The sequence below is a fragment of the Neofelis nebulosa genome, chromosome 5 (assembly GCF_028018385.1).
Source record: "Neofelis nebulosa isolate mNeoNeb1 chromosome 5, mNeoNeb1.pri, whole genome shotgun sequence".
NCBI classification, from domain to species: Eukaryota; Metazoa; Chordata; class Mammalia; order Carnivora; family Felidae; genus Neofelis; species Neofelis nebulosa.
In genome coordinates, this window is record NC_080786.1 from 105400133 (window position 1) to 105544311 (window position 144179).

Genomic DNA, 144179 nt, shown 5'->3' on the forward strand with positions numbered 1-144179 from the left:
TCTCAAGTACTTCATACATTATCCAGAATCGCTGTTCAAGGCTGATATTATAAACTACGCTATACCTTCCTTTTTTGATCTATCAAAATAAGCTAAGACTCTACTGTCCAAAAATCTGTGTATATGTCATAGTAAAAGAATGTCTATTGAGTCTTTAAAAGAAACTAAACTTTTATGTGAGACTGCCTTCAATGGGGACCCATGCTGTTAATTTATTTTATTATTGTTGGCATTAACCAGCACAGTTGTGTTCTTTCAGGGTTCCCCCCCGCCCCCCCGCCCCGCCGCCACCCCAAGCCCGGGGCCTAAGCTCATCTGTAAAATGTAAGTTGTCTCAGGACAGGAGCTACATCTTTTGAAGCTGTTGTTTGAGTTTATAGTATTTAATATCCATGGATACAAAGTACTAAGTGATGTAATGAAGATGACTCTAGGTTTTAATTCTAATTTACTGTGGGAATCATAACAATTCCAGTGCTTTTAATCTCAAAGATCTCACTGCCTTGTAGATAATTTCATAGACCATCTCCGAATTTCTCCCTTTGCCCTAGATTAGTTCCTGCTTATGTATCCAGTGGGCCATGAGGCTCAGTTTCTTTAGACAGGATTGAGTGCCACAGAGACTTATTTAGAAAAGAATTTTGCAAAGTGTTGAATTACCTCCAGCCCCCGACAAGAGAGTAGGCCCTTAAGGCTGTATAAGTGAGTGGGCCTGTGGAGTTTTTAGGTTACTATCCACCTTAGTTCTACCTTATTATTGATAGATGATGAAGAGTCCAGCTCCTAGACAAAAACCTGTGGTATGAGTTCTTTTTAGACTTGACCACAGGCAACAAGAAAGACTCAAAGGGAAAGCTGCCCTCTGTATACCAAGCTGGTGCACAGCCAATGCACTGTAGTCTCTGAAGGGAGTGGCAGTCAAGGACTCCAGCTCCTGGCTGGCTGCCATGCTTTTATGCATTTCTGGGTTCCTATCCCAGGTGCCTTTATTCAGAGGCCTCTTTGTTGGGGACTTTGGCAGAACTCTTCTCCCAGTGTCTCTGCTAACACCTCTTTATTCAGCGGAGGGAGGAAAGCCTTGAAGAGCATTTTTCTCCATTCTTACCCAGTACTTGGCACTTTTCCATTTCTAGGCCTTCCCATTCCTCCTCCTTCTGGACCCTAGGTTCTTACAATTTCAAGAGCTTTTTATTTGGGACCCTTGGCACTGAGATGATTCCCCACATCTGGGTTGATCACCTGACTGTGACTCAGTGGTGATCCAGGGGGAAAAAATGGAATTATGAGGCAGGTAGCACTTTCTCCTATTTGACCTCTTGCTTACACTATCACAGTAAATGATTAGAGACTTGACTCTTTCATTTTTGGCTTGTCTTCATAATTGACAGCACCACTTAATCCAGCATCTGGCAGCTCAGCTCAAGTCAACTTAGCTCTTGATAGTTGACATTACTTTTGTATAGAATGAGCTCATCTTACCCAATTTCACATCTGAATTCTGAACATTAGAATTTAAACCAGCAATATGACCATTGGACCATACTTTGGAGTAGTATACAGAGAAGGAGAATTTACTCTTGACTATTACTAGGATAATTGATTTTGTAGTGAATCCAATCCTAATTTTGGGGGTAAGACTCATCCCTGAACTATGTTCCTTCACCTGTCTGCCATGTCCACTTTACCTTTGATATAGATATAAATTTAACCAATAATATCTTTAAGTAATAATGATGTTTATTGAATGAGTGCTTTGTGCCACACACTATTCTGGGAATATAGCAATGAAAAAAAATCTCAAAAGTTCTGTATAAAATATTAGAGAAAATAAGGATGAGTAATGCTTAATTAGGTGAGCACAGTATTATATTTGCAGGGGATCTGCTCTGTAAAATAGCAGGGTGCTGATCAGTGGTTGGTACATATGGAGATGAGTAGGTGGAAGGCTCTGGGTGGCTAACAGAATTTAGGTAGCATCATTATTCTGGCCATGTAGGGTGGAGCCCAGGATATGGTACTAATTTCACCATGTCACTGAAATGTCAGATGAACAACAAATAAGATTAGTCCTATAAATACAAGTAATACAGTGGTTATCAGGGAAGGTTTTTGTGATGTGGAGAACTGTTGGTATATTAATGTATGGGCAGCCAGGCTAATCACATAAACAGACTCTAATCCTAAACCTTTCACCTTCAACCCTGTACATATGGTCAGAGGGTGGTAGGCAAGGCAGTGAGGTTGTTGATCTACTGCCCTGGTGAGGATTGGCTTGTGAATTGGACCAGGAGGATGGCATCAGTCATTCTAGTTGTATAGCTAGTAAATAGGAAAGAAGTTTGAGCAGGTACTGAGAGCTCACTTACGACTGGCTAATCTGTTGAGTGAAAAGGGTATGGATCTTAGTATATTTAAGTATAAAGACTCTGCTTCTTGTTTTGAAGTAGAAAGTTGCAAAAGACCGTTGTTTCCACTATGAGAACAACCTAATAGATTCTAATAGCCAAGAACTAATTAATCAGAAGTGAATTAAATTTTAGGAAGGGATCAATCCTTCCCAGTGGAGAAGGACTCATGACTGCTGTTGTCCCCTGGGGAATGGCAGGGGAATCTTCCAACCACCTTAAACTGGGTAAAATGAAACCAGGTGAACTTTTAATAACCATTTAAGAAAGCATGCTGATTTGGTTTGTTGGTTTAAACTCTAAGAAGCTCTAGTCAGAGAGCAAAACTATACCTGCCTTCAAATTCTGACCCACTGAGCGAACAGATACAGCATGCTGAGGCTTGGGGACATTTTATGGGAGCTAAGAAAATTACCTTGAGGCACACAATGTCTTCCTTGAGCTTTAGGGAAAATTAAATTCATGTTACCTCTAGTGCACTAAAGGCTGGAGGCAGAGTAGGAGAGCCAAGAGAAATCCTCTGGTACACCAGGAATTTACTGATTGCAAGGCATGGCCCACTGAAAGCTAGGGGCAGGACAGTAGGCTTAAGAAAGATCTTCAGAGTTTGGGACAGAGAGCAAAAGGATTCCACAGAGGTCTTAAAAGCTAATGGGTAGATTCTAAAGCATAGAGAGATCTTTGAAGCATTATTGGTGTTCAAATCAAAATTCCTGATCCTGCTATTAAAATATTTGAGGGCATTGGTTACTAGAATTTAAGTAAAGCAGAAACAAATCCAGACTCAGCTCAACTACAGATTAGATTGACTCAACATGGAACTAACACAGCATAACTTCTGTTGCATTCTGTTGGTCAAAGCCAGTTAAAAGGCCAGTGCAGATTCAAAGGTAAGATAAATAATTTCATCTCTTTTTTTTAATGTTTATTTTTGAGAGAGAGAGTGCAAGCTGGGGAGGGGAAGATAGAGAGGAAGAATCAGAATCCAAAGCAGGCTCCAGGCTCTGAGTTGTCAGCACAGAGCCTGATGCGGGGCTCGAAGTCACAAACCTTGAGATCATGATCTAAGCTGAAGTCGAACGCTTAACCAACTGAACCACTCAGGCACTCCAGTAATTTCCGTCTCTTGATGTGAGTAGTATCATGCATGTATAGAGAGGAGAAGAATTGTTGGGTCCATATTTGTAGAGTAATTATTTTAAGCAGTGCATTTATAAATAATCCATGGTTTTAAGAATGAACCATAGTTTTAAGAATAAACCAAAAGAAATTTCTTCTTTCCTTCCTTCCTTCCTTCCTTCCTTCCTTCCTTCCTTCCTTCCTTCCTTCCTTCCTTCCTTCCTTCCTTCCTTCCTTCCTAATATCTATCATCTGTCAGGTTAGAATTATTCCATTTTCTCTAATCATGTCTGTGTTATTTATTGACAAGTCTTAGTAGACTATGGCTTTCTACATTAGTGCTTCCTAAAATGTGTTGATCCTTAATTCTATGGGCTGTTAATAGCTTAAGTGAAACCAAATGGGCTTCTGTACAGCCAGGTTTTGCAGAGCCTTATTGGTTTTGGTATGTGTAATACTAATACAAGTGGACTACTTTGGGGTCTGTTTGTTGGTGTATTCCCCAGACTCACCACTTTGACTTCAGACACCTTAAAGAATAATGTATTATTATTCTTATAATGAATATTATATATTCATAAGTATTCTTGAGATAAACATAGTTTGTATTGTATACTACAAAACAAAACATCCATCATTAAAGCTCGAACAGTATTTCCTTTCTCCTTTTTTCCACTTCTACCATTTGTCTGTCTTTCTCTCTGTCCTTTGGTCTGTCTACCCATTGATTAACCCATTTATTCCATTCTCTTTCCAATAATCCATATTTCTTCATTATATATATTTTGTTTCCTATATGAAAATGTTTTTGTTTTTTGCAGCAGCCTTGGAAGTTCAATATAGTCCTCTGCTGTAATTCTTATTCTGTTCTTTCTCTGTTCCTCTCCTCCATTCCCCCAACTTCTTTCTGTGGGGATAAATGCCCTGGATTCATGATAAGCAAAACTTTCCATCTGGTTACATTTCAGTTCTCTGAGAGGTATGTATTATATAGTGTGTACTGTTTCCTAAACTTATTTAACCACAGAATCTTTTTTCTGAGGGGATGTTTTGTGGAACTAATTTTATATGGAAAAAGATGGGATACTCTGCTCTGGTTTAATAAATGCCATTTTCTTTCTTGCTTTCAAGATATTTTTTTAATAATAAAAGGAAAATAAATGCTTATTGAAATGAAAATTTATAGAAATGTATAAAGAAAAAAGTTAATAATTCTCTATACATTTCAACACAGATGTGCTCCAGGAGGAGATGGGCTGTCTCTGACTCACCATTATATCTTCCATATCTAGCACAATGCTGGATATGAGCAGGCCCTGAAAAAATATGTGCTGTATTTTCTAAACTGATGCAAACATATACGGTGTATTGATTATAAAAGAACTAAAATATATCATAACTTCTGCATTTATATGCCATCTAGTTCCTATTCATGATGGACTCATAGTTAATCTATGTAACATGAAAGTCCCTGTCCAAAAGAACAGATGCGACCAAAAGTTTTAGATAGAATTATTGCAAAACTTTAGGATCTCAGAAGCAGTGGGATACTTGGAATTCCCTCATGCAAGCTTCATCTTGAGACCTGGAATTTTATTTTATGCAACAGTCTCAAGTTGATCTGCCATTTCTCTGCATTATTCATACTACAGGCAGTGGTAGCTGTACAGTCATTCTGGAAAAAAATATTAGAGGCTTTCAAATCACGGATCCAAGTAATTGCCATTCTGTCTATAGGTGGAATCAGTGTTGGCAGCTGTCTTCTAATTTAAAACCACATTACCCTGTGTACAGTTTGTTGCAGATCACAATTTAAATGTATTTGGATAATTAGTTCTTTAAATGTGGAAAAAAATTCATGCAATTATTAAATGTTCAAACAGCACTGAAGAGAATATAATAAAAAATGTGTAGTGACTTCTACCCACCTAACTCACCCTTTCCAGAGACAAATGCTCTGTTTCCTTTGTTTCTTTCCAGAATTTTTTGATCACAAATTTTGGCTTCCAAGTTTTTTGGGATAAAGTTAGAAACATAGAGAAAGCACCTAAGAGGAGACCATTAAAAAAGAAAAGGAAAAGAGTCCTCCTGATTCCATAGATCAAAATGAAAATAGAGATACACACACACATACATACACACACACACACACACACACACACACACCTTTGTATCCCAAGCCTCCTGCTTTTCATAGCTTCCATGGGGTGCTGAGAATCCCAGCCAATCTTTGGTGCATGAGAATTTGTAGAATGGGTGGTTTCTTAGCTGTTACCCTGGTGGTCAGTCATTTGATCAGACCTTCTTCGAAGGAGTCATGTTAAAAAAAATTTCCTACCTTACAGATAGTTATTTTCTTTCATATAATGGATAAAGGATGATAATGGCAGGTAGGGGGATACAGATTTGGAAGTGGACAAGTATGTATGGGCTTTCAGTAAGCCCATGGTTTACAAATAGGAACAATTTTGTCTCCCCAGGGGACATTGACAGTGTGTCTGGACCATTGATTGCCATGATTGGGGATGGGCGAGTACTTCTGCATGTAATGGGTGGAAGCCAAGGATGCTGCTAAACATCCTACAAGGCACAGGACAGCCCCCACAACAAAGAATTATCTGGTCCAAAATGCAATAATGCCAAGCTGAGGAACTCTGCTTTACGTGAACTGTTTTACCATCTGTTCTTTTGGGGACAGTGATTTTCATTCAGAGAAACAACTCAAAATAGGCAACAATGTCCATAGCGATAAAATCCTGTGCATTTTCCACTGTGTTTACAGTTCAGGCTCTTGAACCTCAGAACATAATGGAAGGATGTGGTGTCCTACTAGTTAGTTCAACCAGAAAAATAATCTTCTCATACCATTATCAACCCTTAGGCTTTTCACCTTTTAACCTTTCTGATTATATTGCTTATAGAAAAACTAATATTGGGGTGCCTGGGTGGCTTAGTCATTTGGCGTCCGACTTCGGCCCAGGTCATGATCTCACAGCTCATTGAGTTCGAGCCCTGCGTCGGGGTTTGTGCTGACAGCTTGGAGCCTGGAGCCCATTTTGGATTCTGTCTCCCTCTCTCTCTGACCCTAACGCACTCACATTCTGTCTCTGTCTCTCTCAAAAATAAATAAACATTAAAAAAATTAAAAAAGAGAAAAAACTAATATATAGCAGGCAGATTAAACTTGAGTAACAGGTAATAATAGCAAATTATAGCAAATATCCTATATTTGTGTGAAAAATGCTAAAAAAAATAGTGAGTTATTTGTTGAATTTTATTACCATCTACTTTTTCTCTGGTTCTGACCAGAAACTGCACAGATGCCATCTTTTGGTCAAAAGGTGGTACATAAATCCCTTTTAGGGTGAGACCTGATAACTGTGTTCTGGTGAGCTAATTGTATTTAATCTGCTCATTTCTGAATGTCATCATAGATTAAAGCATGTGAAAAATTAAATAATGTGAGATTGAATTGACTTTGGGTTAGAGAGATTCTTGACCCATAGTAAATCCTGTCTTTGCTTCATTTCAGTGCAGTTTTGTTGGCTTAGAGGAGAATGTGGAATATTGAACATTTAACGTTGTCTTAGTGAAGGGAATCAGATTGCTGGATCTGTAATAAGATGGTTTAGAGGGTGTGCAATATATCCTCTTAAGTTGTTGAGGAAGTGGGGGCTTTAAACAGCTAAGGGGCTGGCCCTAGGTCACAGGTCAGTTGCCATCCTTGGGCTGGAGTCAGTCTCCCTCATCTGAGCCTACTGCTTATTTCTCTGCTGTAGCTCATCATTATTTCCATGTGGCCAGGGCTGTTCAATATAAAATATGCCAAGGTGAGACCATAATATCTTCTATGTATTCATCGCTTTAGACTGTTAAAGCTACTCTCACATGTATTATATCAAAAACAACCTTATTACATAAATGGAACAAGTATTTTGTCTCAAGTGATCACAAGAAATAGAGATATTCATTAACTTATGTGAATTTAAATAACTAATAAGAAATAGAGCCAGGGGTGCCTGGGTGGCTCAGTTGGTTAAGCATCCGACTTTGGCTCACGTCAGGATCTCGCTGCTTGTGGGTTACAGCCCTGTGTCAGGCTGTGTGCTGAGAGCACAGAGTCTGCTTCACATCCCCTGTCCTGCTCTCTCTGCCTCTCCTCTGCTCACACTTTCTCTCTCTCAAAAATAAATAAACATTAAAAAATAAAAAAAGAAATATACCAAGATGTCCCAGTCCAAAACTCTCCTCTCCAGGTCTCTGCAGGTTTATTGTGGAGGTGCACAATTCCAGACTGGTATAAGATAAGCTGCTCTTTACTGGTTGCTTACTGGTGTGTCTGGTACTGTACAGGGTATGCTTTACTCCATTTATTCTCACTGTAGCTTTAAGAGATTGGCATGATTTTTAATCTCATTTGCTTAACAAATGAAGCGAGGTTTAGTGAAGTTCTGTAACCTGCTTAAGTTTACACCACCATTAGATTATTTCATTCCAAAATCCATGTCTTAACAATTATACTCTACTACCAGCATTTTTCAGTATGGTTTTTCTATGGCTTTTTTGGTAACCAGTATGGCTTCCTGATTGGAATAGCCATTGCACATCCAATTTTATGCATTGATGTTTTAAATTTTAAAATCTTTTATACTTTTTCACCCTTATTTATAGCTGATACTGAGAATGGAGGTAACAGGTTAAGATAATTTTCTCTGTCTCCTCCACATTTATCCAGTAGCTCCCATCTGATTTTTTTTCCTTCAGCATACCTGCATTTACACATTCCATCTAACCTACCCAATGCAGAAAGAGCAGACTTTCTAGGAAAGAAATCTGATTCTGTTACTATTTAGAGGCCATTATTGGGTCACCATAACTTAAAACACAAGATATTCTAAAATCTCTTTCCTGCTTTCTTATACAATTTTATCTCCTGCCAGTCTACCACAGACTCTGGTCTAGTCATCCTGAAATGTGATAGTTTCCCAATGACCATGCAGTTTCATGTATGTGCATTTTCATATTCTCAAATTAGATCTCTACACTGCCACCTGCTTTTGTCCCCTGGCCCAACCTGGCCCTTATTCAGTTCTTCTATTCTTTTTTTTTTTTTTAATCAATGTTTATCATTTTCAGAGTATAGGTCTTTCGCCTCCTTGGTTAAATTTATTCCTAGGTATTTTATTCTTTTTGGTGCAGTTGTACATGGGATTGTTTTCTTAACTTCTTTTTCTGCTACTTCATTATTAGTGTATAGAAATACAACATGTTTCTGTAAATTAATTTTGTGTCCTCTGACTTTATTGAATTTATTTATCAGTTATAGTAGTTTTTTGGTGGAGTCTTTAGGATTTTCTATATATGGAAATATAGTATCATGATATCTACAAACGATGAAAGCTGTACTTCCTTCCCAAGTTGGATGCTTTTTATTTCTTTTTCTTATGCTATGGCTAGGACTTCCAATACCAGGTTGAATAAAAGTGCTGAGAATGAAATCCTTGTCTTGTTCTGGATCTTAGAGGTAAATCTCTTAGTCTTTCACCATTGAATATGATAGCTGTGGGTTTTTCATATGTGATCTTTATTATGTTGAGGTATGTTCTCTCTAAATCTATCTTTTTGAGAATTTTGATCATGAATGGATGTTGTACTTTGTCAAATGCTTTTTTACATCTATTGAAATGACTCTGTGGTTTTTGTCCTTTCTCTTGTTAATGTGATGTATCATGTTGGTTGATTTGTGAATATGGAACCACACTTGCATCCCAGGAGTAAATTCTGCTTGATTATGCTGAAAGATTTTTTAAATGTATTGTTTGATTTGGTTTGCTAACATTTTGTTGAGGATTTTTGCAACCATGTTCATCAGAGATATTGGCCTGTAGGTTTCTTTTTTTTCTGTAGTGTCTTTATTTGGGTTTGCTATTAGGATAATGCTAACCTCATAGAATGAATTTGGAAGCTTTCCTTCCTCTTCTATTTTTGGAATAGTTTGAGAAGAATAGGTATTAATTACTCTTTATATGTTTGGTAGAATTCACTTGTGAAGCCATATGGTCCTAGACTTTTGTTTGTTACAAATTTTGTGATTACTAATTCAATTTTATTGCTACAATTTGTTCTGATAAAATTTTTTATTTCTTCCTGATTCAGTTTTGGAAGGTTGTATGTTTCTGGGAATTTATCCATTTCTTCTAGGTTGCATTTTTTTGCATATAATTTTCCATAATATTCTGTTATAATCCTTTGTGTTTCTGTGATATTATTTGCTCTTTCTCCTCTTTCATTTCTGATTTTGAGTCCTGTCTCTCTCCTCCCTCCTTCTGTCTATCTCTCTTTATTATTTTTTTAAAGTTTTATTTATTTTGAGAGAGACAGAGACAATGTGAACAGGGGAGGGGCAGAGAGAGAAAGAGAGAGAGAGAATCCCAAGCAGGCTCTGCACTGCCAGTGCAGAGCTGGGTGCGGGTCTCAAACCCATGAAACCATGAGATGATGACCTGAGCCGATGTCAACAGTTTGAAGGAAGCTCAACAGTCTGAGTCACCCAAGTACCCCATTGTCTCTGTCTTTAAATGAGTCTGGCTAAAGGATTATTAATTTTGGTGATCTTTTCAAAGAACCAGCTCTTGGTTTCATTGATCTGTTCTATTTTTTTTAAGTCTCTTATTTAGTCTCTATTCATTCTAATCTTTATTATTTTCTTCCTTCTACTGACTTTGAGCCTTGTTTGTGTTCTTTTATTCTAGCTCCTTTAGGTGTAAGATTAGGTTGTTTATTTTAATTCTTCTGTTCTTTAAAACTGCCTTCAATAACATTGCTTCTGAGACTCCTCAGACATCTAGAACATAGTTCTATTATGGCCCTATCGTTGTAGTTGATAATTGACTTTCCTTCCCAAGTATGTTATGAGCTGTTTGATAAAATGCAACATTTCATGTTTTTATTTCCCCAATGATTAGCTCAATTCTTGGCATACGACAGCAAGCCAGTGATGTTAAATGAATGTGGTAGTATCACAAGAATTTGAGAATTGAGTAGATATGGAAAGTAAAAGAGCGAGGAGTGAAAGGTGGGTCCAAGATATCTCCTTTGGGTAACTGAGAAGATTATTATACTGCTAACTGAAAGAGGAGATTCAGGAGAATGATATTAATCTGGTGATGACAAGGAGAGCTGGTAAATTTGAGTATGCCCGTGGGACATGTTGAATGTGATAAGATGACCATAGAATAGTAAACTCCAATGTGCTAACTATATTATGTATCTAATATAGTTAGAAATTTATATTTCATGGTCAAAAAAATTTAAGAAGTTTCTGTTATGTTTTGTAATTGTAAAATAAATAGGTCTTAAGTTTCTTAAAATAAAAGTAAAGAGTAAGCTGACTTCCTTGGGTCAGACTCCAGGTTTTTTCTCCATTACCTTTTTGACATTTCTCATGCAGAAGCAGAAATTGACCTTATTTTAAGCTTTATGAGCGGCTGATCTGCATCAAGCAACAAACTTCATGAGTTAAGCTGAAATGGAATGCTTTGTATGAATGGAATATTTGTTTTTGTTGTTCCTTTTGTTTTCAGTTTTGGTTTTGGTTTTGGTAGCCAAGTAGTTTTTAATAACATTGTGTAAATATTAGCAGACTAGGAGTAGTTTGCTTTAAGATGCCTATACCTTTGGCTTCTAGCCCTTATTATTTAAGCAGAAAGTTTGTTTATGCATGTGGACTTTCTTTTCTCAAAGTTTGGCTGTGGGAACCCAGTCTGGACTGGAAACAGTGAGCAGGGAACAGAGTCTTGTGAGGAATAAATTTGCTTTGTGGGAATTATACAGATAGAGTGGAAATGTAGATAGTATATGGCTAACCATTTTGCTCTTTCTGGAATGGACCTATAGGGTTACTTCACTACCATTTATTCTTCTACATGCATGTATATCTTTTGGCAAATATAGTCACAGTGATTTTTAGTTCCACAAGGATTTTGAAAATATAGAATGCCTCTCTAAATCTCTGGCAGAGCCGCTAGTTAGCAGAGCTTAGAAGTCTCCTAACAGAGAACTTACTGCAAATGCAGTTTAAATATAAAAAAAAGTGAGCTTATTGCTGGGAAGTAGGATTCTGTCAGGCAAGTGCTAGAGAGCACAGAATTTTTGCTTTCTCAGGCCTTCCTGTGGCCATCTTAGTGAACAATTCAATATGAGTATTCTGAAATAAGGAACGTGTCCCTTATGGGCTGAATTGTGTCCCTACCAAAATGTAACTGTTGAGGTTCCCCTTTAAAATGTCACCTTATTTGTTTTAAATTTTTTAAAGTTTATTTATTTATTTGGAGGGGCAGGAGGAACAGAGAGAGGGAGAGACAGAATCTCAAGCAGGCTCCACACTGTCAGTGCAGAGCCAGATGCAGGGCTCAGACTCACAAACTGTGAGATCATGACCTGAGCCAAGATCAAGAGTCAGATGCTTAACCCATTGAGCCACCCAGGCTCCCCTAAAATGTCACCCAAATAAGGATATAGTGTCTTTACAGAAGGAATTGGGTTAAGTTTAGGCCATTAGAGTGGGCTCTAAGCTAATAGAAGGGGAAATTTGGATACAGGAACATATAGAGGGAAGGTCACGTGAAGATACAGGGAGAAGCCAAGGAGAGAGGCCTGGAACAGATTCTTCTCTCATGGCCTTCAGAAGGAACCAACCTGAAGACACCAACTAAAAGAAAGTCAGTTTCTGTTGTTTAAACCACCGAGTTTGTGGTACTTCATTGTGACATCCCTGTCAAAATAAGTGTTAACTTTGTATCCTCAGGCCTTAGCATGTGACTTGTGATATAGAATGTTCTTAATGGGTGTTTTTGAACCAAAGATGTAGAAAGGGGTCCCACTGGTCTTTGGAAAAGGGTTACATAAGTTGGAGGAATATGCACAATCCACAATTGCATTCTTAAAAACTCACCAATCAACCAATAGTTACTACAGCTTTAGACTTTAGGTCTTGTAGTGGGTCCTTTAGTTTGGCTATACTAAGAAGAATGGGTATCGGTCCTACCCTCAAAGAGCTCATTGCCTGGATTAGTCCTTTCTGGGAAAGCAAAACCTTAATGAAAGGTTTCATGGTAGCCCTATCTGCATAGATGGTCCTCTCTCTTTATCTCAAGTCTTATCTGTTCCAGTCGTGGCATTTTTTTTTTTTTTGGCAGCAGGGGTGGGGGTTCGTGAATCATTTAAAGAGCTTCCTAAACATTTATGTTTGAATTTTCCTGGTAGTGATGTAGGCTGACATAATCAGGGATTTATCATTAGGGTCTGCTGGGATTTAGGTATCCCTATACATTTGTCATTGTCATTTTAGTCTTCTTTGACTTGCAGTGAAAGAATATTTACCTTGTGGATGAATTTTTTAACTGAGTTTTCTATGGAGTTGAATGAAGCATAAAATATACAAGGTTGTATTTAAGTTAGACCAATAATCTTTTCTAATATTGAGAGCTGGTAAATATTTGTTAGCCATCCAAAGATACTTCAACGTTTCAGTCTTGCCTTCTGGAAATGAGAATCAGTCTTCAGTGAAACATTTTCTATGTAGAACGCAATTTGTTGATCCTTTTAGCTGCTGTTTCATTGAATTCTTAACACAGGCACTGAATATGATCATCGTAGCTATTTTACAGATGAGGGAATTGAGGAGCACAGAGGTTAAGATCATCTGAGTAATCAGTGGTAAAGCCAACATTGAGGGAAAGACACAGCCTGTGTCCCTTTGCTGTGTCATATTGCCTTCCTATTTCTGTCAGTACTCCTCTTTTGAGCCACTGTTGCTTTTTCTTTTCCTGCTAATGTGTTGTATGTAGTGAGTAGAAGTTGGGAGAGCTTGCAACTTTCCAATGGCTTTACAGTTTCCCAATTTCCCTGCTTTCCTTACTCTGTTTTTCTTTGTGACTCTGTGATTCCTCTCTTCTGTGTATTCACTGCGGGATGGTCTCAGCTTCACGCCCTGCTGCTGTGTATCTGGACTCTGCTTCTTCTCCCTACTCCTCCCCTCCAAGCCCTCCATTTGGAAAGTTTGGCCTTGTCTGCTCTCCCATCATCCATTTTCTTTTTTGGTATGTTTTACATTTCCTTTCTTTGTGTTGCCAATACCACACTCCGTTTACATTCCTTGGACTTGACTGCCTTCTAACTCATGATTTAGCTCACCCTAGAGGCCTAAGCATTGGATAATTGATTTCATATATTCTGCTGGTCCCATTTATTTCACTTGTTATATTTATAAGTAAAACAGAAGTTTGTCTTTGGCTTTAGAAACTTTACTCTTGAAATGGGAAAAGATCTACCTTTAATAGCACCTGTCAGGAAAATTATCTTCTTAACACATGAAACAAGCCTTTTATGGTTTTCCCATGTTTCCTCCTTTTCAAGAATTACTATGGTTGATAGATATCAAATCACCTAAGTGTAATCCAACATACTTCTAGACCTGCATTTTCCTGTCTGTGTAGCAAGGAGCATTAGTAGTATCAGTTACCTTAAAAGTTACAACCACAGCAGCATCTCTCTTTTTCCAGTGGCAGATTATTGGAAATGGTGACAGCCAGTCATGGAGCTCTGTGTGCTCCTTGTGGGCTCATCACTGCTCCTTACTCTTGACCACCTTTCCCGTCTCTTTGCTGTAGAGTGCCTGAACAGTGCATTGAAGTGTTCTGCAATTACACCTAATAATCTATGTTTTCCTAAGATGTCGTCAAGCTCTGCATCCTTGTTTTTCTCAGTCACTGCAAGAAGCCTGAGCCTCGCAGCCCATCCTCTGCCCCAAGCACTTAAATAGCTATGCTCATTCTCCACTAAGTCTCTGTCTCCTTTTTGCCTCAGCTCCTCCACTGCACATCATGGGATTCAGGGTATGTGTACAAGTCAGGAGAGGCTACGTTTTACTGTGGTAACAAATCAGCCACACACACACACATGCACACGCACACACACATGCACATGCACACACACACCCTCAAAATACCATCAGCCCTTAAAAAACCAAGGCCCATTTATTATTTACACTTTATGTTCAGTATTGGTTGGCAAGGAGTCTGTTTTACATGATCATCTAGAAAAGAAGCTGACAAAGGCTTTATGGTATTCAATCAGAAATATCTGGAAAAGAAGCCTTGTTGGTAGCCTCAGGAGAGGAAGAGTGAAATGGGAGCATTGCACAGGGGCTTTCCACTGCATCAGCCCAGAAGTAACATATACCATTTCTCACATTTCTCTACCAGAAATTCAGATGTTCCTGCCTAAGGATAATGGATAATGGAAGACCTGCCTTCCATGTGTCTGAAAAAGGAGGGAAATGATACTGGTGATCACCAGTAAAGTCAGTCTCAGTTTGTCATTTAAATAAGTGACCTGTTTTCAATCTCTTCTCATGAATTTCCTTTCCACTTCTTGTTCTAAAAAAATGGCCTTTCCTACAGGCACTGCTTCCCCTGAAGCCTCAAATAGTAGCTTTTTCCCTCCTACCCGCCATGTACTCCTGGACTTGTAGGTAAGATAGTGTAACCTTACACCAGAATATGGTTCTCCCTTGCTTTCCTCACTTTCCTACACAAATGTTCTCAGTTCCTTTAAAGCACGTGCCATCTGACTGGTCCATCTGTTGCTCCTCCTTGTTGCAGCCATCTGTCACCCTTCTGGTCAGTTCCTACGTGCTCTTCTTCCTCTATGTTAATGTAAGATTTTTAGCACTTACTCTACTTTGGTTTACTGTATTTTTCTTCTCTGTGACTTCTGTTATCAATCTTGGTGACTTTGATATCCACAAGGATAAAAATCCCATACCTTGTTTGTGACCTCTTCATCCCTAAATATTTTATCTTTTCCTCACCTCTGACATCTATTCTCTTGATCATACTCTGGACCTTTGCCTCCAAAACCTCAATTTCTAGCATCTCACTTGCTGGCCACTACTTTCTATTTTTCCATTTCAACCCTTTTGTTACGGACTGAATTGTGTTCTCCCCAAATTCTTATGTTGAAGTCGTACTCCTACTCCTTACTACTTCAGAATGTAACTGTATTTGGCGATAGGGTCTTTACAGAGGTGATTGAGTTAAAATAGGTCATTAATCCAAAATGACTGGTGCCCTTATAAGAGGAGGAGATTAGGACACAGACATTCATAGAAGAAAGACCAGCTGAAGACACAGGGAGAAGATGGCTACTTAACAAATCGAGGGGAGAGAAACCAGCCCTATCAGCAGCTTGATCTTGGATTTCCAGCCTCCAGAACTGTGAGAAAATAAATTTCTGTTATTTTAGCCACTCAGTCTGTGGTATTTTGTTTGGCATCCTGAGACAACCAGTGCAGCCCTCTAATATCCTTGTGTTCTCACATCATTCCTCAGGTAGGATTTCATGGCTCAACACGATAATCGTGCCCTTCTATACACCTTTGTTTTTCTGGGCCCTCCTCAGTCTTTTGCATGTTTATATGTCATAAATCCTGCTTGAAAAAACTTCCACTCTGTTTAGATCCAACTCTCTGCTTGGATAAAGCCTGTGACCAAGCAGCTGAGCATGGCTAAAGTAAAACAACACCCATTAGTACACGTGGGAGCATTACACTCTCAGCGTTTCTTTAGTCATTCACTCTCCCCTCTCAGAGAAGACCATTTGACAGCATCTTCTTGGTCCTCAGACTTTCATTCTCAATGATCTGCCTCTTGTTTCAGGGCCCAAATAGAAGCAACCAAAAGGCACTCTCTGCTTTTCCCTTACCAAATCTATCAACTTCCTTGTTTCTATGCCCACATAATCTGCTGTCTTATCTGTGAAAAAGGATGAGTCACCCATATATCTAGCATGGTAACTCTAACGGTGCTCTGGATTGCCTACTCAAAGGAATTGCTTCTGCAGTCGTCCCCTCTCTCTCCTGCAGAAACGTCCTTCCCCACTTTCTACAGGCTCATACATGTCAGGCTCCCATATCTGCTAATGCTTCACTACAGTAGGCTTTACTCTGCTGAGGTTATAAACTTTGAAATCCTAATGCATACAACAATGATTTCTCTCTTGCTTATACAACATCAAATGAGTGCTAGGTGGCTTTTCATGGCAGTTCTCTCCCATGAGACTGACACAGGGATTGTGGTTCCTCTAGTTTATGAGGTCACCATCTCAACATATGGCTCCCACTGTGCCTATGGCCAGGCAAAAAAAGAAGGGAAATGGCATGTACGTAATTGGGAAAAGAAACTTTGGAGAACAACATTTGTTGTTGTTATTATTGTTATTATTATTTTATTCTAGAAAAGGTTGCTTTAGAAATAAAAGTGTTAAAATCCAAGATATTTTAAAAACAACTCTTTACTATCCATTATGTGGGATTTTGCCCACCATTGATAAATAAAATAAGGATGATGATCTCCTTTGCAAGCTGTGGACACATTAATGGAATTTTCTTTTTTCAGTGTGTGTGTGTGTGTGTGTGTTTTCTGTAGAATTTACAACAATACACTTGTTTTGGGAGAGCATGGGTGATTTCATTTAATATGCAATTGGGAGAGAAGGAATGTTCGTTAAGTTTTCTCTTTCTAACTCTATAGAATCTGGAATGAAAATCAGCTGAATTCATATATTAAAGGAAACTATTGGTTGTCCGTTTTGTCAGAGTGAGGACAATGAATTTGTTCATGCTTGTACATACCTGCTTGGGGTTTATATTGGGCATTCATGGTGCTCCAACCTAATCTTTCGTTTTGGTTTTAAAGGTCTAGCTGCATATTTACAAGTATGTCCTTTGAAACTAACAGATATAATAAAGAAGAATATGGTATATAGTTGTTTGTCTTCTGTTAGATTTCTCCAAAATTTGGTGGCTTAAGACAGTGAAGTTTATGCAGTTTATGGTTCTGTGGGTCAGTGGTTCTTCTGATCTCACTGGGCTTAGTCATATGTCCTCAGCTTCTTGTTGGCTAGCCAGTTCTGCTTCTGAGAGTTTGTTGACTACAGGCTGGGTGACAGTGGAGATGACTCAGGCAAGTGTCTCTCATCTTCCTTCAGGGCACTTGGAAGGTGGGCAGGATCCCAAGAAAGAGTGGGAGGGTGTAAGGCGCTGGATCCCAAGGCATGGAACTGATAAGCTCTCACTTCTGCCACATTGTCTTGGCCAGGCAAGGCATAATGTCAGCCCATATTTGAGGAGTAAGGAAGTAGATTCTAACTCTTCATGGTATGAGTTGTAAAGTCAAGTACAAGCAGATATAGAAAAAGGAAGAAAAATGATTTACAGCCACTTAGTAATCTACCACATAGGACAAGCACTTGAGAAGTGCAGCTTGAGGTATTGAAATTGTTTATTCACCCAATAACAAAAGCAGAAGTCAGAAGTATGTCTTTGAAGACAAGCCCTTTCCAAATATTTCTCCTTTGCTTGCCCATATCTGCTATCACTATTAAATACAAAGTTTTAAGAAAATAGTCATTCTTTTAAAACTAAAAGCTTCATTTTTTAAGCTCATTTATTTTCCAGTGGAAATAGTTTTCTGAAAGAGGAAATATGCTGATTGCATTGAGAAGGACCAGCATCTTGTCCCCATGGTAACAGCATCTTGAATTCTCTAAGTGTTCACCACCTGGTGTTTTGAGGCCCAGTAGCCATAAAGTACCATGTTATAATGTGAGAGAAAGAATCCACATGCACCACACATACAAGGACAGTGGCCCCACCAGTGCTACTTGGTATCATATCAGAATAATGGCCTATAAATTACCAAAAAAAAACAAAAAACAAAAAAAACCAAAACAAAACAAAAAAAACACCACTCTTTCTTGTAGGAGATACTTGGATAACTGCTATCTTAGAAAAGTACTCCTAATAGTATAGGAACAGATTATGTTTTAGTGATTTCGGGTATGTGTTAGGCATCAGGTTTACATGCACATGTGCAAATACACAGGAACACACACACATATAATTCTTGAATTCTGACTTTAAACAAAACTCACAGCAACTGTAACAGTCCTGTTATTAGTTACTGGAACATTTGAAATTATTACTCTTGTCCTGACTTACTGTAGTCTTTTAAAGAAGATGTTTAAGAAATACAGTGTATAAGCCATAAGATATTTGTGTGTGTGGATGTCTTTCTATGGAAATTGTTCTCTTTCTCAAGGCCTTGTCCTAGTAGGTATTGCAAGGGCTTTTGAAAATTAGAATTTACAATCAAATCAAGCTATGTCCCCATGCAGTGATTTTGGGTACATAAATGACAGATTTAATATCTGTCTGTATCTGTGACTCCTGTTAAGCTGCATAGGAACCATGAGAGAACAAATTTTTGCTCACTGTGGTAGCTGAGTGGCTGCCATTGCCACTGAAACTGTAAAGCAATTTTCTATCATAAAACCCATGGTAATAGAATTTGAGAAAGATGGATCCCTGGGGGATTGAAGAGAGGATGTGTGGGGATGTTTTTGAATGAGTCACTGGCATTCTTCAGGAGTAGAGGCATTCTTCAGATTAGAAACAGGAAACTAGTAGGTTACTTGGGAAAAATGGACATGAGCTTTGAATTAAGAAAAGACAGTTCTTTCTAGCCCCCCTGGAGAGGGATCTGCCATGAGGTAGAGAAATTCCCAGGATGATGCCATCTACCTGAAGGGGACACAGAATGTAAGGAACCTAAATTCTGGTACTAGCCACAAAGAGTAGGTAAAGACTTGCCCTTCCTTGGCTGGTGTAATGATTAAAGAAGTCAATGTAAGTAACATGCTTTAAAAACTGTAAAGTACAAAGCTCTTTCTTCTTCCCTGGGGACCCACAGGGCAAGGAGTGAGGTAAAAGAGGGTAGGTGCAGCGTTAAGAAAGAAAACACTGTTGGTGTGCACCTCTCTTCCCCAAGCTGCAGAAAAGCTGGCTCCCCTGGGCTTCCAGATCCTGGGTCTGAAGAAAGGAATATTGAGTGGAAGAAAGAAACGGGATCTATACACCTATACAAGTTCTGCCTCTCAGGTCACTTGGCAAGCGGATGTCAGTTATCTGAGGAGAGGGAGTTCATCTCAGCAAAGATTTGTTTTTGCTTCAACTTGAGTGCCTTGGAATTCCTTTGGTTCTCATTTATAATCCATCCTATGTAGTCTTATATGAGTTTCTATACTCCGTATGCCATTTCTTCCTCACCATCACTCTAGGATGAATATATTTATGGATCACCCATCTTGTATCCATAATTCCAAAATCTAGAAAGCTCCAAATTAGAATGTTATTTTTGTTAAAGAATGTTATTTTTGTAATTTTGGTGACAACACCAACTTGAATTGTCATTTGATAAATTTTATTTTTCTCATTAAGTTGATTGCTGGTACATTTGTGTGTGTGTGTGTCAAGGAATATCAATATGTTTGTTTACTGAGTGCTGCCCCAGACATTATAGGTGTTATATGAAATTCAGTATATACACTATCTTACTTTATATAATTAAAATCTAGTCCTAAACATTTCATGTAAGGGACTGTGGATATGTATTATTTCTACATTAAAGGTTGAAACTGAGGCTTAGTGAGGTTAAGTGCCCAACTTCAGGTCACATAACTAGGAGATGGTGAGTTTCAACTCAGGTACATTGGGTTGTGGTGTCTTTTCCTACCAAATCGTAACTAGTTTCAGTGAATTATTTGTTTTGGGGTCACAGAATTCTTTTGATGTACCACTTTTAAAAGAATAATGAAAGATGCTTTTGAGAGCTGTAGCCATAGCAAACATTTGCCATCCATCCATCACTGACTCTGTTAGAAGATGGAGAAACCTTCTATTATTCGTTTAGCTTGCAGCAGCCTGTTCATTCTGTCCACCTTTCTCTTTAGTATTAGTCCCTGGATGAAATACTGTTCCAGTCATCTTAAACTGAGTGTCTTCTTAGTGACACAAATAAAATATGGTGAGAGCAAAGCAAGTTCCAAACACAGTCTCTCGGCCCTCAACATGTGATATCTGAATCTTATAATCACTGTCATTCTGTATAGACTTCATTCTTCATCTCAGTCTGTTTCTGTGTTTGTTTTTCCTTTTGCACACTCTGGGGAAAGAATGTTATTTGATGCGGTCTTCACCTTTTAAGTGCTTTTAAAGGGCTGGTTTTTCCTTTTCTCCCAATCATATGCCTAATCTCAGGGAATTTAGTTCATTTAGTGGTGCATAGTCAGAATTCCATGATTATGGTTATATTTACTTTAGAAATGGAAAGTGTGTACGGCAGAACTGTTCTGTCTTCGTTTAGCCTGCCATAACAAAATGCCATAGACTGGTTAAACAACAGACATTTCTTATAGTTCTCACAGCTGGGAAGTCCCAGATCAAGGTCTTGGCAGATTTGGTTCTTGGTGAGGGTCCTCTTCCTTCTATGGCTGTCTACTTGTGGTGTGCTCATGTGGTGGAGAGGGAGGGAGTGAGAGGGAGGGGAGAGTGGGAAGAGAAGAGAAGAGAAACAGAACGAGAGAACAAGAGCTCTTGTCTCTCTCTTCCTCTTTTTTTTTAAGTTTTTATTTAAATTCCAATTAGGTAACATACAGTGTAATGTTAGTTTCAGATGTAGAATTTAATGATTCATCACTTATATACAATACTCAGTGCTCATCACAAGTGCCCTTCTTAATCTCTCATTTAACCCATCTATCTCCCCTCCAGCAACCCTCAGTTTGTTCTCTACAGTTAAGAGTCTGTTTCTTTTCCTCTTCTTACAAGGACACTGATCCTATCACGGAGGCCCCACTCTCAAGACCTCATCTAAACCTAATTACCTCCAAGGTCCCATCTCCAAATATTATTACATTGGGATTTAGGACTTCAACATAAGAATTTTTGGAGACAGAATTCAATTCAGCCCATAACATAATTATTTCAAAACCACATGCTTATTTAAAAATGCTATGTATAACACTTGATTGGGAAGCAAAAAGTTAGGTACTTTATACTACTTTGGTATTAGGGAAAATGTCTTAATCTTTGGACCTCTGTTTCAGCATACATTAAAAAATGGGATGGAACTAAATGATCCCCTTGTAATACCCCAGTTTAAAATAATTTTGTCATGGGTCCTAACACTATGTTACATGTATCATGGCAACACAGAAGTAATAATATCTCTAAAGCATGCTTCAAAGATGTTTGTAACTTCACTTTTTCTTATCATTAGCGATCTAGCCATCTTTTCTGGGTTGCTACTAGTAAACATTTTCCTTGTTTCACAGATTTTGGAGTAATTTTTTTTCAGTTTTTCCTTAATGGATATTTGTATAATAGATAATAATTACCTTTGTCTCTTTTTTTCTTTAGCTTTTTTTAAATGTTTATGTGTTTCTTGTTTTTTTTGGTGGGGGGTAGCTCAGATTTTGCTCTTTGGAGGGAGAATTGATTGAGATAGCACAGTGGTTGTATGAGGTTACAAAGATGAAAATCCTGGTTTTTAAGAATATAATTTATATAAAGTTTGTAGTTTCAAAATTAAACATTGACATGGTCTCCTTTTAAAACTATGAAAGTTATAGTATATGTGTTCTGAAACATTCTTTCAGAGGGGGTAAAAATCATGCAAGATATTAAAAAAAAATTTTTTTTCTAAAAGACTGTTCTAACATAGCCCTGAATATGTCATTTCAAAATATATAAAGAAATAAAACTGTCACCTATTCCGGTTGGGTGTGACTTTGTCCTTTGTCTTTTCTGTCACACTGGGTTGGAGTCGTTTGCTTAACCTGGCCCACTTTTCAAAGATACGATTGTGTGGGTTTCAGGGGCCTGTCAGCTCTCCTTTCCCCAGCTGCTCTGGGCCTGCTCCAGGCCTCCAGACACCTCTGACCGAGAAAAGTCCCAGAGTCACTAACTCTGAGGAGGCTGCTGATCCCAGGATGGGTGACAAGATGTGCTGAGCCTTTGGGACAGACGTGGCAGGATGTTACTAATAAAAGACAGGCCTGCTGCCGAGGAAGGGAAGGAAGCAGATGTGAGGGCAAGATTCAGTGACAACCTGGGCATTCTAGACACACAGGATGTTGTAGAGGAGGGAGAAGGGTAAGTTGGCATTTGGCAGCATGTGCAGAGGCAAGACCTGTGTGTGGGCGGTGGAAGTTGCGGCTTTCAAAGATTTCTGACCTTCTGCCTGCCAGCTTGGAATTAGATTTCTTGATGGAGCGGGAGGAGGAGGGAAGGGGTGAAAAAGGCAGATGCCAGGAGAGATCATTGACCTGGCAACCAGACAAAAGGATGCTGGGGCTGGCACCTGAGGCAAAGAGGGGCAGCGCAGTGTAGCTCGTAGGTCTAACCCAAAGGGCTGAGCGCCAGAGTTTCAGCTGCCAGAGAATGGCCTAAGATGGCCTCTTCTGTTGACAGGAGAAAGCAGTCTGTGGAGAAATTAAAAAAAAAAAAAGTGAAATTTAATATCTTTGGATAGGTTTTTAGGGTTGGCATTTGGAAGCATATACAGCTGCCTTTCTTCTGTCTGAGAAGCATAACCCCTTGTAGCCATTTGATAATGCTTTTTTTTTTTTTAATCCCAGCAGTATTGCCACATTTCCAAGACTGAGGCGGTGTGATGTGACTACAGGCTCCCCATTCTCCAGCAGTGAATACTAAATGACTTTTCCAAATGTTGACCCAGAACACTATCATTCTCTGGGAGACAAGACTCACTGATTCCATTAGAATACAATTTTGTTGCCACATAAATCAGGAAACTTTAAATGTAGCAGCTTCGTTCCAGGGTTTTGGGCTCCTCTGAGTATTTGTTTTGCTGTCGTATATCACTTTAAACCACTAGATGTCGCTGTTACTCGGTCCTTCGTGTGACAGAAACCAGGAGCAGGGGGGAGAAATCTCCGGACAGAAGAATTCTGTCTTAGGTGGATTTCAGTTTAAGACCTCTTTACCCGGCATTTTCATCCAAAAACAGACACTCCATATGTTGTGTTATTTGGTTACTGTTTCCCCTTTTGTTTTTGAATGGGAGAGACTGAATTAAATGCAATTTCTTCCCATCAAGTGCACCTTCCCCTCTAGCCTTACTAATTATTAATTCTCCCATAAAATGTGGTTTTTGGCTCTATAATGTGAGGACTATTTGTTAGAAAATTTGGAAAATCACCATGCTGTGGGTATTGAGAATCTATGTATGGACTCCAAATGTTGCTCTTCTAATCAATTCAAAATCTTAGAGAATTCAAAATGCAGTTTCTAATTTCTTAGGAAAAAATGATATAACAGTGACCTCAACTAGGAAGAGAATCCTGTGAAGGCACAGTGAGTCAGAGTTAAGAACTTAGTCTTCATGCCTACTCTCAGATATCCTTGAACCCAAGGGACAGAAGTTGCCATGAGTTTCAGGTTGTTTGAGTGGTGGTATTAGACACACAGATCACTTGTTTTCCTGCTAAACTTCCTTTTGTTTTATTAAATTTTAGATACATGTATGTATTTTAATATGTGGTCATTGATTAATATATAGAAGAGCATTATTTCATCATGAAATTAAATAACGTATCTAAACTATAATACATTTATAAAATTCCTTTTTGAAAACAGATGAATGATTATAGCACATTGAATGAAGCTATCTCAGCATAATTTCATTATAGCAAATGGTAAGCAATAATAAGTGATAAGCTAATAACATTAAAAGAAAAAAGAAAAAAGTTACAAAACACATCTTAAAAAACAAAGGCCATTCTTGAGTTGCTGATGCAAAAAGAAATCAAGTTGTTTTTTTTTTTTTAAACTTCATCCCACAGCATTTAATACTGCATCTTTAATGGTTGGCTGTCCCCAACCATTACTGAGCCAGCCAGTCAGCTCTAAACTAGAACTACACCGATCTGCTTTCTCCTTTCTAGTTAGTTGTGATGCCAAAGGATTTATAGATTACTCTGTGTTGTGATTTTATGCCCTAGAGCTAACTCTCCACTGTGGGCCAAGTGCTAACTCACTATGACTCAGGTTGGGATAATAGTGTCTGAGGTGAAGTTGCCTTGGGCAGTTCTGATGGGACTTCAAGAATATGTGAGTTTTATTCTCTCCTCTCCTCTCAGCTTTCCCCATGTCCCTCCCTTCCATTCCCCCTCTCCACTTCCTTCACTTCTCTTTTTTATTTCTTTCTTCCTCTCCTGCCTTCTCTTTGTTCTCCATAAGTGTGATCTTTCAATTTAGTGCTGAATTGTATTAGAGAAGGAATCACGACCACATCTGTATTAGTTTCCTAGGGCTTCCATGACAAATTACCACAGACTTGGTGGCTTAGATATGAATTTATTCCCTTACAGTTCTGTAGATCAGAAATCTGAAACCAGTTTCCTGAGCTGAAATTAAGGGCTGCTAAGAGAATCTATTTCCTTGCCTTTTTCTGGTTTTAGAGCTACATTCTGTGCATTCTTTGGCCTGAGGGTTCTTCCTTCAAAACCAGCAGTAAAGCATCTCAAATCTCTCTGCTGAAGTTATGACATTGTCTTCTCTCTTCTGTATCAAATTTCCCTCTGCCTCTCTCTTGGGACAATTTTGATTTCATTTAGGGCCTGATAACTTAGGTTGATATTCCCATCTGAAGATCCTTATATCTACAAAGTCCCTTTGCCATATAAGGTAACATTATAGTTTTCAGAGATTAGGACCTGGATACCTTTGAGGGCTGTTATTCAGTCAGCCACAGCTTCCTAGTTGTGTTTTTGGTCAATTTACTTAGTCTCTCTAGATCTCAGTGACTTTGTCTAATAGCGTTCCTGGGAGGATTTCTTAAAATGCTTGTAAAGTGCTTAGCACAGTACCTGGCAAAGAGTAAGTCCACTTTAAATTAAAGTAACTTAAACACTAATATATAATGTTCCTACTATTAAGTATAGTATCTTAAAGATAATCTCGTTCTTGATCTGCCATTCACCTTTACGGTACTTCAAGTCTTTTTTTTTTAATGTTTATTTTTGAAAGAGAGAGGTAGATTGCAAGTGGGGGAGGGACAGAGAGAGAGGGAGACACAGAATCTGAAGCAGGCTCCAGGCTCTGAGCTGTCAGCACAGAGCCCGACATGGGGCTCAAACCCACCAACTGCGAGATCATAACCTGAGCCGAAGTCAGATGCTCAACCGACTGAGCCACCCAGGCGCCCCCACCTTTACGGTACTTCAGTCTGGTTTCTATCTTCACTACTCTACTAAAACATTTATTTCAAGGTCACTGGTCTCCTCCAGCTAGTCACATTCAAAGACCACTTCTTGAGCTTCATTTTAGCATCATTTTATACAGTCAAGCACTTAAACAGTCTCCTTACTTGACTTCTGCCATACATTTTCTGGTTTTCTTCCTTCCTCATTGGATGCCTCTCCAGTTTCCTTTGCCATCTTTCCCTTCTATAAACCCACCATAAAATATTGGTGTTCCTCAGAACTCTGTCTTGAGTGTTCTTCATCTGTCTTTATGCCAAGGTGAAGAGCAGCATGGCATGTTTGATGATCATAAGGAAAATAGTGAGGCAGGGATACAGATAGCAAGGAGTGACATGGGATATGGCTGGTGTAGGTGAGAATTTCCAGTGATTGGAAGTCTCTTGTGAAAGGATTTCTGACATTGATCTGAAGTGTGAGGGTACATTGAGAGGCCTTCATGTTGATGTGTTTTGTGGGTATTGGTAGTGGATGCCTGAGTATTTCCCTTTTTATGAGGTCCACAACTGATGATCTCCTTCCTGAATGCTTTTGAACCACTAAGCCAGCATATGGCTCTGGGCTTGGTTAAAAGTGCAGGGAAGAGATAACAGAGTTGTGAGTAGAGTGACAAGCTCAACTCTATTCCCCGTGTTTAGTAGGGATATGTGAGTTTCCGGTGTGTAGGGAAAACATCACTAATCATGGCTGGTGTTGAGATAGGAAGGAATAAACTTAAGCTTCAGCCTGGTCTCCCAGCCGAAGGATTATGCAGGGTGAGACAAAGTACCCTCCTAAGAACCTACAAAGAGCCCACACTTAGATACTTTTTTCAAAGGTGGAGCTGACAAGCAGTCAGTGTTCAACACAGAAATCTCAAAAATTAGAAGAAATAGAATGGAGGATTTTTCACCAGGTATTGTGGTCACTCAGATGACCAGATGTTTCTTCACCTCCTCTCACTGCCACTGAAGTTTAGGTAAAGGGTGCTGTCTCTGGAAACCTCACTCCTTCTTCCCCAGCCCAGATTCTTTCAGTTAGTAGTGTGCCTTGTTTTCGTAGAAGAGGGAGAAATATGAGTAAGATATTACATAATCTTAGCCCAAACTGAAGAAATATTATAAACATGGGCTGAGAGATCTTAAGGAGCTTATAGCCAGGTGGAACAGAGGTTGGAAAAAGGACATTTAATAGGTGTTCCTTGGGAAAATGGTAAAATAATTTCAGATTTATAGTTCAATGAGTTGAAGCTTTTTGTTTTGTTCTGTTTTTAATATATGAAATTTGTCAAATTGGTTTCCATACAACACCCAATGCTCATCCCAAAAGATGCCCTCTTCAATGCCCATCACCTACCTTCCCCTCCCTCCCACCCCCCATCAACTCTCAGTTCTCAATTAGTTGAAGCTTTTTAATCAAACCCAGTAAACACATATTATTTAATTTTATTATTATTTCAATGAACATAACAAAACTTTGAGTTCAGTGTTCCTATCCCCACACTGGAGATGGGTAAGATGAGGTTTATGAGGTCAGGTGAATTACCCAAGGGCACATAGCTAGCAAAATACAAATCAAGGGTTGGAGCCCTCATCTCTTGGACTTTGAAGCCTATACCCTTTCTTTGTTTTTTTTTAATTAATATTTTTTATTTCAATTTCAGTATAGTTAACATACAGTGTTATATTATTTTCAAGTGTGCGGTACAGTGATTCAAGAATTCTATACATTACTTAGCGCTCATCATGATAAGTATACTCTTTAATCTCCATCACCTATTTTACCAATCCACCCCCCACCCTCTTCTGGTAACCATCAGTTTGTTCTTTATAGTTAAGAGTCTGTTTTTTGGTTTGTCTCTCTTTTTTTTTCCTTGCTCATTTTTTAAATTGCTTATATGAGTGAAATCATAGGGTATTTGTCTTATTTCACCTAGCATTATACTCTGTATGTCCATCCATGTTGTTGCAGATGGTGAGATTTCATTCTTTTTTATGGCTGAATAATATTCTGTTGTATAAATATACCACCTCTTTATCCATTCATCCATTGATGGACACTTGGGCTGCTTCCATTATTTGGCTACACATTGGAGGGCATGTATCCCTTTGAATTAATGTTTTTTTTTGTTCTTTGGGTAAATACCCAGTAGTGTGACTATTGGATCATAGGTTAGTTCTACTTTTAATTTTTTGAGAAACCTCCACACTGTTTTCCACAGTGGCTACACTAGTTTATGTTCCCACCAACAGTGCATGAGAGTTCCTATTTCTCCACAGCCTCGCCAATACTTGTTTCTTGTGTTTTTGATTTTAGCCATTCTGACAGGTGTGAGGTTATATCTCATTATACTTTTGATTTGGATTTCCCTGATGTCTAGTGATATTGAGCATCTTTTCATGCGTCTGTTGGCCATCTGTATTTCTTCTTTGTGTAAGTGGCTGTTCATGTCTTTTGCTCATTTTTAATTGGATTATTTGCTTTTTGGGTGTTGAGTAATATAAGTTCTTTATGTATTTTGGATACTAACCCTTTATTGGATATATCATTTGCAAATATCTTATCCCATTTAATAGATTGCTTTTAGTTTTGTTTACTTTGCTGTATAGAAGCTTTAATTTTGATGTAGTCTCAATAGTTTATTTTTACTTTTGTTTTCCTAGCCTTGGGAGACATATCTAGAAAAATGTTGCTATGGCCAATTTAAGACAAATTACTGCCTGCGCAGTCTTTGAGGATTTTTATGGTTTCGGGTCTCCCAGTTAGGCCTTTAATCCACTTTGAGTTCATTTTTATGTGTGGTGAAAGAAAGTGGTCTAGTTTCATTCTTTTGCATGTAGCTGTCCAGTTTCCCAACACCATTTGTTGAAGAGACTATTTCTCATTGCACATTCTTTCCTCCCTTATTGAAGATTAATTGACTGTGTAATAGTGGGTTTGTTTCTGGGTTTTCTGTAGTGTTTCATTGATCCATGTATCGGTTTTTATGCCAGTTCCATACCGTTTTGAAGCTACAGCTTTGGGGGTGCCTGGGTGGTTCAGTTGGTTAAGCATCAGACTCTTGATTTTCAGCTCAGGTTATGATCTTGTGGTTTTGTGGGTTCGAACCCTAGGATTCTCTGTCTCCCTCTCTGTCTGCCCCTCCCCCACTTGCACAGTCTCTGTCTCTCTCAAAATAAATAAACTTAAAAAAACAAGAAACTATAGCTTTGTAATATAACTCGAAGTCTGGAATTGTGGTGCTTCCAGTTTTATTGTTCTTTTTCAAGATTGATTTGGCTTGTTGGGGTCTTTTGTGGTTCTATACAAATTTTAGGATTATTTTTCTAGTTTTGTGAAAAATGCTATTGGTATTTTGATAGGGATTGCACTAAATGTGTACATTGCTTTAAGTAGTATAGACATTTTAACAATATTTGTTCTTCCAACCCATGAGCATGGAATGTCTTTCCATTTCTTTGTGTCATCTTCAGTTTCTTTCATCATTTTTTATAGTGCTCAGAGTATAGGTCTTTCACCTCTTTGGTTGAATTTATTCCTAGATATTTTATTGTTATTGGTGCAATTGTAAATGGAATTATTTTCTTATTTCATTTTGTTCTGCTTCATTATTAGGGTGTAGGAATGCAACAGATTTCTGTATATCGAAGCCTGTCCCCTTTCTAACTGATTGTACTGCTCCATATACCACACTGTTAAATTTGTTTTATGACAGCGGTGAGTTTACATAAAGATACAATTAAAAAACTGTTAATGGTAATATACAGTTAATGATAATATAAATCAAACTACCTACGGTTGCAAAGGGTGGAATGATATAAATAATTATTTGGTGTAAAGGACAATTCTAATTTTGAAGTTAGTTTCTGCTAGGACTACAGAAAGAACTATGGTACTTCCCTATTTGTTCTGTATCAGATAACCTTGGATTATTCCAACCATAGCACATGCTTATTTACTTTTTTATCATCTATTCCACACACCCCTGTCATTGAATGACAGGTCAGTGAACTTATTTGTCTTCCTTGCTGATGTTTTACCAGCAATTTAGAACCGGCTCTTGGCACATAATAGGCTTTCTATAAATATTTTTTTGAATAAATGAACAAATGAGTCACTGATATTTAAGCTACCACTTAAATTCTACCTTAAAGAGTTAGAGGCAAAAAGGAGTAAAAAGGAGGATGTTATGGACTGAATGTCCCATGTGAAGCACCTCAAAGAATCTCCCAGAAGATTGTGAGGGTAACTGAGGAATAAATGCCAACAAGTCATTACTTTTGTAGTCAGTGAAAATTACCAAGTTTACTTAGGTGTTTGAAGAAGTAGAACTGCTTTTCAAAATTTATGAATCCAAGTTTTGCTTAAAGATAAAACACGTAATTGTTTTCAGATAAACTCAATTACCGTTATGCTTTCTATATTGTTTTTGATGTAAGTGAGTTAATTCAGAATTTTCCTCCTCCCACTCTCTTCAGAGTGGCATTGATGAGGTTTTGGGGTGATGGCGGGATGGTCCAGAGCCCATGACCAAGAAAGAATTCTTGAAGACGTCTTTGGTGCAAAGAAAAGTGATTTTATTAAAGTATGGGAACAGGACCGGGAGGGAAAGAGCTGCACTAGGGTTGTGAAAAGTGGCTCCTCATATACTATGAAGTTGGCGAGATAAAGTCAAATCGGAGGCCTCCAGAGGGACTTTGATATGGTAAAGAGGACCCATAAGATACCTAAGGCCTTGCTATTGTCAAGTTAAGGTTGTTTGTCTTTCTAGAAAAACACTAACATTAAGACAGTAGGGAGTTCTTAGAGAATGTTTTACCCTGCTGGCCTCAAGTACTTGTCAATGGGATGCAGGTTATAAGGAAGTTTAATTTTACCTGCCATTTCCTTCTGCCTTTGTTTACCAAATCATTGTGGAGGGTAAGGTGATGTTGGGGCTCCAGGAAACTGAGTCTATAGGTTTCTGGAAATTAGGCTTTTGATAAGATTGACTTCTTGTAATTTACTAAGATATTTGTAAACTGATGGAGACTCAGGTCCTGCACGAATGTGATCTCTATCAGTTAGCTATTTGTTTTTCTCCTTTCCTTTGTTCTTGGGCATCCAGCAGTGCCTGAAGAGTATCACACATATCCCATGTCGGGGTGGGGGTGTTTGCAGCCTGTTGGCTTGCCTTATTCTTCCTCATCAGGCACTACACAATGCTGGGAATTCTAGGACTGATTCCCTCTTTAGAGCTCCTGCCTAGGAAGAGTAGGGTTCCTTTTCTCCCAGATTCCTAAATAAATATTATTGTCTCCCACTTTGGGGCTTATTAAGTTATACTCTGCTTATACACTAAGATGGAGGCTCAAGACCAAGTGTGTATAACACATTCAAAACTGAACTCTTGGGGTGCCTGTCTGGCTCAGTTGGTTGAGTGTCAGACCTCAGCTCAGGTGATTATCTCATGGTTTGGGAGTTCAAGCCCAGCATCAGGCTCACTGTTGTCAGTGTGCAGCCCCCTTCAGATCCTTCTGTCTCTGCCCTTCCCCTGCTTCTTGTACACTCTCTTTCTCAAAAATAAACAAACAAAAACCCCACAACTGAACTCTTGGTTTCAACTTTACCATTTCAGAAAATGACACTATACACCATAGGAGTCATCCTTAAATCCTGAGTTTTGTTCATACCTTGCATTCACAACTATACCACACCTGCATTCACACCTGTAAGTTCAGCTTCTAAGATACACCCTGAATGTGACCATTGTTCATCATCTCCAGCACGACCATGTAACCACCACCACTTCTGGATGGTTCTATCATGACAGGCTTTTTCTTCGTCTTGATAGGGAAAAATCTGTTATAAGATGGCCGACAGGACTGATAGGGGAATTCCTGTCCCTGACTGAAGACTCCCCTTCTGGGTTCTTCTTCCCACCCTGCTTGTCCCACGAGCCAAATTACTACTAATGAGGAATGCAGAAGTAACAGACTACAAATTGTTCCCTCTGCTTATACTCCTGGCTCAGACCTCTGGAGATGATCTCCTCTGAGCCCACCGGTGTAAAATAAACCTCCTGCCTTCCAAGATCTCTGAGTGCTGCTTGGTTTCTTCTGCTGGGTGATCCAGACCTGTTTCCGTAACAGTCTCTCCATATTTACTCTTGTTCCTCCAATCCGTTTTCCACAAAGTAGAGAAGTTTTTTAAAAATATAAATCTGATCATATCACTCTGCAGCTTAAAACCCTATTAATGGCTTTCTGTTTCTCGTTGCACAAAATGAAAACTCCCTACATGGCCTATAATCTCTTGCACATCTGTAAAGTGAAGGTCACAATAGTGCCAACCAACCACATAGGGTGGTTTTGAGTATGACATGTTCTTAAAAATTTTTTTAATTTGTAATTTATTATTATTATTTTTGAGAGAGCCTGAGCACGAGTGGGGGAGGGGCAAAGGGAAAGAAAGAGAATCTTATTTTTATTTTTTTATATTTGAGAGAGAGAGTGCAAGTGAGTGAGGAGCTGAGGGAGAGAGAGAGAGACTCCCGTGAGGTGCAGAAAAGATGGAGAGAGAAAGGGAGAGAGAGTGCGGAGACTGGAGCACGGCTCCAGCCCTGAAAGTGGGGTTGGAACTCACAAACTATGAGATCATGACCTGAGCTGAAATCAAGAGTCAGATGCTTAACCAACCAAGGATGACATGTTTTTAATGCATTAATATATGCAAATATGCCTGGCACACAGCAAACACTATGTGTTAGCTATTAGTAGAGGACAGGAGATGGAGGCAGACTATTGTTGATGTGGACCTAGAGAAGAAGAGTTGGATGGGAAGGGGTCCTGTTTGTGATACTGACAAGCCTGAAGAGGGGACAGGGGACAGTTGCTAAGTCAGAGACAGCCTGGAGAAGGGGTGATCCACATTCTGTCTGAAAGGCAGGCTCCAGGAAGGTTGTTATCAAATGGAGGCACCATCAAAAACAATCATCCTTTGCTTAATTTTGCCTGGAGCGTGCAGGGGGGTTGTTGTCATTGGCAGGGACCAAACTGCTCCTGATTTTGGCAGGGCTTCATGAAACTGATATTTTGGAATTTGTTTCCCTCTATGGAAAAAAAAAACCTTGATTAACAATCATGAGAGAGGAGAAATGTGCATGCTTGCAGACTTGTGGTTTGCAAATTGCTTATAATTCTCATATTACTGTCTGCCACCAAAATACCTCAGCCTGACGAGATCAGAGCTACTGTCATCCTTTTACATTTAATTTTAATTTACACGAAATAATGTTCTTCCTGCTCCATTTCTTCCAATTCTTTTCTTCTCCTCCCCTGTTCATTTTTCCTTATCACTTCAAAGTTCCTCCCTTCAGCAATGTCATCTTCTTTGGCTGTAATGTGCTTCACCTTTGTACGTCTATTATTTTCATTTCAAGTTTATGTCCTCTGTAGTCACACTTCTTAGCTATAAAATTAAACTTAGAAAAAAATAACAAGCTGACTATCTAAAAGAGACTATTTCACTTTTGTTAACAAGCATTTGGGTTGACATTTCCTTATTTTGGAAACTTTTATCTTGAATTTAATTTAAAAATTGAGGGAGCACTGAAGAACTCACAAAAAACTCCTTTTTCCTCCCCCTTTCTGCCTTTCCTTCCCTCTCCTCTCTTCTTTTCCATGCGTTTAAAATCCAGCTATAACATGAACATTTAAAAAAACTGGGGGGGCATGGTTACCGATTTGTATATTTTCTATACCTCAGATGTACTACTAACAGATTTGCAAGCAGTTGTCTTTACATAAATGTTTGCTGTGACATGAGACTGCACTGGGGAGTAATTTTGCCGTAAGATCATTTCCCCTACTTGAGATATACATATAGTGTGCAACCTTTTGGGGGTAGGCGTTTACTTTCTTCTTTCACTCAACAAGTCTGCATTTACTAGGTAACACTTTCAGACACTGAATACTATCCAGGGTGAGTCATAAACTTGCTCTAATTTGGTAATTTTTCATGTTTTTATGTGCTTACACCAGGGCGACATATTTTATCATAATTTATTGCCTTCATAATTGTTCCGCTTTGGAATATGGAAACACTGCGTGCTCTCATTTCTTCTTTCTGGTAAATTCAAGTGATCTTTGCCTCCCATTTCAACTCTAACCTCTTACCAAAGGCCACCACATTCCTAATATCACATGTTGAAACTTCTGAGAGACTTTACTTTTGCTAAGTCATTTTTTTTTCCCCAAAGAGATGATGGCTACTATTCTTTTGAATTATTGCATCCATTATAGAAAAGGAACTAATTATTCTTTATTTAACAAGGAATATCCTGTGACTGATATAGTTAGATTCATGTAAAAATGCATAAGTGGTAGTGAGGAGATCATTTTCTCCAACAAAAAGCAATTTCAAAAGTGATTTAAATGGAGCATAAAGAAGTACTCATGAATATGGTTGCCCTTACAGCTAATGCAGATATCTTACGTCTACCGCTGATATTCCTGAGTGCCTTATACTTAGCAGGTTCTCAGAAAACATTAAAATTTTTTTTTAATGTTTATTTATTTTTGAGAGAGAGAAAGACAGAGCACGAGCAGGGGAAGGGCAGAGAGAGAGGGAGACACAGAATCCAAAGCAGACTCCAGGCTCTGAGCTGACAGCGCAGAGACTGATGTGGGGCTCGAACTCACGAATGGTGAGATCATGACCTCAGCTGAAATCGGGCGCTCAACTGACTGAAACACCCAGGCGCCCCAAACATTTCTTGATATTAACAGTTTTCCAAATCTGACTTTTTGTGTTGGTTCTCGAAACATTTACATCATGTTTAGAAATGTTTGTATATGGATAGATAGATATGGACCTCATATTTTCTAAGGTGATATAACAGCTGGTGACTTGGATAATTGTGTGTTGATGTGGCCCCAAGGACTATAGTGCCATCAACACTCCTCTCTCTACTGTATTAGGATCCATTTATGTGCCCTGGCTTGCAACCCTTCCTTCAATTACAGATAAAGCTCTACTTCTTCCTTTTAAGGCATATGCTTTGTCTCATTATAGGATGTTTTGTGACAATTATAAATTTACTTCTGAATTTTCTGCATTACAGATTCCACTTCAGTGCACTACAATACTGCCTGCAATTAAAAAAATATATATATATATATATAATATATTCTGTGTATGCTACCCATTGCTGCATGAATGCTTGGAGAATATAAATTTTTTCATGTTATTGACTTTGGTGAACCTCATCATCGCTCTGAAAGGAAGTCATAGCAAAGCAAAAATACCCCTGACATTTGAGCCTCAAAGAGAATTCTAGCTAGAAATGTGGCATGGGAGTAGTGACAATCAATGACTCTACTGACTTATTTATTCTTTCATTCAAAACCTTTAAATAAGTGTTTATTAATTGCCTATTTTCAATCAGGGCTTCTCAGGACTTTGTTTTCCTTTCATATATGCTTTCTAAAAAGACATCTTATTTTACAATTTAAGCAGGATTTTTAAAAATTTGGGCCATGTTGGCTTTTTTTAAAGGATTTTTTTAAGTTATTTATGTATTGTGGTGGGGGGGGGGGTGAGGGGCAGAGAGAGAGAGGGAGACAGAGGACCCCAGCAGGCTCTGTGCTGTGTCAGTGCAGAGCCCAGGTGGCACTCAAACTCACAAACTGTAAGATCATGACCTGAGTCAGATGCTTAACCCACTGAGCCACCCAGGTGCCCCTGGGCCATGTTGTTTACATGTTGAACAGTTAAGAATGGGTTTCAGTGATTGCTAAGAAGATGTGTTAATCTGCCAGGTAGTGTATCAGTAGAGGTCTAGTGGTCAGAGCCATGGGGAGTTAACTGCAACACCCTTCCTTTCGGACCTTCCAGTTGGTTGGTGTTCAGCTGAGTATTGAGACAGATTTTATCCCTTCCTAAAGGTGTGCTGTACCTGGACTTGATGCCCCACCTGGTTATTCGCAGATTTCTTGTAATGTGAGATGTCTACTTTACTTCCAGATCCATAATCTTATGATTTTGAGCACAAATCTCCAGAATTACTTTTGAAACCTGATGCAGGCTGCTGACTCACTTGTTTTTCCTTAGGCAAATTGCCATTTCAGAATATTATGCATCATCTAAAAAGTATATAATAGTTAGATATGAAGCATCTTAAAAGTAAGTTCCAGTAACAGAATTATCAGCATATATTAAAACTTCCAGATGACTTATGTAGTGTGTTTTATTGATGCTTACAGATTAGCCCATACTAATTTTCAGGACTATGTAAGGCTGGGAACAACAAGCAGTATTTGGTACTCTTTTGGTAATAAAGGTATTAATTACTAAAAAAAAATAATTGTTTCTGAACAAAGATACATTCTGCCAATTCTCTAATGCTTTCTCCTCAATATTCTTTTGCAGAAAGTGTCAAGTCACCTAGCTTCAGCTCTGCTTGTCTTTTTTTGTTTGTTTGTTTGTTTATTTTGAGAGAGAGAGAGAGAGAGAGAGAGAGCAAGTACATAAGCAGGTGAGGGGCAGAGAGAAGGAGAGACAGAATCCCAAGCAGGCTCCACACCATCAGCGCAGAGCCTGATGGAGGATTTGAACCTATGAGATCATGACCTGAGCTGAGGTCAAGAGTCAGACACCTAACCGACTGAACCACCCAGGTGCCCCTACCTCTGCTTGTCTTTTAATTGCTCTGGCTGACCACTGCATTCTCCTCATTGCTTTGAGATGGAAACATGCTGGCATAGATGTGAGCATAATGTGAGACGCTGAATCTAGAGGTACATCTAATGACAATAGTATTAGGAGATATTTGGCCCATGGTCTCAAACTTTCTTAGTGGCAGGACCCTGCATCTATTAGAATATAAATTCCGGTGAGATTTAGGCCAGAGATATGCTTCTCAAACTTTAATATGCGTGTGGATCATCTGGGGACCTTGTGAAAATTCAGATTCTAATAGGCCTGAGATGGAGCCTAAGATTCTGCATTGCTATAAGTTCAGCATTCAAACCAGGCCTAGAGGAGCAGAACACTTTGGATTTTGAATAGAGACCCTAAGTATTATGGATTCTAGATAACATTTTTATTCTTAGATTTCCATGCAGAGGAATTAAACCCAAAGCAAAGGCTTCACCACTGACGTTCTCAAAATGAATGGTAGACCAAAATGGTTGGTAGACCAACTCAAAGTTTTCAACCCAAAATTCTAAGAGTACTAAACTCTTTGTTCTGAAAGAATACCAAACTTTGACTGGGCCCAAAATTATTTTACCTGAAATTATTTTCTCAAATCTTGTGGAACTGTTAGAGATAGCTCAGATGGATGGGGAAAACAGAGTATCTGGAGTCAGAAGTTCTGAGTTTGAGCCCAGTTTGTCTCTGCTTGGCTCCATAGGCTTGAATAAGTCATAGACCCTCTTTCAATTTCTATTTCCTTCTATAGAAATTGCCAATAGTAAATACAACTTTATAGGTTTGCTTTGATATAAAATCTGAGGATATATATAAAAGTGTTTTGTAAATGTCAAGTGCTATGCAAATATTAGTTGAGAAGCTTGTAATTCAGCAGTGGTGATTTACATTCACATCAGAACGCTTGTGTGGCCTAAGATCCTTTCATTGTTTGTTTATTAGTAGTGAACATTCTGACCAAGAACACAGGTATTTTATTGTTTCCCCTAGGCTTCATTTGTATGCAGTCAATGGTTATAATTCTATAGTAAAAAACCCATTAGTTTTTTTAACCTTAAAACACTGGTATTGTCGTATTGTTGTTACCACTCTGGTTGTATTGGGTAAAGGGAAGTGATGAGTAGCATGTATGAAAGTTGGCATAGGACCCTGCTTGGAAAAACTAATTAGTGTTCTGTATCCTGAATTACACACAACTGATGAGAATTGCTTAATCAACACAGAGGTATGCTTGGTCTGAGGAGAACGTGCCATCTTCATCACCTAGGGAAGAAGTCGGCCTGCAGGCAGCTTGCATTTTAATTGATTTTATGATGAGCATTGACTTTATTAAAATTTAGACAGCCCTATGGCATCTGTCAGTGATAAGTGACAGGAAGACATTAAAAGTTTAGTGAACACTTAGGAATTCTTTATCAGCAGGCATTTGTTGAATGCCCCCTGGATGAGAATAATAATGCTTACATTTATAACTTGCGAGTCATTTCCACAAATTTTATTTACGACACAAAATTTTCATTGAGTCTATTCCCTTTCTGATATAAAAACCAGTTTTTGTGGGGCTTTCATTCATCATTATGTTACAGACTCATCACAATTTACATTTTGGGGAGAGATAATAGATCTTGGAGAGAGGAAGTCAAGAAGGAGGGAGGGAGGGAGAAAGTGAAGAAGGAAGGAAAGAAGGACGGAAGAAGGAAACGAGGAAAGGAAGGAAGGGAGGAAGGAAGGGAGGGAGGGAGGGAGGGAGGAAGGAAGGAAGGAAGGAAGGAAGGAAGGAAGGAAGGAAGGAAGATGCTAAACATACAAGTGTTCTTTTGTTTTTCTGGAAAATTCACTGAGTTAATATTCAAGAAGAGAAGAAATGACTTTGAATAATTAAATATGTAAGATCCTGTTAGACTTTTTGGAATTGATATCTCATCTGATTTGTCAAAACACACATCTTTGCAGGAACCAGAATGCTCAATAGCTGCTTTGGCATGTGTTTAGTTTGATTTAGTACCACTTTCTGCTTTTCTTTCTAGACCCTCTCTGATTTGTTTTCAACCCTAGCCATGTCTTTTCATGCCTGTGACTCTCTTTTATAATTAGAACACTCTGAGGATTTGCATTAAAGTTTAACCTACATTAAGAATCCAAGGGGTCACCTGGGTGGCTCAGTTGGTTGGGCGTCCGACTTGGGCTCAAGTCATGATCTCGCGGTCTGTGAGTTCGAGCCCCGCGTCGGGCTCTGTGCTGACAGCTCAGAGCCTGGAGCCTGCTTCGGATTCTGTCTCCCTCTCTCTCTGCCCCTCCCCGCTCATGCTCTGTCTCTCTGTCTGTCAAAAATAAATAAACATTAAAAAAAAATTAAAAAAAAAGAATCCAAGGTCTTTTTTTTTTTAAACAGTGTTTTGAACAAGTGGATGACACTTTCCATGGATATCTTATTTAGTAGGTCTTCCCACCACTGAGGGGGCCCCCGCATTGTATTATAATCTCATCATCTTTCTGCACAGACTTGTTGGTTGAACAGGCGGCACCTGGGTGAGGCTCCGTTTGCAGCAGACCGCTTCAGCAACACCTGCCCTGCCTCAGACCCCTGTAGTGGCTGAATTCATGGAAGACTAGTTCAGGGTAAGTAGAGAAAGGAAGTAAGAATTTCTTTTATTTTATTTTATTTATTTTTTTTTTTTTTAAATTTTTTTTTTTCAACATTTATTTATTTTTGGGACAGAGAGAGACAGAGCATGAACGGGGGAGGGGCAGAGAGAGAGGGAGACACAGAATTGGAAACAGGCTCCAGGCTCTGAGCCATCAGCCCAGAGCCTGACGCGGGGCTCGAACCCACGGACCGCGAGATCGTGACCTGGCTGAAGTCGGACGCCCAACCGACTGCGCCACCCAGGCGCCCCGGAAGTAAGAATTTCTAAAAGTTCTGAATTCAGGGATGTCTCTAGAAAACTGAACTTTATTTTTCAGAAGTATATGGGACATATTGTATCTGATTTGGCTGGTAAATATCCATCTACACATGAGGAAGTTAGAAAGAAAGAATGAAATGAAACAATCTGGTATTAACTGGTTAATAAAGGAACTTTTTAAATGTTTGATGCTTGTATTCAACGATTTATATATAATATAATTTATGTTTAATCACACACAAGCCTTGCCAAGTAGTAGTCCTGTAGGAATTACTCTAATGAATACATAAGCACCTCTTGTATTGAGCATATTAATTGCTAATATGCAAATGATTTTAAGTTCTTGAACAGCTGACTTAAGAAGGATAAACATTATCTCTGTAATCTTGTATATGATATTCATTTGCTTAGCAAGCCTTTTTTTTTCTGATGGATTACATAAAAGCAAACCTTATAATCAACAGAATATAAATTATCCTTAGTTTGGAAAAACAAATTAATGAGGTTTTATGATCTTAATTTCTAGACTTCTCTGTCATCTAACTCAATATGGGGGCAGTAATATACCATACGTTGGTATAAGTGACTCATACTTGTACATTGACTTTTAGTCCTTATTTTTTTCTGCTACCTTTTAAATGACCTAGGTAATTTTGAAAAATAGGATTTGCATTAGTGTTATGGAATTAGACATGAGGCAACTCAGTTTACCTATACGAATGGGAGCATCTTTATTGTTTTGGCATTTACATGAATGGATCTTCTAGTACCTTTGTTGTCCAAAGACATCTTTGATGATATTTCTCTAGGGTCTCAAGATATCACCCATATTTTTGGGATGTTAATTCTTAAGTATGAAAAAGTAGAATTTATAATATCTCAGAGTTGGCAAGAGCTTTAAGATGAGCTTGTAAAAACCATAAATTATGTACAAATCATAGTTTCCAGAAATCTTCTATTTGTAAGGATTTCCCTAGTACAATGAAAGGGCTCTGTGCAGAGCCAGGCACATGCATCTTAATTCATCATAACCACACACATACACACTCATAGCAGTCAGATGATAAAATAATTTCTTATTAGAGCCAAGTAAACATGTCATAATTAATTTGAACCATACACATATGGGTCACTATACCTAAGGAACAGGATGTTAATTCTGATCACAGGGTCTCCAGTTGGTGAAAGAGAAAGAGGAAAAGAGATCCATCCTTTCAGAATTCACCTGAAAATTTTCAAATATGTCTACAACTCTCCTAATCAGAATTTTGCTATTTGTTTTATATCCACAGATATGTGATCTTCTGGATTTTAGATTTGAGTGAAATTTCCTATGGATTATTTGTCAGTGTATATCTTTATCCCAGAGAAGTTCAGATTATTGGCATGTTTCCTGAAGTGTGTTTTGCATAATAATGGTTAAATAAAATATTTATAAGGAGACCTTGCAATATTTTTTCAAGTAAATTAGAGGAATTCTGGGTATATTTATTGATTCATTAAACAAATGTTTATTAACTACTGTATGGGGAACACAATATAAGATACTGTTCATATAATGGGTAAAATGGACGTGATCATTGCCTCATATTGCTTATGTTCTAGTAAGGAAAACAGACATTAAGTGCCATGGTCTAAATATTTGTGTGGCCTCCCCCCAGTTTATATGTTGAAATCCTGGCGTCAAATGTGATATAGAAGATGGTCCCTTAAGAGATGATTAGGTCGTGAGGGTAGAGCCCTCATGAATGGGATTACTGTTCTTATAAAAGAGGCTTCCACCATGTGAAGACATAGCAAGAAGGCTTTGGCTATAAACTAGGAAGAGGGTCTTTCCCTGACCATGCTGGTGCTTGATCTTGGACTTCCAATCTCCACAACTGTGAGAAATAAATTTCTGTTGTTTATAAGCCAACCAGTCTATTTTATTATAGCAGCCCAAATGGACTAAGACCTTCATCAACTAATTACAGAAATATTCAATATGTAACTGAGATAATTGCAATGAATACGAAGTATAGGACATATATAGTAGACTGTTCTAGGAGGTCTTGTATAGTTTTGGAGTATTTGGGGGCTAGAGAAACTTTTCCAGGAGAAGAGGGAGGTCAGCAATGCAGGAATGGAGTAGCATGTGCAAAGTAGCATGTTTTCTGAGATAAACAGAAACATGTTTGAGAAATTTAAACTCATTGTAGTGGAAGCACACACAAGGAGGTTGGTGCAGTAAGCAGATGCCAGTATGAGGAAAGCACCCATAATTTTTTAAAGACCATTTTTGAAAGAGAATGGCATGGTCAGATTTTTATTTTTATTTAAAAAATTTTTTATCTATTAAAAAAATTTTAATGTTTGCTTTTGAGAGAGAGAGTGTGTGTGTGTGTGTGTGTGCGCGCATGCATGTGAATGGGGGAGGGGCAGACAGAGGGAGAGAGAGGATCTGAAGCAGGCTCCATGCTGACAGCAGAGAGCCCGATGTGGGACTCAAACTCATGAACCATGAGATCATGACCTGAGCCAAAGTTGAACACTTAAGTGGCTGAGCCACCCAGGCGCCCCAGATTTTTATTTTTAAAGTAACACTTTGGTTGCAGTATAGAGATTGGGGTAGAAGTGGGTGGTATGAACTGAATCGTGACCCCCACCCCCAACCAAACTTATATGTTGAAGCCCTAATATGACAGTCTATGGAGTTAGGGCCTAAAAAGAGGTAGTAAAAAGTGAGGATATAAGGCTGGGGCCTTAATCTGAGAGGACTGGAGTCTTTATAAGAATAGGAAGAGGCATCACAGCTCTTTCTCTCAGCCTGTGCTCAGAGAAGAGGCCTTGTGAGGACACAGTAAGAACGTGGCCATTTGCAAGCCAGGAGGAGAGGTCTCACCAGAAACAAAATTTACTGGCACCTTGATCATGGACTTCTAGTGTTCAGAGCCATGAGAAAATAAGCTTTTGTTGTTTAAGCCACCTAGCCTGTGGTATTTTTTATGGCAGCCAAGCTGACTAATTAATATAGGTGGAAAGAAGGCTTATGGGAGTACTGGGTAAGGGACCACAGCAGTAGTTCAGATAAGAGATAATGTGTGCACTACAATGGAAATGGCAGAAATTGAGAAAAATGCACAGAAGCAAGAGGCTTTTCATATGTAGAATTAAAAGGATTTGATTTTGTATTTATATTTAAGATGAGAGAGAGAGACGGAGAGAGGTATAAAGCTTTCTGACTTGCATCGTAGATGAATGATTTGTACACCTCCGGAGTCACTTGAAGATCAGGTTTGGAGCTATAACACTTACCTTCAGTTTTTGACACATGAAGGCTTTTAGGTGACTTTGGAAATGTGTAAGAGGGGGATGGCAATGGAGCTTACAGAGAAATTAACGGTCAATAGATTCTGTTACTGTATGACTTCTCAGAGCTTTTAACATCTTTAAATATGTATGTGAATTGTGACTCTCCAAGATAGGGTTTTGGTTTTTTGCAGTCCTTTTTCAAACTTGGACCTCTCTGAGCAGGAAAAAAAAAATCACAGGACTAGTATTCTGTAGGATATATTTGGTAATTGCTGGTCTGTCAGCACATTTTAAATTATTTTCCTTCCCTGCTGCTTCGCTGCTGCTTGATATCAGTAACTTTTGATTTTATTTAATAAAACATACTTTGGACACATGATGGCCAGTATACTCGCAAATTGTGGAAATGAAGCAGAAAAGGATTCAAGACAGGAAATTCAGTCCCAGGTTTCCTCTGTAAACATTGCCAGTGTCCTTTAGAGTGCCTGGCAGAAGCTGAGCTGAATGCTCAGAGCAGGGAACACTCTCTGCCTTCAGGCCACATCTGGATACCTTATTCAGGTAGTGTTAATGAACAATACCCCTGTCCTGAAATCCTTGCCTCCTGCAAAAGTTGTTAACTCTCTCAGGGTTATACCACTCCTAGGGTTGCATCCTATCCTGAAAATTTAGAGTGAGTCTCCCTTGGGTTTATATATCCCAAGTTTTCAAAGTTATTGCCTAGAGGCTCAAGTCAACCAAGTGTTAGTGGCCTAAAATTTAGTTATATAGAATTACATAAGTTATAATGAGTTTTCCTTAGTGCTTTTGACATATAATATCATACTCTATGCAACATTTTACAATTGGCTTTTCCATTCAACATATATTTTGGAAATTTATTCATATAACCACATGCAAATCTATCTTTTTTTAACTAGTAATATTCTATAGTATGAATGTGTCAAAATATATTCAGCCATTCTATATTCAGCTAGATTAAACAAAACAAACTAAATGAAAACAAAACACTATGAACTGGGTATTATTAGTAAGAAATACAGCAACAGGAAGAACAAAAACAAGAATTGAATGATTCTGGGGGTACCTGGGTGGCTCAGTCGGTTAAGCCTCTGACTTTGGTTTAGGTCATGATCTTGTGGTTCACGAGTTCCAGCCCTGTATTGGGCTCTGTTCTGACAGCTCAGAGCCTGGGGCTTGTTTTGGATTCTGTGTCTCCCTCTCTCTCTTCCCCTTCCCCACTTGTGCTCTCTCTCAAAAATAAATAAACATTTTTAAAAAATTAAAAAAAAAGAATTGAATGATTCTGCCTGTTTTTTGCCCAAAAGATATGTGGACTATAAGAAATTTAATTAATTCATGTTAATTATCTTCTCGTTGTATTTTTTTTTTGAGAAATAAATGACCAGTAAATAGATTTCTAGAAAAACTCTTTATGTCAAATTTTATTCCTAATGTGAAATCCTACATGATTTTCTTATTGTTCCAAAAAATATGATCTCATTTTTTTTTTTTTAATGTTTCCCCTCTACTCTAATTAAATCACTTGGAACCTTGTATCCTAGTTATTTGCAATAGCTCATTAAGGCGCACAACCTCCTGTGTGCCCCTCCCCCCCCCCTCCAGAGTACCTTGCTCATAGGGGATCTACAGGTATTTCTTGGTTTGATTTTTGAATTAAACTAGATTGCTTATTCATTTCTGGTTATTAGAAGATTAGCATGTTCTTGAGATTCATGTGTACCATTACACTTTTGACAGATAGTTTTTAAAAAAATATATTGAATTGGGAGGTTAATGATTTAAACACCTCCAAAAGTAGACCTGTTTGTTACCCATGCTTCCTAATACTTCTTTCTACCTTATTCTGCCATTGTCTGCATGTGGTACAGCAGCAAAATAATTGCTAGGTAGTTGCAAAGGTTGAACTCAATTTACCAATTGCTGCAATGTAGGAAAAAAAACCAGCCATGAGCCATAATTTCCATTATGAAATAAATATTTATAGAAACGAGGTTAAATCTGTGTTACAATAAGATGTTAATAGGACTTTACGAAAACAATTAAAGAAACATGTTTACTGTTAGAATAACTGAAGTCAAGCCTATTATTCCTCAATTTGGCAGAACAGGTATTTTGGGGTAATTAATGTGTAACGTCAGGTAGAAACTTGCTTTCTCCAGGAAAACTTGCTATTGATATCAAGTTTCCATATGGATTATTATAATTTTCAGGATATCCCTATAGCAAAAATAAAACAATTGGAAATATATTTAGATATGTGCTCACACCTGATAGCAATGTGTTTAAAAGCAAATTAAATCAACTTCATTTAGGAGAGCTCAAATCTACTATGTACTATCTAAGATTCTTTGCTGTCCAAGTAAAGATCATAGTCAAGGAATAATAACATTGCTCAGAGTTTAGGAATTCCTAGGTAGAGACAGAAGTAGGAAGTCAAAATATCTGCCAAGAATTAATAAGCTATAATAGGATGAAAGGAGTCTCTCTCCCATTTTATTTACTCCTTAATTGACCCTAAGCAGATGTGGAAAATATCAATCCCCTGTCACTTTACATGACAAGTCTAGCATCAGCCTACCAGATTGGCCTATGAACTCTTTGCCTCCATCAGTTTCACTATAGGCATCATGGGACTGACCATCCTGGGTGAGAATGCTATTTAGCTGCTTTTCTAAAATGTCAGAAAATATCATTGATTGCAACTCTTGCATTTTATAACAATAATAAGTTCTTTGAAGGACATCTAGGTTGGCTGTTTACATTATAGGGAGAGAGTTGTATATGTGGCATTTTGGACAGAATTTTGGAGTGAGCATTGATTTTGTTGTCATTGCTAATGTGATAGCCTCAAATTTTACAATATGCACTGATAATACAATGGTCACCAGGACTTGGGGTATAAATCATCACTAGGCAGCAACATTAGTATTATGTTGAAACCAGAGGTAAGAGGAGAAGGCAGTGGTATGTACAGAGAAGACTTGAGGTTGTAAGAACCCAGGTTCTTTTGAGTGTTAATTTAACCTGCCCTGGGCTGCTTCAATTCAGTCTCTTTTTGTTACCACGTTCTTTCATAAATTATAGGCAAATGGACAACAGGCAGGAAATGTCTTCTCATTCTTCTACGTAAAACTCCTGGTCCTGAAATTTGGGTGTTTCCGTCACACTGTGTGTATCTATGGCTATTGCTTTTGCTGGTGATTGCAGCAACTGTTCAGATAATTGTAGTTATCGCCTCCATATGATTTCCTTCTATGATTAAAAAATTAATATGTGAATGTAATTCTGGAGAGCACCATTCTTAGATTTTATTATCAATTTTCAATACAGAGTTATGCAAATGTAGGACCTCATAAATGTCACTTAATGCTAATGATTTGCAGCTTGGCAAGGAGTTTCAGCTTTTTGAATGGATTAAAAGAATAGAGAGAATTTTACATTTGTGGGAAATACAGTATCAGCGAAGTACCTAACTGGGAGGCTGTTCTTTCCTGAGAGAAAAGAACAGTTAACTTTCTGTTTCTTCCTGATTAAGAAAGATGTTAATGTCTCCTCGTTCCCTCCTCAAGCCTTTCTCAAGATGGAGATGCCATCTCTGTCACCTGCCTTGGGGGGAGAAAGCAGTGTAGAAGAGTTGCAGTTTCATGGTATCCCAGCAATACAAAACACTAATTTTCTGGGATAAACTGTAAGTTCAGAAGAAATAGAATTTCCTAGCATGTCAATTTTGGACATTCTGTGAGTGTCCATCAAAGAAGGTTGTGAATTGCTTCTGTCAGTATGACTGGCATAAGTTCTTAAATCTGTTGACAGCTTGCAGTTCTTTTTTCTGACTCTCAAATTATTGATACTATTATGCAGTAACTTTCATGTTAATGCAATAACAAAATAAATGATTGAATATAGATTTTGAAATAACATCACATACTTAAAAATTAAACCTCAGATCCATATTTATTGTCACTCAACAGCCGCTTGATCATATCAGGGTGTTACACTTGAATTCAATTTTAAGCAAGTGTTAAAATGTGAGGTGACTTCCTAGGATGTCCACATACTTGAACTGGATTCGGGTAACATTATGTTATTAATTAATCCATCTGGATAAATGGCATCTGACTTATGCTTTTACTCTATAGCTAGTATATTTTGAATTATTTTGTAAACTGTGCCTTACTAGATTGTTACTATGCCTTAACTAGTTGTATTTCTATATACTGCAAAATCGCTTGTATTCTAATAAGTTAATCTGATTTATCATACTTTTACAAGCATGGATCTCTGATGGTAACACTTTTTTTAGTGTTTAATGCTGAATTTCACCTTTTGGTTAAAGGCTTATTTAGTCTACTAAAATGGAGTTTGGTTTAAATGCCAATTAACCTTTGTTTTATCTGTGCTATTTAAATGCATAGTATTATTGCACCTTGATAATAGAGTATAATTTTATCCTTCAATTCTTCATTGATGCCAACTATATTTATTAAGTTAGTTTGAATTTCCTGACTCCAGTATACTGCTGAGATGACTCAACTAATCATTGTTAAATAAAATAAACTGTTCTATTTACAAAATTCTTAAACCATATTTCCTTATAATGTTTTTGGAAATGTGAATAAGCTATTTTTTAATAAAAATGAATATGAGTCACAGTTTTGCAAACTTGGATGGGCTTGATATGAATCTAGCTTTGGTCAACACTGCCTATTCTGAAATATTTAGTAATACCTTATATTCACTTTAATTCAACAAGGCACTTGAGGCTCTTGTAGTATAGTATAAATGTTGAGTAGCATTGTCTGACTTTGCAGAACTCACTATCTAGCAAGGAAGACAAGCACATGAATAGTTAGCCTGTTATGATACATGTTCTGATGGAGTGGTGCATATAGAGTGTGCATAAGACTGGGAATGGCGAACCTGATGTGGGATCACAGGGAGGCTTCGCAGGAGAGGTGGGGCATTTGAACAAGGTCTGTATAAGAGTATATCATGCAGATGAGGGGACAGCAGTGAAATCCCAGGCCAAGAGGGCAGCATAAGCAAAGGCACAGACCAATGAAAGTGTATTGTGGATTTGAAAAATTTCAGTAGTCATGAATAAATGGTTCATGGTATGCGTGTATGGGGTAGGGGAGACAGGTAGAAAGGTGGGAACAAGAAGGGTAGGAGATTAAGATGTAAAATGTTAGATAGCCACATGATATTTTGATGTAGCCTAAAATGCTAAGATGTTTTACTTTAAATTATTTTCAGAAGTGTCAAATAATATGCACAGACACTCCTATTCCTTCTCCAACACTTGCACTGTTGGCCATTCCCTAAACTACCTAGGGATAGGATGAAGGTCAGAGTTGTAGGGTGCTGTGAGAGCTAGGATAGAAATACAGATTGGGTACAGGTTAGGAGGATTATTTTCACATTAATTGGCTTCCCTAGACATCTTGAATTACAAAACTACTCAAAAATGAGTCAACACAATTGTCATAAGTTCACCCCTTTTCTAATATGGCTCAAAGGTGAATCCATGTGCTGTGACTAAGACTGTGCCTCACCATAGGTTTTCCTACTTAACCTTGGGATTCAGGCACCACATCTAGAGTCTTCCTTGATTCCATAAAGAGGAGTTAAGAGAAAGTTTCAGACACCCAGCCCTTCCTACCTCTAGACTCAGATCGTCACCAACCAGCACAATTTACCTTCCATTCACCAGGAAAAATCTTATGCCTCTATCTGTGATCCATCAGACACAAGAGAAGCCCTAGACTAACCATCATCCTTCAGCTCCAATATTTCTTTAAGGCTACCCATAACCTTATGTTACCTCTTGCCACGTATCTCAAACTCCTAAACTATTTTCATTGTGCTTTCTAGAAATCATTGTCCAGCATCAGCAAATATTTCTTATGTGACCACGCTCTTACCAAAGCATTTAAATCACATTTTTTTCTAATAAAAGACTATTAACCCCTTAAGACACTATTTCCCCTTTAGCTCACTCAGCTGTTGGTAGTCTTTCTTTCACAGATCCCATACTCTTTAAACTGGAGAATGATTTTATGTCATTTGATTACATTACTCGTGTTTTATCGTTCTGATTTTATCTCAACCTCTGGATTATTCCTCTTCCTTTCTCAAAGATTTTATCATCTTTTAACTGTGTTTTGCCAACACCATTCCTACATAAATTGTACTTGAGTTCAGCTTCAGTTTGATGATCCTTTCAGCATTGTGTCCTTCAGTAACCTTGTCCTTCATTTATTTCAGCTCTCACTCATATGGTATTATTTTAGACCATATCGTTACCAAAAATTACAACCCCTCCAATATATTAATTCAATGCATTCCACTCTCCATCAGGATTGAATCCTATGGGCATCTTACAGATGTTTCTGGCCTCCTGCTCAGTTCTTTTGTCCCTCTATTTTTTTATTGACTTGGGAAAAAGCCACTACCCTAGTTAAAAAGAGCTCTTTGCCTCCTCCATGTTTACATTTGTCTTCTGGCTGGAGAACAACACCCAAACATACTGAATGATTCTACTTTAAATCCATGGCCATGAATGTCAGATGGATTTTTAATGCTACCTGGAAATCACACTGAATTTTCATAGACCAGCCTGGACTCTCCTGTGCTACTCTTTCATGTTAGTTCCTTTTTCTCAAACCTCTTAAACCTTGTCCTCCATCTGTAATCTCAGATGTCATTGCTTCCTATTCCACTGAGAAAATTGAAACACCCAAAGGAGAACTTCTAAGGACTCCCACAGCTGCATCTCCTCACCTGTCAGTTTTTCCATTTGGTCTCCTATCTAAAGCCAGTCCTTTTACTTATATATCTTTCTATTCTTGCTCTCCTATTTGATTATCTTTCCACTTAGATTCTCAAAGGTTGTACTTCATCAATTATCTATACTCTTTTTTAAAAAGTTTAGTGAGGTATAATTGATATTCAATAAACTGAAGATACTTAAAATATAAATTCTGGCATATGTAAACACACATGAAACTATCACCATATTTAAGATAATGAACATATTTCTTACCTTTCAAAGTTTCCTCATGTCCCATTGAAATCCTTCCCTCTCTTCTCCCCACCCACGCACCTATCTTCAGACAAGCACTCTGTCACCATACTTTGTCTCTGTAGAGTAATGTCATTTTCTTTAATTTTATATGAATGGAATAACAATATCTGTTGTAGACTCTGGGTCTAGAGTTCTTTCTTGTCTAGCAAGAAAGCGGGACGCAGGATTAAAATGCGAGAGATGGTTAATGTCCAGGAGAAGACAAGAGCCCCAAATAAGGGTCCTTGCTCCATATTTATTAAGATCAGAAGGCTTACAAACATGATGGATGTGCACAAAGAGACAATCAATCTGTGAACATTAACTTATGGGCAAGAGGGAAAGGGGTTTTGAAGATATACGATGTTAGGGGTTTGGGTCAATAGAAACCAAACCAAAATCCTGTCACTGGGCAGATGGATGATAATGGCAGACATGAGGCGCTGTGTCTGTTTATGTTAGCCAGCCTAGGGGATAAGACAAATAGAGCATGTAACCTCAGGGTCAACAAGGTACCTTTCCTTTGCTAATCAGCTCTGCTCTGGGCAGTTTCACACACAGCAGTCTATAGTCCTATTTACCTGTTTACCTAATTTGGTCCTTCCTTCCTGTGAAAGCAGCTTTCTGCTATAGTACTAAATTGGGGGGGTGTTTTCGCCCTAAATACCTAATCTTGCTCACCTCATATCCCTTTGTATTGGCGCCTTTGCCCCCCTACTCTATTCTGGGAGCCTTTGCCCCCGCCTCTATCCTGGGCGCCTTTGTCCCCCCCCCCCCCACCCCACTCTATCCCTATTTATCTAATCTTGTTTACCCAAACTTGGGTGTGAGCATCCTATGGCTTTGTAATTTTTTATGCCTTGTTAACCCATCAGTGCAGGCTCAGAGAATTCCTAAGCTTATTCCCCACAAATATGTACTCTAGTTTCTCTGGCTTTATTTTTTTAATATATATTTTTAAATTTTTTAATGTTTTTGTTTTTGAGAGAGAGAAAGAGAGACAGCATGAGTGGAGGAGGGGCAGAGAGAGAAGGAGACACAGAATCTGAAGCAGGCTCTAGGCTCTGAGCTGTCAGCACAGAGCCCTGCACAGGGCTCAAACCCATGAACCGTGAGATCATGATCTGAGCAGATATCAGACCCTTAACCAACTAAGCCACCCAGGTGTCCCTGTTTGGCTTTATTTTTAACGCATACACACTTAGTTTGAAATTCACTGATGTATTGTAGGTTTTTTTCACATTTTTTTGTTGTATTTATTCCTAAGTATTTCATATGTTTTCTGTCAAAGGTGGTATATTTTTCAGTAGCTGTTCATTGCTAGAGTTAGGGATAAGACTGATTTTTCCATCTTGATCTTTAATCCTGTGATATCGATCAACTCACTTATTAGATATAATATCTTGTTTTGCAGATTTCATTGGATTTTCAAGAAGAGGATCATATTATTGGTGAGGAATTACAGTATTTTTTTCTCCCAGTATGGATGCCTTTTATTTTCTTGGCATGCTGCACTGGAAAACCTCTAGTATAATGTTGAATAGAAGAGATGAGAGCAGACATCCTTGTCTCATTACTGATCTTAGGAAAAAAGCAAGCTGTTTCTTACCTTTTAATATGTTGCTAGCTGTAGATATTTCCTAGATGCTTTTTATGAAGTTGAGAAAGTTCCCTTCTGTTCCTATTTTGGTAAGTATTTTTATCAAGGATGGATGTTACATTTTGTCAAATGCTTTTTCTGTGTCTACTTATGTAATCATATGGTTTTTCCATTTTAGTTTGTTGCTGTGATTAATTACATTGATTGACTTTTAAATGGTTAAATCAATCTTGCATTCCTGTGATAAAACCTAATTGGTTAGGATATTACTCTTTTTTATATATTGTTGAATTTAATTTGCTAAAATGTGCTAAGTATTATTATGTCTGTTTTTGTGAGGGACATTGGCTTGTCATTTTATTTTCTGGTAATGTCTTTCTATTGGTATCAATATAAAAATGGCCTTATAGAATGAGTTGGGAAGTATTGCCTGTCCTTCAATTTTATGATTTATATAAAAGTGGCATTATTTCTTATGGGGTACTTGGGTGGCTCAGTCGGTTAAGCGTCTGACTTCGGTTCAGGTCATGATCTCATGGTTTGTGAGTTTGAGACCCGCATTGGGCTCTATGCTGACAGTTTAGAGCCTGGAGCCTGCTTTGGATTCTGTGTCTCCCTCTCTGTCCGCCCCTCCCTCACTCTCGCTCTGCCTTTCTCACTCTCACACAAAAATAAACATTAAAATTTTTTTTAAATTAAAAAAATTAAAAAAAGAGGCATTATTTCTTAAATATTTGGTAGAATTCACCAATAAAGCCATCTGGTCTAGTATTATTCTTTGTGGGAAGGTTTTCAAAAACAAATTATTTAATAGATATATGGCTATTCAGAATATCTATTTCTTCTTGAGTGAGATATGGTAGTTTATGTTTCAAGCAACTTTCATTTAATCTAGTTAGCTGGGTTTATTGCCACAATAACTCTCATATTATGCTTTTAATAACAGTAAAATTTGTAAATTGCCACTTTGTTCATTCCAGATATTGATAATCTGTATCTTCTCTTTCCTTGGTCAGTATAGTCATACTATTCTGTGATATCATTCACACACCTCTATAGTAGATGTCTATTAATTTTATTAGTTTCAAAGAATTAGTATCAGTTTTTGTTTCATTGATATTCTCTATTGTTTTTCTGTTTTCTACTTTATTGATTTAAGTTTTGATTATTTTTATTTCCTTTCTTTGGTTGTTTTAGGTTTATTTTGCTCCTCATTTTCTAGATTCTTAGAAGAAAGCTGAGGTCACTGACTTAAGATCTTTCTTATTTTCTGATTTGTGCATTAATGGCTGTAATTTTCCTTCTAAGTATTGCTGTAGTGGCATCCCACAAATTTTGATATGTTGTGCCTTCATTCATTGCAGAATACTTTCTAATTTCCCTTTTGATTTCTTCTTTTACCCTTGGGTTCTTTAGAAGTGTGTTATTCAGGTTTTCAAGTATTTAGGAAATTTCCAGAGATCTTTGTGTTATTTATTTTTAATTTAATTCCATTGTGATCAAAGAACATAATATGTATAAATCTAATTCTGTTAAGTTTATTGAGACTTGATCTATGGCCCAGAATGTGGCTTACCCTGGTAAACAGACCATGTACACTTGAGAAGGATTTGTATTTTGCTGTTGTACAGTAGAATGTTCACTAAATGTATATTAGGCCTAATTGATTGATAATGTTATTCAAATCTATTATATCTTACCGATTTTGAGTCTCTTTGTTCTATAAATCATTAGAGGGGTATTGAATTTTCTGACTGTAATTGTGGATTTATCTGCTTTTTTTCCCTCACAGCTCTGTCAGTATTTGCTTTATGCATCTTGAAACTTTATTATTAGGACACAAAAATTTACAACTTTTAGGTCCTGTTGAAGAATTGGCCTATTAACATTATGAAATGTTTATCTTGTTTATTCTGAGCTTTGAAATCTAGTTTGTCTGATATCAATATAGCCACTTCTGTTTTCTTTAGATTAGTGTTTGCATGGAATCTCTCTATTCTTTTACTTTTAAGTTATTCGTTTCTTTATATTTAAAGTAGTTTTCTTAAAATGCCATGTAGTTGGGTCTTGCTTTTGTATTGAATATGGAAATGTCTGCTTTTTCATTAGAGTGTTTATATAATTTACATTTAGTATGAATCAACACCCACAGTTTGCTACACCTCTAGCCTTCCCTTATATTTGATGACAACTCCATTTTCTGCTAGGCCAAAATAAACAAAAAAATGAAAGCATAAAAAATCTTGCAGTTATGTTTGATTCTTCTCTTTCTTTCATAATCCCCATCAAATATGTTAAGACATTCTATTAGTTCTTCCTTAAAAATGTGTTCATAATATGACCACTTTTCATCATTTTCACTCATCAAAAGGGATGCCATCTTGTTCTGAGCCACGATTATCTTTCGTGTGGCATGCAGTGGCTACTTAACTTTTTTGTTACTGCTTCTTTCCTCTTCTCTTTCTCAAGGCAGTAGGGAGGGTGTTGACTTAGAAATGTAGGTGTAAATCAGAACATGTCACTTTGCTCAAAATCCTGAAGTAGTTTACTATTTCATTCAGAATAAAGCTGTCATCCTTTTTTTAAAAAAATTTTTTCTTGTTTATTTATTTTTGAGACAGAGTGTGAGTGGGGCAGGGGCAGAGAAAGAGGGAGACAGAATCTGACATAGGCTTCAGGCTAGCAGCAAAGAGCCTGATGCAGGAGCTGGAACCCACAAACTGGTGAGATCATGACCTGAGCTGAAGTCGGCCACTTAACCGACCGAGCCACCCCAGTGCCCCAAACTGTCATTCTTCTAATATTCACCAGGATTCCAAATAATGTGTCTTCTCATGTTATATATTCTCTGTCCTTACCTTATACTACTCTTCCCTTCACTTCCTCTATTCCAGCCATACAGGTATTCTTGTTATGCATTTAAGATGCCATGCCCTTTCTCCCCTTAGAGCCTTTTTTTTTTTGTTTTTGTTTTTTTTTTTTAATTTTTTTTTTAACGTTTATTTATTTTTGAGACAGAGAGAGACAGAGCATGAACGGGGGAGGGGCAGAGAGAGAGGGAGACACAGAATCGGAAGCAGGCTCCAGGCTCCGAGCCATCAGCCCAGAGCCCAACGGGGCTCGAACTCACGGACCGCGAGGTCATGACCTGAGCTGAAGTCGGACGCTTAACCGACTGAGCCACCCAGGCGCCCCCGCTTAGAGCTTTTGGACTGGGAGTGCCTTTTGTCAGGAACATACCTCCTCTGATATTTCCATGATTAACTCTCTCAGCTCCTTTAAGTCTTTGCTCTTATGTTACTTTCTCAATGAATTCCATACTAATAATCATGTTAAAAATGTCCAACTGCCCCACTTCCCAAACCCAGCATATGTGGTTCTTTTACCTCTTCAGCTTCATTGTGCTAATCATATTAAAACATATCAATTTCATGTCTTATTAGTTTATTTTTATTGCCTCTCATTTAACTAGGATTTAAACTCCCCAAGGCATGGATCTTTGTTTCATTCCTTGATATATTCTAAACATCTGTAAGACTGCTTTAGTTCATAACAGGCACTTGACAATGATTAGTTGAAGTAATAAGTAAAAGTGTTTTTATATTCTGATGTGACCATTTTGCCATGGGAATTTAGAATAATTTCGTCTAAAAAACAAACAAGCAAAAAACGTGCCCATACAAACCAGATTGGTGGCTGCAAGGGGCCTGGGATGGGAAGTGAGAGAAATACGTGAAGAGGTTCAAAAGGTAAAACAAAACAAAACAAAACAAAAAACAATAAAACAAACAACAACAACAAAAACAACAAACTGCCACAGATAGTTTGACTGATTTACTCACTGTATTGGAGAACTAAACTCTGCTTTTTATAGAAAGTGAGCAAACGATATTGCTGAATAAATGAACTAGTCAATCCTTGGTTTAAAACAACAACAACAAAACTCTCCCTCTATTATACACTTATATTAAACATGGGGAGTGGGAATTGAATGATACAAAAATAACCTATAAAATTGTGTCAAAAATAAAATTAGTAATGGGAATATGATGCATTTCTGGCAATCTAAAGCATTTGGAAAAACCATTATATAAGGCAAGTAGTCCAGAAAAAAATATGTCAAAAGAGCTATTAAAATTATGTCAAAAGTTATGTCATAAGTATAAAACTATGTCAAAAGTCACCTACTACACCACTGCCAGTAGGTTAAGTCCATTGCCCTATTTCAAACATGGTCTGTGAATGCTTGGGTACAGAGTTTATGTCTTAGGCTATGGGTAATAGGGATGTATACATTTTTTACGAGTTGCACTATAGGACCAAATGTATGTTTTAGAAAAATAAATTGTGGCCTTATAAAGAAAGGTGGAGATGAGGAAACTTTTATGGCAGAAAGCCACTTAAGGGAAACTACTATGTACCTCTGTTCCATGGATATTTTGCTATCTATCTCTCAATGACCCTTGATCTTTAGTGTCTCACTGCCTTGCACATGCTACTTCCTCTCTTCAACATACACTTCAAAACCATGTATCTGCATCTGATTCCTTCAAAGAAAAGCAGGTTATTTTTTTTTCTAAAGTATTTAGCATGATGTATGTAGTTGTTTGATTTTGCATCTGTTTTTGCATTTAACTTTAATATATGCTATTTTTCATTTAATTTTTTTGTGAACCCAGTAACAAACATGTCATTTGCTACAGTACAGTGAGGTGATCAATACATTATTTGGGGATTGAACAAGATGATGAGACAGTCAGTTGCAGTGGCAATGAGGATGGAGGGCTGTGTGTGTTTGGTGGGGGGAGTGAGTATGTGCAGAGCAGAGAGGGAATTAGTTGGATGTGAGTCATGAAGGAGATAGAGGAATCAGGGGTATCATTTAGGTTTTAGTTTTGTCTTTTGGATAAATATTCCATTCACCAGAAACATTAAGTGCTGTGGTAGACACCAAAATACTATCTTTATTATTCCTTTGGAAACATTGGGAAAATATCCCTGAAATGCTTTATGTGCTTTCTAACTGATGAGGGAAAATATGATGCTTGGAACATGGGTCCAAGTCTGATTCAACTGTATTGGGGAAAAAAAAGGCTTTCGCCTGTTTTGGGTTATCTTAATTGAGCACAATATTGTACATACATTGGCAGTGTAGCCACATTTACAATCATTAATATCTTTAAAAAATGTCTGGCTACAACACTGGATAGCTGTTGTATAAAATAATTCTAAAACAGCAGTGCAATAGGTCGGGTGATATCATCTATTTGAATGAGTCATATGTGGCTCTAAAGATGGTGACTGAGAATTGATTTGGAGAAAATATAGAAGTCAGTTCAATTTGGTGGATTCTCGTCTGGGACATCAGAGTAAGAATGTAAAATTAAATGAGTGGGCATTCTCCTCAATAGTTTACTATTGGATAGAGAAAAGGTAGCCCCCAGTCACAAATAAAGTTTCTGCCTCAAATTGAGTTAGTCAGCCTCCAAATCCACAGTGAAATTCTGGAAGAACATACTTAATTATGAAATAAGGAGTAAACATATTCAGATTCATCTTTTTTATTTGTCATCATTAGCTCTCTTGAATGTATCAGCGACAGAAATATTTGAATTGAAATAGGTTCTCTCATCAATATCTATTGATTTAAATACAGATTATGTATGAATTAATATTAAACCAGTCTCAGGAATTATGGGGGGTAGAGTATGTGCTTATTTATGTAATAAAATATGTATAATTGAACTAAGATATTTGGAGATATTTTCCACAATTGTGTTATGTGGATTCAGAGATAACCAATTTCTTATACTACTCTTATGAGGATAAAAGAAAATATAGAAAGGAAATCTGTTTGAAAAAGATAGAAACCTCTCTCCATATATATAAGGATAGGAACACTTCAATTTTCTATGTACCAGTAAGCTTCCATTTCTGCTATCCACTGCCATGACAGAGTGAGACATATTTTACAAAATGGCAGATCAGTGTATTAAACCTCAGTTACTTATGATCTGTTCTCTTCTATACAGCTGGGTAGATTGTTAGATTCAGTCCAGTTTTCTGCCGTTTCTTGTCTTTCACTCTCTTTTATTTTCACTACCTCTGTAATATAGGGGAGAGGGTAATTGAACTAGGGCTCATTCTTTAAACCCAGATGACTCTTTTGGTTCCATTTCCTCATGCATCATGTAGATTCCTGTAGATTTCAATTAGTTGAATTAAGAACTGTCTAGTTGTTGGAAGCATATTCAGACATTTATTTTTCCTCATATGAGTATGATTTTACACAGAGAACACAAACTCACAAAGATGCACAAAACACAAGCATGCTTTTGGTTTTCTCTAGACATGTGAAAGAAAGGGAAAGATTTTCTAATGAAAGATAAGAGCAGAGGATTCTGTTCGTCACCATGTTAGGCAGTATGTCAGGCAGGCTGGTGGCAGAGAATAGAGATGTAGTTGTTTCAGCAGCCTGAGAGTCCCTTCCCAAGGAAACTGGAGGAGAAGGGCCAGCACTGTTGTCAATGTCATTGGTCTTAATATGTACAACATACCTATCCTATTGCTTTAGGTAGCCCTGAAGAGAGTGGTGTTTGCTTGGGGGTAGGAAGATCAGTTTCAAAAGTGTTACAGGGTTTAGTTTCATAGGGTGAATATCAAGGAGTAAACTGCTGTACTTGAGGTCTGATGATGAAATTCTGGATTGAATTATACAGAGCGGAATGTTAAGAACACAGGCTGTGTATTCAACTCCTGAGTTGAAATCTGAAGTTTGCCACTTATTAACTATTTGACTCAGCTTCTTTTTGACTCTCTCAGACTCCGTTTTTTTCTTATGAAAAATGAAGATAATAATGAAACCTTTCTTACAGGTTTGCTTTGAGAATCAAATAAGCTAGTGCATGCAAAATGCTTAGAATGAGTTCTGACACATATAAGTGATCAAAAATTTTAGTTGTTATCATCATTACTGATTTATTAACAAAACTATACTTTAGTTCTTATTTGTTACTCCTGGAATGTCTAATTTCCTTGGGAATGGCTTGAAAACAATGGATGATTGACAGTATAGATTTAGGAATTTCTGGGTCTCTGGAAGTAATATCTATCTCAATTCTAACTCAGTTTCTGAAAGAACAGGGTATTTCTATTAGCAATCTGAAGGCTACTTATATCATCTGTGGAATTTTGCATAATGTTTTGCACATGGTCAGTGCACAGTAAATACCTGGAATGAATGAATGAATCCTAGAACCCTCTTTGTTTATAGGGAAACAAACTGTGACAGTTTGTTTATAGGAAACAAACTCCTAGGAAGGAGAGATCAGCTAGGTAAATACACAAAAGGCCAAGATTACCTGTTCTGATGAGTCTCAGTCCATTATTTTAAAAATTGTTTCCACTACTCATTGAATTATTTTAGTATTGCCTTAAAACTCGAACTCTTCTCAAGAGTGCAGAAAAAAAAAAAATCAACCATCTACCCACAAAGCTGCTGGAGCTCAGAAATCAAACAGCCTTGAGACACCAAGTATTGTGCGTGATCAAATTCTACATTGGATGCTAGAAATCAGAAGCCAGAAGCAGCTCTTCTCAATAAAGTATCCTTTTAAACAGTAGTGCTAGTTCCTGGCATATCGTAGTTGTATATAAGTGCGTCAGCTCTTCCTGATTTAATCTTGATTTCTGAGATGTAGAGGGTTTGTAGGAAATCATGGGAAAGGCTAGCCAAAGCACAGAAGGAGTTCATTCTGATTACAGCACTCATTGCTTGAATCCTGTTTAGCAGGATTTTCTTGGAAAGGTACCACTGAAAATTGACCCAACTTTTTAAGAGAAAAAATTTGAAATACTATTTAGAAAGACACAGTAGGCTTACTTATAATCAAATGTATTTTGGTTATGAAACTATATTTTGTACTTTCAAGGAAACTTTAGCAATGTAGCCTCATTCTTAATTTATATGCATATAAAGTATATAAATATATATAAATATCTATAAATAAGTATAATATATATATAAATTTCTCTGGTTCAAAAAAAACCTCATATATTTTCCAACTTCATAGAACTCAAACTACCAATAGAAATACCTTGCCCTCTTCTTGTAAAATGTCACAGTAAAACCATTTCAATTGAAAATCTGGAATGTGAAATGTTTTTGCCGTGAAAGAATAGGAATTGCAGCAAGGTTTCAGAAATCTATCAGTTACAACCCTTGAGACATCAGTGTGTTAAATTACATTTTAATAGGTGTCTTCAGTATTATTGATCTATAGTTGACTTATAACACTGTATAAGTTTAAAGTGTACAGCATAATGATTTGATGTACATGTATTTTGAAATGGTCACAACAAGGAGTTTAGTTAATATCCTTCATCTCATAGAGAAGCCAAAAAAAGAAAAAGAAAACAATTGTTTTTTTTTCTTATGATGAGAAGTCTTAAAATTTACTCTTTTAACAACTTTCATGTATACCATACAGCAGTGTTAACTATGATCATTATATTGTACATTATATCGATAGTACTTGTTATCTTATAACCGGAAGTTTGTATCTTTTGACCACATTCATGCAATTCCCAATTCTCTCTACCTCCACTTTTCACCTGTGGTTAACTACAAATCTGATCTCTTTTTCTATAGTTTTTTTTGTTTTGTTTTGTTTTTCTTTCTTTGTTTTTTTCTTTTTTAAAGATTCCACATATAAGGGAGATCAAACAGTATTTGTCTTTCTCTGACTTATGTCACTTAGCAAAATGCCCTCAGAGTCCATCAATAGTTGCAAATGGCAGGATTTTCTTCTTTTGTAATGGATGAATAATATTTGTGTGTGTGTGTGTGTGTGTGTGTGTGTGTGTATGTGTGTGTGTACATGACATTTCATCCTTTAATTCATTGATGGACACTCAGGTTATTTCCATGTCTTAGCTATTGTAACTAATGCTGCTATGAATATGGGGGTACAGATATCAGCATTATGTTATTTCTTATCTCTTTCATGATAGCCATTCTAGCAGGACTGGGGTGTTATCTTACTGTGATTTTAATAGGGTTTAATTTTGAAATAGAATGCCTGCTATTATGTTTAATACTATAATGTAAACTCTCTGAGGGTAATAGCATTGTTTATTCACACAACCAACACTTTATAAGTACCTGATGTTGCCAGGGTAGTGTATGAGATAGGAAAACAAGTAAATCTATAATTCTGCCCTGTGTCAGTATGGTGAGATAGGCAAGGAAATAAATAAATAAATAAATCTAAGATAATATGGTCAGCATAATAGCAGAGCTAAACCCAAGATACTGTAGAAGCCTAAAGATTCCAAAAAGGAATATTTCTTGGACCACAGAGGTCCTTGGACCTGCAGAGTAGGGTTTGCTGAATTGGATATACTGTATTTTCTTTTGATTATCTTAAGTACTTTGAAGCTAATACTGTATCTTTAAATATTTGCATTCAAATGATTCTAGTACTTGTGTGAGGCAGACCTGATACCATTCTTTAAAGGTACTTGAGACTTTATAAGAATGGGATTGGGTTTGGAAAGGCCCAAAATCCAATCTGTGGTTCCTCATATGGAGTTCACTCTGTGCAGGTGGCAGAATGAAGGGTTAAAGACTTTGTCTTTGGAGCCGGATTCCTTGGGATTAGGTTTCTACTCTGACTTTGTGCCCTCAGAGAAACTACACAAGCAGTCTTGCTTCCTTTTCTTCATTTGAACAAATGTGGATGAGAATAGCACTTACCTTTATAGAGTTGTGATAAACATTAAATTAGATTATTCTTTTTTAAATTTTTTAAAACATTTTTTTTATTTATTCTTGGGGGGGGTAGGGGTAGAGAGAGAAGGAGACACAGAATCTGAAGCAGGCTCCAGGCTCTGAGCTGTCAGCACAGACAGAGCCTGACGTTGGTCTCAAACCCACGAACCCTGAGATCATGACCTGAGCTGAAGTCGGATGCTTAACAAACTGAGCCACCCAGGTGCCCCTACATGAGATTATTCTTAAAAAATAGAGCAGTTCTGACACATAAGGGCTCAATAAGTAATAACTATTCTTACTATTATTATATGATAAGAAAAACAAGTATGAAGATTTTTGACCTAATATTCTTCATTTTATATTAAAAAACAAACAAGGGGAGCCTGGGTGGCTCAGTCGGTTGAGTGTCCAACTTTGACTCAGGTCATGATTGATCTCAGGGTTTGGGGGTTCAAGGCCCTCATCAGGCTCTTTGTTGACAACGTGGAGCCTGCTTCACATCCTCTGTCTTCCTCTCTCTGCTCCTCACTCTCTCTCTCTCTCTCTCTCTCAAAAGTAAATAAACATTAAAAAAAAAGAAACAGAACAACTAAATGCGATATCATGTGCCTATATGTTTGTACCTTCCAGACCAATTATGAAGGTCCGGTTAGGATGAGTTGGATCATTTGAAAGGATAGGGCTCACTGGAATGCCTCATATATGGACGAATATTGGAATGCACTATTAACATATGTTTTTCATGATAATAAACCATTGGATAAGGATTCCAGAGATACCAGGCAAGTGTCAGTCGAGCTTAAATACACAGGTCATTGGACATATTTCTCAGAGACCTTCTGGATTAGAATGGCATGTAAAAGATTGTAATTCAGGCCTTTCCAAACTCAGTCTGTCCCCAACTTTGAAGTGAACTGGACTGGAACCTTAATAAAAAATCCAACTCATTTGGAATAGACTTTTTATGACTTGGATGAAGAGAAGGGAATAAGAGAATTATAAACTGGCTTTTTACATCTTTATGGAACAGATATCAGTTATCTACACATAGTGAGTTTCATCTGGATAGAAGTCTGAGAAAAAAGTAAGGGCAGAGGGTGGTGCTAAGATTGGAGAGACTCTGGTGAGGTGACCCAGTACAAGGAAAGTATTGTATACTTGAGTGTTCTTTAGAGATTGAATCAGTTACTAGCAATGTATTTTACCTAATGTTCCTGATACTCAGTTTCCTCATCTGTAAAATGGTTACAGTGTTTCCTACTTCCAGGATTGTTATGAGGAATAATTGTATCAAAGTATGCAATATAGGACATGACTAGTTCCTAAGTATCAGATGTTTTCCTCAATCTGGGAATTCCAGATAACTTGCTACTTACTGCCTTCTGGGAGGAAAGCTAGTCTAGGAGAGTATGGATAGATTACTACGGGAAGGTGTTCCCTCCTTTTACCCCTCCACAGGCTTTCTGTAGTTCCATATCTGGCAGATGTGTCTTCCCTCTGCTTCTACTGAATAGGTAAAAAATTCTCCTTTTCTTGCCTAATGCTTCATTCTAGAAAGTGTTAAGGAAAAGAGTGTGTGCAGTCCCAGCATTGCCTTTATGTGTTTTTTTTTAAATGTAAATATTTAATCTTTGAATTTGATTTTCATTTGGGAGGGGATAAAGAGAAAAAAACCAACAACAAATAGATACAAACAGAGAGAGGGAGAAAAACTTGATTATCTTGGAATTGCAGCCCCTGCTGATGCAGATTAATGGTGGCGGCTGATACACCACATGTATTGCAGAGCCCTGGCACACTGCCAGCCATTATCCACCTTAATATTTAATAGGCATTTGTACAGAAACACCGAGAATGAGAAATGTTAATTGCTCATAACGTTTTGTTTTATTTTATTTGGCAGGCTGTTAGACATAAAATAAAGAGTGTTGTTTGGCTAGGTTGAAATTTTACTGTTTAGCTCTTAAATTTTTCCGACATAATTTTTCTGTGAAAAGTTAGTAATAAATACTTTGTATTTGCATCATGCCTCATTCTGAAGAGATCAAAGTCCTGATCACAAATTCACTGAGACCTGGGGCTCTTTTGTACTCTGCTAGTTCTCCTGAAAATGATATTCCTAGCAGTGGAGCCAAGCTATGGGGAAACAAGTGTCTTTTATGTACTGTTAGCTTCTTGAAGTTCTGCTCAGTTATTTAGCCTTTGTGGAAAACATCTCAAATTCTGAAGGTTCACTGCCTGTCTGGTTTTAGCACCATCACTGAGTGATTTCTTTGGTCATTTTTTGTTAAAATTTTACTTAAAAATGTTTTATTTTGGAGAGACTTATGTAAAATATCTGTACAAAAGCACCGAATAAAACAATTCCTAGTAGCTTCTTAGGATTACAGCAGAAGGAAGAGTGATACCTGATGGTAAATGTAGAGACAATGAATGTGTTTATATAATGTGAGACTTTTTGACCATTCATAGTATAGTCCAAGTACTGTAATTCTGTGTTCTTGTATTTTTTTAAAAAAAAAATTTTAATGTTTATTCATTTTTGAGACAAAGAGAGACAGAGCATGAGTGGGGGAGCGGCAGAGAGAGAGGGAGACACAGAATCCAAAGCAGGCTCCAGGCTCTGAGCTGTCAGCACAGAGCCTGATGTGGAGCTCAATCCTATGAACCGCGAGATCATGACCTGATGCGAAGCCAGACACTTAACCGACTGAGCGACCCAGGTGCCCCATTTCTGTGTTCTTTTTTTTTTTTTAAAAATGTTTTTAAGTGTCTATTTATTTTTGACAGAGAGAGAGACAGAGCATGAGTGGGGGAGGGGCAGAGAGAGAAGGAGACACAGAATCCGAAGCAGGCTCCAGGCTCCGAGCTGTCAATACAGAGCCCGACGCGGGGCTTGAACTCACAGACCATGAGATCATGACCTGAGCCAAAGTCAGATGCTCAACCGACTGAGCCACCCAGGCACCCCCCATTTCTGTGTTCTTTTAATGCAACCTGTTGTTCTTCATGCTTTTAATATGCTTCTTCTTTTTTACTTCTGTGAAGGCTTATTCTTTTTTTTTTTTTTTTGTCTGTTCAAAAGTTACTTTTGCTGAGAAGTTTTTCTATACTTAACCATAGGTTCAATTTATGTTTATTTGCTCCTTAAGTCTAGTAGCACTTATCCATGGCACTGTAATTATTTGTATACATGTTTATTTCTCTCACTATGCTGTGAACCCTTTGAAGAGAGATCATTTTTCTTACTGTTTTCTGAATCTTTACTGTCTGACACAGTGCCAGGCACTTACAAAATGCTCTGAAACATTTTTATAATGAATTATTCCTATAAATTATGAAACGATTTTACAAAGTTTAAAACCTCAACAGATGTTTCATTTCAAATAGGCTCCTCTTTCCTACCAAATTGGCATCAGTTCAAGAGAATTTCTATTGGTGTTTTGAAAGCGATTAAACTATTTCCTTTATTAATTCTAAATGAGCATTTGAGAAAAGAATAGGAGAAAATCAATAACTTGAAATCTTAAGTAAAATTGGATAAGAAGTAATTATGAATCACCGTTAACTTTACAATGTGAATTTGCTTTGCTAAGTGAAAAACTGTAAGTGTTTATAAACAGAAAGATAAATGTTTATGAAAGGTGACAAGTTATTTCAGTCTCTGGAAACTTCTACAGATATGTTAAATGTAATTCTTTACAATTTCACCCCTAAAGCAATATAGTCACTTGTTTGCTCTTGTGTTCTAAATTCAACTCTTCATTTTTATCTCATTTTGTCTGCTTGAATTTTATGGCACCCAGTCCAATCTTCAAGAGAATGTGAGTGTTACTCTCTCGTTTGTCCTCACTCTGTAGAACCTTGAGGCAGTTTTTCAACAAAATAGTTCAGTGAATTGCTATAGGCCACAGAGCAAGTAAGTTGTAAGGAAGGAAAGAGGTTCAAGTCTCTTATTTCCCTGGGACCCCATTATCCTCTATGAAGAGTAAAATGTTCTATCCTTAGACTACATATTTCATAATCATCTATAAAAGTATAGAGTTTCTATGGTAGTGTGAACCTCCATAAAGAAATACAGATGCATATAAATAATAGACTTTAATACAATATATGTGGAATGAAGAGCTTTAAAATATTCACCCCTACTAATTAAATTCCTGAGAATCTCTCTTAAATAATTAAGGAAGAGTGCAAAGATTTATCCTGAAGAACTTCACATCATTATTTATATTAGTAAAAAAATTGAAAAAGATTAAATGTTCAACAAAGTAGAATTGGTAGATAAATTACAGTATGTCTATATGATGAAATATAAAACATATTCGAGTCTTGGGAGATTTTTGCAAAGATGTTGGTGAATGGCTACAATAGAATACATGAAGAAAGGCAAAAGTAAACTGGTATATAAAGTAAATATTTTGACTTTTAGCAAAAAGTATATACACATATACACATTAGAATAAAAAAGAAAAAAATAAAAAGGATCCAAGAACAACTGTATTAATTTTTGTCAGTATCCTGTAAGAGCATATATTGCTGTAAAATTAAAAAGAGATTTAATGGTACCACCTAATAGGCTAAGAAGCATCTATTAAAATTTACTGTAGGAAGTTACTTTTTAGAGTAGATTCAGCACATGATAGAGCATTGATATAAAATGATATTTTGCTGCCTGATGTCCTGAAAAATGCAAATAGATTTCATTTGAAGACCATGGGCTGTGCATCAGAGTGACATGGGTAGAGAGAAGTTTTTCTGCCTGGAAATCATCTAAGTCCTATTGCATAAGTACCTCTTGTAATGTTAATGTTGAATCCAGTACTATATATATTTTTGCACAGCTTTTTCCAGATACACATCAGTGATTATACTGATGCTTTGGTTAGAAATAAAGAGACCAAATCTTGATTCAAGCTTAAAGAGAAGAGGTAAGGATGAATGAGCAGGAAACATTTAACTTCTGGTAAAAAGAATCAGTGAGGTGCTCAGAGGTCTCTAAAGAGGAAGGTAATCATTGAAGCATATTTACTGGTACTAAATCTGCCTGTTACAATAGTTATAGAATAGTAATTGTGACCTATTACTTTCTTAAACTCCTTAATATAGGGGAGACAAAAGGGGAATGAAATAGATATCCTTTTTAATGTGGTTATGACCTGAGAAAGGATATGGGGACCTAAAATGGCAGTTTAATTTAATCAGTATTTCTATCCTTTATCAGTATAATACACATAGCTCAGGAAGTTTTAATTTCTATTACCCACTCCTATTTGAAGTAATAAAACTATTTCCACTATTTATTTTTATCTAGTTTTTATATCACAGGTTTTGGTTTGTTTTTTTTAGAGTCAGTGTTTGTTCAAATTGACCCTGAAATTTGGCAATTTATTTGCTCGCCTTTATTTTTTTTCAGACCATTCCTATTTTATCCAAATGAATTTTTAATGAAAATTTAGTGGTTCAGTGTAAGAATCTGAGTGGTAATTTTTTTCAGGCTTTGAATGTTTTAAAATGTTTGAATTTTACCCACACTCTTGAATATGCAAAGCAAAATATGAGCAGATGTTAGCAAGATGGCAGAACAGGAGGCCTGTGCTCTCATTTCCCCCTTAGAAACACTGATTTAGCAACAATATACAAACCAAAATACCTTCTTGAGATTTGCAGAATGCAGTTAAGAAGTTGCAGTACCCCAGGTGAGCAAAAAGCAGAGAACAGTTGCATTGAAATAGATAAGAGCAATTTCATTATACCCATGTCAGCCCCTCCCCCAAGGCAGCAGAGATCAATGCCAGGAGAGAATGTTCTGGCTCACTGCTTCTACCTTGGGGGGAAAGAGGAGAGTTGAGCATGTGTACCAATGTTCTAACTCTTCAGAGGGCTTCCCAAGGGACTGATATCTGTCTTGTCTGACTCAGGGTACTAATAGGAAGCCAGCATACTTTGGATGCCTAGTATCTTCAGCTTGCTGCTGAAAAGCCAGAGAACTGGCAGTGCCATAGACAGATAGTTGAGGAAGGAAGACATTATGAGCTCCTGAAAAAGAAACCAGCAAGTTTCTCTAATTGAGAAATTTCATGTATAGGCCAGAGAAATTGCTTCCCCAAAAGGTTTCAGAGGTCCCCAGAGTCTGTAGTTGGACAGATTGGTGAGGGTCTCTGCCTGCACAAAGCCAGTTTATAAAGACAGGGACAGGACTGTTTTTTTCCCCAAATGTTTGGATATTAACACAAAACTTTAAGACTCATGAGAGGGAAACATGGCTCAAAGGAACAAAATATATCTCTAGAATCAGTACTAATGGAATAGAGGTAAATTAATTACCTGACAAAGGATTCAAAATAATTTTTGTAAAGATGTTTTATGAGCTCAGGATAACAATGCATGCACAAGATGAGAAGAACATAACAGGCAAAGTAATTATAAAAAACAACAACAACAACAACAAATTTTGGAGCTGAAGAATACAATTAACAGAGGGGTTCAAATCAGAGTTGCCATGCAGAAGAAAGAATCTGCGAACTTGAATATAGGTTATTTGAAATTATTTAGTTGGGGAACAAAGAGAAAAAAGTGAAAATGTGTGAAGAAAGCCGAGGGACATACAGTATACCATTAAATGAATCAACATATTCATTATGAGAGACCCAGAGGGAGAGGAGAGAGAGAAAGAGGCAGAAAGCTAATTTAAAGAAATAATGGCCAAGTACTTCTCAAATCTGGAGAAAAAAGTGCTATACAGATTTAAGTAGCCCAACATAACCCAGCTAGGATGAACTCATAGAAATCCACAGTGAGACACTTGATTATCAAAAAAATCAAAGACAGAGAGAATTTTATAAACAACAAGAGAAAAGCTACTCATCACATACGAGGGAACTCCTATAAGACTGTCCCTGGCTTTATCAGCAAAATTTGCAGGCCAAAAGGGAGTAGGATGATGTATCCAATTAGCAGATTTCTCAGCAGAAACCTTGCAGGCCTGATGACAGTGGGATGACATATTCAAAATAATGAAAAATAACAAGAATATTGTATCCACCACTATTAAGTCCATCATGGCCTCCTTGTTCCTCCATTAAAACAGGTTGATGTCTGCATGGTAACTTGCCAGGGTAGATTTGTGTGTATTCTCTGGCCTGTAGAATTTGTTGATTCTGATCTTGATGTCTGTTTCATTGGGACTGCTGTTGCTCTTCTTGATACAGAAGATTTTTTTTATTTGGCCAATTTGGTATGCCTCAGGGGCATCCAGGTTGCTGCTTTTGATGTAATCAGAGTATTTCCAGTAGTGTTTGGGATATAGATCTTTGTCCACAGGCTTCTTTAATGGGTGTTTCACAGGACTGGACAGTAGTGTTGAACATGAAATAGATCTTCCTGTAGTCCTCCACCATCAGAGCCTCAGGATCCATGCCTCCCTCCAAGGCCCAGTTTTTTGATGCAGCTTTATAGATGATTTTCACAGACAGACACACACATGCACACACACACACACACACACACACACACACAGTAGAAAATTACTCAGCCATAAAAGAGAGTGAATCTTGCTATTTGCAACAATATGCATGGACCTAGAAAATATAATGCTAAATGAAATAATGCAGGCAGAGAAAGACAAATACCACATGATTTCAATCATATGTGGAATTTAAGAAACAAAAGAAACAAAGAAAAAAAGAAACAAACCCCCCACAAAAACATAGACTCCTAAATATAGAGAAGAAAATGGTGGTTATCAGAGGGGAGAGGGGGAATGGGTGAAATAGGTGAAGGGGATTACGAATACACTTATGATGAACACTGAGTAATGTACAGAATTGTCGAATCACTGTATTGTACACACAAAACCAATATAACAGTGTATGTTAATTATACTGGAATTTTAAAAACTTAAAAATAGAACTAGCATATGATTTAGCAATTCCACTTTTGGGTATTCATCCAAAGAAAAGAAAAATACTAATTTGAAAAGATATATTTTCCCTTATGTTTGATACAGCATATTTACAATAGACAAGTTATGGAAACAACCTAAATGGCCATTAGTGGATGAGTGGATAAAGAAAACATGGTATATATACACAATGAGACACTATTCATTCATTGAAAAGAATGGAATTTTGCCATTTACAATAACATGGATGGACCTTACAGCATTATGCTAAGTGAAATCAGATAGGGAAAGACAAATGCCATATGATCTTGCTTATATGTGGAATCTAAAAAGGAAAACAAAATTGAAAAAAAAAGCTCATAGATACAGCAAACAGGTTCATGGTTGCCAGAGGGGATAGGGATGGGGGCTGGTGAAATGGGCAAAGGGGGTCAACAATTACGAACTTATAAAATAAGTCATGGAAATAATAAAAAAAAAGAAACTAAGAGTTGGTTTCTTGAAAAGATACACAAAATTGAGAAATCTTTAGCTAGATTAACAAGAAAAAAAATACATACTCACATGACTAAAATCAGAAATGAAAGAGGAGACATTACAACTGATAACTTAAATACAAATAATCAAAAGAGCCTCTTAGGAACAATTATAAGCCAATGAATTAGATAACCTAGGAGAAATGCTTACGCCCACCATGACTGAAACATGAAGAAATAGAATATCTGAACAGACCTATAACTAGTAAGATAGGTAAACAAAAACTTTCTAACAAAGAAAAGCGCAGAACCAGATGCTTCACAAGTGAATCCTATCAAAGATGTAGAAAAAGAATTAAGGCTGATGCTTCTCAAACTCTTCCAAAAAATAGAAGGGGAAGAAAAATTCTCTATTTTATTATTGTTTCATCCAGATAAAGACACCACAAGTAAATAAAACTACGGGCAAACATTCCTGGTGAATATATATGCAAAATCCTCAACAAAAAGTTAGTAAGTAGAATTCAACAGCACATTAAAAAGATCATACACTATGACCAAGTGGGATTACATTGGGATATAAGGATGGTTCAATGGTTCAAATGTAAGAAAATCAATGTGCTACATCACATTAACTGAAGGAAGAATAAAAATCACAGGATCATCTCAATAGGTGTAGAAAAAGCATTTGACAAAATTCAACACCCTTTCAGAATAGAAGCCCTCAACAAAATAGGAATAGGAGAAAATGATCTCATCATAATTAAGGTCATATATGACAAGCCCACAGCTAACATCATATTCAATGATAAGAAACTGAAAGCCTTTCCTCTAGGAACAGGAACAAGACAAGGAGGCTTACTCTTGCCACTTCTGTTCAACATAGTTCTGGAAGTACTAGCCAGAGCAATTAGGCAAGACAGAGAAACAAAAGTCACCCAAATTGGAAAGGAAGATATAAAATTCACAGATATCATGAAATTATATGTAGAAAACATAAAAGATTGCACAAAAAACCAACAAATTTGGCAAAGTGCAGGATACAAAACCAATATACAAAAATCAATTACAGTGTTATACTCTGACAGTGAACAATCCTAAAAGGAAATAAGAAAGTCCTATTTTTTTTCATTTTTTAAATGTTTGTTTATTTTTGAGAAGAGAGAGAGAGAGAGAGCGAGTATGGGAGAGGCAGAGAGAGAAGGAGACACAGAATCTGAATCAGGCTCCAGGCTCCAAGCTGTCAGCACAGGGTCTGATGTGGGGCTTGAACTCACAAACTCCAAGATCATGCATGACCTGAGCCAAAGTCGGACGCTCAACCTACTGAGCCACCCAGTAGGGGAAACTAATCCACATGCAAAAGAATGGAATTGGACCTTTTTTGTTTTGTTGTTATTGTTGTTTGTTTTTTACACTCTATGCAAAAATCAACTCAAAATGGATTGAAGATTTCAGTGTAAGACCATAAAACTTGTAGAAGAAAATATAGGGAAAAATCTTCATAACATTGGTTCAGTAAAAGCTAAGGCAACAAAAGCAAAAGTAAACAAATAAGACTAAATCAAACCAAAAAATCTTATGCACAGAAAAGGAAACAATCGGCAGAGGGAAAAAGGCATCCTATGGAATGGGAGAAAGTATTTGTAAACTATAAATCTTATAAGGGATTAATATCCAAAATATCTAAAGTACTCCTCCAATTCAATGGGAAAAAGCAAAACAAATCCCAAAAATGAAAATCTGATTAAAAAGTGTGCAAAGGACTTGAATAGACATTTCTCCAAAGAAAACATACACATAGACAAGTACATGAAAAAGTACTCAACATAACTAATCACCAGGAAAATGTATACAAAACCATAACAAAATATTACCTCACATCTATTAGAATGGCTATTATCAAAGACAAGAGGTAAGAAGTGTTGGTGAGAATGTGGAGAAAAGGGATCCTTGTATGTTGTTGGTGGGAATGCAGATTGGTATAGCCATTATGGAAAACAATATGAAGCCTCCTGAAAAAACTAAAAATAGAACTACCATATTATCCAGCTGTCCCACCTCTGAGTAGTTATCCAAAATAACTGAAATCAGGATTTTTTAAAATGTTTACTTATTTTTGAGACAAAGAGAGACAGAGCATGAATGGGGGAGGGGCAGAGAGAGAGGGAGACACAGAATCCGAAGCAGGCTCCAGGGTCTGAGCTGTCAACATAGAACCTGATGCGGGGCTTGAACCCATGGACCGTGAGATCATGACTGGAGCTGAAGTCGGACACTCAACTGACTGAGCCACCCAGGCACCCCAGAAATCAATATTTTGAAAATATTTTCACTCCCATGTTCATTGCAGCATTATTCATAGTAGCTAAAAGGTGGAAATGATGTAAATGTCCATTAATGGATGAATGAGTAAAGAAAATGTAGTATATACATACAATGGAATATTTTTTTCAGCCATAAAAATAAAGAAATCCTATCATGTGCTACAATTTTGGTGAGTCTTGAGGATATTATGCTGAGTGAAATAAGCCAGTAACACAAGGACAAATACTGCATGATTCTCCTCATTTGATGTATCTAGAGTCAAAGTCATAGAAACAGACAGCAGAATGGTGTTTTCCAGGGACATGGGTGGGGTGTGGTAGGGGGAGGAAATGGAAAGTTACTGTTCAGTGGGTATTGAGTTCCAGTCATGCAAGATGAAAAGTTCTAGAGAGCTGCTGTACAACATTGTGCTTATAGTTAACAACATTGCACTGTATAAATAAAAATTTGAAAAGAGTATTTTTTTTACCACATTTAAAAAAAAACAACAAATTGAATTCAGTAATACATAGAAAATGCTAACATAAGTGTGGTTTATTCTTAGGAAGCATTGTTAGTTTAACATTTGAAAACCTCAGTCACTGCATTGACCAAATTAACCAAAGCAAGGAAAAATCCTTGATTATCTCATTAGAAAACCAGAAAGATTTGATAAAATTAAACATACATTCTTGAAAGAAAGTTTCAGTAAGCTAAAAATGTAATGCCTGAAGTTCCAAAACCTCCCACAAAAGACCACCAGAGTCCTAAGTCAAAGCCAAGCGGCAAGGGTCGTTTATTGCAGGTTCGAACCTGGTCCTCTGCGCACTCGTCGCTGGTGACACAAGAGGCCATGATTAGGGTTGGTATAGCGTTTTTATAGACAGAGACAAATAGCACAGGGGAGGTTTTTACTTGTGGTGGGAGGAAGAAAGGGGGAAGGGGGTAGGTGAGGAATGTGCTAAGTAAGCAGGTTTACAGAAGCGAGAAATGCCGGTTAGTTTGTATACAATCACTCATTCCATTACATATCAGACTACATTTAGGAAGTTCTACAGCCCATTCTACAGTGGGTTACAATCAGGAAAGGTCTCACAATGCTCATAGCAAACAGCAAGCAAAACAGACTTCTCAGCAATTGTATTTCTTATCAAAGATCCATAATAAGCAGAAAAGAGAACCTAGCTTTAAACTAAGGCAGGGCTGTCATTTGGATTCAAAGCTGTTCCTTTCAAAAAATAGAAGGGAACTTTCTCAACTTGAAAAGAATATCTACAAGACATTTAAATAAAATACTTGATAGATTTATAGAGTACTTAGTAAAATATTAAATAATTTGTTTCTTAAAGTCTGAAATGAGACAAGAATAGCTGTTATCACTACTTCTTTTCAACATTATACTGGTAGTCCTAATAAGTGCGAAATGAAGAAATGAATACATAATAATAATATTTAGCAAATATTGAAAATATAGATTAAAACAGCTATTATTTGACATGATTTATGTAGATAGAAAATTCCAGGGGCGCCTGGGTGGCGCAGTCGGTTAAGCGTCCGACTTCAGCCAGGTCACGATCTCGCGGTCCGTGAGTTCGAGCCCCGCGTCGGGCTCTGGGCTGATGGCTCGGAGCCTGGAGCCTGTTTCCGATTCTGTGTCTCCCTCTCTCTCTGCCCCTCCCCCGTTCATGCTCTGTCTCTCTCTGTCCCAAAAATAAGAAAAATAAGAAAGTTTTGCCTTCTTGCTTTCCAATAAATTCTCATCCCTTCGCCAGAGACCACCATTGCTATAATTTCTATGACCATAGGTTATTTTTTTGTCCTTGAACATCATATAAATGGGATGAAGCAGTAAGTCCTCTTTTGTGTTTTACTTCTTTTACTCAAAGTAGTATGAGAGTTTCATTCGTACTAATGAGTATCTCAGTTTTTTGTTTATTTTATTTTTTATTTTTTTAATGTATTTTATTTTTTATTTCATTTCATTTCATTTCATTTCGCTTCACTTCATTTCGTTTCATTTCATGTTTGAGACAGAGAGAGATGGAGCATGAGCAGGGGAGGGGCAGAGAGAGAGGGAGACACAGAATCTGAAGATGCTGAGCTATCAGCCCAGAGCCTGAAGCGGGGCTCGAACTCACAGACCGTGAGATCATGACCTGAGCTGAAGTCGGACGCTCAACTGACTGAGCCACCCAGGCGCCCCTGTTTATTTGTTTTTTAAAGTAAAATCTACCTCCATCAAACTCACGACCCTGCGAGTGAGTCGCATGCTCTACCAGCTTAGCCAGCCAGGTGCCCCCCAGTTATTTATTTTTTTAATTGCTGAGGACTAGGAATATAGCATTTTGTTTTTTCGCTATCATTTAGCTAGGTATTTGGGTTCTTTCCAGTTTGGGCGAGTATACTATGTAAACTTATGGCAAGTCATTTCATGGGTATATGTTTTTATTCTTCTTGGACAAGTGCCTAGGAATTATTAGGGCATGGGTAAGGTGTGTGTTTTATAAAAAACTGTCAAAACATTTTCCAAAGTGGTTATACCATTTTGTTCTCCCATCACAAATTTTGAGAGTCTTATTCATCTTACATTCTTGCGAATATTTGGTTTTGTCAGTCTTTTTAGTAATTTTTTGAATATGTAATTCTTTATCTGATGGTTAGGTTTTTTTAATATACTTATTGACCTGGAAATTGGTCTCAAAACGACTTTGCTGAGAATTCCTTTCAAGTTAATTGCCTTCTGTTTTTCACTTGGTTGGTGTTTTTCTTATTGATTTTTAAGGAGTGCTTTATATATTCTACATATATGTCCTTTGTTAGCTGTATTACAAATATTGTCTTCTAATCTTTGGATTGCCTATATATTTTAAAGCATATTTTAAATATACACATGTTAAGAATTTTATTTTACATATTGATGAAGTAACCAGTAAGAATTGTGACTGGTTCATCTGATAATTTGAGTTATAAAAATTTATATTCTTTACTGAAAAAAAATTGATTTGCCCTGTTATGAACAGGTATCATTTTGTTGCTAGGAGTCCTTTGCATGGCTATTAGTTTTCTACAGTTTAATCACTACCACACTAAAGTTATAAAATTGCCCAGTCAATGGAAAGTTAATGAAAGGTGCATGTCCCTGTAGAATCCAATAAATAGAAAGTGCACAAAGCAATGCCTAGCATTCCATTGAAAGGGTACATAGTGCACTCCTTTGTCTATTTCCAAGTCTTGGGACTTTTTTTTTTTTCTGATCATATTCCTCCCTCTAATCTTCTGAGACTGTAAATAATCTCAAAAGCTGCTTCTTGATCACACACACACACACACACACACACGCACACACACACCTCTGGTCTCATTAGATTTAGTTTGATTTCTTACTTAGTTGCTGCAATAGTATTAATTACATATGTCTCATTCAGTTTTCTCTGGAAATCTAGAGCTATTCACTACAGAGCAGCTACTAGATTTAAAGAATTTACTTCTGCCTGAAATATAAAGATTCTTATATAAAGATTTTTAGATTGAAATTTTGAAATCCTTGAAGATTTTCTTTTCCATCTTGAGGATAGAAAATCAAATCCAAGAAATTCTTTCCATCAGATTTCACCTGTAGTATTTCTAGATTAGGTGACTTACTTCTGCCAGAAATTCTCAAATTTTGTTGTATTTCCTGGTCTGCTAGGAAGTGTGACCTTACCACTTTGAGATCGAGGTACAAGGCCAGTTTTCTTGGAAGGGCTTTGTAGGTATTGACTACATTTGAAGTCAATACTTCCACCTTACCACGGGGTATGTCATTCCCAACTAAAAGAAAATAATGCTAATATGTCCTGGTTGCACAGTTGATTTGTCTAATTATTTTTTGGTGAAATGACTTATTCTTATTAAATTTTTACAAATAATAATATTTCTGTGAAGTGTAAGAAGAGTCAGTAAAAGTGTCTGCATTCTTGGGGGTCATTGACTATCAAAGGCCACTTAAATGTGTTTATTTTAGTTTATAAAAATATTAAATTGGAAGTTAGATATATCTTATGAAGAGAAAACTTTTCTGATATATCCATAAAAATAAAACACTGAAAACTGTACCAAAAATATTTAAATAATCACATTTAAATTTCCCTATTCAATTTATTCATCTCTGTAAAGTTAATTCTTGTTCTATCCAATCTCAAGTCAGTTATCTGCCTCTTGACGGGAAAAGAGTTCTTGAGATCTGACTCAATTCTCTGTATTGTCTAAATGTAGCGTAAGTGGGGGCGCCTGGGTGGCTCAGTCGGTTGGGCGTCCGACTTCAGCTCAGGTCGTGGTCTCACTCTTCCTGGGTTCAAGCCCTGCGTCGGGCTCTGTGCTGACAGCTTGGAGCCTGGAGACTGCTTCAGATTCTGTCCCTGTCTTTCTTCCCCTCCCCTACTCGCTCTCTGTCTCTTTCTCAGATATAAAAAATAAAACATAAAAATAAAAAAATTAAATGTAGTGTAAATGGTGTCAGCTTTGCAAGTATGAATTCAGAGGCTATAGTTTGAAGTATTATATATACATATGAAAATAATAGCTTATGCATTATATTCTACATAATTATGATATGTTATAAATTGTATATTTTACATAATTTTATATAAATATGTATAAATATATATACACAGTGAGATTTTAACATCTTAAAAAAAAACCTCTCTGGCTGGGGAAGACTGCTCCTCCCTACACTAGCCAATTCTTAGAGACTGCAAAGGACTCAATACAGATGATGCTTTTATGCAAACTAACCAATCCAGAATCATACCTCTTCTATCTGACAAATGTACCCCAGGTATTTTACTCTGTCTTAATCATACCAGGTCTGGTCCCAGGCAACTAGAGACCACTAAAAACTACCAAAATCACTCAAACTAGCCAGTCCTTAACTGGTCACTGTACACTGCCTTACCTTTCCCATGGAAACCCCAATAAAGACTCTGGCTTAATGCTTCTCCCTTTATCCTGTCTTCTCCTCCTGACCAGAATGGTGCTTTTCTTATGTAGCCTGGCAGAGAGTGCTGCACCTCCTGACTTGTAAATATAATAAACTTTTTTTTCCTCTGTGATTTTCTTTGTCTCTTCTTATGGCTGTACCTGACTGAGCATTGCATAAAATAACACAGAAAAAGTATCAATAGCGCAGAGTACCTAGTACATACTTTTCCATGAGGCTCCAACAATGTATTTCTTCGATGAAGATGCAAATTTTGAACTGTAGCTTACAATAGTGCCACCAGCTATTGCTAAAGTAAAGCAGAAATAACCTGAAGATAAAATGACTATATAGTTGTAGTTAACGTATTATTTGAATCAATAATTAAAATGGTGACTAAATTTTTTCTCTTAAGATTTTATACATCAACTTCAAGAAAATTGTATCTATAAATATTGAATCTTCTGATCCATGAAAATGGTATATCTTGGTTTATTTAGGTGGTCCTTAAAACACTTGCAGCTGTATTTTGTAGTTCTGGGAGAATATTTGGCACTTAAAAAATTTTTGGTATTTAATATTTTTAATATTACCTTCGATTTTCAGAGAAACTGGCGGGCAGATAATTATTCTGTAATATAGAATATTAGCAGCACCAAAGCTCATGAATAATAATAATAATAAAGAAACACTTTCTACAGCTACTCATATCCTTTAAATCTTTTTTAAGTGCCAGAAATGAACATACTTATCAACTAGACCCAAACAGATGCATATAAACATAAAATTATGCTCAGTAGCCAATCTTCCAGTAATTAATCCTTTTTAGAAGTCTAGCTATCCATTAATTACCCATTTATTAACTCAAATTAATATTAGTCAAAGTTATTACAGTACTCAAAGATTTTGAAAATTATGGCCTAGTTGACATTGGAAAACATAGTTACTATTGGTAAAAAACATTGTCAAAATTATGCTTAATTTAGTTGAACAAAAATTTATGAACATTACTTTACACAGTAAGCATTAACCTCACTTCTTTGAGAAACAGATGAGAAGATGACATTGGTTATACAAAAGATTTATCAGGGGATCCCTTTGTGAGGAAAAATGATGAGGAAGCTGGAGGAGGCTGGAAAAGCATCTGATTGTGATTCATGCCTGACCTCTATGAAGGACAGAAGGAAAGAGGAAAGGAAGAAAGAAAGGTCTTAGGCTGCAGTGCAGTTTTATGAGTGTTTTGACAAGGCCAATAGAGAGTCTTCATGCCAAAGTAGTTTGTTAGGGGAGCCCCACATCTCATAGGAATTGGCCTGCCTAAGCATCTTTACTGCACTGAGTCATGAAGTAATATATTCATGCTTACGATGCAGTGATATATTCAGAATGTAGTAGCTGCAGCTATCAAAAAGTTGCAGTGCCTATATTAGGAGATTTAAGAGGTGCATTTTCATGGCTGCTACAGTCTATACCTCTCATCACACAGATCTCCTTCTCTACAGAAATTCAAAGATCAGATTCTCCAAGACTCCTATGGGCCTAATCTTCCTGAGGGGAAACTTGAAAGAAAAGAGATCAGTGGAGTAAATGATAGCTCTAATAGCTTCAATTAATATTGAAGCTAAAACTGTACCCATCCTTTCCCGTCTCTACTCTCCATTCCAAGTTCCCTTCACCCTCTGTTCTTACTTGTTAGATCTCAGTAGCTTACTTGGTGGTGTGACCCAAAAGTTCCTTTCAGATCTGAACGGCTGTAATCATTTTTCAGCCAGGATTGCTGTAAATGTCCATTTATAGCTACAGTGGGCAAAAGAGTACCAGTTGGCATCCAGGGCATCACCTGGGTTCCATGTGTATTCTTTCTTCTCCCCATTGTTTAGAACCATTTTTACTCCTCATGTTTCTTGGGTTAAACACCCTAAATGATATGGTGACTCCTCTTCTTGTCTGCTGATCCCTGGACATAAGGAACTCAAAGTGCCTAACAGCAGCTATAACTTGTAGTTCAATGGAACCCTTGCTCTGTCCACCAGCAAGAGTATGTCTTTATACTATGAATTGATGCTGCATATATTTAGAAGTTGTGCTATTAGATGTATACATATTTAGGATTTACTTTTTTCTTGATAAGTGGACTTTTATTGTTACAAAATGACCTATTTTTTCTATGGTAATATCTCTTGTATTGATGTCCATTTAGTATGTTATTATGGCTACTTCAGTTTTCTTTTTACTGTTGTTTGCCTTGGTATCTTTTCCCTTCTTGTATCTGTTTGTATCTATAAAACATGTCTCTTGTAAGCAGAGTTCAGTTTCTTCTTGACATTTGATCCAGTTAGACAGTGCTTGACTATTAATTGGCATGTTTTTCCATTTCCATTTTACATCAATATGACTTTGGTATAAATCTGTATTGTACTATGTGGGTTCTATTTGACCATCATTTCTTTGTTATTTCTACTTGAATTTCATGCCTTTTATTTTTAAAAAAATTTATTCTAGGTATTGTGTATAAAACAGTACAGATCAAAGTATCGTATTGTTTGTTATGTCATCCAGAGAGCAGAATCCCTTTTTGTGTATGTTATTAGGATAAGGGACTGGCCACTCAGTCTTTGGCATACTGTGTTGAGTTGAGGTGGGGCCACAGCTTTAATTAGATTGAGTTAATTCCCCTTAAATCTAATAAATGTGTGAGCTTGGTTGAATGTCCAACTCTTGAGTTTGGCTCAGGTCATGATCCCAGGGTCATGGGATCCAGCCCAGCATTGGGTTGAGTATGGAACCTGCTTAAGATTCATTCTCTCTCTCTCTCCTGCCCCTTCCCCCACTTGTGTGCTCTCTCTCTCTCTCTCTCTCACTATTAAAAAAAAATAGAGTGGTTGGGGTACCTGGGTGGCTCAAGTCGGTTGAGTGTCCAACTTTGGCTCAGGTAAAGATCTCAGGGCTTGTGAGTTGAAGTCCCACATGGGGCTCTGTGCTGGCAGTTCAGAGCCTGGAACCTGCTTCGGATTCTGTGGCCCCCTCTCTCTGCTTCTCTCCCGCTCATGCTCTCTCTCTCAAAAATAAAAATAAACATTAAAAAAAATTAGAGTGCTCAACTAGTTGAATGGTGCCCTGAAAATCCATGGTATTTATCTACTTTTTATCCCCAGTGACCAGCACAGTGCTAGTGAGTGCTCAGTTTATATGAATGTGAACCAGATGTGAGATGATTTAGACATTTTAGAACTTATTTCAATGAATGAAACTATAGCCATATGGGAAGACTGATTCAATATACTGCTTCTGAGAAGCTTACCAGTGTTCTTTTGGTTACTTAAGCTATTGGATACTTTTTCTATATATCTTATTTGACCTTACTGTAGAATTTGACACTATTCTCTTTCTAAAATAAAAAAAAATTTCCATGTTTTTGTTGACATCATAATTATCTTGTTTCTCTCTTACTATTGGCCTTTTAATTAGAATTTATAATTCTTTTGGTTTCCTCTTTTAAAATTTGGAACTCCTAATCTGCTTTTTGAAACTCACCATAGTCGCCTCAGTTATCTCAAGATGGGCACAACAAAATTCTTACAGAGAAGGAATTCACTATGTGTGTACACATGTATTCTCTACCGAGAGTAAGCATTTACTAAGTTTCTTATACTGTGCTAGATGCTGGGAATACAAAGAACCATACGATACCATCTCTGCCTTTAAGGAGATTTTAAATCAAATAAGTAATGATATTATCATAGTTCTGAAAGAATTCTGAGAGCACTGCCCTGAGATACGAAATACAGGATCATTTCTCCCTGAAGTAAACACTACTCTTCACCTTCTCTTTTTATTTTCTTAAATATTTGTTTTAGGGACTTCACTCTCTTCAAGTATGCATACATGAGAATATGTTACAGACGGAGAGGGCAAATAAGGGGGAAGGGTAAAGACGGAAGGAAGGAAGGTTTCTAGGCATGTGACTCTGGGCTTCTTCTTTACTATGAATAAACATAAATGGAACCAAAATACATTATAGTGTTTTAACTTTCTAAAGTGTTCTTAGATATTCATCTAATTTTATTTTCATAACATTCCATTTTACTGATCAAGAATCTGAATCAGTAAGTGTCCATATGCCTGCGAGACACCTCCATCCTTCAGCTTTCAAAGCACATTTCATCTACATTATTTCCTTGATCTTAGCAACAGTCCTTTGAGTCTGTTGCTCATAAAACATGGAGAAGCAGTAGAATGAACTGTGTTTGAAAGTAAAAGAAGAAAAAAAAACCCAGTTGAGTTTGAATCTCTGTTCATCTACTTTCTGGCTGTGTGACTTCCACTTGATGTCCATGAGCCTATGTATCTGTTCTATAGGAATAATAGTTCCTACTGGTAGAATTTGTGCCTGGCCTCTTAACTTTCTAAATATTGGTTCATTTTTTTCCTTTCCCTGAACTTACTTTTTGTACTTAGAGATCCGTTCTTCCAGACATTTTTTTTCTTCTTCTTCATGGCAAAGACAGTAACTTTTAGGTCTATAATTTATGTGCAGATGGGCTTGGCCCTGCGCGTGGGAAGGTAAACACGAACTGCTTCTGTACTAGACTTCTAGAGCTGTATCCCTTTCTCTCACATGAAACAAAGGCCCAGGGGATATCTTATCCTGTGCAAAATTTATTCTTTAGTAGCACATTAAAACATCCTAGATAGAATAATCTCAGAAAAATAGCAAAAAAAAAAAAAAAAGGAACCTGAAAGCATGTGTGTAGCTGCACAAATTCTAAGCTGTTAAGAGTTCAAATGTAACAAGTAATGTCACACCTCACTTCATTCAGATTAGTCTACAGCTTATCTGCCTTAGGCAATAATAATTGGGACTCAATAAAAGATGTTAGCGCAGATGGAGGTACTACAGTTTCCAATTAAACTCTTCTTTGTTAAACTTTGTATTCTTTCATGATTTATTGAACTGACTTCACCTCTCCATCACCTCTATAACCGCTGCTGTGTTTAACACAACCCTGTAACTTTGGTTACTTTTTAGGGGAGAAAAGGGCTTTGTTTTAAAGAGAATCTCACTTTACCTTAATGAAATAGTTGTAGAATAGATGGCATTTCCTTTTGTAGCTGGAACAAAAAGAGAAGTAGAAGAAAGGCTATCTGATGTTTATTGAGCATTGGGAATGCCTGGTAGACATTTTGAATAAATCTACTCTGAGGCAACACTCATTTGTATGTATTGCTGCATTTAATCCTCATAACCTCAATCCTTATGCTACTAAGAAGAGGTTGTTTCTTATTTTCTTACCATTTTGTTGATGAGAAAAACTGGAACTGGGCAGCAGCAGGGGAAGGTGGGGTGGCGTTTGAATCAGTGAGCAGATGTGAAAAACAGAAAGACCTTCTTCGCTGCTCATAAAATCATATCGCCACATGATAGGTAGGAGAGATTTTTAAAATGAGAATGTTGACAATGATGTGAATAAAAACATCTTGTTTTATTAAAAGAAACATAGTACATACATATGTGTACATGAATCCAAAGAATTATTCTTTAAAAAATTCTAGGAGCTTTTGTTGCATGTGACTAGCATCACTATGTGAAGCATGTAACAAACATGTATGTGGATATCACACAGCCAGACTCTCTGCCTGAATATTGGTAGTTTAGTGGTGGAAAAGATGGGCTCCGTTTCTGCTTTCATAGACAAAGTGAATACAGATATTCATGTAATTTCAGTAAATCTTTACTCATTGTTCATTAAGAAAATGAGAGTTTTGTCTGCTTGACCAGTCTAAGATAATAAGACAGAAAGGATGCCTGCTGGGTGAAGTACAAAAGAACTCTTAGAAGTAAATGGGAAAAAGGCAGGTCCTACCTCATCTGGTAAGTTCGACTCCTTGAAAAAGTGTATGGAATGGAGTCAGGTTCATATCAGGGGTTTCAGTGTCTCATTAAGAAGAGCAGAGTCTAAAGTGGGTAGGCTTTCCCAGAAAGTAGAATTTCTTTTTGTGTAACTCTGTTCACTCCCAAGAAATTAATGTTTTTCTCGAACTTTTAATGAGGCAGTTACCCAGTAACACTTGGTAACAATGTGTTTCTGTTTCCCTCAGGACCCGGGGACACTTGATTGTCTTAAAAACAGTATATTTGATAAAAGATTCAGTTGTGTGTTGCAACATGAATTTTCCTCATACCATAATTTGAATTAAGCCAGAAACAACTTTATTGCTCATAGTTTAAATATAATGTTGATATCTTATCTTTTGTTTCCAGAATTTAAAAATAGTTGGTTATATTTTCAAGATATAATACAGATATAAACTCAGAAGTTAATATGTTGTGAAATGAGAGTTTATAATAAAGTTTATATTTAAATAAATCTAATAAGTTTAGTATAGAAATTATTGGGCAGTTTAACAAGAGCAAGCAGGAAAATAATAATAAAGGAAAAATAAAATTTGATTAGTTGGCATAATTGGGCAAAACATGAAGCAATATTTAAAACATTATGAGACTTTTCCATTCATCTAATGAATAGGAATGTTGGCAAGGCTCAAATATCACAAAAATGAGCAAAGGGTCAGAAAAAATGAGCTACAGAGAAAACTTTAATTAGAAATATAACTAGACCTAACCTCTCATTACCACATGACTCATAACTTAGATTTGAATATAACACATCACATGACTCCCCAAGGAAAACTTCACAATAAAATTATAAAGTGCTTAGCCTATCAGGTAGCAGTTTTATCACCACAATTAGCATTTGAAATTGGACTTGGAAAGAGAAAAATGAGAGCAGACTGAATAGCTTTTTGTAGTAATCTTTTATGTGGTAAACCAAAAACTTTAGGAAGAAATGTAAGAAGATGAATGATTTTGAGATGATGTCAGTGAGCTGGTCCAAAACTTAGAAAACTGGAAATAATTCCAGTTCTTTGTAGCATGCTGGATATATCATAAAGCTGTGTGTGATTTCTCACTTATATGTGGAGATTCTATTTGATTTATTCATTTTTAAATGTTTATTTAATTTAGCATTTATTTATTTTTGAGAGAGAGAGAGTGAGAGCAGGGGAGAGGCAGAGAGAGAGGGAGACACAGAATCCGAAGCAGGCTCTAGGCTGTTAGTACAGAGCTTGACGAGGAGCTTGAACCCACAGACCAGACCACGAGTTCATGACCTGAGCTAGAGTCAGACACTTAACTGACTGAGCCACCCAGGTGCCCCAATGTTTATTTTTTGAGAGAGACAGAGAAAGAGTGTGAGCAGGGGAGAGGCAGACAGTGAGGGAGCCACAGAATCTGAAACAGGCTCAAGGCTCTGAGCTGTCAGCATAGAGCCTGATGCGGGGCTTGAACTCACGCGTGAGATCATGACCTGAGCTGAAGTCGGATGCCCAACTGACTGAGTCACCCAAGTGCCCCTGATTTGTTCATTTAATAAAGTGGTAATAGGATAAACTAACATGCTTTCAGAAAACAGCTTTGGAAGTTAAAATTACAAAATAAACTTTTTGCATATTAAAGTCAAAGGATAGAATGTATCAAAGTAGATGGTTGTTATGATGCCAATAGCAGGAGAAAATTTTGGTCTTGACTATAGAAAACTAAGGAGATAGGATGACCTGTTGTCACTCATAGACCTGAAATTTTGATGTTTTTAGATCTTAGAGAAGTGCCATGTGTTAATTCAGTGGCCTGAATTCTAATCTAGGGAGTGGGAATGTAACAATTCCATAGGCAGTTCTTACTATGATACCTTGCCCATTTTACATAATAGTTTCTATACATGCTACCCTGCCCCCCAATCTATTTGCAGAAGTCTATGGAATAAAGGCTAGAATTCAAACATAATCTGTTGATGAGGTGAAAATATGAAGTTCTCTATTAGTGCTGTTGAAAAAATCCATGAATTAGGAAAATACTTATCTTTCTGCAATGCAACTCTCCTTTTGGAAATGACTTGCAGATTTATTTTTGGGGGGTCATTTGGAAGCAAACGACTTAAAGTATTAACAATAAAAAATGTTTTAGGAATATGAGAATTTAATAATATGAAAATAACATGAGTCTAGTGGGAGGTACTGTAATGGTGAGTGTGTAATAGAATTTACATTTTTAAAATGTGTGTGCATATATGCGTAGTTGTATCTACATTTGATTTCCTATTCAGTTTTAGGAATATATCTACTATAGGGAGGGATTAAGAATGCCAGAAGGGGAAATCAAAAGGAAAGTGAGTTAATATTTAGCATCTGATACTCTAAGCAGAAATTTACAGAAGGAAATAGTCTAGAAAGCCAGGCTTTGTTAAAACAAGAGGATTTTCTGTTTTTTTTTTAATTTATTTTTATTTTTTATTACATTTTTTTTTTTATTATCTCCTCAAGATGTAAGTGAGGCTTATAAAACTGATTGTAGAATTCCACTTTCAGGAAGTCCTTATCAAGCAGGGACAGGGAGGATGGGTAAAATGCTGCTTTCAGTCTTGGTAGTTGGTAGGGAGAGGACAGCAGGAGAAAGAGCAAACAAGAGGTTGAGTTGATCAGCATAATCAACTGTTATTATCTGCCTACATTTGAAAGAAGGAAACTGATGTTGGGTATATTCATATGGATGTGAGGAGGCTGAATTCATCCAGGTTGGCCACACTTCCCTGGGTGTACTAGATGGAAGTGTTCAAGCCTCAGCAGGGAGTCTAGTGCTCAGATATTTCCAGAGCATGTTGTGGTTATGCATATCCTTGTCATAAGGCAGCCGGATGGATGGTTTACAGGGCATTCTGGGGTCCCAGTGCCATGATGAAAAGATGTTGAAATGGCAGAGGTCTGAGGTCAAGACAAAGTGGCTGCCATAGGTGAGGACTTTGAAAATGGATGAAAATGGTGGTGGTAAAAGTTCTAGCAGAGGTGCCAGCATATCACCCCAAAAGCCTGGTGGAGCCAGCTGTTAATCAGTAGTCACCAGCCTGGGAAGCAGACTGGTCCATATCTTCTACACAAGAAACCATAGCGATCCACGGGATACCTCATGGATCTGAGGAATAACCCATCTCTTCATTATTCTCTCATGTGTCCATGTCTATGAGGACAAGGTCAACTTTCCCTACACACCCATATGAACTTGAGAAGAGTAAAGGGTGAAATCTGAAAGACTAAGCATTTACCTAAAAAGACTGGACTATGTGAAAGAGGTTAAAAAATAAAAGCCCCAATAGGGAGTTTAACTTTGAAAAGACTGAATAAGGATTGTTGAAACCAGAAGAGGTAGAAATATTTTAACTGGCTAGTTGAAAAAAATAACCTTTCTACCCAGCATAGTTAGAGGTTTTGAAAACATAAATGCAGTTTAAGAGAATTTTATTTGTGTAGCTGAATCATATTGTGAGTAAATGTTGCAACCCTGCTGTTAGTATGAATACATAGGGTTTGGAAAAATAATACTTGGAGAATTAAAATGTTGGCATTTCTCTTCCTCTCTTTGGGGAAAGTGATAATAATCTCAACTGACACAACCTTGTGATTAGAAAAAATATCTTGAATTAAGAGAAATTAATAAGACTTTGCTGTTGCCTCAGTGAACTAACCTCCAGCCTTCCCAACTTTCAGGCAGTGGAATCAGACGTGAAAAAGGAAGTCCTGGTTTGACAAATTCATTATTTATCTGGGTCACCTCCAGGAAGTCAGTTAATTTCTGTGAACCTCAGTTTCTTCACCCATCAAGTGGGTAACACTCACCTCAGGGAGTCGTGATGACTCTCATAGATGAGTGTGCACATGACTTGTAATGTACAACAGGGCCAAGCCCGGCCTGCTGCCTGTTTTGTGCACCACGTGTTGCTGGAGAGTGGCCTTGCCCATTTGCTTACTCCCTTCTCCATGGCCACCTCACACTGCAAAGGCAGAGTTGAATAGCTGTGGCAGAGTCTGCGGCTCGTGTTGCTGGAAATAGTTACTTCATGAACCTTTATAGGAAGAAACTTGCCACCGCTGGTGTAGAAACTTGCCACTGCTCTGTAATAAGCAGTGCAATGAGCAGGTGCTATTGTTTTTATTACATGAACCTCATTTGTTCTGAGTTCATGCTCAGATAGTTGTATTTTGGTAAGCAGTTATTTTTTAAAATTGTCTTCTTTCTGGAGAAGATTATTCGTTCATCCAAAAGCATGTTTCTCATTGTAAATTAACCAGTTGGCACCAGGTTTATAAAGCAACCTATTCAGCATTTGGTTATGTTTTGTTCCTTTGCCAAGGCCTGATCTCCCTGACTGAGTTGATAAAATTAAACTTCTGAATCTACGATCTGAGGACCACCTGTTCCTCTGAAGACATGGTGAGCCAGTCCCCACCCACCAGTGTCATTGAGATCAAGGAGCCTCCTGCTTCACTCAGCTTTACACTTCCCACAAGATAGTCAGCCACAATCTTTAGTTCCATATGTGAACATGAAATCATAAACCACTTTCAGGAAAGACACAGCATATCTATTTTAATATTTTTCCTTTGTCTTTTCTCCAGTGTCTGTCCTCACACGGGCTGTGACCTGCTGCAGGGAGAAATCTAGTGAGAACAGCAACGGCTGTTTTGTGAAAGGGAACCTTAGTAGATTTGGCTAGGATTATGAATAAGTAATAATTTAAAATGTTAGTTCATTATTAAGTGAAGCCTGATTTAGAAAAAAACCAAACCAGTGAACAGGACATCCAGCCATGAGAATGTAACATACTTGGACTAATTATGTCACTTTTTAGGTAAAAAGTTAGTTGTTAACAGCTAGCCACCTGCCACGTGTTAAAAAATAAGAAGTTTTAGATTCCTTTCTGGAAACAGAAAATTTTTGAAATGTAGATGCTGTGATTTTGCCAAATGCTGATTAAACCCCAAAAGGTAATTATGTCAGCTTGAGAAGACTATGATAGTGAAAATAAGATTAAAAAAAAAAGATTTGTGGGTTTTCGGCCACAATCAGCAGACAATTTTAATTTTGGAAGTGAACGCCATTGTGCTTGGGCATAGTTTAAATCTTTTCCTCCCTACCAACTGTTCCTCTCATCTGCCTGAAAAACTTCCAGGTATCTCTCTCCCTCTTTCTTTTCTTTTTTTTTTTTTTTAATTTCTCTCTAGACTCTTTTCTACTTCTCAGCCCGCTGACAGCTACAAATAATTTTAACATAGAATTGAATAGAAACCTGTGCTTCTCAACAGTGAGGGGAAAGCAAAGTGTTTTCTTAGTGTATTGCTATTGCCTCTTCTTTACTCATGGGAGAAGTGTTTAACAGCTCCCTCCAGTTCAATGCAAAGAATTTGTCCCACAGATATACTCCCACCAGAGTGCAGAATTCTATTATGAAAACATACATTGCAGCATGAGCATGGGAAGAGCTGAAACAGAAGGAGCAATGGGGATGAGAGACACCAGGAGTGGGGACAGGAACAGACAGAGCAAGCTTGAGGAACATGGTGGGAGAGAAGAACCAGCCCTGAGGGCTCCCCACCTTCTTGGTCCCCAGAGAGCTCTGTGCCAGGTGGGCCCCATGACAGCCTGCTGGAAGTGGCAACCGCTGAGAGGGCTGGACTGAAAAATCTTCCACATCCAAGACTAGCCTGTACTCTAGTGGAAACGATTAAATTCAGCAACGGGAACCTTTGGCATTGTGAGATGGCAGAGCTGGTGGGGAGAAAAATCAACCCATAAAAGAACACAGAATAAAAAATGGGTCATTTCACAGAATTCATTCTTGAATATTGACTATTTCCTGATCATTTCATCAGTGAAAAGTGAATCGTGTTTTCTCAGATCTTGGCAAAATTTCCCCCAGTAGTTAGTGAACGCACTGCTGGGAATTGTATTATGTTTGTCCATACTCCAGGCCAGCATAAGATAAAACATTTGGCAATTTGAAATGTTTCTTAAGACACTTTAAGGAATATAATTCATTGTAGTATGAAAAAAAAACATGCTAGTGCACAGAGAGATGAAGATACTCCTTTCAGAAGTATCAGTTGAAGAAAATTTAGAAACTGCAGGTTTACTGAGGTACAATAACTGTTTTCATCATCGTCCAGCCCATTTCGGGAAGTCAGATTTGATGTGATGTAAACTTTTACTTATTTTGCCTGTCAATATTATCTCACCGATTCACAGTGAGATCAAGATTAAAAGTATGAAATCGTTTTTCAGCCACATAAACTCTTAACAGAGGTCTACTATGGATGACTACTCTTCTAGGGAGTATCCTGAGGACAGCTTGTGAAGAAGGTATTATTCCACATGTGTTATGGGCTGAATTGTTCCTCCTTCCCCCCAAATCCATACACTGAAGTCCAAATCCCCAGAACCTCAGAATGACACTGTATTTAGAGATATGGCTTTAATGAGGCAGTTAATTTAAAATAAGACCACTAGAGTGGGCCCTAATTCAGTCTGATTGGTATCCTTGTAAGCAGAGGTTTGGATACACCGAGAGACATCAGGGATGTACCTGCACAGAGAAAAGGCCATATGAGGACACAGCAAGAAGGCAGCCATGTGCAAGCTGAGGAGAGAGCCCCAGGAAAATCCAAACCTGTCAACCCTTGATCTTAGACTTCCAACCTCCAGAACTGTGAGAAAATACATCCTGTTGCTTAAGCCACTTTTCTGTGGTATTTTGTTATGGAAGCCCAAAGAAACTAGTGCTGTATAAAGTCACAAATAGACTTTATACAGCATAAACTGAAAAAATGTTATTGTTTAACTCAGTATCATCACTATAGATTATCTCATATTATACTGCAGATGAGGCATTAGAAATGAGCCCCAAGTATCCTAGAATAATACTGAGTACATCTGAGGGCACTTTTCACTGACAGTGTATCAATGAAGGATTCCAGAAAGAAAGAAGAGAGCATTAGGCTGCCAAATTACGATAAATTTATTATTTATCATAATAAACTTAGTAGGGTAGATCACGCGACACGATTAGTCTTCAGTTGTCTGGCTTGCAGCAAGAGAAAAATACGTTAGGAACAAGCAATGCCAGACTAGGGAAGCCTACTCAAGCTGGGGGTTTGCCTGCATGGATGGTGGCAGGAGTCTGACTCTGGATCCAAGTTGATGTAGCAAATTTGTTCTCCATCTGGGCTTCATTTACTACCCTGAGATTCAGATCAGATGGTGGGGGCCCTGTGGCCTGAGTTTCCCCACAGAAGTGCTATCTGAGACAGGTGGACTAGAATCATGTGGTTTCTGGAGTGTGGGAGTCCATCTGGGTTAAAGCAGGATTCCAGCCGGCTGTTGGCAGAGAGATAGAGGGTCCAACTCCTAGGGGAATCAAGCTTGTTTTAGAACTATGTTGTGATTGTTCGGGCTAAGGAGCCAGATACAATCCTAATCAGAAAACTGGGGTGTAAGTCAGGGCTTGAGACAGTTTCCCATTCCCATGGAAGGGACTTAGAAGGTTGGGGTGGAGAGAGAAATAAGCTCAGTAGGCAAAAAAGCATTTTGGAACTCACACCTGTTACAGGGCTGAGATTTATTCCAGACCCTAATTCAAAATTATACAGTCAAGTTTGTTCATTTGGTTCAGGCATGGAGAGGGCAGCGTTGAGAAGCAATAGAGATGATAAGAAATGACATCCATGGTGAAATCATAAGAAATGTTTTGAATGGTGCTGACAATTCAAAAGATCCTAGAAGCACAAGCAAAGGAGATAATTTTCTGGAGGGCAAGTAAAACAGTTCAGGGCTGATTACTTCAGTCCTTAATTTATTAATTTATTCTTCAAAAAGTTAGTGGTGTTCTATTGCCCTGAAGGATAGACGGCTCAACATTAGTCACTTCAGTTTCATAAGAAAAATGCAAATGAGCAAAAAGCAAGCTAATCATCTACTTTATATAGGAAGCAAGTATCTGAGTATATCTGGATCCATACTACTCACTCACTGTATCCCACATCAGGAGCAGCTGTGGGATGTATAGTTGATAGATATTATAATGATAATTTTAAGTAATTAATAAAATGTGAAAACTGGCTATATTGTACTTAAGAAGGCAGAGAAAAAATTTACTATTGAATGTTTTAAGAGGCTAGATTAACATTGTAAATATTTGGAAAATTTAGTTTATACAAATTTTAATCTTTAAGTCTGTATTGCATAGTATCAGATCTCATTCATGTTTTACAACTATGAAATTCTGTCATAACTCAATTATAGCAACATATCCAAAGATGTACAGAAATAAATTATTTAACAGATGTAACATGTTTTCATTCATAATATATATGTGGATATGAATATTTATACAAAGATATACCCATTGTATGATTATACTGAGAGGAATGGATTTTCTGCACATCATGATAATTATCATTAGTGGGTGCTTACCAGTTGTCAGACACTGTGCTAAATGATTTTACAAACATTAACTCTTTACTCAGAGAAATCCTATGTAGCAAATACTCTTGTCCTAGTTCCATAGGGGAGGAAAGTGAGAGGGAGGGCCCTTAGAGGTAACCAGGGGTGGAACTACCTTGTGCCCTAGGATTGAAAGCGTGTAACTGGAGTTCAGAGCAAAGTCTATCTGCACTGGTGCTCTTAACCTCTATGCTGCATTACTCACACAGATTAATCTACTTGAGTATTCATGAATGAAGCCACAGTTGTAGTCAATTGATACACAAGCCAGTTGGCTTTGCACAGATGAAAGAACACTGCTTTATTGTCAACATCCTTGACACTGTTTGAAACATCTGTGCCTCTAATTTCAGTGCAGCTGGGCAAGACTCAGGTGCTGTTTTAATATAAAACTTGCAGTTGGATAACTCTTTAAATTCCACATTTTGGTGCTATGGTTTATAACATAAAGGACAGTAATTAATTAAATTTTAAAACACTTTTTAATTTTATCTAATTCAATAGCAGATTGTGTGATGGAAAGAAGAGCATGTCATTATAGACGATGCCATTTACTTCGATCTACCTCACTTTGCCCATCCGTAAAATAAGGGTCTGGATTAGGTGTTTTTTCAGGTCTCTTTTATTCTGGAAACTATTATTCTAAGCATGTAATCCATTTCTAGATAAACTGTGTAGATATATAAATTCAGGGGAACCTGGGTGGCTCAGTTGGTTCCGCGTCTGACTTTGACTCGGGTCATGATCTCACAGTTTGTGAGTTCAAGGCCTGGATTGGGCTCTTTGCTGTCAGCACAGAGCCCTCTTCAGATCCTTTGTCCCCTGCTCTCTTTGCTCCTCCTCTGCTCATGTGCTCTCTCTCTCAGAAATAAATACACTTTAGGGAAAAAAAAAAAAAGAAATACAAATTCACTGAACTGCTATATGAACTTGGAGGAGTGTAAAGGTGTGCATGTGCATACACACACACACTTGTTTATTTATTTAGTTAACTAACATAATTTGTGTAATAATCCTGCATAGCCTGTGAGAAGCTATACATTTTATAGGACAAAAAAGACTGAGACTCAAAAGTCATTTACCTTTCCAAAGATCTCAATCATAAGATATGAGCTCGGTATTTAAAACCAGGTTTATCAGACTCCAAAACCATTGCATTTAATGAGTAATCTTCAGTTTATCTGGCAAATTAACGTGTTTAAGATTAAAAAAAATGTTTTTTTATTTAATTTGAGAGCGGGGAGGGGCAGAGGAAATGGAGAGAGAGAATCCCAAGCAGGCTGTATGCCATCAGTGCAGAGCTCGATGTGGGGCTTGATCCCACCCACTGTGAGATCATGACCTGAGGCGAAATCAAGAGTCAGACACTTAACTGACTGAGCCACCCAGGTGCCCTAGAAAAGTGACTTGTTTAGAATATACTGTGTACTAGTTAGGTAAAATAAGTATATACTGTGTATCAAACTGGGACATGATGTAACAGTGACTTACTATGGCAGGAGGTCTTAAATGGTATCAGGAGAAGAGAGTGGGCAGGGGACGTATATCCACTGGTCGGACTACAGGTCAGTTCTAGTCACATTCCCACTAGACAGACTAATTACATAGCCCTAACCCAGTAGGAAGGGCAATGTGGAAATGGGGTATTTTTGTACTTTCAGGAGGAGAAAAATGGAATGGGATTTTATGCATCCATAACATTATTTCTGCTCACATTGTATCCCCGTCACTGATCCTGGTGCAGATAACTGAAGGGCTGCTGCATTGTCTTTTATTATTATGATCATAGACAAAAAGAGGATAACACAGAGCTTATGTCTTCTGGATATTCTTTATTTAGAAATGTCCAAAAAACTGGAGTATAGTAGGGCATCGGAGCCTTCCTACAGTGACTTTAGTATGTGTCCCATGTTCACCATTTCACCCCCAGGAGCTCTTGCAGAGTACGGGCATCTGTATTTGTTGCATGGATGTTCGAATGTGGCTATAGTGACAGTGGATGATAAGTGGGTGAACTTTCTAATATTTTACACCTACTTGAAGAGCCTCTTAATGAAAGTAAATATTTAGAAAGCCACTACCAAAGTTACCACACACTGTCACTGTACAAGTTTGTTGGTAAACTACCTTCTCTCAATCTCAATTTATGTATATTAAAAAAGAAGGCAGGCTTCTTCTCTAACGGTTTAAACTATTTCTGACCAAAGGCCTGACCTTTTTGCTGAAACAGAATTTACAAATGTAGACAAACTCAGGCAATGATGCCCAGAGCCCTTTAGAAGAGAAGGCTTAGCAAGAGCACTTCTAGTCTTTGTATATTCTTGACTCCAGTGCCCTTTGCAGCTTGCCCGGGAGCTTGGAGAGGCCAGGTTGGCATTTTAGTGATACAGCATGACCTAGACCCCCGATTCTGAACCTTTCCAAGTATAATATTCCCTTTTAAATGTCAAACTTTTCAGAATCCCAAAAGACACTAGTTTTTTTTTAATCAGTTACTAAGGAACTACAAAACAAGGAAGGCACGACGAAACAACGAACTACAAAATAATGAGAAACTAACAGAACAATGATAACTTTACAGTAATTGTAAATGCATTTGTGTTTCATGGATTACAACTACATATATCTGAAAAATAGTCAAATAAATGCAAGGCAGAATTTAGTCAATCAGTAGTTGGTGCACTATGGACTTGAAGATGCTTTTAGTACTCTGAGGACACGTGGTTGGGAAGCATTGAATTTGGCTGAAACATGGGTCTCCATGGTGCCAAACATAGTGTTGGGCTTCATGATAGTACTTCATATTACAAGCATATATTTGACATATGCAAGTACTTTGAATAGTTTCAATTATTTAAAAGGGAACACCTGATTATGAATATTTCACATTTCAGTAGGAAGTAGGATGTGCAGAGTGTATATGTGTATTTCTGTGTTTGAATATCCATTTATTTGATGTTCTTGGCATTAAGAAAATGGTGACAACTAGTAGTAACAACTAACATTTATATAGTGATTGGTATCTGTTATATATATATATATATTGTTATTATGTATTTTTAAATGTATTAATCCTATTAGTAACTCTGAGACAGAGTTTAAGCAGTGTGCCCAAGGATAAATTCTCGTGCTTAGCCTTTAATTCTATGCTCTTAATCATCATGCTGCATAACTTCTCAAAATAGTTACTGTCTTGTCTCGTGACCTTACATTCAGTAGGTGAGAAAGAAAATAAACATGTAAAAAATAAATAAACTTTATAAATTAATGCATAGACAAGTTCTGTGATAGAGTGAGTGCTGAGCACTTACTTTCTACAGGAGTGTTTGGGGAAGCCTCAATGCAGAGATGACATTGGAGTATTTAAATAAGAATATGCTCAACTTCTCCCTTCTCAACCAGACTGTCACCACCCAAGCCTCTTTCCTCTGTAGGATACCAACTGCAAACACAGTACCTGTGAAATCATAATTTGTGCCATCTATAGAATGATTAGATTGCGAGCTCAGATATATATCTCCAACATAGTTTCATTATGTATTTTTCACTTTGTATACATAGGTGATCTCTGGGTTGATCAACACTGCCAGAAAAGTCCTATATTAAAATTCTAGGGAATTCTTTTTAGTTTGTGACTTTATTGCAAAGTTATGTTATACAGAATCATTTGTCATCCTTTTGTTTCCATGCACCACATCTTCCAAGAACTCTGAGCATAAGTTATGCCAAGAGGTTGAATTGAAAGAAAATACTATCTGCTAAATTTAAGCCAGCAGCATATCGGGGTGAATCGCCATCTCAGCCATGCTACCAAATTCCTTATATTTTGAATTGCTTTCATTTTGTTCCAGCAATTGGAGGTTTGAACAGTAAGATTATGAGTATAAGGAGCATTTCAGAAGCAGGTTCTATCTCATCTGCACTATTGCTTTTGATTCTTATATCCTTGTTGTTTTGACCCAAGAGGTCTGCTTTCCACATTTGTAGGGCCTACTGTCAGATTGTTAATCTAGATGTACTCATAGCTTTCTGCTATTTGCTCACATTTGTTCTGAAATATATAGGTTACACACACACACACACACACACACACACAGCCTTCTAACCTCTATGGAGAGGGCGAAACCTTTCTTCTCTTTCCTTTATATATATAATATTAAAAGATTCAAGAGTCTGTTCTCTTTAAATAGTCCTTTTTCCAGTTTCTCTGGCTTTCCTGATTCCTCTTAAATTTCCTGTGTGATTCCACATCTGTCTGGGGAGACCTAGCCTGATTAAACTGTCAGCTTGTTCATGTGCATGATTTCAGGAATTTTTCATACATTTCCTTGGAACACATTGGAGGCATTGGTTCACTGCATTTCTCTAAGTTCTGAAATAGAGTTGAAAGAGAGTTGATGCAATTTTGATACCTTCATGAACTTTTCTCCTCATAGCTTAACAATCAGTATTCAACATTAGCCTATTTCTCCCTTTCTACATTGATTTTTTTCTTCAAGAAATATTTATTGCATGCCTATTCTTTGAATAACACTTTGAGAACTTCTTTTAATTAAAAAAAAAAGTTTATTCATTTTTGAGAGAGAGACACACACACAGAGAGCTCACGTGAGCAGGGAAGGGGCAGAGAGAGAGAGAGAGAGAGAGAGAGAGACAGAATCCAAAGCAGGCTCCAGGGTCTGATCTGGCAGCACAGAGCCCAATGCGGAGCTTAAATCCATGAACTGTGAGATCATGACCTGAGCCACCCAGGGGCCCCAGCACTTTGAGAACTTCTGTGAATATAGTTTTGAAAAATACACAATCCTTTGTCCTCAAGATATTTTTTACTTGAGAGATGAGAGAATTAATGTTAAAAACTGTGCATGCATGAATATGCAACATGTACATGTGATAATAATAGTGATTTTTATTGAATACTTCTGGTGTCCCAGATCCACTCCAAGTTTTTTTTGTTCTTTTGTAATATGAATTTAAGTTTCTTCCATATCTTTTCATGTCTTCATATTTCATTTATTTTTAGCAATGAATACTAATTTATTGTCCACATGTGCCACAGTTTATTCATTTATCTAGTGAAGAACATCTTGGTTGCTTCTAAGTTCTGATAATTGTAAATAAAGGTGCTAGACACATTTGGGTGCCCCTTTTTGTGTGGACGTAGTTTTCAACAACTTCAAGTATATACCGAGGAGTGCAGTTGCTGGATCATAAAAGAGAAGTATATTTAGTTTTGTAAGAAATCGTCGAGCTGTCTTTCAAAATGACAATACCATTTTGCATCCTCATCAATAATGAGAGTTCCTGCTGCTCCATATCCTCACCAGTATTCAGTACTGAGAGTCTGCAGATTACAACCGTTCTAATATATGTAGTGTCATTTTGTTTTGATTTTCACTTCCTTGGTGATAAATGGAACATGTGTGGAGTATCATTTCATATGTGTTTTTTTGCCATGTTTAAATTTTCTGTGTATTTCACCTTTTTTGAATGTTAAATGTCTGTGAAGGTCTTCACATTTTTTATTGGGTTGTTTTCTTATTGTCGCATTTCGAGCATTTCTTGTATATTTTAAATGGCAGTCTTGTATCAGATGTGTCTTTTGCAAATATTTTCTTCCAGTCTGTGGCTTACCTTCTCATTCTGTTATATTGTCTATTTAGAGCAGTTTTTTTAGCGTTAATAAAGTCTGGCTTATCAATTTTTTTTCATGACTCATGTCTTTGGTGTCCCACTTATAAGGTCAACACCATACCCTTGGTCATTTAGATTTTCTTCCCATGCTTTGTTATAGGAGTTTTATAGTTTTGCATTTTGCAGTTGTGCCTATGATGCATTTCGAGTTAATCTTTGTTAAAGTTGTAAGATCTGGTGTCTAGACTCATTTTTTTTTTATTTGTAGATATCCAGTTCTTCCAGCAGCATTTGCTGAAAAAAAGGATCTTTGCTACATTTTATTGTCTATGTTCCTTTGTCAAAAGTCAGCTAACTCTATCTGAGTCTGTTTTTGGTTCCAAACTCTTAACCTGTATTAATCCATTTAATTTTCATAGTAGCCCAATAAGCTAGGTACTTTATTATGTTAACATTCTAGATGAGAAAGTTGCAGCACAAGAACTTCAGAAATTTCTCCTGGGTAACATGGCTAGTAAGTAGAGTTGCTGGGGGTCTAATCCAGACACACATCCCTCTAGAGCTTGCGATGTTCCAGTATGTTATATACACTTAAATTGCCCAGTGAAATCTTTAGTTTCTTAGTACTCTTCCCCTGCTTCCAGGATTAAGCTTTAAGAAAAAACCTACAGCTTGTATTTTCCTACTTCAATCCTTTTGGTGGTTTGTTTGTCCCTACAGATTCTCATGTGACATTTAACACTCCCTATTAACTAGATACTATCATAAACATCTTATTTATGACACTGCTTCAATCATATTGGTTAACCTCTATCTCCTACATGCTTGTTCCTGTCTTGTACCATTTTCCAGTCTTCCTTCCACATGAAATATCTTCTTGCTTCTCCGTCAGTCAATTGAACACCTATTCTTTCTTCAGTGACAGTTTGAGACCACACTCTTCCATTCCTTGCTAAGTTCCCATAGTGAATGTAGTTTTAAACACACTAGACTGTAATTTTTTTTTTACTTCTACTTATCTTTTAAAAACCAGTTAGATATGATTCTTCATTGGTGGAGATCACATCTTTTACTCTTTTTAAAAACCTCTACTTGGGGCGCCTGGGTGGCGCAGTCAGTTAAGTGTCCGACTTCAGCCAGGTCACGATCTCGCGGTCTGTGAGTTTGAGCCCCGCGTCAGGCTCTGGGCTGATGGCTCGGAGCCTGGAGCCTGTTTCCAATTCTGTGTCTCCCTCTCTCTCTGCCCCTCCCCCGTTCATGCTCTGTCTCTCTCTGTCCCAAAAATAAATAAAAAACGTTGAAAAAAAAATTAAAAAAAAAAAAACCTCTACAGTGACTAGAATATGTTTGATCATGACTAACTCCTTCTTGATTGACATCTTTTGGGAGAATAACAAATGATAGTTTTATTTCAAGTACTTCTATACAGAAAGGATGTTTCCAAAGAAGAGTTAAAGATACAGGTTAATGCGTTCTCTTTATAGAAGTTACACTTTTAGCACATGCAATAGTATATGATAAAACCTTAGAATTTTAAAATTCTATGCATTTTGATTACAACATAGTATAAATGAAAGAGCTCCTCTGACTCACTGGCATTACTTGGATGCTTTCTATATTTGTCACTCCTGGAACAGACAGAATAGAGATAGCAGAAGAGGTAAGCTTATATTGCATGGGACAGTGTTCCTCAGTAATCCTCCTATTTCTTTTACCATTGACTGTGGAAAGGATTGCTGGGGCAGGCAGTAATGCATGCTTTTGTCACTGTTCAGAATTTGAAGTGGGCGAGTAGGCTTGTGACATGGTACTCTTGTTACACATTTTTGTTTCTATTGGATGACACAGAGATCTCTGTTTCAAATTCTACTTCCTTTATAAATTATAGTTCAAAACGTCTGTCAAGAATCACAGAGTAAGTGTGCACAAGCACCAATAAATGATTATAGTGAATGGTATGCCACTGAGTTAGGGAATGCTGTCTTACTTAATGATGCAACTCGCAGTGAGCTAGTCACCGAATGCAACAATATGGTAAAATATTTGATTAGAAAGAATTCAACAATAGCTTTAGTTATAGTCCCTAAGCATTTGTACCAACTCTTGTTGCTCCTATATTTTTTGAAAATATATTGGCAAATAGCAATCATATTTCATAGGTGAAGTTGCACATCAGCTGCATACTTTAATTTGCAATATTTCATATGGACTACAGAGAAGTTGGCATTTCCATTATAGACAGTGTTTTAGAGTATTAACAGAACCATAATAATTGGCCACCAGACAAAATCTTCAATGCCAGGCCTAACCTTGGGGCAGTTTTTAAGCAATTATTTTTATGAATTCAAGCCACTTTGGAGTATTTATTTTACAAAGTACTGTATACTGAAATAGACCAGGGAAATATGACTTCATTTTCAATATGTTTTAAAAAGATTTCTAGCTTTGGGGCTTGAAAATACATTTTCTCTTAAATGTAAAGGATTCATAACTCACCATCAAGATAAAGGCAATCAGAACCTACCAGTTTTAATACATAAATATCTTATACATATTTTAAGCATACACACTTAATGATAATTAGTCTCTTTGAATATAACTTTAGTGAATTCATATAAAAGTCTTGAGATATATGCTGTTCTGTGGAAGATTAAAAAGCGTTTTTGTGAAAGCTCTGATAAATGGCTTGTTAGGCAGTGTGAATATTCAAAATTGTGCCAAATACACAACAAAATTTATCTGAGATATCCTATTACGTGTGCAATAGGGACTTATTATTCTGCAAAAAGGAAATAAATATCATTGAATATTTTAGAGCAATATATATTTTTGCAAATTATTTTACAATCATTGCATTAGTTTTTCTTCAAGCACACTGGCTGGAAATGGTGCTATTTGTTTTAAATTGGAAGGATGGGGAATAGAAAGGTGTATGGAAAGGAACACAGCCTCTCAGATGAAGATAGTGCCACACATCTAAACCTTCTCCCCTTGTCCTTTACTGTCATTTTACCTAGGGGAGCTCAAGTGTGTGTTTTCTCAGAATTCTTATCTTCTTTGACAGTATAGAATCTCCCTGGGCCTCCATGGACCTGAAACCATAGGACTGATTACTACCAGAGAGCTGAACGGACCCTAGGGAACAGAGGTAATTGGGGGAGATCATGGAGTTGGAGTTCTCCAAATTGGTGGCTGAGTCTGAGTTGAATTTAATATTGAGCATGGCAAGAGTGAGGTTGTCAAACTAACTGGAGCCAGGGTTATTTGAGTACTTGAGTCTCCTACTTAGCACTGCCACTTGCATGGCTAACTTAGAACACAGAGACATTTTCTCAGCATGGTGCATGTGAATGCTTGACTGGAAATACTGGTTATTTCCCTGCAGAAGGGACCATTACCTGTGACTGGGAATATTTAGGTAGTCGGGTTGTAGTGGTGTGTGCATGATCCTTGAGCAGGACTAGATAGACATAGACCCAGGGTTTTATTAGTAGTACCTTTTGTCACAAGTAAGCTGGCCAATTCAAAGGCATTTATTTTTATGTCTTCTTGATTATGAAGGTTTTAGATAATGTAACGTTTAAGGGTCTAAAAGAAGGAATTTTTAAATTTAATGTTAAACTTAGCATTAAATTTGAATTCAGTGTTTGAAAGTCCAAAAAAAGGAATTTCTAAAAGCAATTCAGAGGATCCATACCTGGTTTTAAAATTAAAATGCTTCTTAAGGACAGAAAACACTGATATCCACTTTCTATTTCAGTTAGCTATTATGAAAAATACTAACACTAATTCATAGATTACTATTTCAAACATGTGCTGCTAATAGTTCCAGAGGCTCGGACTTTTTTTTGTGAATTATCCGTTTGGTAATGTACCAGATTGTACTTAGCATGGATTTTTGGAGACATGTTGTCTAGGTTCAATTTCCAGCCATGACATTTACAAGCTAGGTGACTGTGGGCAATGTACTTAGTTTTCTGTGTTAGTTTCCTCACCTGTACGGTGGGAATAGTAATACAACAATAGTACCTATTTCATAGCGTTGTTGGGAAGATTACATTACATGTGTGTGTATTTCTTAGAACAGTAAAACAGCACCTGGTACAAAGTAAGTCCTGTATAGGCATTAGCCATTATTATTATTGAATGCCCTCAAATATGTAATGAAACATTTGTCTCCAAGCTTTCATGTGCTCAGATTTTGATAATGATCAGAATTCTGCTCAACATTAAACAAACAGTTGTTTTCTACTGGGTTTCATGAATGCTGCAGTTGTTTGATAGATTTATTTTTTTTTAATTTCAAGAATATTGTGTTTATATAAAAAGCAAAAAAAATATGTATGAATTATATATGAAGGTGTAGTCTGATAGTGAAATAGAGAAAGTAATAATTTTTGAATGTTTTTTTTTTAATTTTTTTTTTCAACGTTTTTTTTATTTTATTTTTGGAACAGAGAGAGACAGAGCATGAACGGGGGAGGGGCAGAGAGAGAGGGAGACACAGAATCAGAAACAGGCTCCAGGCTCCGAGCCATCAGCCCAGAGCCTGACGCGGGGCTCGAACTCACGGACCGCGAGATCGTGACCTGGCTGAAGTCGGACGCTCAACCGACTGCGCCACCCAGGCGCCCCTAATTTTTGAATGTTTTTAAAAAGAGTAAATTAAATTTAACTAAAGTAAGAAGATGTATCTGTTATTGCATAGTGTAAAGATGGTAAGAATGTTGTCAGGGTTGGGAGGAAGGTAGGTATGTTGTAGAATTTACTGGAAAACACTTGAGTGTGTGGCTTATAAATTTAAGAGTAACACTTCACACACACACAGGAATATAATATAGAACTCTCAGATCAGTTACAGGAAAGGAGTAGAGGAAAAGAAAGAGCAAACAGACTTGGTCAGTCCAATAGAGAGCAGGAAAAACAAAAAGGAAGAGCGAGAAAGAGAAACCCAGAACACTGAGAAAAAATATGGTAGAAATAAAATCAGTTATATTCAAACTAAACAATCTAACGTGAAAATTGTTTAGTTTGTTGGATTAATAATATGTAGATGTTAAATAATATTCCCATGCAATAGAGCTTCCCAGCATGTCCCAAGCCAAAACGTGAAGATGAATGAAATGCTCACCAGCTGACGAATGTACAAAATGTAGTATATATCCATAAAATCAAGTAGTATTCAGTAACAATAAAGAATAAAGCATGAATACATGCTATAATGTGAATGATCATCAGAAATATTTTGCTAAGTTAAAGAAGCCAGTCTCAAAACAAACCCCCACATATTGCATGATTCCATTTGTATGAAATTTCCAGAGTAGGAAACTATCAAGACAGAAAATAGATTAGTGGGTGACCAGGGCTAGGCAAGTAAGGGTGGGGAGTGTATACGATGAGTATGAGATTTCCTTCTGGGCTGATAAAATATTTAAAATTACATTATGGCAATGGTAGCACAATTCCATGACTGTGCTAAAGACCATTGAACTGTACACTTTAAATTGATGAATTTTATGGTATGCACATTATATCCAATAAATCTGTTAAAAATACATTAGTGAAAAAAGAACTAATATAATTTACTATACAACAAAATAGTAAATGATTTAATAATCATCTCAATATATTCTTAACATCCACTTTCTTTTTTTTTTTTTTTTTTTAATTTTTTTTTCAACGTTTTTTATTTATTTTTGGGACAGAGAGAGACAGAGCATGAACGGGGGAAGGGCAGAGAGAGAGGGAGACACAGAATTGGAAACAGGCTCCAGGCTCCGAGCCATCAGCCCAGAGCCTGACGCGGGGCTCGAACTCACGGACCGCGAGATTGTGACCTGGCTGAAGTCGGACGCTTAACCGACTGCGCCACCCAGGCGCCCCACATCTCAATATATTCTTAAAAAAACACTTGATTAAAGTGCATTTATTAGATATGTTTAAAAAATTTACACCAATCATGAACTTAACCATAAAGTTTTGAGAAATTTTCCCTTCAGAACAATAAGAGCACAAAGATGTCTGTTATCTTACTGAAGGTCTTTGTTAGAGAAATAAGGCAAAAATATAAAAATATATAAAATATGTATAGGAAAAGAACAAATATAACTTTCATTATTTCCAAATATGATTTATATAAAAAACACATAAGATAGGGGTGCCTGGATAGTTCAGTTGATTGAGCTTCCAACTCTTGATTTTAGCTCAGGTATAATCACATGGTTCTAAGATCAAGACCCCCATCAGGTTCTGTGCTAATAGTGCAAAGCCTGCTTGGGATTCTCTCTCTCCCTCTCTCTCTCTGCCCTTCCCCCACTCACAGACATGCATGCTCTCACTCTCTCAAAATAAATAAATGAACTTAAAGAAAGAAAATATATAAGATAACTAGAATTTATTAATACATATAACAAAGTTGCCAGATACAAGTTTAAGAGAAAAACGCCAGGGTATTAATATATACAAATAACATACATGTAGAAGACATTACAGTAAACTAGTTAGCACTTACATTAACATCTAGAAAATATCAAATTACATAAGAATAATTTTTTTATGTTTATTTATGGGAGAGAGAGAGATAGAGTGTGATGGGGGGGGTGCAGAGAGAGAGAGGGAGACACAGAATCTGAAGCAGATTCCAGGCTCTGAGCTGTCAGCACAGAGCCCGATGCAGGGTTCAAACCCACGAGCCATGAGATCATGATCTGAGCTGAACTTGGACGGTTAACCTACTGAGCCACCCAGGTGCCCCAGGAATAATTTTTAAAATGGACAACATCATTACATAGGAAACTACAGAGCTCTGCAATAAAACGTATTGGGAGAAATTTAAAAAACAGATAAACAGAGGAATAGACCATGTTCATATATCTTTAGTCTCATATTTTAAAGTTTATTTTGCAACAGTGGCTTTTAGATCTAGTTCAGTCCCAATGAAAACTCAACAGATTTCTTCAGAAATGACAAACTGATCATATAGGTTATGAATACAAAGTGCTAGTATAGGGGCGCCTGGGTGGCTCAGTTGGTTAAGCGGCCGACTTCGGCTCAGGTCATGATCTCCAGGTCCGTGAGTTCGAGCCCCGTGTCGGGCTCTGTGCTGACAGCTCAGAGCCTGGAGCCTGTTTCAGATTCTGTGTCTCCCTCTCTCTGACCCTCCCCCGTTCATTCTCTGTCTCTCTCTGTCTCAAAAATAAATAAACGTTAAAAAAAAAAAATTTAAAAAAAGTGCTAGTATAAGCCAAACACTTTTTTTACTGTTTATTTATTTTTGAGAGAGAGAAAGAATGAGTGGGGGAGGAGCAGTGGGGTGGGGGGGGCATAAGATCTGAAGTGGGCTCTGTGCTGACAACAGAGAGCCCGATGTGGGGGCTTGACCCCATGAACCATGAGATCATGACCTGAGCCAAAACTGAACACTCACATGACTGAGCCACCCAGGCTCAGCCAAACACTTTCGATGAAAGCAAGTGGCAAGACTTGCTCTACCAGATGTTAAGATGCATTATAAATTATACTAATAAGATAGTGCAGCATTGACACAAGGATAGGCAAATGGACATGTGGAAGAAAATTGAGAGCCGAGAACTGGGGTTATGTTTGGAAGGACACTTGATTTAATAGAAAGGGGCACTGCACAATACAATGAGAAAGAGCCATCTTTTCAATAGATGGTACTGGTTCAAATGAATTCTATTTGTTAAAAAAGAAAGAAAGAAATAGGAAGGAAGGAGGGAAGGAAAGAAGGAAGGTAGGGAGAGAAAATAAATGACCCATCTTACAATGATACATAAATTGAGAGACAAATCAATAGTTTCTAAAAATTGATATAGAACAATTCATGAGCCTGGGGTAAGGAAAGGTGTCTTTAAAAGATACATACACCACAAATCATTAAGAGAAGATGAATAAAATGGACTATGTTAACATTAAGAATATGCTAATCAAAATACACCATTAAGTAAGTAAAAAGGTAAGCCACAGAGTGAAAGAAAATACCTTGAATATATATAGCTAAAAAAAGAAGGCATACTAAGAATTTTTAAAAATCTCCAAATCAATAAGAAAAAGACAACCCAATAGAAAAATAGGCAAAAGATTTGAATGGGAAGCGCTCTCTCTCTCTCTCTCTCTCTGTCTGTCTCTCTCTGTCTCTGTCTGTCTCTTTCTCTCTCTCTCTCTCTCTCTCTCTCTCTCTCTCTCACACACACACACACACACACACACACACACACACAAATCCAAATGACTAAATTAACATATAAAAAGGAACTCAGCATTGGTGATGAGGAAAAAGCAAGTTATGTGCCACTACACACTCATCAGTGTGACTGTCATTTAAAAAGACAACATTACTAGGGTTTGCTGAGAGTGTGGAGAAAAAGGAATCCTTCTACCTTTGGCTAGAGCTACACATTGGTGTGACAACTTTGGAAAAATACTTAGCATTCTCTCTTAAAGCTGATCTTTTGTATATCTTATGACACAGCAATTTTACTTCTAGGTGTATCCAGCAGAAAAATGTGTGTACACCAATAGAAATGTAAACGAATATTCATAGCATCATTATTCATTACAATCCTAAACTGGAAAAAAATATAAATGTCCACCAAGCAGTATTATAGATAAATAAGTGTTTTATAGTCATACAAAGAAATACTCTACAGAAATGGAAATTGAAGAATTGACATTACACCCAGCAACATGGATGAATTTCACAATTATAATAGTGGGGGTGGGAAAGTCAGATACAAAAGTGTATATATACTATGTAATTTAATTGGTACAGAGTCTTACAAAATAGCCAAAGCTAAGCTGTGCTGTTAGAAGGCAGGAGAGTGGTTTCCTTTGAGAAGTTTGGAAAGGAAAGTGGTGGGGAGTGGACGCGATGGAGGCTTCTGCAGGGTTTGCAAGGCTCTTTGTTGACCTAGTGACAGTTACTTAGCAGTTGGCTTTCATTGAACCATACATTTATATTTTTGCACTATTCTCTTTTAAAAAATGTTTATTTATTTTGAGAGAGAGAGAGAGAGAGAGTGCATTCACATGAGTGGGTGAGGGACAGACAGTGAGGGAGAGAATCCTCTCTCTTACTTACTTGAAGCTTGAACTCACAAACCCTGAGATCACAACCAGAACTGAAATCAAGAGCCAGAAGTTTAACCAGCGAGTTGCCCAGGGGCCCCTATATTTTTTGCACTATTCGTTATGTGTATGATATGTTTTAACATAAAAATTTTTAAAAATAAGCTATGCTGACACAATCATGGATCTTTTGGTGTGTGGATGGTGAGTTTACATATCTAACTGTATAAAAAATCTCCTCTCCAACTAAAATACAGACCCAAAGTGCAGTAACTAAAATCACACAATGAAATTTTATGTGGGCATACTCATGAATATTTTCAGTTTTCATATTGCTTTCTATTCTGCACGTTTTAATAGCAAATCAGTATACATTCCTCTTTTCATCAGTCTAAGATTTAAACAGGCATTCTTAGAATGGCTGGTTCATGCCAAGCCGTTCAAGAGGCTGCTATTGAGAAAGGAGCTGAATACCACCGCCTAGGCTTTTTAGCAGACAAGAACACAATCAAGGCAGTTTTTATCCTGTGCCAGCAAGATTGGCACCATGTTATTGGCTTTTGCCCCCTAAATAGGGCCTTGAGAGCAAATACAGTCAAGGTTGTTTGTCACTAGCCTATCTGGAAGCTGTTGAACCTTAAAAATGTTCTGCATATTCATTAGTGATCATTGCTGCAGACAGGAGTTTAAGACAATCATGCAGATGAATGAGTACCTTCTAGTGACATTTTTTTGCACAGTTCACAGTCCATAAAATTATAAATAAAAACATCCTGGAAACAGCTGCATGATTTTTCTAGTCCTTCTTGGCTATTCTGTTTTCTTAAAGGTCTGAGCACAGTACATTCATGCTAATCATTTGTCTCTTGGGAAACATACCCTACCTGCCCCTCACATGTATTATTGACAGCACATTCCTTAGAGATGTTTAGGTGGATGCAGGTTACAGGTTTCTTCTCTTTTCTTTTCTCTTCTTTTCTTTGAACTTTTTGGCTCCTCTTAACGAGAAGTAGCTTCTGGATGGTGAAGAGTGGCTTATAGTTTTGGATACATTGTGTGAGTGTACTTAAGATTTAAGATAAAATTCTTTGCATCCTGGTGGTAATACTAATCTATTAACAGTAAAGTTATATACATTAAATATTTAAGCCAGATGTAAAAAAGAGCTTTTGGGCAGTTGAAAAAAAAAAAACAAAAACATTGGAATGGATCATGACAAAAGAGGGAAATATTTCTTATTTGGAAATCTTAGTAAATAAGATTTAGTCTCATCTGCATGGGATACTATAAGTGGAACACACTCCAGAAGACCCAAAAATAGTTCATTCTAAGCACTTAAATTATTTTTCACTGGGATGAGAGCAAATATGTGACTTTAGACAAATGGTGGGTAGTTTATTACTGGAGTATAAGTATTTACCTTTTGTAGTCCTAGATGAACTTATGACTCTTGCTGGAAAATCATTACAACTCATTACTCTAAGCCAGTGTTTGCCAAATATTCCTGATGAAAGATTTTACTTTGGGTGCTTTTTAAAAGCATATTATTCTGGACCCCTCCTGAATCTGAATCTCTAGATGATGTTCTAAAAATTGTTATTCATGTAACAAGCAATCGAAGAGATTTTTATGTTTGAACATGATGGGGACACATGACTTAACATTGAACCTTCAGACTGGGATATTAAGAACATCAAGGGAATATTATGCCCCTATCTATCTCTCTATTAAATAGGGATGGGATAGAAATGTAGGATTATACACAAAGGCAAAAAATTACAATTTCATTTGATAAATTACAAACTGACTTAAATAATAATAACATTCACAGTCTGTTATATAGTGAGGGCCTGAATATGTGGCAAATTACTTTTTAAAAGATTTTACAGTTTAGGGGTCCTTGGGTGGTTCAGTCCGTTGTGTGTCTGACTTTGGATCAGGTCATGATCTCGTAGTTCGTGGGTTTGAGCCCTGCATTGGGCCTTGTGCTGACAGCTCAGAGCCTGGATCCTGCTTCAGATTCTGTGTCTCCCTCTCTCTCTGTCCCTCCCCAGCTCTTGCTGTCTCTCTCTCCTCAAAGATAAATGAACACTTAAATTTTTTTTTTAAATAAAAGATTTTACAGTTTATAAAAAATAAAATCAAATATATTTACCCACTTAGTTATCATAAAACCCTGTGATGTGTGTGTGCTATGATCAATCTCAATTTCTAAATAAGTCACTGGGAGTTCACAGAGATTAAGTGGCTTGATCTGGTGTCTGTTGCAAAGTTAAATTTCATCTGACTTTAGAATAATTTACATTGAAATTGATTTTCTACTCATGAATCTACTAGGAGCTGAGATTCCGAATTCCATGAACTAAATCTTTTCAATCCAAACTCCTTTTAATGGAACGGTTTAAAGAAAACAATTTCTTGAAATAAAAGTCATCATTCTGAAGCAAAACATACCTACCATTTTTCTTTTTATAAAAGGATTATTTTTCAGCTGTTGTAGCTGTTGTTTTTGTACTAGAATCTAGTGTTCTAGAATCTAGAATTCTACCCAAAGTTCTCTAAGAAATTATTTGTTTTTGTCTTCCAGGCAAATCAAATATTCAACCTGATTATTTCATTTAAAGGCTAAAAGTGCACCCAGAGTCCCAGAAGGCTAATGGTGCCAGAATACAGTTTATCTTTCTATTAGCTGTTCTGTCAATTAGCATTAAATTCATTGTTAAGGCAAAAGCAGGATTGCAATAGAGCAAAGAAAAACAATGAAATGAATTCTACAGAAGACATCCTAATGGAGAATCCCCCCTTTAAAAAGGAGCACAAAATAAAAATTCACCAAGTATTCAGGGAAATTCATCACCATGATAGAGATACAAAAAAGGGGATAAACAAAAGTACTTACACCTAAAGAAACAGTGGTTAGAACAAGAAGAAAAGGATTTCATTTTAGAATATATTTTATCACAAAGGGTTGCAAGAGGATATTGCTACCTAAACATTTATTAATTACATGGATAATAAAAATTGGTCAGTCACTTAATAGCACAATAGATGAGCTAAGTAGAGGAGAATGGTCCTTGAAGCTGAAGAGTAAATTAATGCACTAAAAAAATTGAAGTGAGGAATTCTTGCAGAATTCAGATCAAACGAAAGGTGAAAAGTATGAAAGACAAAGTAATCTCATGTCTCAGGAGACTTCATATAATAGAAGATTCAGAAGAGAAAAGAGGTAAAAAGTAATATTAAATGAAAGAATTATTAAAAAAAATTTTAGGGGCGACTGGTTGGCTCAGTTGGTTAAGTATCCGACTTTGGTTCAGGTCATGATCTCCCAGTTTGTGGGTTCAAGGCCCATGTCTGGCTCTGTGCTGACAGCCTGGAGCATGGAGCCTGTTTCAATTCTATGTCTCCCTCTCTGTCTGGCCCTCCTGTTCGTGCTCTCTTTCTCTCTCTCTCAAAAACAAGTAAACATGAAAAGAATTAAAAAAATATTCTTAGAATTGGAGACAGTTGTCTCTTCAGAGTAAAAGCACATACCTCCTGCAAGCACTCAGCAGAATTTAGAGGAACCCATCCTAATGAAATTTAGAACACCAAGGACAAAGACAAAATCTTAAAAGCTTCCGGAGAAGGAGACTAGAAGAGATTGTTTACTGGGAAATAATTGTCAAATTGAAATTACATTCAGTTCAAAATTCACTAGATTAACTACATGCAAGAGGACAATAAAAAATGCATTTTAAGGTAAACAACTTTGGATTTATAATTCTGAGTGTTCAATTATGTGAGAAAACTAGGGTTGTTTTGCCCATAGAATGTTTCAGAAAGTAAATTACTTACAGATAGAAGTTGAATTAGAGTCAGATGTTCTCCAACTCTTGAATGTGAATCCAAGAGGAAAAGGAAAGATTCCAAAAGCACTGTAAGGAACTTACTCAAAATTATTGTAAATTCTAAATAAGTATTGACTACAATAAATTTTTCTAAAATTAGCTGTTTAGTAAACAGCTGTTTATTAAATTTATTAAACATTTCTGGGTGGTAGCAAGATGGCAAATGGGATGATGAGTGGGATGTAGCCTAATGTGCTACAAATATTGACTTTTAGAGAAGCTATAATATGTCCACAGTTTAATGCCACCATTATTAGAAACAATGTAATTATAATTAATTATAAAGTAGTTTAAAAATTAAAGTTGCTACTGGAAGAGAAATAGGTGTAACTTTTAACTGTTAGTAAAAAGAAACAAAGAAAAGTTGATTGTCTCAATAAAAGGCAATAAAAGTGAAATACACATATTTAAAAACTTGATAAAGAGAGAACCATATACAGATTCACACACAAAAACTTGCAAACATAGATGCAAAATTCTTAAAGCATTTGGAAAAAAAAAATCAAAGAATGAATGCATTGGAATTAAAATATGTCATGAGCATCCAGCCTTTATCCCAGAAATGTGACAATGGTTCAAAAACACAAAAATTTGTCAGTGCACTACACAATAGTGAAATGGTAACTGCAAAAACCTTTTAAATAAAACTTAAGTGTCATTCTTTAGCAAACAAGGCCTATAAAGGTTGTTACCATTATCTGGATGAAGGTTCTTTCTAAAAATCTACAAAAATAAGTATTATGTTAATGATACATGAAGTTTTCCCACTGAAAAGAGGGTCACAAAGACGGACCATTATTGCCATTATCATTTACCAGGACGCCAGAGGCCCAGTCAGTGAAACAACAACAGTAGCAAATAACGATGTTACTGACAACTTGCAGAAGGTGACTGTCACATATACATTCCAGAGGGCCAGCTGACAAACTGTCAGAACTCATAAACCTAGTCAACAATGCGGTTAGATAAAATATCAACATATAGAAGTAATTACTTTCCTATATGTCAACTTAACAAACTGGGGAATTCAATATTAATATTAAAGGTATTCATGTAAAAGTAAATTATAAAACTATTAGAAGACAATGTAAAGAATGTATATTTGATCTTTATGTTGGGGAAACCCTTCTAAAATAAGTCAAATAGGAAAAAGTTATGAAGGAAAAATTGACCTTAAAATTAAAATTTAAGTATCGCGAGAGACACCTTACAGTTTGAAATAAAAATATTTGCAATACAGACAAAAAATTATTTGAATCTACAAAAGCTCATAAATCAATAAGGAAAAAAATAACCTTATGGGGAAAAAAATGAAGGAAAAAATTTGTATAAGTAATTCATGGAAGATGAAAGAAAAATAGCCAAAAAAATCTCATTCTCTGTGGGAATAGGTATATTCTTATGTTGCTATTATGATGCTTATGCATTTGTGTTTATATATATATATATATATATATAATATGTATATTATATATATAAAACACTATATACTTTTACATACATATGAAAATATATAGTATTATATATATACATATATATGCATTTTATATATAGTGGTTAAATTATAAATACGTGTATATACACACACAAAAATCCATAAAAGAGAGAAGGAAGGATGCAAACTCAGCTAATACTAGGTACCTATGGGGAGGAACCTGGAATTTAAGTTGGTTATCAACATTTTTTTAAACCTTATTTATTTTGAGAGAGTGTGCGTGCATACATGCATGCATGTGGGGAGTGGCAGAGAGAAGGGGAAAGAGAATCCCAAGCAGGCTCCACACACGGCTTGAACTCAAGAACCATGAGGACATGATCTGAGCCGAAATCAAGAGTCAGATGCTTAATCAACTGAGCCACCCGGGTGCCCCAATCTTAACAATTTCTTAATTTTGCATAAGGAGAATATGTATTTTATGTGTTTGAAGTTATTTAAATTAACATATATAAAGTATTAAAAAAGGCAAAATGAATAGCTCGTATCAATATTTTTTACCAAATTCCAAGCTCTAGATATTAGTAACTAAGCCCCTTCATATAACAGAGCAACCTGACCGGTGTTCATTTTGGAAAAACAGCTACAAACATTTAACTGAATGATCACTAATAAAGCACCAAGATTTTTATGCTGTGTATAGATGGCTGAAAGCACTTTATGTTCCATCTACTAGCTAACCCTCTCTCTTTGTCCCTTGAGGACTTTGTTTCACAAGATTGACGTTAATCTTCCAGGCCCCATTGACATTTTCCAGAATTTGTATTTTAATTAAAGCATGGGATAAATCTATAACTTCCTAAAACATTGATATCATTTGTTGAGAGCAATATAAAAAAATATTTAATTCACTTTCAGAAGATTTTTAAGAGCATTTTTAAGGAGTGAATTTATGGAGTTCCTTTTACATAAGGAAGTGATGTTATAATGTTTGTAAAGCAGAGATAAAAGAATATTCAAAGTGTACTGCCATTTAGAAGGGATCACATTATGTTAGAAAAAGACCAGCATATTTTGGTAACAGACAATGATGATACCATAGTCTGAAGAAAATTTCTGAAGAGTCCTTTCCTAAAGAGAATTGATGGAAACCAAGCCTTGATGTCCATGAGTCATCCCCTTACACAGAAAACATCAGGCCCACAGCATGACCAGGGAAGGTGGTGAGACATAGCCACCCTGTTCTGTACTTCAGTGGCTCACTTATTTACTTGCCAGAAAGCTCTTCCACTAGAGGATTAGTACAAAAGAATAGAATTTCTTCATTCATAAGAGAGAGCTGCCACAGAAGAGAGTATACATAAACAAATGATATAATCAGAAGCTTTTCAACTTGATGGTGCTGTTGACGAGCCCTGCATGCCAGCAATTAGCTCCATTTTTCTTGCAGAGAAAATGGTTTCCCTGGCCCCCCACTTTGTAGTCAGCCTTATAACCTTTACGCTTAAAAAGCCTAGGATTTATCTAGAGTCCAAAATTTAAGACTTATAAAAAAATTGATTAAATTTAGTTTAACTTTCAAACCTTCAGTAATTTGAAAACATTTGTCCTGGATTAATTATTCAACTTTTCTCATCATTGTGCCAACTCTTTCAGACTGTTTTCACATATTCTGCATTATACACATTAAGAAAAAGGATGGCACCATCTGCTATAACAAATCTATAATAAAGCATGTTTAAAAAGATGAAAATATAAGTGAAAACAGCACTAGACCATCCATGTAGGTAACTGTACTAAGAAAATAGAATTATGTGATTATTTTTCTCAGAATGACACCTGGCTCTGCATTTCCTGGTAGGCAAGGATCAAAGGGAAATAAGTAGATACATAATCATCATAATGTCTTAAAAAGACTGACTCAGAATAAAAAAATTTTGTTGAGAAATTTAAGAGAAAATCAGTTATTGAATTCTTATGTGAAAGAGAACAAGTACAACTTTTCAACTGAACTTCAAAATTACTTTTACCTGGGGTGCTTGGGTAGCTCAGTTGGTTAAGCATCTGACTTCAGCTCAGGTCATGATCTCAAGGTTCATGAGTTCAAGCCCCGCATCAGGCTCTGTGCTGACAGCTCAGAGCCCAAAGCCTGCTTCAGATTCTCCCTCTCTCTGCCCCTCCCTCTCTTGTGCTCTGTCTCTCTCTGTCTCTCAAAAACAAATAAACATTAAAGAAATAAAAAAAAAATTACTTTTACCTGTTTTACTAATGCTTGCCAGATCCTGATGTATCTTTTCTTTTTTCCCTTCTAAATGTTTCAAATATTTTCTCTCCTTGTTCCTTTTTTGATAGCAAGTGATACAGATTTGTTTTAAAAACAGAAAGCAAAAACAAATTAAATCTCTCATACTACCTTTGTAAAGTCAGAATTTCCCTCAACTTTTTGGAATATGGTGTTTCAGGCTTCTGTGATGAATATTTTATATAGTTGAGAATATAATGAATATTTGTGTATTAATTTCTTATTAATATTATTTCATATGTAGTACAAAATATTAAAAAAGGTGTTTGTTTATTATTTATATAATTGTATCAGGACTGCATTTGATCATTTCCTAAAGTTGAATATGTTGTGTCTATGATTTATTAGTAATAAACAATGCAATAATAAATGGTATTGGCATACATTTTAATCTTTTTTTTAAATTTTAAGTTCATAAAACAGACATTAAAAGTTAGAATTACTTGGTCAAAAGTTTTAGATGCTTTTCAAACAACTAATAACTGAATTGTTTTTCATAAAAATTATATCAATTGAGACTATTATCTGCTGTGGTTGGGTGTGCCTTACTTCAATGCACCATTTCCAAAACTGGATATACTTATTGTTTTTTATCCTTGCTAATTTTATGAGTTAAAATTGGATTACATTGATTTCATTTTCAAAGAAATGTTTATTATGTTGAACATTTGCTTATTTTTTTTTCAACTTTTTTTTTATTTTTTTTATTTTTTTTATTTTTGGGACAGAGAGAGACAGAGCATGAACGGGGGAGGGGCAGAGAGAGAGGGAGACACAGAATCGGAAACAGGCTCCAGGCTTCGAGCCATCAGCCCAGAGCCTGACGCGGGGCTCGAACTCACGGACCGGACCGCGAGATCGTGACCTGGCTGAAGTCGGACGCTTAACCGACTGCGCCACCCAGGCGCCCCTGACATTTGCTTAAATATTTATATTATGCATTTATTTTTGCTATTTTTCCAACTACAGTAGGGCCCCCTAATCTGCAGGGGATATGTTCTAAGACCCCCAGTGCATTCCTGAAACCATAGATAGTAATGAATCCTAAATATATACTATGATTTTTCCTACACATACATATGTATATAAACTACACTAGGCACACTAAGAGATTAACACCAATAACTAATAATAAAGTGGAACAGTTATAACAAAATACTGTTATAAAGGTTAAGTGAATGCGGTCTTTCTCTCAAAATATCTTCCTGTACTGTAGTCACCCTTCTTCCTGTGATGATGTGAGATGATAAAATGCCAACGTGTTCAGGTGAAGTGAAGTGAATGAAATGACAAAGGCTGCTACTGACATTCTGATGACAGCTAAGAAGGAGGATTGTTGGCATCTGGACTGTGGTTGTTTGGGGAACACTGAAACTGCAGAAAACGAAACCATGGATAAGGTGGGACTGCTGTACTTCTTCAACTGTGTTATTTTCCCATAACAGATAGAAGGGCTTTCATAATTATTTGTTAATTTGCATAGTCATTCATATAAGCAAAATAATGCTTTGTCAAAATATCTATAAATTTTTTATGTTGTGATTTTAATTGCATATTGTTGTAGATATATTCCTTAAACTTCTGTAATTGGCTTTTCCTTTCTTTCAGAGTAATCAGCTCACTTGATGTATGGTTTCTTCATTTTTAAATATGTCAAACCTTTCTTTTGGCTTCTGTCAATTTTTTGTTAATAGTTCATAAATACACATAAGATAATTTTTTCTCCATGAAGTAAATGATTTTTCCTAATTTGGTTTAGGGTCAAAAAAATTATTCTGATGTGAATACTGGCTGGATGAGTACATTGGGTGAGTAATGTTTAATTACAATAATTGTGTTATGTAATGGAATAGACTGATTTATTTTGCATCTGTTTTATTTTTTATTTTTTAAGTAAATAATATAAATAAGATTATTTTTATTATGTTTTCTAAAAATAGGTTAGTAGTCTAATACTTAATGGGTAAACAACAGTATGTATGCACTTATTGCAGTCAGCTACTTGATTTTTATTTATTTTTTGTCAATTGTTAAATAGAATATATTTATTTGGAGATCATAGTATGACCTCAGGCCCGTTAAATGAACAGTTCAGAGTGAGAAGTAACATGTTGCCTTCTAAAGACTGAAGGCAATATTACATGTTAATAGGTTTTATCTTCATTCAATATTTATATATCACTATTTTTAGAAATTAGACCTTTAAAAATATTGTTTACAAATGAACACCTTTAAAATTAGACTCCAACACTTCTCTTCAAGGTGTATGAAACATTCCAAAAGAAAATGCCTTATATATAATTATTCAACCTTTGACAGCAACTGAGTGGAAATTTTCAGCATTCAAGTTATGAAGTGTCAGTGACTAGCTCTGGATGAGAGGAACATTATAGACTCTGAACTCTTAAGGTCAATAAATATCCAAAAACAAATTTAGAGTAATTATGTTTTCACTGTGCATTCCCCTATAATTCTAAGTGGAGATGTCAGCTTCATACACGTGATGATCTTGCTGGAGTTGCATGCTTATTGTAATATTTAAAGTTTCCTAAAACTTTTGCATGTAGCTGTATGAAATTCGTTTATTAAAAAAAGAAGTCATAATCCTTATTTCTAAAGCTTCTCAGAAAGAATGGAAATGCTGTTGATAATTTGAGTATTATTACAGGTACCATGAGCGATGAGATATTATAGCATTTGAAGCATCTTAATGTAGCAGAATATATAATGGGAAGAGAACTCTACTGGAAGTTATAAGACTGAATTGGAACTTAAACAAGTTATTGAAATTATCCCTGCCCTATTATATTTGCTTATTAAGTAAGGGTGTTTGGTAGAGGAGCCCTAGATCCTCTTTTTAGCATTAAAATCAGACAAAAATATTTGCATATCAAATATAGATTCTTAAGGTACAAAACTTGAGATATTATGACACCTTGAATTTTAGAGGCATATAAGTAGGGACATTTCTGTTTTCCTTTAGTAATATGTGTGGCAAATTGTGTTTTCCCCAGATGGTTGCAGCAAGTTCTCCCATTCTACCTACGCTTCTTATAATATGTGATAGGTATTTCTTCCGAAACTTTGGAGAAAGTGGGGAGGGTTGTGTGTTATCTTTCCTTGAGTTTGGGCATACCTATAATTAAGGCAGAAGTCAGAATATGTGACTTTCCAAAGCTAAGCCATTAAAGGCAATGCAGCTTATTCCATGAACACAATCACCATGCTGTGAGATGAAAGACCATACAGAGAGTATACATGCGGGTGTTTTGACTGGTAACCCCAGGCAGGGTCTCAACTGATAGCCAGGATCTGCCTTCAAGTCACCTGCAGCCTTTGAGCCTTCCCAGCTGAGACTCTGATCATTGTGAAGCAGAGGCAAGTCATCTGCTCCATTCCCTGTCCAAATTTCTGATAGGCAGAAACTATGAGACGTAATAAAATAACTGTTAGGTGTTGGAATGATTTGTTGCCCAGCAACAGAAAACCAGAACAGATTTGGATGCTGGGAATGGGGAGCTAAACAATTAAAACACACAGATTTGGGTGCTGGGGTTTTGGCTTTGAATGGTAGGTGGGAGCTGGAAGGACATTGAGAAGACTGTTGGTGAAATCCTAAAAGGCCTTGAGGAAAAGTTAGGAAATGCCTAAAGAATGAGTTCAGTGGACACCTACAGGGCTAGAAGGAAGCTATTGGTGAAGGCTTAAAGGAAAGTAGGGAAATGGAGAGTAGAAGTGGAGGAACAATGATCATGCAGTGGTGAAAGTTTGGTGACACTTTCATCTGCAATATACAGGAAATAGTATTTGTATCTAATATACTCAGTGATTTGTATCTAATATATTCAGTGATTTTTCCAGGAAAAATATTGAAAGTGCCACTGAACTCTTTGGCACCTGTGACAAAATATGAGAGCAGGGGAATGTGCTCAAGAAGAGACTGTTAAGTATAAAAGAGCCAGGACATGCATACAGATAAAACTGTTTTTTATTCCCACCTCTACAAATGGCAAATGATTCTAAAGTTAAGAAAAGTCTTCTTAGTAGAGGTCAAATCTGGTTTTTTGTCAGGAAAACTTGGTCAGAAGAAAGAACCAAGAGTATGACTATATAATGTTTTTTAAAGACCTCAGGAAGATCTGAGGTGCCTCACAGACTCTTTTAGAGTGACTAAAGTCTGTCTACGGAAGTTACAGATGTGCCTCATAGATTTCTGTTAACTAATATGGCTTCCAAGATTCTTACATACGTTGCACCACAGCAACATTTTATGGAAACTGAGATAAAGAAGAGCTCATGTAGAAGAGAATTATGCTTATGGCATCTGCCTGATGACATGAACACCAAAAAGATTCATAGAAAATCCCACAGAATTTTTAAGAGGATTGTTTTCATGGTAGCACCACCAACTTGGACTAAAAAGGACAGAAAGAGGTTTTTTTTTTTTAATTTTTATTTATTTATTTTTTTAAGGCTTTTGGTCTCTTTTCCCCCAACTTCTCCCAACAGAACACATCTTGAGAAAACTACTTTGCTGCAAATGTTGGCTGACAAATACATACAAGGAAAGATAATTCAGAGGGCAGAACCAAGAGTCATAGGGGATCCTTCCTGGGGAGCAATATCGTGTTTTAATCAAAGAACTGGCAGTCTGTATTGGGATGGATTTCAAAATTGCAATTAACTGGTGACTGTGGTATGCCTCCTATTTTCTCCCTTTTTGAATGGGAGTTTAGAGTGTTTGTCTTGTGTCTTGACTGTTCCACTGTTGCTACCTAAGCCATTTATAGGAAAGATACTTCTCTGGTAATCTATTATTATTGTATAACTTGTCTTCTTAGGTCATAGGTCTTAGGCTCAAGAGGAAGGATGCTTAAGGAACTGTACTGGACAAATCTCAAGAAGGAACCTCATCCACTTGATTTACACATTCTTATAGACTTTGAGCTGTTGCTGTAATGGAATGAGACTTGGCAGTCTTGATGGTGGGAATGGAGGTGTTTTGTATCTTTGAGAGATTATGAATTACTATGGCTAGAGGGTAGACTATAGCAGATTGTATTTGCCATGTTGACCACAACAGTAAGATCTCCCATCCTTTATGCTTTGCACACAATGTGGTGTTAATGCTCTTCTGAGAGTTTGTGTGGACCTGTGACTATGGTGGCAGTGAACCCCTATGACTCCTCAATCTAGGTAACAAATGGTTACCACCAGTAACCTTCTGGCTTCTGCCAGTTCTTCCTGGGATGCATATTCTTAGAAATCACTCATTATGTTCTAAAGAGACAAGGGAACCATGAGAGATTTTTGGTAAGCATTTTGGCAGGTAGCCCCAAATAAACCTACAGCTGGGCCCCAGTCAGTAGCGACAACCTCCAGATGGATGAATGAATGAGTATTTAGGTGATTTTAGCCACCAGCCATCTGGTCACTTCTAGTCCTCAAATCTTCTCAGCTGAGACTTGAAACATCCTAAAGAAGACACAAGTTGTTCCCACTGTGCCCTGGTTGAATATCTGACTCACAAAGACCATGAGAGGGAATTGAATGATTGTTGTGGTTTTTAGCCACAAGGTTCTGAGGGAATTTGTTATGTAACCATGGATAACTGGCAGGATGTCTTTTATATAAATGATTTAGGAAACAAATACTTCCTTTGTATCCATACTCTATATACATGAGTTTAAGTCATGGGGCTTATGATCCAGTACATTTAAAAATAACAATTGCACAATCAAAATGTATCCTCTGATTGAATTTCAATAATTATTTCTCAGTGTATTCTGAACAGTGGTCATATAACATTGAAATAGAGTTTTTCTTAGACAGTGTCTTTAATCTTATCATTCACCAAACTCTTTTTGAGCACCTACTGTATTCCAGACTGGCATTAAGTTCCAGGGATACAGAGATCAAGACTCTGGTTATTCTTCGAGAACTCATAAAGCTTTCTCAGACTGGAAAACTTCTGTCTAGTTATCAGAATACTGTGCCTTCTTGATCCAGAGTTTATTTCTTTGATCAATCAAATTTATATTTTTCTAGTAGCTATAACCTACTATATCCATGTTTTGAGTAGAGCTTTTCTCCAATTGCCCAGCATATCAAGGTTTAGAAATGGTACTTCTCCATTTTCTGTTATATCTCAGGATAGCACAATTTTTTTGATTTGGTTATTCAAAATATGTTAATTCAACACCTACTATACATTATTCCTGGATTCTTAGGGATAAAGCAGTAAAAGAGATTAATAATCTGTCCCCTGTAGAACTCAGCCAGTTGGGGGATGCAGACAAGTAAGCAATTCCAGTACTGCCATAATACGACAAGATATGATCAGACTATGGATGGGGACACTTGACTCATTTGGGGAATGAAGAAAGTCTCCTTGGAGGATCTACTCCCACAATCATGAGATATTTTATGATCTCCAGGTTTTATAGAACTCCCTCCCTTTATTCCTTTCTTAACTGTCCTATGTTTCAGGGTTTTAAACAATTGGAATACACAGCTGGAATTCTATATTCTGGCCTTCCCTTTGGAACCAGATCCTCTGATTCATAATTAGCAAATAATTGTAGACTTTTACTCTTATGACACATGGATTTAGCCTAGGCCTTAACTCCCATTTTTACAAGACCTCAGGAAGATATATACAAATAGAGACCCATTTGCCATATGTCTAAATATTTAAATGTTACAAATTAAGCCAACAAACTGCTAAAAAGTATTCTATCCTTCTTCTTAGACAAGTATACTTTTACGATTACCTCTTCTGGAAAACCAAGTTCAAATTCGAATGATTGGACTCTTCCATCTATGTCTTCTACAAAATGTCATTCTTAACCATATCTCAGGTCAAGCTTGTTCAAACCAGTTTATACACTCTTAGGAGTACAGACCCTGGGAAGTGACTTGTTCCAGTCTTGAATGAAGTTTGGGCCATTTGGGAAGTACATAGTAGGGTTCTAGGTACACAGAGAATGGCCCAACAGTGGGGGCATAGATTTGGTTGGGCCTGGCCCTATGGCTTCAGAGATTTCTCACCTTGTTGTAGAGAGTGAGTGGGGGAAAACAAGAGCAATGTCCTCTTTCCCTGGTACAAGGGTGGTACGTATTATGTTAAAAAACAAAACAAAACAAAACATATCTTAATTATATTCCAATGGATGAGATTTGGGCTCTATCTTCATCAGCTTTTAAAGTGAAATTTTAGGTACTTGAACCTTAAGTCTAGGAGGCAAGTGGGTGACCAAGGAAAGAAGTGTTGCTGGGATAAATGTCCTCATTTGTTAGGTCTTAGTGATAGATAAGGGTAGTATCATAGTCTACTTATCGTTCCTACAACTCCTTGTCCATTGAAGAGTGAGGAGACCTCTTCAGACATGTTGATTTTCCTTAGCTTACCTACCAGACTTTTAGGGTCTTTAAAAAGTCTAGAGGTGAGATCTTAGTGATAAGAATGTGCCAGATCCTTACCAATTGTTAGGTTCAGGAAACAGAGAGTTCAGGCAGTCATCTCAGGAAAGGAACAAAAACAGAGTAGATAGTCCTTCCATATATGAAAGATAGTTCTAGATGTTTTCATCTCAACTGCGTAAAATTAAGTCCTCAGGCATGTAGTGTACCAGTAATAAATTGTCTTGACAAGCAGTTGTTTATTATAAATTTTGCAACTTTTTATTCAGATGCCTTCAGTTTCATTAAATTAAACATTGAGATAAGAATCCACAGCTGAAGATGAATATTCCAGTATGAGTCTTATGGATGTAAAATAAATTTAGTGTTTTCACATTCCTATTAGCATATTTTAAGACCTGCCTCGGGAAAGTGCTTGCCTGGCAGTGAGCTGAGCACACTGCAACCTTTGATTTTCAGATCATTTTAAGGGGCATGTCAAAATCAATCATGGAATTACTCAAAAAAACATGGGTGCAGGGAGAGATTTCTTCCTTGGACTTCAGAAGCCTTTTTGTGGCTCAGAATTTTCTAATGTGACCTTCACGATGCTCTGAGACTTAGGAAACAGTGTCAGTGCCAGTAGAGACTAGGTTGAGAGCGATAACAATAACAATATCAACAGTAACAAAAACAAAAATGATATCTCTTCCAGCTAGGGAGTTATCAGTATTGTCAACCCTTGTTCAACAGGAAAAAGTAACCCCCACTTTGGGTATAAGTGAAAACTGAGTAGAGCACCTCCATTTGGCATAACAAGTCATTGCCTCTCTCAAGTCATTGCTTGAGTTGTTTCAGAGAAAGCCAGTTAAAGCAGAAGCCTTGCACGAGATAAAGCATCTTATAATACCCACAATTTCCAGATTTCAATAAAAAATCATTAATTGTACTGGGAACAAGAAAAATCTCAAATTGAAAGAAGGAAGACAGTCAGTAAATGCCAAATACCAGGCAGACAGAGATTTTAGAATTATCTGAAAAAAAAAAGTTTAAAGCAGCCATCATGAAAATGCTTTAGTGAGGAGTTAATAACTCAAAAAAAAAGTCTCAGAAAAGATATACAAGATATAAAGAAGAACCACGTGGAAATTTTAGAACTTAAAATATAGTAACCAAACCAACAACAACAACAAAAGCAAAACAAGCATGATAGTTTGGCTCAACAACAGAATGGTGGGAAAAGACAAAGAGTCAGTGAACTTCAAGAAAGAACAATAGAAATTACCCAATCTGAAAAAAATGAAAAAAATAGGCTGAAAAAAAAATAGCAGAGCCTCAGGGACCTGTGGAACTGTAACAAAATAAATCTAATAATTTGTGTTATTCGGTGGAGGGATAGACACATGGTTTGATGGAACAGAATAGAGAATCTACAAATAGGTCCACAAATGTACGTCCAACCAAGTTTTGACAAAAGTGAAAAAGAAATTTAATGGAGGAAGGATAGTCTTTTCAACAAATGTACTAGAGCAACTAGATATCCATAAATAATTTTTAAAATGTTTATTTCTTTATTTTGAGAGAGAGAGAGAGCATGCAAGTCAGGGAGGGGAAAGAGAGAATCCCAAACAGGTTCCCCACTGTGAGCGCAAAGCCCGATGAGGGGCTGGATCTCATGAATTTATGATTTCATAACCTGAGCCAAAATCAGAGTCTGACACTTAACTGACTGAGTCACCCAAGCACCTCTAAATAATTAAAAAAATATATAACCTTGATACAAATCTCACACCTTCTCATCTTATATATAAAAATTAACTCAGAATGGATCACAGACTTAAGTTGAAAATGAAGAGTGTAACACTCTTAGAAAAAACATAGGAAATTTTTGATATCTAGGGCTATGCAAAGAGTTCTTAAAATTGCCATTAAAAGAATAATCCATAAAAGGAAAACATTGGTAAGCTGGAATTCATCAAAATTGAAAGCATTTGTTCTGAAAAAAAGTACTGTTAATACAGCAGATGAAAAAATAAGCTACAGACTGGGAGAAAATATTTGTAAACCGTATATCCATCAAAGGATTAGTATATAGAGTAAATAAAACATTCTCAAAGCTCACTTGTAAAGCAAACATTCCATTAGATAGTGGGCATAAGATATGAACAAACATTTCTAGGAAGAGGATATCTAAAATGGCAAATAGTCACATGAAAAGTTGTTCATCATCATTAGCTATTAGGGAAATAAAAATTAAAGTCACAAGATATCACTACATACCTATCAAAATGTATAAAATTGGATAAAATAAAAGCAGTGACAACACAAAATACAGGCATGAATGTGGAGAAATTGGATTACTCATACATTGCCGGTGGGGATGGAAGATGGAAGAGTCACTCAAGAAGATAGTTTGGCAGATTCTTAAAAAACTAAACATGCAACTACTGTATGACCCAATAGTTGCTCTTTTGGGTATTTGTCCTGAAAAAATGAAAACTTATGTTCACACATAAACTTGTACATGAATTTTATAGAGGTTTTATTTTTTTTTAATTTCTTTTTACATTTATTTATTTTTGAGAGACAGAGCACAAGCAGGGGAGGGACAGAGGGAGAAGGAGACACAGAATCCAAAGCAGGCTCTAGGCTCTGAGCAAGCTGCCAGCACAGAACCCCACATGGGGCTTGAACCCATGAACTGTGAGATCATGACCGGAGCTGAAGTTGGACACTCAACCAACTGAGCTGCCCAGGCACCCCCAGTTTTATTCTTAATAGTCAAACCCAAATATCCTTCAAGAGGTAAATGGTTAAACTCAAGTGCCAAGGAACACTATTCAGCAATTAAAAGACACAAACTGTTAATAAACTCAACAAGTATGAATCTCTAAATCATTATACTGAATGAGAGAAAGCCAGTATCAACATGCTACATGCTATATGATTCCATTTCTGTAACATTATTGAAATGACAAAATTATAAAAATGGAGACCAGGTAAATGGTTGCTGGGTTATAAGGAGAAAATGTGTGTGGGTCTAAAAAGGCAACATGAGGGATCCTTGTGATGGAAATTCTGCACCTTGATTGCATCAACGTCCACATCCTGGTTGTGATATTACACTATAGTTTTGCAAGATGTTGCCATTGGGAGAAGCTGGATAAATGGTACATGGGCTCTCTCTGTGTTATTTCTTACAATAGCATGTAAGTGCACAATGATTTCAAAGTAAAAAGTTTAATTAAGTGTGGGGAATAAGTTTAGGAATTCTCTGAGCTTGCACCAGTGGGTCAACAAGGCTTAGTACTGAAAGCATCCGAGATTAGTTAAACAGGGCGAAAGGGCCCCAGCATAAGACAAAAGCAGAAAGCTGCTTTCACAGGATGGAAGTGTCCAGAATAGGTAAACAGGGCTATAGACCACCGCAGCAGGGTGAAATTGCCTGGAGTGGAGCTATAATTAGCAGAAGAAAGGCACCTTGTTGACCCTGAGGTAGCATGCTCCATCTGTCTTACCTCTGTCTTATCTATCTATCTTATCTCTGCCAAGTTAAGATAAACAGACCCTGCACCTTGTGCCTGCAGTAAGCAGCCATCTGCTCAGGGCCAGAATTTGTTTTGTATTGACCCAGACCCCTAACACCGCATATCTTCAAAACCCCCTTTCTCTCACACACTTAAGTTAATGATCATCGTCTCATTGTCTCTTTCTGAACATCCATCACATTTGTAAGCCTTCTGATCCTAATAAATACAGAGCAAGGACCCTTATTCGGAGCTCTTGTTTCCTCCTGGACATTAGCCTCTCTCATATTCAATTCTGCATCTGCTGTCTTGGTGGACAAGAGAGAACTCCAGACTCAAAGTCTGTGACAATTAAGGAAAACCGAAATGTGAACATGTCTCCTCCCTTCTCAGAATCCTCCAGTCATTTTCCATGACACTAAAACTCAGACTCCTCTCCATGGCTGCAAAGTCTCAAAATAATGTAGCTACTGCTTACCTCTCCACTCATGCCTTTGCTCTTCCTTCCCAGAGCTGGCCTCAGGGACATTTTGTCTGTCATTCCTTCTGCCTAATACACACTTTTCCCTATTTTTCCCATGGCCGACTTCCTCACTTAATTCAGGCTTCTGCTCAAATGTCAACTCTTCAGAGATGCTTCATCTCTCAGCCTATTTGAAGAGGTGTGGTGACCTACACCTCTTTGTCTCTGTCTCTCTCTCTTCTAGAATTTTCTACATACTATCTATAATTGCGCAAAGTTCTGTAAGTTTTAAAATAATTGATATTCTGTTTCAAACCAAGTGATACATGAATGTGTTTTCCTTATACAAATAAAATATAGAAAGTGTTGAGGTCCTCTTTGACCATGAATCTGTGTTGGTTTTTTTTTTTCCCTCTGTTAAGGTGTTCCTCTGTTAAGCTGTGTTTATTTTCAGATGTTTTTCCGTGTGTGTGTGTGTGTGTGTGTGTGTGTGTGTGTGTGTGTGTGTATGCATGTGAGCTCTCCATATAGATTGTATTAGCGTGTATAGTTCTCTTGTTTGTAGGTATGTGGTATTATATGCTACACATTATTTTGCAGCCTGCTTTTTTTCAGTGATATGTGTTGGAAATCTATTCATGATAGTGTCTACAGATATAACTAGTGTTCTGTAGTATAAATGTCCCACATTTTATTCAGAAATTTTATTTACCCTGTTGAAGAACAGACTTTTCCCTAAAGTTTTATTTGTTGTTTAAAATAATGATTAACTAACATCTTTGTACGTGTTCCCTTGGGCATATCTGTGATAACTAGTTTGTAATTTGCATTTAATTTCCCATGTAGTGCAATGATTGGGAATGCAGGTTTTAATTTTAAAATGTATGGATTTTTCTTCCTATTTTTTTATTGTTGATTTCTTTTTTTTTTCCTAACATAGCCAATGAATAACCCTTGTGAGATGCCAAGTTTTGGAAACTTGTTAAAATTTTTTTTATAACTTGATACAAATTAATTTTTTTGTGTGTAAATGTGTTAAAAAACAATGTGTTGTCTTTTATGTGAAGTGTGTGTGTTCCAGATCAAACTTAAATGTTGCATTAAAATCTTCTTTATTAAAACTCTTTTCTATTTTATCTGTTGGTTTCTAACCGAGATGTGGTATAGTCTCCTGTGAACTATGGGTTTATCCATTTCTCCTTGGAAATGTCACTTCTTTAATAAGTCTTGAATTTAGGTTGTTAGATGTTTAAAATATATGATTTTTACATCTTTTTATTGGATTATTGATTTATCAGTAGGTTGTCAACCTGCTTGAAAGCTTTCGCTTTTAAAGCTTTTGCTTTGAATTCTCTTTTGTGTGCTACTGCCAACTCAGCCTTATTTTGCTAGCATTTGCCTTTATTTTCAACTTTCTTGCATCCTCTTTTGAAAAGCTGTGTCATTATTATTTATTTATTTATTTATTTATTTATTTATTTATTTATTTATTTTTGAGACAGAGCACGAGCAGGGGAGAGGCAGAGGGAGAGACAGAGACAACCGTAAGCAGGCTCCACACCCAGCACAGAGCCTGACGCCAAGGGGCTCGATTTTACCACTGTGAGATCATGACCTGAGCCGAAATCAAGAGTTGGATGCTTAACCCACTGAGCCACCCAGGTGCCCCAAAGCTGTGCCATTTTAAAATAGAATATGATTAGATGAATAGTTTGTTTTACCAAATTTGAAAATGTCTTCTAAAAGATGAGCTAATCACATTTTTATTTACTGTGTTTACTGAAATCCTGCTCTCTTGCTCTGTGTTTTCCCTTCCCCATCATGTCTTTTTGTTTCTATTGCCTTCATTCCTGGATTTTGTTAGATGCATCACGTTTGCTTTTTTTTCTATTTTTGTGTGTTTTCTTTTTTTTAATGTTTGTTTATTTTGAGAGAGAGTGAGAGAGAGAAAGTACATGCGTAGGGGAGGGGCAGAGAGGGAAGAACATAGAGGATGGGAAGCTTCGTGCTGACAGCAAGGAGCTGAGCTCCATGTGGGGCTTGAACCCACAACCACTAGATTATGATCTGAGCTGAAGTAGGATGCACAACTGACTGAGCCACCAGATGCCCCACTGAAAATGATACTTCTATTTTTATTCTTCTAATGTACCCTTTTTAAAAAATTTTCAGCAGAAATAAAATGTATACTTAAAAAATCCTTATACTTAAAAAAATTAAAGTTATTAAACATCTATATACTCTAACAGAAATTAACTAAGATGGGTTTGCATCCTTTAATTTCCACTCTTTGTCCCAGACCCAACTCAGGTACTTCCTCCCTTCCCCACATACACAGGTGTGTTAGATGTTTTAATCATATTGCTTGTTTAAACTTTATAACAACATTGAGTAACTTACCATTAGCCCTGAATTGTAACAATTCTTCCTGGCTTCATTTTTTCTACTTGCTATGGTAACTTCTCCAATAGTTCTTTTACAAAATCTCTCTGGGACAAATGTTCTGAGGCATTATAGATCTAAAATATCCTTATGTTCCTTTCTCTTTTGAATAATAGTTTGTCTCTATAGAATTACAGTGTATGAAGTGACTTGGAAACTGGTCTCTGGATACAGGGGCTGGTCTAAATTACAGAGATCACCAGCCGGTGGGTCGCTCTTGACTTCTTGAACCTATACCCTCCCACCGCCTGTATCCATCCAAGGCAGATGCACACATTGCCTTTTCTTCCCTCTGTGTCTGTAAGGTGTGTGTGTGTGTGTGTGTGTGTGTGTGTGTGTGTGTGTGTTGAGGGTGTGTATGAGTGTGTAGGTGATGGATACTTGAGGATCCCTCTCCTGGCTGATTGAACATTGAATATACAGAAAGCGTTCATGTTGCTGCAGGGAAAAATGTAAGGCACAGAGCTGCTTAATCATCAACCTAATGATGTTGTACACTTTGCTTTACTCTGTCTTTTTCATTAGAGGATAACGAGATGCCTTTGTTAGTTTGCTACAGTGGACATGTAATTGAGCTTCATACTCTCTCAGCTGAATGCTTTCAATGCAAACTTTTCAGTGTGAGCACTTGAAGATCGGGGTGTGTCTTAATCTCTGTATAAAAAGCTACTATAACAAAAATACCATAAACTGGGTGACTTATAAATACTGGGTGGCTTATTTCTCACAGTTCTGGAGATTGGGAAGTACAAAATCATAGCACCAGCAGATGTGGTGTCTGGTGGGAACCCACTTTTTAGACTGCTGTCTTTTTGCTGTAACCCCGAAAGACTGAAGAAGTAGGGATCTCTTGGGCCTCTTTTATAAGGGCACTGATTCCATTTATAAAGGCTCCATCTTCATGACCGAAGCACCTCTCAAAGGCCTCACCTCCCCTTTAATCACCTTGGAACCTTGGGGTTAGGATTTCAGCATGAATTTGGGGAGGGGAACCACAAACACTCAGAACATAGCAGGATGTCATCAGTGATTGTAAGCTACCAGGCCCTAATGGCTCTTGAACCTCTTCAGATGCATGATTTAATGCCCTAAGATCATTCTCTTTGTATCTTATACTCCCCTCATTTATCTTTTCTTTACACTTCTTTATTACTTCATTATTAGCTGGCACTACGTAGCACAATGCTCATTTTGTCATTGAACCCCACTACCTGCCTTTGCCTTAAATTTGGAGAAATGATGGAAGAGGAAGAATCTTTCAAAAGATGATATTTATGGAAAGCATCATAAGGAGAATGGGGGATGTAATTATCACTGGTGTAAAGTGATTGGAAACAAAGTTTTTTGCTTGTTTGCTTAGTCATGCATTTGGCAAGTATTTATTGAGGATCTCTGTTTTCAACCAAAGTTCTAGGTGCTGGCGATAAAGTAATGGACAAAACAGAGGAAACGAATATGGTCTTGGAGTTTGTGTTCTACTGGTAAAGACAGACATAGTAATTTGAGTCACATGTTCTTTGTGTATTCTATCAAATCACTTTCTGAATTCAGGTTTACTGGTCTATATTTGTTTTTCATTCACACTTTGCATTCACTTTCCTTTTGATTTGCTGTTGCTATATTTTGTGGGGAATCACGAATCTATGTGAAATAATTCTGCATCGATAATAATTAGTTCATTCTCACATTGAAGCCCAGGTGATCTATTAAACACATAAGCCTGATTGTATCAATGTATTGCTCAACATCTTTCAGTGATTTCTTATGGATGTTAGAGTACAAGTAAACTCTTTGATATGGCTCCATGATCTAGTGTCTACCTACTTCTCCCTCTGCCTCGTCCTGTTTCCTCTCACCCTTGGCTATACTCATTCTGGTTTTCTCTCAGGTCTTAAACTTTCAACACTTCAATCTACTGTGGGGCCTTTTAGCACGTGTTGAATGCTTTCTTTCTCTTGCTCCTAGTTCCCAGCCCTTGTTTTATTAATTCTGCTCATCCTTCAAAATCAGGCTCATATATCCATTTCCTAGAAGTCTTTCTCTGAGGTCTCACTTAGTCAAATCTAGTCAAAGCTCCAATAATATCCTGTTCTGCTTTACAATGCTTATCACTTCTGAAATGAATAATTAGTTTTGTATTGTTTGTTGCTACAGGCAGACTGTAACTTCTCTGAGGGCAGGGACTGTACCTGTCTAGATCATGGTTTTATTCTCACAATTTAGCAGAAGTCATAATACATTATAGATATTCAGAAAATATTTTTTTGACAAACTAATTAATTAATTTTCAGCCGGCTTGTTGTATGGAAAGCACTCATCTGTATATTAAAGTTGTATATTAAAGCTCCTGTACACCAGGGTGGACTCAGTAACATATGTTTTGTTTTGTTTTGTTTTGTTTTGTTTTGGTTTGGTTTTTAGATGGGAAAATAAGAGAAGTCTAACTTCAGAAAAATGATGAAATGCACATTAGGGCATGCTCTTGGATAAGAGATGAAATGAGTTTTGAGGAGGAAAAGTTCTTTAGTATTTCTTGAGTTTTCTGATATTGACTTGCCTAAATTGAACTTACAGTATAAACCAAGGGTCCCCTGATGAAATGATCACTCAGCTTTTGTTTCTTTCATTGGTTTTACTTTCAAAAAGCCCTCTGGACATCTATCAAAACTACAAAGTGGAAATTGGTTAGCTTCATTTAACACCATATCCTGCTGCAAAGGCCTCACATCAAGGCACTTGCCATTTTACATTCTTCTTATTTTAATAGTTTTCCCAAGTTCAAAAAAACTTAAGAGTTGTAGATAGCTACAGGCTCCCATTGTAAATCCCTTAAGATCCAAGTCTATGAAGATGTTAAAACTCCAGTGTTCTAGCAGTCATAGAAATATAAACTCTCTCTGATTCTTTATCCCAAGACCGATGAAATCACACTGATGGAATCGGAAAGGCCTTTGGCAACATGCACAGGTCTCTGGTGCTTTAATAAGGGTAGAGTACCTAGGCCTTGGCTGATGGTATTATGTGTGTCTCTAATCTCTAGTTGCAATTTTACACTTGAAGGGCAATAAAAGTTTTCTTATTTTCACTCAGATTTCATGAGACATGATAGGAAACCATAAAATAATTTTCTCACAGGAAATTATATTATTAAAAGACAAATTATGTCGCTTTGATATACTTATATTTTGTCCATGAGTATGAAGGCCTGTAGATGGACTTTGCAGTTTACACAAGTAGTTAATGAAAGTATAAACTTTACAAGTGGGATTTTTTTTATAGATTTTGGAACAAAATAGACACACAGAAATGTATGGCACAGATACTACACCAACAGGCTATTCCTGTTGCTTTATTGATGAAATCCCTTTCTTTGATGTTTGATAGATTTTCTACTAGAAACAAGTTTGTTTTGTTAAATTGTCAGTCCATAAATATAGCATTATATATTTTGATAATGAAAATAAGAGTATTTCTTATAAATAACTGTAAATATTTTTCTTTCAATTAGATTTGGTTTAGATTTGTGTATGGAGTGTATTATTATCAGCTCGATATTTAGCATCCAATTAAAAAAATGCTCTGTATATCCTAGCTTAATTGAGGTTTGAAGTAATTGGTGTATGATCAGCTAGGTTAGAAAACTTCTCATTTTGAATGCTGACTTGGGGAGGTGGTGTCAGGAATTATTTAATAACCTAAAAGAACTAGAAAAAGAGGTTAGTAATTATATTTACATTGCAAGATCTATATAGCTCTTTATTTATTAAACTGACCTCTAACTCAAGTTAGAAAATTATTTAAGTCTTCTGTGATAGCCTGCAGATGACAAATCTTCCTATTGGTGTTCCTTTAGCTGAATAAGCATTGTAGTGTTGTCTATTTTTAGTTTTGTGATTATGGCGCTTGGAGCTTTGTGTAGTTTAATTGTCAAAACATGGCCATTTCTTTAATTTGTTATTGGGCAGTTCATCAGGCGATTTTGTAAAGTGTTATAGTGAAAGGAGTTATAGCTCCGTAGGAACTCCCCTGAAGTCAGATTCCATGTAGGAATATAAATGTATGGTTTAATCATACGATGGGAAAATACTTGTATAGGATTTCCTTGTATAATAACTGAGCTAAAACAGGTGAAAATAGAGTAGTTACTATTTACCTAGCAACTACCTTTGACCAAGCCCTGTGATAGGTTCTTTAGGGGCATGATCCTTCATCCTCATAACAATCCCCTAAAATGTAGCTGTGATATTGCAACAGTCTCCATTTTACATAGGAGAAACTGAGGCACAGATTTCACAAGTAACTTACTTACTGTCACCCAGCTAATAGGCAGAAGAGCCTAAATTCAAACTGGTGGGTCCTTCTTTGGTAAAATAGACACCCCTCCCCCTGCTCATATCTTTTAGCCTTAGATTTTATGACATTTATTTTTACTGTAGAGGAGATTGTGTCTCTCCATCTTTGTTTTCAGATCAGTGAATGTAAATTCCAGACAAATATGGTATGGCAGGCATAATAGTGGCCTTCCAAAGATGACCATGTTCTAATCCCTGGTACCTGTGAATATGTTAGATTACATGAAAAGGGATTTTGCGGATGTTGTTAAATTAAGGACTCTCAGATGGAGAGATCATTCATGAATTATCTGAGTAGGTCCAGTGTAACCAGAGATCCTTAAAAGAGGAAAAGGCAGACAGGACTGGTTGTCAGAGTCAGGGGGAGAGAGTTGGGTGTTGTTCCTGCACATCTGGCTTTGAGATAGAAGAAGGAGCTGTGAGCTAAGACCTGCAGGTAACCTTTAAAAATTGGAAAAGGCAAGGAAATTCGTTCTTCTCTAGGTTCTGCAGGGGAAATGCAGCCCAAACAACATTTTGATTTTTATACCCAGTAAGACCTGCTTTGGACCTCTGACTTTCAGAATTGTAAGATGATAAATTTGTGTTGCTTTAAGCAATTTGTTATAGAAGTAATAGGAAACTAACACAGATGCTATTGATGTAACTTTAAATTTAGGTGTGAGATCAGACCTAAGATTGCCTTTTCTCCTTAGTGGGAGCCCAGAAATACCACATAGAAGGTGCTTAAGGCTAGCAATGTGACTGAAATGGGGAGCTGGTAGACTTGTATTGACTTGTACTGTACAAACAAATCCTTTTTTATTTTTTAAAAAATCAAGCCACCGTTTCTTCATTCTCATTTAATCGTTCATTTACTTATACCTTGATTTTACTTTACTAGCTTTTTGACTTGGGGGAAAGTAAAATCACACTTGAGTTTCCTGTTGTCTAAAGAATGTTGTGAGGACATTTGGCAATCTTTGATCCCCTACAGTGGACTCATTAGTACATGATAGGCTCTCAGAAATTGATAGCGATGCTGAAAAGTATGTCATGTTTCCAACCTGACTCCAGGACTGCTGTGAGTGTATGGAGAGGCAGTCAGTGGTAAAACACTATGTGACCCCTGAGGTACTATGTAAGGGTCAATCTCTTCATTACACTATCAATAAATTGGATGCAACATGTTGAAACATACATGCATGGAGAAAATGAGGCCTATTTGAGTGATCACAAGGTCACTTTAAGTTATTCCTTTCCCACTCAGCAATCTTGTCACTCTGTAGCTAGGCCCTGGAAAGGTTTTGTTTGACTTTCTTGCTAATCTCACTGTGCCCTTTTGCAGGAGCCCCAGACACTACCTCCCTGTGATCTGGGAAGGCAGATGAGAAGCTTGTTTTCAGTTGCAGCCCTCTCATGAGATTCCTAATTCTTTGTAGTTAAAAAACAAACAAACAAACAAACCAAAAAAACAGGCTACTCCTCACTGAATCTCAGTTTTGACTCATACAGAGCAGTAGAAAGAACAGGGCTGTGGAGTCTTAGACACTGAAGTTTGCATCTGACTTTTCTCACCAATTAGTTGTATAGCTTTGGGTAAATTGTCTTACCCTTTTGTGCACCTTAGTATTCTAACCCATAAAAAGTGAGTAATAATGCCTACCTTGCAGGGTTTCTGATATTTAATTGAGATAATATATGTAACAGGTATAGGACAGGGCCTTGAATTTAGTAGGCATCCAGAAATGGTCAGTCATTTGCAGAAGTGTTGGGAGAATTTGCAGGCACTAAACTGGTGATTTAGTTTTCAACATTTCAACATATTTCTCTAGGGGTGCGTGGGTGGCTCAACTGGTGAAGTGTCCCGACTTCAGCTCAGGTCATGATTTCGTGGTTCATGGGTTCATGGGTTTGAGCCCCGCATCGGGCTCTGTGCTGACAGCTCAGAGCCTGGAGCTTGCTTCAGATTCTGTGTCTCCCTCTCTCTCTATCCCTTCCCCATTCTTACTCTGTCTGTTTCTCAAAAACTGAATAAACGTTAAAAAAATTAAACATTATTTCTCTAGATCCTCAGTCTTACTAGTTCCCTGTAAATTCAAAGGGTGAAAGTGAGAAACTAGAAATAATCTAGAATTAGCAATTTAGGCTTTCAATCTTAATATACACTTTTTTTTTTCAATGGCATGATGGAGATATAGAGGCAAGAGTTTGTAGGACTGTCTGCATTGCCCAAAAAGCTAAGACTTGCTTGTCAAGCACATCTGCATTGTTAATAACTGTTTCAATTTGCCTTGTTCATATAATACATTTCTCTAATGTGAGATTAACTTCAATTAAAGCCCTTTGTGTCTATGTTCATTCTTAGATTTTCCCTCTAATTGGTCTCTATGCATTTCTTTTGCATTAGCTCCAATTTACTTGTGCCTATGATTGTAGTTAGAACTAAGCTGAACTTTTGAATTTTGGCTATGAATCTTTGTTTTTCCAGATAGTTCAGTAATGTGATCTATTATTAAGCTAGTGAAAGTAAAACCTTGTGAAAATTCATATGATAGTTATAACTGACATGGTTCCTTTTCTAGAGCTGAAAGGATTAGAGAAACTCAACATCTGAGATATTGATTGTGTAAGATTCTTCATTCTCTGTCTTTCTTAGGAAATGAAAGTTTTCCAGGCAGAGCAAATGCACTGCAATGTTGCACAAGCTTCTAATATTGATTGTCGTTAAGAGTTGTACAGTATTGACTGTATTGATTTAATGTCTTATGGACAATGAATACTTACAATTCTGTGTCTGAATGAGAGAGAGAGAAAAAGAAAGTGGGTCATTGAAATTGCTGAATATTCCAATTACTGACATCAGTTATTACTTCCTATAAAGAAAAGCTGGTAAGTAAGACCTGTGGGGCCCTGATGATGGAATTCACAAGGCCCTGGGGCAGCTCAAAGTGATTACTTATATGTAACTGTTTATTACATATAAGTAATTATATGTAATATATGGTTTATTCCAGAAGGGCAGTAGATGCTCAGGGACCAGGAGGAGGGGAAACTAAGATATGCAACTGTATTACACAGAAGTAAGGAGAACAGAATCCTCTCAAGTGATGTGTTTCTGAAGAGATGGACCTTCCAAAGCTTGCGGGTCTGTCTTTAGCTTCTGAAATATGTAATAGGCCCTCTGACTGTGTAGGCAATGATGGTAATATGTGGTCCTGTGTGTATAACACTGGAATGAAAGAGGGTAACAATGGAGAAGGCATTTTTAATTTGTTGGCACAATAAGTCCCTATACCATGTCTGTTTTAATTTATATTATTTATGCTTCTTCAGTTAGGGAGTAATTCCCTTATGCTTTGTAATAGTTATATATTTATGTGTTATAATAATATAATATGCATAGAACATACAATGTATTTATAGCTAGGAAGTGTACAATGTAAAAAAGTTGGAAAAGTTTGTTGACCTATAATATTTCTTGAGGTTCTATTTAAATAAGAAATTGAGGAAAGGAACAGGATAAGATTTTCCAAGTGGAAGGAACTTTACTCAGTTCCTTTGTTTTACATTTGGAGAAGTCTGTATGTTAGAGTAATGAAGTGATTTCCCACAGGGGAGAAAGGTGAATGGCAGAGTCACCATTAGACTCAGGTTTGTAAATCTACAGTCGAGGGCCCTTTCACTGAACTCATTGGGAATCCTTCAGTGTAATCAGATAGAAATATCTAAGAAATGCTTAAGAACATAAATTAATTTAAAAGATGGTTATTGAATGCTTATTACATTTCAGACACTGTTCTCAGTGAATATAACACTAGAGCCTAGATGCTGGTGGGAGGAGATAAACAATAAATAATAAACAAGCACAGAAGAACTCTGTGTGTCGGATTGTGACTACGCAGTGCTATGGATGGTAAAGCAGGAAAGAGATGAAGGTAGTGATATTTGAGCAAAATCTAAGCTAAGTGAAGAGGAGTCTTTCCGATCTTTAGGGAAGAATATTTCAGAAAGAACAATAAACGTTCTTAAAGAAAGAATGTACTTGATGAGTTTGAAAAGATGCAAGGAAACCAATGTGGCTGGAGCAGAGTGAATTAGAGGGAGAATAGAGAGAGATGAGGCTAGAGCTAACACAGGGGTAGATGATAGGGGGCTTTTGAGGTGATTTTGAGGATTTTGGACTTTGAATCATGTGATTGTTAGTTTTATACATCAAATTGGTTATACTATAATGCAGGTCACTAATTTGGGTGTTGTGAAAATATAACATCTACAACCAGTTGAATTTAAAGGAGATTATCCTTGATACTGTGGTAGACCTAATGCAATCAGATCAAAGGCTTTAAGACCAAAGCCTGAGGATTCCTGGAGCAGAAGACATTCAGACATATAACTACCTAAGTCATAGGTAGTATGACTATATACTACCTGAGTTATCACCCTGCTTGACTGCCCTCTATATTTCAGACTTGCCAGCTCCCACAATCATGTGAGTCAATTCCTTAATATAAATCTTTTTATTTTAGTTCAATTTTCTGTTTAATTAGTTCTGTTCTATTGGTTCAGTTTATCTTCAGATCCCCAGCTGATATAGTTAGGTAGCACACTATTCCTTGGTTTTGACCAGAGAAGAAATAGCATCTTGCTTAGGTTGAGAATAAGGTATACAGGTTTAAGAATGGATGTAGGGTGACTGGTTAGAAGTCTATTGCAATAACTCAGGGGAGAGATGATGGTACTTTTGCACTAGGGTAGTAGCAATGGAGGTGGTTAAAAAGTGGCAGATTCTGAATATGTTCTGAAGGCAAAGTCAACAGGATTTCCTGATGGATTAATGGGAGTGTGAAAGGGAGAAGAATCAAAGTTATTCCATGCTCTTTGGCTACACATAGAAAAAGGAGGTTGCCATGGACTAAATTGAGGAAAATTTAAGAAAGATCAATTTTCACGAAAGGGGAAGACGTGGCTTCACTTTTCACATGGTAAATTTATGATTCTCATTAGACATCCAAATGTAGGTAGGGAGTAAGCAGTTTGGATGTAACAGTGTGGAATTTTGTGAGAGAGATCAGTTAGGAGGTATAATGTGAGGGGGTCTTCAGAATATTTATAGCTCAAGAATAAAGGATATATCCAAAGAAGTGTGTGTAGACAGAAAAAGAAATGATATCAAGGGACTTGAGCCCTGTGGGTACTCCAACGTTAGAAACATGGGGGCACCTAGGTTGCTCAGTTGGTTAAGCATCCAACTTCAGCTCAGGTCATAATCTCATGGCTTGTGAGTTTGAACCCCACATTGGGCTCTGTGCTGACAGAGCCTGTTTTGGATTCTGTGTCTCCCTCTCTCTGTGTCCCTCCCTCGCTCATACTCTATCTCTCTCTCTTCCTCAAAAATAAACATTAAAAAAATTTAAAAAAAATATGGAGAATGGGAAGGAAATGAGGCAGCTGGTGTGATGGGAGGGGAACCAATAAAGAGGGGTGCCCCAGAAGACATGTGAAGAATGTAGCTGAGAAAGTGTCAACTATGACAAATTATGTTTATAGGCTAAGTTTATGACCAAAATTTGATGACTGGAGTTACAATGCTGACCTTCACCAGAGCCTATTTGAAGTAGTGAAAACAAAAGCCTGATTAGAGAGAAAGGAGAGAAAGTAGAAAGGGGGGATATCCATGTGCTTTTAGGAGTTTTCCTTTTGCAAAGAGTACTTGCTGGATCTGGGTGTGAGGTCAAGCGTATTTTTTTTAATTAATTTTTTTTCTTTGTAGTGGTATTATTATTATTATTATTATTATTATTACTATTTTAAAGATGGAAGATAAAACATCACATCTCTATGCGCCTGTGAATGATGTAGTGGAGAGAGGGATATTGCCCACAGGAAAAAGGGGAGAGTTGTACCTGAGGAAACAAGATAAGAAGGGATCTAGTGAGCCAGTGGAAGGTTTGGTTCATAAAGGAGCTAACATTCATCCATAGCACTGGGAGAGGAGACAGTGGACATACAAGGGCTCACATGCAGGTGGGTTAGTAGATATGGAAATGGGAGTGTGTGGAAAACCTCTTCTGATGGCCTTGCTCTTCTAAATGATAGGAAATAAGACCATCAGCTGAGAGTAAGCACACCTGAGGAGAGGTTAAGATTTGAAGAAAGAAGACTGACGTGGTCATCTGGGGTGGAGAGTAAAAAGAATTAAGAAAATGTGGGCAGTATAGGTTCTTGTCAGGGACACATGGAGCTCTGGGCTTCTGTCTTTACTATTAATGATAAAGGTTGGGAAGTGTTACTATCCCTTAAATTGACATTTTTTCCATGCTGGTTGGTAAAGAAGTAGAAATTGAAGCCAGAGAAAGAATGAATTCTGGTAAATGAGTTTAAAGGTGAATTCTTATGAGATTTGTTATGTACTAGTCCCCCCCCCCCCCCTTATTTGTGGTTTTGCTTTCTGTGGTTTGAGTTACCTGCAGTCAACCACGGTCTGGAAGCAGATAATCTTCTTTCTGACTTGTCAGAAGGTCAGTAGTAGCCTAATGCTGCATCACAATGCCTATGTCACTCACCCCACTTCACCTCATTGAATAGGCATTTTATCATGTCACATCATCACAAGAAGAAGGACGAGTACAGTATAATATATTTTGAGAGAGACCACATTCAAATAACTTTTATAAGTTATTTTATTAATTGTAATTGTTCTATTTTATTGTGTGATTGTTGTTAACCTCTTACTCTGCTTATTTAAAAATTAAACTTTATCATAGGTACATATATATAGGAAAAAACATAGTGTGTGTGTGTGTGTGTATATATATATATATATATATATATATATATATATATATATGCCTCAGTACTGTCCATGATTGCAGTCATCCACTGGAGGTCTTAGAATGTATCCTGTGCAGATAAGGTAGAACTACTATGCTTCCAGAAATTCTATTAGAATTCAGGGTGCTCGGTTGGTTGAGTGACTGACTTGATTTTTGGCTCAGGTCATGATCCCAGGGTTGTGGGATGTGAGTCCCCTGTTGGGCTCCTCGATGGAGCCTGCTTAAGATTCTCTCTCTTTCTCTCTCCCTTCCTCTGCCTCTCTCCCCCACTTGCTCACATTCTCTGTCTCTCAAATAAAAGAATTAAATAAATAAATAAAAAATATATGTTCCAATTTCCAGGCCAGAAATTGGGTGACGGGGAGATGTTGGTGTCAGAGAACCAATATTACCAAAGGTGTCAGAAGACATTAAGTCTTATCCAAGCTATGGTTGTGACAATGCCATTTGATAAAATTAAGCCTAAAATTATATTTCTGAGAACAGCTTGCATTGGGAATTTTTACACTCATATAAATAAGAATATGAAAGGTTTGAAGAAAATATGTGTTGTTAATTATCATATTATCACTGATAGGATGTTGATATTGTCAAAAATGAGACTCATCAAAGAACATGATTTGGCAGCTGCTTTTGAAGATGACTCTTCCTTTAGATTACTCTTCCTTTAGTATGTTGCCAAACTTCCTTTCCTCTAAAGGCATTCAGGCCTTAAAAAACAAAACAAAAAAACACCAAAATAACAACTTCTGATTCTTTTTGACACTTGTGAAATGATAATGGAAGCTTTGAATATTTTTGCTTAGAATTCACACCTATTTAATTCCAAATAAAGTTGTTGAAACAAATAAGAAAGATGGCCTTAAAACAAAGATATATCAATTCAGACAGAGCAATCTAAGAAAATAGTTTTCTTTTTAAAGTTGCATTTTAATAATGCTAAGAAAACCAAGCTCCTTTAAAAATTATCATTGGCACTTATTAAAGCAAAAGCAAATTTTTCTCTGAGTTGGACATAATGCACTTGACATGAAAATATTTTTCTTTGCTAAAACCTTGAGGATGTTTTAACTTAATGTAATCATAATTGTCTGATGATTTTACTGCTTAAAAACATAACTATCAATATTAAGAGGAAGTATAATTATTGTAACTTTTGTTGTAAAATGGTAGATTGAGGGGCGCCTGGGTGGCGCAGTCGGTTAAGCGTCCGACTTCAGCCAGGTCACGATCTCGCGGTCCGTGAGTTTGAGCCCCGCGTCAGGCTCTGGGCTGATGGCTCGGAGCCTGGAGCCTGTTTCCGATTCTGTGTCTCCCTCTCTCTGCACCTCCCCTGTTCATGCTCTGTCTCTCTCTGTCCCAAAAATAAATAAAAAACGTTGAAAAAAAAAAAATGGTAGATTGATTCTTAACTAAATTTTAGAGGCATGGATGTGATCATTTTGGAGTTCTTTTTTAGTGTTGTCTTCTGGAAGACAACTTTATAGTTGCACTTTGATGAGTAGAGTTTATGCAATGTTTTAATTAAGAGAAAGTGATCTTTCACATAGTGCAGTAGGTATGAGGGTGCACTGTTTAGGTCTTCATCATGGAAAGAAGTTCTTCTCCTGCAAGAAGTACAGTTAGTGGATAGCTTCTAGTTCTGGCACCTTCAGGGTCCACCTCAGCTTTCCAGCCAAGGTAACACACTTCCTAGGCAGCCTCCATAGCTGAGCAGTGTGGAGGTACTGGGCCTGGTCATCTGCCCAAAGTGTGACTCAACTTAAAGGTACTGTGTTCAGAAGTTCCACTCATTGGCACTAAAGTCTGAAATATTTCTGTATTCATCCTCCCCTGTCTTTTTGCTTTCACAAGTGTTAATCCCCACCTCAATAAACCCTTTGCACTCCTAACTCCATCTAGTGTTTGCTTCTTACAGGATTCAACTGCCAGTAACATCCCCCTGAGATGTTCAGTTTATACTTGCTGAACATTCCTCCTCCCTCCATGTGTCAAGTACTGTTAGATGCTAGGAATACAGACATCACTGAAACATGATTTCTATCCTAAGCAGCTCACAAACTAATTGAGGAGAGAGCACCATAAACATGAAATGCAAGGGAGCCTAAGTAAAGAGCTATGGAATTTTATTAGTTTTCAATCACTGTGTAACAAATCACCACAAACTTCTCAAACTTAAAACAGCACTCATTCATTATCTCAGAGTTCTGTAAGTTAGATGTCTGAGCAGGCTCAATTGGATTCTCTGCTCAGTGCCTCACAAAGCCAAAATTGGTGATATTAGCCACTCTGGGCTCGTATATGGAGAGTCTAAGGAATAATGTACTTCCAAGCTCATTCACATTTCTGGTAGAATCTAGTTCTACTGGTTGTGGTACTGAGGTTCCTGTTTCTTTGTTGGCTGTCATTCAGGGCCTTTCTCAGCTTCTAGAGATTCTTCATCATGTGCCTTCCCCACCCCCGCCCATCTTCAAGTCAGCAATGGTGTGTTGAATCCTTCTCATGCTTTGAATCTTCCTGACTTCCTCTTCTGATGCCAGCCCAAGGAAACTCTGCCTTTAAAAGGCTCATGTGATTATATTAGGCCCCACCTGGATAGACTCCCCTTTGATTAACTCATAGTCAACTAATTAGTAATCTTAATTACATCTGTAAAATCCCTTATATTAATTAACATAATCAGGGCTTGCATGAATTCTCATTGCATTCATAGTCCTGGGAATTAGGCAGAAAATCTTAGGGGACTATTTTAGGATTCTGCCTGCCACGGAACATAGAGGCAGAGTTCAAGATGGTGAAGTTGAAGAGGCAAAAATCTCCATCGCAAAAAAATTTCCATTATAGCAGAACTGAATTTTTAAAGATGAGTAACAGTAGGGTCAAATGGGGGCAGTATTAGGCAAGAGTTGAAGATCTGAAGTCTTATAGTATGTGCCAGGCTATATACATAAGTAGGATCATTGCTTAGAACACTGATGTGATATTCTAAGAAACTAAGCTTAGGAATTAAGCTTGGTTGTTGGGAAACCATCACAGGCTTTTAAGCAGGTGACTGGCATGTGTATTAGAGAGTGATTTGACAGAAATATAGCTGGTAGTTATTATAGAGTGACACCAGACAGCGATCAAATGGAAGCTGTGAAAATTATCTGAAAGTGACTGAATCAGGACCTTGGTAGCAGGATGCGGAAGAAAAGGGAACTTTTAAAACTTAGGGGGTAAATTTTGTATCTCTTAATGTTGACATGTATGGAAAATGCCAGAGGAGAAGCAGGCTAGGGTGACTTTTTATTTAGGCAACAGTAGGTGGAACTTCTCTAAATTGATGAAAGGATGAGGGTAGGACAGGCAGATTGGAGGGAGGAGACAAAAGTCAGTATTGGAGCTGTTGAATCTGAAATAATTGTGGAACATCCATAACACCAAATTTTCTCTCTCCATTGCATCGGTGCAAAAACTTACTCTTCTAATGCATATTAAAAATAAAATAAGAAAAACCTTCCTAAAAACTCTCTTGCTACGAGTTTGTATTTCCTCCTTCTTCTTTGTAGCTAAACTTCCTCCACGTATCATCTCCTTGCAGTCACTTTCCTTTTACTTTTTAGTGCTTCTCCAGTTCAGCTTCTAAAATTTTTTTTATGTTTATTTATTTTTGAGAGACAGAGAGACCACAGAGTGTGAGCTGGGGAGGGACAGAGAATCTCAGACAGGTTCCAGGCTCTGAGCCTGGAGCTCAGAGTCGGACTCAACTGATGGAGTCACCATCAGTTGGACTCAGAGTCCAACTCAGCACAGAGTCCAACGTGGGGTTTGAACTCACAGACCGTGAGATCATGACCTGAACTGAATGCGGACACTCAACCGACTGAGCCACCCAGGCCCCCTATTTCTAGTTCACCTTCTTAACCCATCCAAGCAGTGCATCAAAACTGCTTTTCAAGGTCAGAAGTGGCTTTCATGTTACCAAGCCAAAAGGACATTTTTCTGTCCTCAATTTATTCAATGGTCCAGCAGTGTTTGATGTAGTTGACCTGCTGCCTAAATCCAAAACTTGACTTAGTAGTACACAGTCCAGACCTAGAGAATGAGAAATTATAATCACACATGAAGTTCACCATAGCAAAATGAAAGTAACAAATAAATAATGCAAACCATGCATTTAAGACATGTTCTCACTGTGTTTTCGAGTCAGAGAATGAAAAATTGTAGACTAAGCAGTTCAAAACTGGATGCAACACAATTCCGTTTTTTCTTTGGAAGAATATCTTATTTCACCAGAAGCTAAAGGCTTTGCCTTCACGTTGATCTTGTCCCCATACAGGTCTTCCTAAATAGACCTAAAGAGGCAAAAAATGTTACTGAGATTTAAAAAGATTTTAGAAGTGATATTGAAACTGTTCTGAGGCCAAGTCAACCATTGTTTCCATTATTCCCCAGCTTTCATTCTTATTTTCCATTTCATCTAAATTTCATGTTAAGAAAGTAGGATACCAGGGCGCCTGGGTGACTCCATCAGTTGAGTCCGACTCTTGATGTTGGCTCAGGTCATCATCCCAGGGTTGTGGGATTGAGCCCCACATTGGGCTCCATGCTGAGCTGTGAGCCTGTTTAAGATCCAATCTCTCTCTCTCTCTCTCTCTCAGACCTTTCTCCTGCACTCCTGCTTTCTCTCTAAAGTAGAAATAAATTATGAAATATTGTAGGAATGTAGGATAATATAAAGGTACCACTATCTATTTAATTGTAAAATAATTTAATCACTTTTACTTTATGGCAGAGGAACCATTAATTCAGTTCCCCTGTTTCTCAATCTCATCTATTTTTTTATGTTTTTGCTAAACATATATGCAATCCTATATGGTATGTAGTTTTACTGCATATTTTCATCTTTGTAGATGTTGAATCATTGGGTATGTAGGTCTTTGTCCAACATATTTGCAATTTATCTATATTAAATATCTATTTGCAATGAATTCATTTCCACTGTTAACATTTCAATGTATGATTATGTTGAAATTCATTTACTTGTTCTTTTGTTAGACATTTAAGTTGTTAATTTTGCTATTGTAATATATTTTTTTAATTATCCCCTTTAAAATTTATTTATTTTTGAGAGACAGAGTGAGAGCATGAATGAGGGAGGGACAGAGAGAGAGGGAGACACAGAATCTGAAGCAAGCTCTAGGCTCTGAGCTGTCAGCACAGAGCCTGACGGGAGCTGAATCTCACAAACCCATGAGATCATGACCTGAGCTGAAGTCGGACATGTAACCAACTGAGTCACCCAGGTGCCCCTGGAATTATCCCCTTATAAATATGTGTGGTTATTTATCTGGTGTATATAAGTATTCTTTCTAAATAGTAGGTATAAACTTCTCAGAATTACTAGATACTGCTAATTGCTCTAAAAAGTAGTTGCCTTTATCAATGGAATATAAAAATGATCAGTTATTTTTCTTGCCCAAACAGTATTTTCAGAGATGTGAAGTTTTATTTAGAGAGTTGGTTTTAATTTTTACTTCCTTCTTTTCTACTGAGGTTGAATATCTATTCATATTTAATGTTTATCAGTTGATATTACTTTTCTGTCAACTATCCATATTTTTTTCACTTTTTACATTGGATTTATAGTCTTTTTTATTTTATTTTTTAAATTGAGGTATAAAATTGACAAACAACATTATATTAATTTCAGATATACAGTATAATGATTCAACATTTGTATATATTGCAAAATGATCAGCACAGTAAGCCTAG

At 37.0% G+C, this 144179-nt stretch overlaps 1 long non-coding RNA gene across 1 annotated transcript; it reads left to right on the forward strand.

Moving 5' to 3' along the window:
* Nucleotides 1–51042: 51042 nt before the first annotated feature.
* Nucleotides 51043–115233, forward strand: LOC131511409 (uncharacterized). The gene is made up of 3 exons (XR_009261513.1): nucleotides 51043–51118; nucleotides 114639–114822; nucleotides 115182–115233. It is a non-coding gene; the product is annotated as an uncharacterized LOC131511409 (long non-coding RNA).
* The last annotated feature ends 28946 nt before the right edge of the window (nucleotides 115234–144179 follow it).